We start from the raw sequence: 144,179 nt of genomic DNA, 5'->3' as shown, positions 1-144,179 counted from the left end.
GATTGTTGATGAAAGGTGAATCTGTTTAGCATGGTACGTCTTATTGTGAAAGATAATTTAAGGATCTGAATGGAAAGTGATCGGTACATAAGTAAATGTTATGGCTTTATTAACACACTTTTGAAGATGACATTTAGAACCCAGTGACAGCTTTTTCCCGCTCGGACTGTGTCGTGCGTGATATCCGCTTGTGTGAAACCACTGTTACAATTTAAACCTAGCAATATCAAAGTCACGAACTTCAGCAACCCGATTGTCTTTCTATTTTCAAACCACGAACCTTGGCAAACCGTGATCAAAGTGGCGAACCTTGGGGGAGGCCTTTGTCCATCAGTGTTTTCTAACCAGCAAAAACACATGGGAAGTGGTGAGGGGTGGACGTTTTGGGGGCTGTCTTTTGTAAATTCCAGACGTTAAAAAAGTGCTGTCTTGCAGCCAAGTTTGAATAAATGATTTTTTATTTTGATTGTTTTTTTTTTTATTTTTGAGTGGACTGTGATCTTTTGGCTGATTCAAAGACGATATTCAACTGACTAGCAAAACAAGGGCATACAAATATTTATTAGCAAATTTTCTCCCATACCGGTAGTGAATAGTTTTGCGTAAAATAATACAAGTGGTTTGTTATAGAAATAATTTTATGGCTTTTCTTGTATTGTTAAGTTATTCATACATAATATTGTTATTGGTAACTCCACGGTTGGTTCACGGTTTAAATGTTCCGGGAACATTTGAGGAAGTGTTGTGGTTTCTTCGTTACTAGTGTTAGCAATGTTCGTAGTGACTTGGAGAAAATTGGCATAGAAACGACGTTAAAGTGTAAAATATAAATATAATTTACTGAAGCTAAGGTTATACGGTAAATCCTTCTTAAATTATAAACGCGAACGTTTGTATATATGAATCTTTGTTTTGCTTTCACACAAAACCAAGGGATGGATTTTGATGACACTTAGCAGTAAAGTAGCTGATACATACATATATCAGAATAGAACACAAGCTACTTTTTATCCCAGTATAGGAAGGTGGTCCACAAGTGACAATAGGAGCTAGTGTTGCATAATTAACACCATACTTTCTACATCAATTCGCTTAATAGATTTTAATGTGTTTCCATGGCGAAAGAGTCTTTGTGAAAATCTACACTTTTGTTTGGCACTGCTATTGTTTTCATTGAAAGTGGACGAAGCTATAAAGTTTGGTTGTTAGACCTTACTGTAGCTATTTAACCTATTTTCAAGGTCTTTAGGTTTAACGGTGAGAGCTTGTTATACGATACTGTAAAGTTTGGAGCTTGGAAAAGCTTTTTACTTTAAACCCCGTATCAAAATTTCAGAGAGCGACAATAAAATTGCTTCTTAATATTTTTTTATTATTCTGACACAGTTTTAGTGTTTTGTTATACAATTTAAATTATAACCTAATAGTAAGTTTGACGAATGAAATATAGACAAATATATAGCCGTATACAATATGAGATCCTTAAAACAGTTCGAACATATTCAAACAGATAAACTATTCCAATTAATGAAGACATTCAGTGTATTTAGGAGGAAAAACTTAAATTAAATATGGGTTCAAAGAAACAATAATTCCAAAAGACATTAGAAAACACGAAACCAATATCCTTTAAAAATACAATAAAGTATTAAGGTCAACACGGTGCAGAGTTAATTCAAATACGTAACTGGGATTGAGAAAATACGGAATCCAAAGCTCTCGAGTGTATCGGAATCCCGGATATCCGGTATTAGCTGCGACCGTTATTGAGTTATTGCTGACTCAATTGTTTTGTAATGTTTGTTTTCTATTCTTTGTAAAAGAGTAATTTGTTAAAGGAACTGAACTGGGGATAAATAAGCAGATATTTGCGGAGCACAACCAATTATGATGAGGACATAGAATCGCATTGTAATTTGCCAAAGATTAATAAGTGTAAACAGATAGCTAGGCAGATAACTGAGAGATAAGCACTCTATCACTGGGAGTAGGTCACTATTTATTTATGTAGACAAAATCAGTGGAAGTACTTTCTTAGCACGTACCATCATCACCTACTCTCAAGCAAGGAAGAAAAAAGGAAAGCAGTTTGAAGAAGAAAAGGTCTATAGGAAATAGACAAGCTGTGCCAATCTTGAACAAAACCGGGATGAGGGTAGGACAAGGTAGTTGAGAACATGGTTGGTACACCTACTGTGTTGATACCCATGGTTGGCTTATTATAGTCCCAATTTAATCAGAATAAAATATTAAAGCATATTTGATATTTTTTACATTTTAACATCCTGAAATCCAGCTTACAACAAAATACGTATCATCCACCGAAATCCAGCAACCGCATCATTAAATTAATCTAACCGCGATATAGTGCTTTATCAAATGAATTTCTGGATAGTCGTGAACATTATTAATTCAAAGCCAGTGGACAGACAAGACTGGTTTCCAATTGCAAGAGTAAAGCCAACTGGAAACTTTTAGTCGGCCGATATTGTGTTTGGGCTCATAAATCAGAATAAAGATGCCTGATCTCTCTCGGGTCGTGTTGGATTGCCGTCCCATCAGAATATGAGAGTGAAGGAATAGTGATTGCACTTGTGTCTGAGTAAATGCTTGTGCACTATAATATGTCCTGCGCAGTTGGCTAATTTCCTTATAAGAGAACAGCCGCCGTAGCCGATAAATAGGCTAGGAGGACATTATAATGATGAATGATAGTACGCACATTACAATGATCAGGTACCTACTAAATATTTTTAAAGGAATCAAGATTTTCTATAAAAAAAATTGCCAACTATCGAGTCAATTGTCGGCCGACTATTTAGTCTCTAGTGTGGAGGCACTCGAATACAGGAAATTTCAGGGCGGCATCTAGCCGGCGTTTCCGAACGAGGAAATAAGCGGAACGGAGCTGGCCATCAGTTTCAAGGAAATGTACGGGGTGTGGCGAGACGGCTAACTGGCTTAATTGATGTATTGGAAGTTTTATAATTATTGAAATGTGGTAATTGACGGATTTGTCTGAATGGTTTTTGAGTGTCGAAGCTTCTGCATGTTATGTCCGTTTATATATCCCAATAAAGAAGAAATCTTAATGATGATCGCGCCTAAATCTTGAGCCGAGATTGCCTTTTTAGTTTTGGACTATTTGTCTGGTCTTGGCAGTTTCAGTTGCCAAATCGTAGATCTTTCTTGTTATCATTCTGCTCGACTGACTGTCAAAAAATAAGGTATTACTTTCAAAATAAGGAACTGACTATGTTTGTATTTTCTCTCTATATTGTTCCCCATCCAACAAGTTGGACAACTAGTTCGACACTTTCGAGTCCAGCGAACCCGATTATGTCAACACAACCATTGGAGCTCAATAACTCAGAAAATAATGTCTTCTCGACAGAAAACAGCTTTTCCACTAGCAGTACTTGTACAGAATTAGCTGCTCGCGAAAGACGTGATTTTATATCTTTTACAGCGGTTTTCTTATTAAATCTTCTTGGTTAGTAAATCTTATAAATGAATCACTTGTATATCTGGCGCCTTGGTATCACAAGTTCATTTTGAAGAGTGAGTGACTTGTCTTGTGTAGTTATTTACCAAAACTTCTTCAACGCTTTTGTGTAATTCCTCCAAATCCTTAAACTTGTGTAAACCCTTTAAACCTAAAACGTTTTTAAAAGTTTGTCTGCCTCTCCCAGACCTATTTCAGCCTTCCACAAAAGAACACCATAAAAACCAGTAAAAATCCCAAATAAATCTAAGATAAATCCGTCGATATTTCGCCTATAACCGACTCATTAATCCATTGAGGGCAACACGTTTCGTCCATTTACAAACGATGGTCGCTTAATGGACGATCAACGGGTAACGTAAATAAGCATTACTATTTTGTGCAAAAAGTAAGTGACAATGCCCGTTTTGTCCTTCGAACTGTGTTGGATGTTAGTGATTCATGATGCAATTGTTTATTGAGTGCGGTTTCAATTGTTTAATGAATGGTGATACTTCAGTATTGAATGATATAATCGTAGCTTTTATTTTTTTATTTCATGGCTAATTAGTTTGATTATTAGTTGTAACTGTGTAAAGACTGCATACTTTTTTCATAGTATCCGGAATCTTTCTCCGTGTGAAAGGAGGCCTGTGCCCAGCAGTGGAACTATAAAAAAATCTGAGGAGGATGATGATGATCCGAAATTACAATATTTGGTACTAATTTTAGAAAGTGGTATTTGGTATATAATGTTTGGATATTTTAAAAGTATGTATTCATATTTCTTATACTTTAACACTCCCTCATCATTGTAACTTTCTCAGAAAGCAACCTATCCCTTATTTTCTCCAACATGTCAAACCAAACCTATATTCACCAACCTTCCAATTAGTTAATCAACCGATTAGCAACCACACATTATACCCTAAACTAAACGCCGATCTGATAACCGTAATACCGCGTAGTTCGAAGGTAATGGTGACGAAGCCAGTGAGGCGTTAACCTGATAGTGGTGATAAAACTAATAGAGTTGGGGATTAACGCTGGGTAGATTGTTTTGTAATATTGTGGGGTATATCAGGTATTCTTGGGTTTAGATGCCCCGCTATTTCTTGTAGGTTTTTAATGTTTTTGCTACTGTTTCTTCGTTACTGTTACGTCGTACTGGTTCATTTGACCATCCATGTTTCATCTGATGAAACCATGTATGTACCTAAACCATGTATGTAAATAAATTTTCATTATCATGTCCCCAGAGATACTATGTAAATGCTTCCTAAAGTTCATCTTAATGGTTTCAGCATTTTTTCTCGAGTTTCTTCTGATTATCAGTGAGTATAATTTTATTGCATGTGACAATACAGTTAGTTATACATTTTATAGCGCGTGAATCTCGCGAAATGGCTAGGAAATACTTGGTTTACTCTATTTACTACACATTGTACATACCACCTAAATAAGTCCACAGAGACAATATCCGACAGTAACACCTGGTAAGTATTGACGTTTGGTCAAGTTCCACCATTACTTATAAATATTATCTCGGCAAATATCTCGAAAAGCCAAGTAAATATCTCAAACACAGGCGTTGCGAGAATATGACAGTTACACACAATACCCGCAACATGCCTTGTCGGCCATTGTCGAAAACGTCCGGTTATAGTGTAGTGACGGCTATTGTTCCAATTCTGTATGTTGGGTAACTGTTTGTGGGTGATATAATAATAGTAATACACATATTTGTGGATTTGTGTATGGTCAGCTATAGAAGTTAATGATGAGAATAATTTTGATGGTCGATGGTAGATATGTATGGCTATTTAATGCTTGAAATGTTTTACCACTACTATCACTGACTTTACTTCATATTTTACACTGTCCGACTGCAGAGTCATGGCGCATTGGTTTCCTAAGATATAGATGGTTGGCTTTATTGGGGGAATCCCATATTCAGTAGCAGCTGGTTGATATGATGATGATAATGATAGATAATAAGTATTCGGTCTTATGGATTTACATGTATTATACTAGCTTCCGCTCGCGGTTTTCCCCCATAGTATGTTGATAAAAAGTAGCCAATGTGTTAATCCAGGTTATCACCTGTCTACATATCAAAGTTCAACCAAATCGGTCCAGTCGTTTTAGCATGAAAGAATAACAAACATACATCCATACATTCTCACAAACTTTCACATTTATAACATTAGTAGGATAGGATAATTATAGGACCACTCCAAACTAGCTTTTCTTTTATTGGAGTAGATAAATTAGCTCTCTGTGCAAAGAAAAAGTTACAAAGTGTGAAAATATCCATTGTTTTCATAGTTTTAGTTTGTGTAAAATTTTAACTTTCATATAGCGACGCAGCTCGCAGGTCACACGTGCTGAAAGCGTCCTTGTAATATATTAGACGGGAACACAAAAACTTTGAATAATGCGCCATGTTCCCTGCAAAATGAAAGAAAAACATCAACTGATGTAACTTGCTGCGAGTTGTGAGCGATCACGATTATAGGTACTGATAAAAAAGACAAAACTGAAAGATTAAAAGTTGTTTATATTATATAGGTACTATACGTTTCTTTATAATTGTGATACTCATCTCTTTAAAACAATCTAATGCAAATTATAAAACAAGTTATAGACAGAAACTGCGTGAAGTTTTTGGTTTCAACCGCAACTCAACCGGGATTATTCGGCAATGTCGAGAAATGATTTTTTGTGCTTGGTTGATCTGTTGAACTACTACAAACAAATAATATATCGAATGGCAATTCATTACAAGTCCACTGATGCTTTACTCGATAAAAACGTTAAACACTCCATAACAACCACTTTCAATTCAAATTAAACCTCGCTACCTCTCGCAACTTGCACCACCCTAATAAATTTGATATGTGGTAGCAAACTATCGGTCTGTGATAACAAAGTGCAGGCTTACTTTATTTACTGGTTGCGCTGCGATGTATGGCGACAGTCCTCTGATACAGTAGCTGAGTCATAAGGCGAGGGCTCAAGTTGTGGATAGCCTGGCCCTGTGTGACCCTGTTCAGCCGCACATTGGATATTCTGTTACTAGAAGTCTGTTGTTGGGAGTTTGCTGGATTTGTGAATTACTTACGACTGTTCCCAATATTCAAAACATCTGTTTTTTTGCACATTAGAAATAAGAATTTGATATTGCTTGTATGCGGCATAAGCAAATTAACAGAAATATAAAATATTGAGAACGGCCTTTAGTGTTGTAGAGGCAGACTTGAACTAAGGAAGTGTAGGAACTTATATGACGGATAACACAGTTTTCCATTTGAAAAAATATAGAAATAAGAATAACAGAGCTTTTTAAAAAATACCAAATTAATAAATACACGTGCCATTTTCATTATGCCGAGAAAAAAAAAGAAAATCACGCTTATTTCTAAATTGTTCGTTAACAACAATTGAGCGGAGCCTCAGTGGAACAGGTTCATTAATAAAACTTAATTAATTTCACATTAAGTCAGTCAGATTGGATTAAGTGAACGTAGCTTAAACGAATTATTGGGGATTTGGCGAAATTATAGGGAAAGATGGCGAGAATATACGGGAGATAAGTTGGTTGGAAGCTGTAGCTGTAGTATCTGTTATAAGATATTATTATTAAATAGTTTTGATAGAACTCTTTGAGCAGGTCTGTGTATAGATAGTCTGGTAAGATAAGATTGAAACCATTAGCGAAAATTGGATATTAAAGGCTATTAATGAAATATTTATAATTAAGATTACAAACAGTTTTAAAAAGTGTCATATGGGCCACAATGCTTTACTTCTATATCCTTAAAAAGAAATAATAAAATAGAACAAACAACAGCTTCAAAGAAAAAAATGCGCGACACAAAACACAAAACGCATCCGTATGTATTGAACATAGGATGGATTATAATCGACATCCCTCGACTCGCTGTGACCCGAATATTTTTACACGGATATCTCCATTGATTGGGATCTAGTGGAAGGTCATTTGTCAGAAAAGCTAGACAGTTTTGTCAGGATAAGTGTAAAATTCATTTGTAGAAGTTGGCTAAATAACAACCGATCAAAGGTACGGGTTAACCGATCAAACGTGAAGCAACTCTTGGTGCAGTTGGTTCATAGATGGGTGACTACAGTTACATCGAATAATAATGCGAACGTAAGTCTGTAATACACGAAAACTACTGAACTGATTGAATGAAATTTGTAAGGACATAAGTCTAGAGCCTAAGAAAGGAGGCATGGATAATAGGAGGCGCAGGCTTCCTATTATCCAGGTACAGGAAATTGGTCCCTTAGGACGTGGGTAGAGCGGGCACCAGCAAGTACCTAGATTTATTTTTACACTAATGAGATAATATATGAAAACTAAGTTATTTCACATGTATTTCAACAACAATCTAATATTGTTCTCCAAATGTCGTAACAAGTAAAACTAAATATATTTTAAAAGCATTTAAATACAATATAAACATTGTCACGTGTCACATCAAAAGGGGACCGGACTAAAATAGTATTTTGAACAAACATAACATTTTTGAATTTTATTTTTAGAACACCCTACTTTCTTTTTGTAACTACTACAGACAATAATCAACTTTATTGTCTCGGCAATAAGGTGCATTTAAAGTGCAAAAAGAAAATTGTGATAACCAAGCTACGTTTGCAGTGGATAAAAGCATTTTGAACTCTATAGCTATACAGCTAAGATTTGTTTGTTCCGCAAATGATATATTTGTTAATTTTAGAGGGATAGTTGCGCATATGCGTCGATTGTCAACTGTTTGTCCAATCACAACGAGATATTTAAAATAATAGTTTTAAAACAATAACAACGTTCAAAATGGAATATTTAGAACGCATTCCTCTATTTATTAGCAGATTTATTACCATTAAATACACCTGAAAGTATAGTAAAAAAAAGCATAAGTTTGCCCGAAGAGCATTTAGCTGCACAAATGATAATTAATTTGACAGAAACACAGAAATTGGTTTCCTACATTCATACATATATTCAGATTGCAATAGGATTGCAATCTCGAACAATTATTCTCACTATCTTTAATTAATGTTCAACATTAAAAATTTAATATAATGAAAGCATTAGGCAATATTATGGCGCTATTAAATTGCTCTAAGCGCCCGCGCAAGCCCACGAAGTGTGGGTAATAACAGCCATTTGAATTACTTGTCATACGCCTACACAGAAATCTGTTTCGATATCTTATAGCAATATTATGTATGCAGGAATAAAACTTTTTGGATAGTCTCAACCAATATTCTGTGTTCTAGAATGATATTTAAACTTAGGACTCAAATGTTACTGGTAGCTCAAAACTGCAAAACAAAAGTAGATCGCATTTTGTATACTTACAGAGAACACTTAAGGATGAAGAAGAAGGAAGAAGAAGACGTGGCTCAATAAAGATTATGGTTAGAGAGAATGCTGTTGCCAATTGCCCAAAAATAAATGAGACTGCTAGATTTCAACGCTACTTCATGAAGATTACTGAGATAATGGGATTTCATAGAGGCCAATACAACATATAACATGAGATCCATATAAACGCCTAACGTTGGTTGGCCCAAATATTAATACTAGTAGTATTGTAATTGGAAACAGACAGAACTTCAGTAGCAGATTTGAATGACGTATCTGCAAAAGACTCGATTCCAGCATCCGATTAAAAAAAATAATCCTTCTTACGATTCTGTTGCAATTTCCCGCAACTAGTTCACCGCATCCGTTGTTTAATACTTTGTTTACTTTGAGGTATGGCGGTCTGTTTTGTGTATGAAATGTTTGAGAAATCGTAAAAATAGTACATTAAATTACGCATCTTTTAATTGGTTGATGATCTAAGCGGACATAATAAAACGAGATGTGCCAACGTAATACCAGAAGTATGAAAATTATTATCCCTAACTGCCTTTAAAAATAGGTACCTTTTTAGGCCCTTAAAAATGGGATAGGTTATGATCTGATCCGGGCCTAGGACGTCAAGTCCCAGTTGTTACCTAGTAGCAGGGATACTTTGGATAAATCCATGTCAAAGACCATATCAAACCTGCATTGCCTGCCCAGTCGTTCACAAGACGAAGAAAATAAGAAGGAGATAGTCCAATGTTCACAACAATTGAAAGTTTTGAAGAGTCAGTTTGGGCAATAGAACCTTTATCCTTGGTAAATAAAAACTCTTTAATAAGCAGTTTCTTTTTTACCCACTAAAAACATGCTCATAAATTCATACTTTACATGTGTAATCCTTGCTAATTTTAGTATTAACCAGCCCCAAACTTATCTTCTCATAGCCCCATAATAACAACTTCGATATGAATAGCGATATAAAAATTCAATCATACACAAGCACTGACCAGCCCTATACAGCCAGAGGAAAAACTATTAAAAATAAATCCTCTTAAGGGCTCACATCTTCATACAATATAATCGATTCTGTAGTGCCCTCCAACCGATTCTCGATTACAACATCTGTTACTGAGAATACCTTTACATCATCATCTTTGCGTCTGTGTTATGCGAAAATCAACTTTATCTAACTCAGAATAAGGGACATTGGAAATGCATTTTTTAAGTTTCATTAGCATTAGTCATATTTCACTGTCAATCTATTTTGAACTCTAGTACCTTGTCTTTATAGTGTAGTTTGAGAAATTATGTGTGGGAATCGTGTTTGCCACATGGCTGTATTTTATGGCAAATTATTAAGAAATAATTGGGAATCCCGCCTTCTTTTAAAAAGGGCTGTATAGATTTATTGTAGGCGGTAGTTTCAATTTGAGCTTCGAAAATTTTAATATATTTTTATTTATAGGGAAATAAAACGATGCATATTTTTCGTTGAAAGGGCAAAATATGATTCATGAGGTACATGTGAAGAAGGTACAGTCAAGCAAAAAATAAAAAATCACAATAAGGTTTTCAGATTGCAGCCCAATTCAATTCATAAATAAAAAGATGATCAATTTTCATGATATCGTATTTATAGCGTCTGGAAAATTAGTTATAGTTGTTATTATAAAATTACATGGTAATACTGGTTTATCTCAAGAATTGTCACACTAACGGCCAGTTTCTTCATCAAAAGTAAAAGTCAAAGTAATGTCTAAAGTAAAAGTAACGGTCAAATTCGTTTCTTCAAGGCTAAAGTGACAGCAAAACTAATAGAAAATAAAATTACAGAAAAAAAAACCTTTTTAAAAACAAGCTTTTATTTAAATGCCCTAAAAAGAAAAAATTAAACATTTTACACTAAAACTTTTACTGTTAACCTATAACGTCATTTCAAATTTAACACATTTGACACAATTTATATATTATAAAAGCTTGTCGCGAGATCTTAAGTATTCGTATTACTCACGCCTACTTCGATCTTAAGTATTCGTATTACTAAGTATTCGTATTTTCTTAGTTTTATAATTTTAATAGGCAGCAGGTACGAATACCTAGATCTCGCGACAAGCTTTTATAATATATAAATTGTGTCAAATGTGTTAAATTTGAAATGACGTTATAGGTTAACAGTAAAAGTTTTAGTGTAAAATGTTTAATTTTTTCTTTTTAGGGCATTTAAATAAAAGCTTGTTTTTAAAAAGGTTTTTTTTTCTGTAATTTTATTTATAACTTTTTAGTACCTCTATTTTTAATTCGAGATTTACTACGACGTACATAGTTCGCAGCGCGTAGCAGCGTTATTCCTTTATGAAGTCCGTAGTTCGTTCACATGATATGTAATATGTACTGATTTAAATATCAATAATGTTGAAATTATGTAATCACTTGTTAATTATTTGTAACGTTTCTCATTCTATCCATTTCTTTTAATGCATCAACATTACAAGGTTTCTTCGACGTCAACTTGGAGCAGTCAAGTTCTTCGATTTGGAGACCTGCTAAAGACCTAACTCGGCTTAAAGCTACATAAGCTTGACCAGCAGCGAACAATTTGGAGCCTAGATAAATAACAGCATGATCTACAGTAGTTCCCTGCATTTTATGCACAGTTGAAGCCCAAGACAAGACAATCGGGATTCTTCTTTCAGCTGTGCCGTGATTAAATTTAGCAGGAAATTGAACTGATTTGGTGTATTATGTGAATTCAGGATCTTTTCGAGGTTACCGAAAAACTGCCACATATGTTGCCTAGATCTGTAGATAACTGTGGAATTGTGATTGTTACAGAGCATCTAGAGAATTTAAATATACCCTGAGGCGCAACGTTAGCGGCAAGACATGTTTATATACCCTCATACCATTCAGCCCTCGGCACGTGCTCACCTTGGCATTGGGTCATCCATCCAATCAATCATATAGTATAATTAATATGGGACGAAAGCAAGAGACTCGTCAAGAAGAATCAAACGAGACCAAACTCGAAGGGGTTGCGTCGTTTAATAACGGAGTTCCTATGGCCACCTTCCGGCTCCAACATCAGACCCTGGTTTCCATATAGTATCAATGTACTCGTCAAGACTAATCCAATGAGCCCAAACTCGATGGGGTTGCGTCGTTTAATTACGGAGTTCCTATGGCCACCTTCCGGCTCCATCATCAGACCCTGGTTACCATATAGTATCAATGTACTCGTCAAGACTAATCCAATGAGCCCAAACTCGATGGGGTTGCGTCGTTTAATTACGGAGTTCCTATGGCCACCTTCCGGCTCCAACATCAGACCCTGGTTACCATATAGTATCAAATTACTCTTCAAGACTAATCCAATGAGCCCAAACTCGATGGGGTTGCGTCGTTTAATTACGGAGTTCCTATGGCCACCTTCCGGCTCCAACATCAGACCCTGGTTACCATATAGTATCTAAGTACTCGTCAAGACTAATCCAATGAGCCCAAACTCGATGGGGTTGCATCATTGAATTACGGAGTTCCTATGGCCACCTTCCGGCTCCATCATCAGACCCTGGTTACCATATAGTATCAAAGTACTCGTCAAGACTAATCCAATGAGCCCAAACTCGATGGGGTTGCGTCTAATTACGGAGTTCCTATGGCCACCTTCCGGCTCCATCATCAGACCCTGGTTACCATATAGTATCAAAGTACTTGTCAAGACGAATCTAATGAGCTCAAACTCGATAGGGTTGCATCATTTAATTACGGAGTTCCTATGGCCACCTTCCAGCTCCATCATCAGATCAGCTCTATGTCACAATAACATTGCATTGTCATCCGATTTATACATGCATTCTAAATTTCAGCTCAATCGGAAACCGGGAAGTGGATCAAATTTAAGTTGCAAGATTTGATTACAGACAACGGGACAGGTGAAAGTAAATAAAAGCTTGTAAAATGAATTTGACCGTTACTTTTGCTTTAGACATTACTTTGACTTTTATTTTGGCTTTTACTTTTGATGAAGAAACTGGCTGTTAGAAACAAAAAACGACTGCCTTTGTTATGTTTACAAAAACAATAAATGAAGATACAAAAGACCGCAAAATAACCGCGTAATAATGCATTAAGACAGAAAATAATATAAGTCCGATAAGACCGCTAATCTTCTCTAAGTAGCAATAAGTCTAACCAGCTACAAACAGATCGTCATGCTTTCAATGGCGAAGGGAATTCCTCTTTCAGAGAAATAGTTTTATTGTGACTTATACTGTTGTGACTGTACAGGGTACGAGACTGGGGAATAAAATTGGTTCAGAGAATTTCTTGGGTGGTTATGGGAACTGTGGATTAACTAGGATTGGATATTAAATGAATAGATGAGTAATTTCGTGCAAAAATTCTAAAAAAAAAACATTCTTGAATCTAACAATCACTTCTTCTTGGCGAGTCGATGGCAACTTAAATTTTGGAGGCCCAATATTTCGCTACGCATACGGCATTGTCAGTAGCGTTATAAAGGTCATCCACTATGCAGCTGTCGGGGCATAGTGGACAACATAGAAGGTGCCGCATACTTATTAATAGACTTCCATCTACATAATATCTAAATATATTATTCATAAAAATAGTTACTGAATAAGGATAGGTACAGCATGGTTTTCTATTCGCGCATTCGAGGTCATTATGCTACCTTTGTTTAGTAATTGGAACACAAAAAACACACTAACTTTATCCATAGTGATGATTTTTAAGAAGATTTAATATCTTGCTTCTTTTCCTAATTAATAAAGTCAAACTATCTAACTAACTTTAGCACCTAAGTGAAATGGAAGGACTCAGCGGACGTGCGGACTTAATTAAAATTTCATAAAATTCGCGCAAGAACCGTCTATTTTTCTTTCATCCAGTCAATTAGCGTACCTAGACGTACCCTTCATCATATTATAAAAATAACCTATGCTAAGTCTCTACAATATTCATTATCAAATGTTATGTCAGACTGTCATAATATGACCGTGCAGAAGGGTGCAATGGGGGAAAATGCAATTAATTTTATCACAAAAGACCCATTCGACTCCGCGACTTATTGGGGGGGAGGCCAAAGAATAGTTAGGAATGTCATGTCTTAATACTTCGAAAGTTCTCGAATATAGAATCTTATTCAGATAGAATAGAGTCCAATTGATATTTCTGGATTTACCGTTGAAGCCTGTAATTGTGTTTTTGTCGTATACTTGAGAGTATCAACAAATAGTTTTATTGACGGTAAAACTGCTTTTTAATAGCAGTGTCTTCAACCCCAAATTACAATTCTGATGTTCACGTTTCTTCAAGTATTACTATGTAGTAGAGTACTTACTACTGTTCACGTTTCTTCAAGTATTACTATGTAGAGAGAGTAGAGTCCAAAGCTTAAAGCTTAAAGCTTGAATTAAACATGAACTTTTTTCAATTACATAAATAAAGTTTCAATAAAAATAGAATAAAAACCTATTCAAATCTTTTCGCATACCAACACCAACACTTAAATGACATTACCCAAATACGTATCGGAAACTTTCACATATTACGTATGCAATTCCCATCGTCGTTATTGCTTTTATAAACCGTATGGTCCCATTTATGGGCCAGCTTCCCAAAATTGGTAGCACTAAAACCTTTTACAATTAAAACGGGCCATTATCGGGTGTCTCTAATCCAGTACATTTAAGTGAATGGCCCACCTCACTGGCCCGACCTTTGTGCTTGGTTTAAATGCAAATTTTATAACGAGCATTTGTTTGAGTATCGACATTGAAACGGTTTGGTGGTAATGTTGATATAATTTTAGCATGTTTACTTGATTTTTAAACGGTTTTATTTTTATATGACATTTTCGAAATCGAAAACAGTGATTGATATTAAAACGTTTTTCTGATACTCGTTCTCCCGAGTTTGAAAAAAAAAAGAATTATTATCTTGCGGGGAGTCGGTTAAAAAAAGCTTTAAAACCATTTTCCTCTCTTATTAAGCTTTCACACTCTATTTAAATATCGTTCGTCCAGATACAGCAATAAGTTCCAATCGACATCTAAGTCTCAGTTAACAGTTCTTATCTAAACTTGAATTTAATTCAGACTAAGTTCAGTAGAGACTTGTAATTCTATTAAACGACAGTTCACTTTAATTCTGATTACTTGAGACAGCTTGACAGACAAACCATTTTATTTATTCATGCAATTTTGTAATACTGTTGCTCATGATTGATAGGCCATGTCTTTATTATTTTATCTTAAGACAAGGTACAATTTGAACGATCTGTCTTTATAAAGACAGCATATAAAATTACTAATTTTATATGCTGTCTTTTTACTTTAGTACGGATTTCCGAGATAAACATTTCACTGAAGCAATGAATTGATAATACAGAAGCAATCTTAAATCAAGAGAACTGCTATCTTTTACCTGACCAACTTTGGATACTGAAAGACATTACCAACATAAAGTAGACACTACAAACGATCGGAGGAGCACCTAACTTCAAATATCCAGTGGTCATGAGAAATTTAATAAGAGAGCAACGGCAGGACTACTTTATGCAAATGTAAGAGCTGTGTGAAAGCCCTTTAGAGTTAGTCGAGCCAGAGACGAGACGGAGACGTAACGTGATGCTGCTGAGGAAAATATGGATAAATATTGAAAGTATGCTCATTATACTGGACTATTGAGTTTGGCAGTCTATTACTATTGAAAGACAGTCTTATCAAGGGATTTTCGGTTGCCCAGGTAACTGGCTTGAGGAGGTCAGATATGCAGTCGCTCCTTGAAACTCACCGGAAAACACTAAACTGGAATTAGACTGGAAGCTGACCCCAAAAAAATGGGAAAAGGTTAGGCAATATAGTATGTTAAGAATAAAAAGGGAAATAACTTCGTAGGTAACAAGAAAGTCAAGACAATTTTTTGGCAAGGACGTTTTATGGTCCTACAAAAATACAAAGTAATTCCGAGGTCACTAAAGCAGTCAGGGTTGAAGGATACTCAAGCCAAAAAACTGATGGCGATACGCAAATCGGGCTAAGTGATAGAGATCTCGTCGGACATTTTGGCATCAGGCCAATATGCCAAAGTTCTCCCAGTAATTTATTGCGAGTCATACCATGAGATAGATTGGAGAAAAATATTTGCCTAGCTAGATAATTCAATCAGTTAGGAAGATTAATGAACATCAAAAAAAGAAATAAAAGATAATACAAGTACAGACAAATATCCAGAATAAATTAAATTACAGAAGTAACGCATTTAAAAGGCGCACTAATTATAACAGGCGTGATCCCCAACTGGATATTCAATGCGAAATTGAATAAATAAAGCTAGGAAACTTTCCACATATAAATAAACGCGACGAAACATTAACAGTAAGCGAGGTATAAAGGATTTTCAACAATATATCCCTTGCATCGCGACATTCCTTGTCGCTCTTCCGCTTCGTTCAATAGTGTTTGGAATATTGAAATTTTATGCGTCCAAAAGCCGTGAAGTATTAAAGTTGCGTTCGACGGATGGATTACTGAGGGGAAAGTTCCTAGCATTCACTCTGCAATTTTTGGGTATGACACAAGGTATTCCCGTACATTCTTCGAGTATTTGCATTTGGGAAGATTTCTCGCTTGCTTAGAAGTTTTCGGGTAAGTGATTAAGGCTTTATGCTAGCAGGTAGTCAGATTGAAGAGCCGATCTCTCATTGAAAGTGCACGTATTTTAAATTGAATTAATCTTTTGAGGAAAGCGTTTTGAATAAGTCTAGGGCTTAATATACTGTTCATTAATTTAGAGGGAAAGTTTGACTACAACACAACTCATTATAACCCAAACACGAAAAAACCTTGGCATCAAAAAGAAAGAATCTACAATCAGAACAAACAATAGACACATCGGCACACGTCTTAATAAGTTAATAAATATCTTTAAGATATGTCGAGTCATGTCGTAAACAATACTTAATAATACTGGCAACATTCAATACACATTATTAGATAAAATCTACAAGATGGAACGCTGTCCCATTGTTCATTTGGAAGGTCGAGAATGTCGACGTGTCCCGAAGTTAAGAATCGAATTAACATTTTAAATGCGAATCAATTTGCTTCGTTTACTTGTGAAACTCGATTGGGAATCGAAAGTTGGAGTGTGATGCAAATTTAGTCCACTTCTTGTCCACATTATAGGCACTTTGTGTACAATTGTCATTTGCTTCCAGATTGCGTTGAAATTAGCGATTAAGTGAACTTTTAAAATAATTGTCAAGCAGAGGTGAGAAGGACTACATGAGAAAATAATATTTTTGATTCAGTCACACCTTCATAATATTTTGTCTCTCTGCCAAGATATCCGATACTACTGGCGGTTATTACTTTTAGGGCTGATTTTTCAATCGCCAGATAACTCCTATCTGAGGAATATTTTTAACGTTTTGACAGCTTTTATATGGAAAATATGTCAAACCGCCATATTTATTCCTCAGATAGAAGTTAACTGATGGTTGAAAAATCAGCCCTTATTTTTGTTAATTCTACTAAACAAAAACACAACTTTACATAAAAAAGAGTCAGAATTACGCATATAAAATGATGCTGAACTATTGGAAATGATATCCAATATTCAATTGAAATGATGTCCGTATTCAATCAAGAACCACAAGTAGGGGACGAGTATTTATTCAGTCGATTATGCGTGCTAAGGTGGGTTTTAATTTCCAGAATAACATGGTCGTGTTCGATCTCTAAAGTGAAGTGCATAATGTATGAGCGATAATAAATTCATGTTTTTAGTTCCATGGGGTTGTAGTTGAAGATTGCTGTACTGATAGCGGATGTAAGGAATTAATTGAATAATTTAGTTAATATTGTAGATGGAGAGAGATTTATGGGAAGGTTTGAAAGTGATGGAAAGGTTGGTAAGGAAATTGTTACTTTAGATAGTGTACTTGTAGATCAAGTTCAGAGGAGAACTAACATTGAAAATGATAAGACAGCTGAATATAAAGTAACAGATATTAATATAGATAACAATGAGTTACTGTAAATAAGCCTCGAATACCCGAAATTCCAAAAACCTCGGCCTATCATTCGGAAAAAAATCTGTAGACTCTAAACTGACATTAATTTGACCAGCAGTAACCTTAACACCAGTCACACTTCCTACAAACAAAAATAACTCAAACTGACACAAAATTACCATGAAACCCCATAGTAATTATACACAAAATAAAAACCCACGATTGTGAACACATCCCAATTCAAATTCGTGGCTCGCTTTGATCGAGTTATGCATTATTAATGAACATACGAGTAATTATAGTGCTGTGAGATTTACTGCGCCAAACGTTTTGTTATAGCTAACCATTCTGAGAAACTGGGACTGGGCGTCGCGTGTGGCCCGTGATTGAGACATCCTCTTTGTTAATCTACTCATTATGAAATTACTGCGTCTGTTTGTATGATTGTCAAAATTTAGAGATTGCTCATCGGTTTTCATGAGGTTTCCTTCCATAGATTGAAGGTTGTCTTCCCAATTTAGTCCAAAATCGCAGAGACGGAACAAAAATATCGGTTCATACATTGTCTATGAACATAGCTCTGTATGCCTCTGTATGAGGAGCCATTCTGAATGTACAAGCATTCCTGCTTCGTTCGTTGATATGGTACTGATGTGTGGTGACAGATTTCTAGAGAAGTCCATGAGATGCCTTAGGTTGTTCGTTCCCATACGAAGCGTTGAGAGGCCATTATAAACCTCAAACTAACTTGTTTGTTTGGAATCAGAGAACCTTGGAGAAGGGAATAAGATATTTCTTTTTTAAAATGTGAAGTGGACGAAGTCGCGGGCAGAAACTAATGTATAATTTAACTTAAGACCTCATTTTGTTTTCGAGATAACATGCATAGGCACGTTTCCTCTGCTGCACAGTCTGGTAAACTTGTCTTTGTGGTACTATGATATACCAGAATATGATATTCCATTCCTCTTGAACTATTTTTGCGTAGAAAAGTTGGGGTTAAATCAAGTATTGTAGCTGTTTTAATAGAAGACCTCAGAACAACTGTACATAGACTAAAATTGTACGAGGAATCAAGTATGACAACGGTTTCACACTAGCGGATTATCCGCTCAGTTTTTTCCTTCCAAAAATCAATTCAACACCCATTTGACACTCTCAAAAAGTCCAAATCTACACAAGTTGCAAGTGGAACCACTTAAAATTAAACGAGTCTCGATAAGCCTTCATACGGTGTCCACTGCGTTATCAATTCCATTCCGTTTCATGCATTGCGCCTGTTGATGTTCGTAAGTGGTAAAACGGAATTCGTAATGTTTATCTTTATTATTTTTTGATACCAGCGTCGATAGTTCCAACTGGCCTTTTACAAGTCCAGTTAAGATGAGGGTAATAAAAGTTATTGACAATATCTGATACTTTAACGTGGCCTTTGACGGTATATAGAGTTCTGGCATCACATTCTCAGAATCCTTTCTGAGAACATATTTAGTACATAGATACATGATTCAGATTGGACAAAAAAGGGCATTTACTGTTGAAGTAATCCGCTTTAAAGTAAAGTAAACGTAAGTAGAAGTGTCTGATTGACATCCCATCACTATCAAAAAATAGTTTGACATGACACTCATACCGTACCTATATTTTGAATTTGTATATTGTTCCCGTAAATTTTGACCGGTAATCAAGCGGAAAATAAAATTCATAATTTCACGAAATTGTAAAATCTGATCTCTGAATGACATCAGAAAGTACTCCAAAGCAATTGAATCCATAAAAACGGGATCAATGATCCGCCGAACTATAAATTGCTATCGAAAAATTCGTTTAAAACACTAATTAATATTCCCGATGTCCACTTCGTTACGGGGTGCGCACTCCATACTTTTATGAAAATTGAATTATGCTTTATTAAATCTGTATCAGTATAAAATTTAACTGTATTATATGCCACCGTTTGCGGTAACCGGAATTTTAACGCGCGATCCTCGATGCGGCTTTTTGTGAAATATTCGGTTCAAAGTGACTGATATTTTTTGGTAATATTTTGTAAGTGTTAAAGGGTAGTTTTTACGCGTGCAGATTTAACAAAATTCATCATTGGATCCCGCAATGCCGTTGCAAATGCGAACTCTGCCATGTAGAAACCAAAGCACTTACGATGTTTCCGTTATAGTATATACCCACAGTACAAATAAGGGTGGCTAGTCTTTAAAAGATCCATACCTTCCTTCAAATAGGTACTGCAAAATTGTTCAGAACATTTTTGGTAAAAAAGTTCCCATTCGCTCAAAAAGCTGCATAAAAAATACTTTCATATTTTCAATACCTGCATTGCCTCAAAGTGCAGAATCATAACCAATTTTTATACGTAACACAAAAATTACTGAACACATGTGGAGTATTAAAACCGATACAGAAATAAAATGTATGAAGAATTACGAATATGTTGTTGCGTTTTAGTTTGAACTTGTATATTATACCTACTTATGTACATAAATAAATAAAAGACTCCTTCTGCATTTATAACATTAGTAAATAATTATCTCATCTTTTCTTAAACAAATAATATTAGGCACTACCAGTGCCCTACAATTCTAAAGGGACTAACCCATTTAAACGCAACCGATCGCCCACTCCGAGATCGTCCTCTCATCGAACGAAGCTCATTATCAGTTACAAGCACCATTTAATTTTGTTCGCAATAAAAGATCGGCACACACTGTCCGTGCTCTAAAGACTGCAATAAATACACATTGTTAACGCGCCCTTAATTTGATGCCACCTACGTACAATTAAATATTTAAATCTAAGTTTAGCGTTCTATGTATGTTATGTCCCTTTTTTTCTTGTATTTTTTCTTGGAGGTAGAAAATTGCGGCCAATCTAGGAGTTAAAGTGATTTATAAATTACGTAAGACTGCCAGCATTACGTTTTTTATATAAAATATTTAATTTACAATTGGTACTAATAACATGACCATTATTATTTTTTGAATTTGGCAGTCGTTACGGGTAGTCAGAAGCCAGTAATGCTGACACCAGTCTAACCAAGGGGTATCGGGTTGCCCGGGTAAATGGGTTGAGGAGGTCAGATAGGCAGTCGCTTCTTGTAAAGCACTGGTACTCAGCTGAATCCGGTTAGACTGGAAGCCGACCCCAATATGATTGGGAAAAAGGATGATATTATTTTTTTAATTTGTAAGTACGCTTAAAAAAATCTTCTTCATTAATTAATAATTATTGTGCACTAAAAATCAACAATACAACCAGCTCAGGTTTTCAATAAATCCTAAATAACTAGCTTATTTTTAATTAATGTTAGCTAGAAAGCTCAGCTTAATCCTTTACAAAGACTGTCAGCATTTTAATAATTAAATAAAAATATTTTCTTTGCTCGTGAACCGGAAAAATTGAGTTCTGCGCTTTGTTTAGTTTTCAGGATAAATTAAGTTACGGCTTTTATAGCTTAGATAATAATATTGAAAATCATTATTTTATGGAAAGTTTTCAAAATTCTCGCTGATATTATAACTGAGATGGTAACTCTCTCTATCTATGGTGTTGTCATGCTAAACTTCTGGACCGATTCACATACCAACATAGTCAAGATCTTAAGCGAGGATATAAGCTATTTTTTACCCGGTTGCAGGAAGTAGTTCCTTCGAGATGCGGGAAAAACCGCGGGAAACAATTATACACAGCATTTAAAAGCCCTCAATATTTATGTTTAATCTTAAACTCAAGTATAATATGTACGTACTTGTAAAACTGTTATCTTAATATCAGTATATTAAGTTCAGCTGTCTCTTTACGTCGGCCCGTGTTTGTTTCTTACACATTTTACGAGTATTTTGGTGAATTTAAATTGTATTAAAAGTATTTATGATCAGTGTGTCGATGTACGCCCACGGTGACGCGGTACCTTTATTTAAATTCTTTGCGTTTTCGAGTTTATTTTTCTTATGTTTTTTTAAAGGTTGATTGAATTGTATTGTGTTAAATGGTTCTTTTGTAAAGGAGGCTCATTCCAGAATTTTTATTCGATCATATTCTATATCCCACGAGTAAAACACGGGTAGAATATCTTTTAAATAAATAAAAAACATTTTCCCTTCGTATAAAACTACCAAACACAGTACCACTACCAACTAAAGAAAGTTGTTACTTAGCTACTCGTCGTTGTTACAAAAATACTGAAAAATTTAGTGCAAGTAGTAAGTATAAAAATAATTAAATTGCCCATAAATATTCTCAGCATTGAATGTAGTATAACCATTCACTTATGTATGACGTACACACATAATATATTGAACAATACCAAACCACTAAAAATACCGATACAAAACAAACCTTTTTGCAATCTCATTAACAATTTAATTACAAAAAAATACACCCTGTATACTCGATATAATTAAACGGGCACATTAAACACACAGGTTTATGCGCACAGAAAGTTGAAACTTGAAATAAATGAACGTTTAAAATAAAATATAGTTTGTCCTTAACGACTAATTAGTATTTATTGCTATATTAAGATAACGTTATATTTAAAACTTGTTCTTAAACAAATTAAGGTTATTTTATATTTTTTTCAATAGTTTACAGCCTGTATGTGTCTGGTTTGTGGGTATAGACTTGAATTTTATTACGTAGGACAGTTAAGAGGTTATGTTATAAAATGCAATATTTTACTTGAGCGGATAAGGATTATGTCATAACCAGCCATTTCCCTGGGAAATCATATTTAATAAGGTAGTATCTTTAATACAACAACTGCCTGCATGAGTATTTACCCATACCTATCAAAAATTTCAATCTGTTCAGCAATATATAATGACATAGAAACTAAATCTGCTCTAAATAATGGTGTCCACGGCCGATTTCGGCCACGGCGGCTGTTCTCATTTAGAGAGATTAGCCAGTTGCGCAGGACATTATAGTGCACGAGCATTTGCGCAGACACAGGTGCACTCCCTATTCCTTCACTCTCATAACCCGATGGGACGGCAATCCGACACGACCGTTAAGAGATCAAGCGCAGGACCGACATTTACGTGCTCTCCGATGCACGGGTGTATCAATCACCAGCTTCCAGGCTCCGGGCTGCTTTGTGAAAGGCTTCTAAAACCCAGATTTCGGCCCGACTCGGGAATCGAACCCGAGACCTCGTGCTCAGCCGCCGCACTTGCGACAGCTTGACCAACGAGGCAGTTAAATAGTCAAATAAAATAGTCGCTCTAAATAGTCTAGAAAGAAAAACAATAGGAATCAGAATCCCATTGGAAAATAAAAATAACAAAAAAACACGCAATATTAAAAAGTGATAAATCTATTTCAACTTCAAGGAATTTTCGACTTTATTCCCATTGTTTTTGAACACAAAATAAATAAAAGATGTAAAATATATTTCAAAACATGATGCGGACCGCAATAAAATGATATTTATAGCTCATTTTTAAACGCATTTACTCGACTTATTATTGCCATTCGATTTTCACGACTCTATTATGGAGTGAAAGACGAAAATAATAATATTGTTCAGTCTTGCAAATTTTTTGCTTTCACAACAGCCGACCGGTTAGATATGTATGTCATGTTATGTATAAGCTCAAAAAACCTAGTTTAGCTTTTCTTTACTTTGACACAATGATAAGCAATGATTTCCTTTTGGAAATCTCGAAATCTAAATCGGAAAAAAAATACATTTTTTACACTAGAATTGCACTGTTGAGAAACTACACTCCTTCTGGGTGGCTACATTTTATCCGGGTACCGAAGAAGTTTTCCAGAAAGTAGGAGAAGTATTTTTCTTAGGTACAAAATCACATTTTTAACCATGTCTTCTTGCACACGTAATTCTTCTCTTCATCAATAAGCAATTAAGCATTCTACCATTAGCACCTACTCGGGTACTTTTCATCGAGTCAAAACTTAAGAGGTAGAGAGACTATAGGTATGGAGGTAGAAATATCTCACTTCATTTAACATAGATAAACCCACGCCTACGATGCTAGTTGTCATCAGTCCAACCATGGTCGGCGCATATTGGCTGAAACGTCGAAGAACGAAATAGCTAGAAGTCTTCTTTCACCTACCAGCGCAATGAAGTACTGTGTTCTGTGTAACTACATTCGATCCGATATGATATTAATCCGGTACATAAATTGCCAATTAAAGCGAACATTGATATATTGTCCTGATAGGCATAAACATTTATTATTTATATTATGTATTACTTTTTTATTTATCCGTAACTACATATGTACAGTATGTTCACTATGAGATGAATTATAATATGTTTCAATTTTCGTAATTTTGTACGTAAGTAAGTCTTCTGAACTATCGTGACTAACTGCATATTTTAATATTTATAAATTATCAAAAAACAAATCCGTTTGTTGCATACATGTAGAATTAGTTGCTTCTTTAACTGATACAAAACAAGTTTGGAAAGCGGTGTATCAAAATATAAAGTTTTCAACATCCTGTATAGTTATTTCTGACGTTACCATGCGTTGGTCGACATTTTAATTACTTTTTAAGTTGCATTTTGTTTTTATTTTAGATCTGTCGTAATCTTGATATCGGAGCTTTTTATTGATCGAAGATTAAACGGCTTATTAACGTACACTATTTATGATTCTTTGTTTGTCAATTATTGTTGTGAAATGGCTGTGCTGGTTCTAATATAAAAATGTGTGTAAATGCAGAATTATAAGTTTACAAAGAACAAGAAGACATGTAAACAGTGCAAGTATTAAAATAATGCTTCTTTCAAGGACGTTGAATCGTAACACTGATAAATAACTTAGAGCTGCCGATGAGTTCAACTTACTCTACAATAATTTCTAAACATTACGACATATTTCTTCAGGTTTTTTAGGATCTCAGTTTAAAGATACCTTCAAAGATTGGTTAAAAGATTACTCCTTTGATAAAAAGCACTCTGCTGTAATGACTCAAATTTATTTACTCGGGAACTAGTTTTGTTTGAGACTATTTTACCTGATCGAGGCAATCTTTGTATAAAAAGTAAAAGTCGATCTTGATTTTTTTGAGTAACTAAGTACTGATAAAAATCTTTCTTCTTTCTTGCGTGTCTTTAAATAAAACTTTTTGAAGATAGTTATTAAAGTGAAGCTGTAAGTTCTCATCAACTGGCGAAGAATTTACTAGCGATTTTACATTCTTACATCCTGAGATTATTTCATTTAGAAAACTTGCAAAGTTTTCTATGCTCATCAGTTTACAATATAACTTCAGACCAACCAATTGGCAGTTTCTTTGGAAATTACATTATAATTAAAAAGGATTCTAATACAACCTACATAATTTTACTCTCAACAATATATCCTTTTATCCTTCTTTCCTTGGGCACGACTCTTCGTCAAGGTCCGTCAACAAGCCTCAAGATAAGTATGACCAGCTCTCAAGACCCGAGTTACCTTATCAAGTAATTTCCACTTTTATTATGATGAGGGTCTCGACCCTTGATTTGTGACGGACTTATTAAGGAGGCCCTTTTTCTTTTTTTTTACTTTTTAGAACAGCTTTCGAGGTTTATTGGAATCGATAGTAAATTAGCGTTGGGTTTGGGGGTTATAGGAGGGGGGGGGGGGGAGGATTAGTGATTGTTATGTTCTCATTGTTTTTTTTGTAATCCTGATGGTATTGGTGTTTTGGATTTTATTGTTAGGAGCGTCAGTTGAGAGTAGGCAAGTATCTTTATCAGTGTTTTTGATGTTGCTGAATATTCATGGGATTTTTGCTATTGAATAAAAAGAAACATAAAGAAACATTTTTCTGGCAAAAGTAAAGATTTCTCTGAAATTACTCTCGGAAATAATTTGTACAAATATGTTATGTAATCAAAAAAATATAAAAATTCGTCAACCAATACCAGATTTTTTACAGACATTTACTATATTAATGCCTTCACTTTTCCTCCCATCCTTAATTATTTCTGGGAACAATGCCTGCTCGAATGTCGCAAGACGTATTGTCCATAGTGACAGACATCGGCGCCAGGCGACGAATTAATCGATGAAATCCGATCCGAATAAAAAATCGAATAATCCCAACGGAAAGATCGAATTATCGGCATATTAGATGGAATATCGGAATGGACGCTGATTAGTTGGTAAAGTTTTGTGACTAAAAAATTATAAATATTTACCGTCTTACCACAAAAACTTTTTAACGTCAGTTTAAGACTTGTCTAAAAAAATGTCAAATTATGACGTTGACATATGGTTCATTTTGGAGCCACATTTTTTTTAGACAAGTGTAAAACAGTGGTTAAAGTTTTTGTAGTAAGGCCAATTTTGTTTAACTGTCGTGTTGCATCTGTCTGATAAAAGTATTCTTTTTTTTTTGGATATTTTACCAGTGTTACCTTCTGACTATTTCTTCGTCTGATATCTTTAAAAATAAACGTGTAGTTAGATATTTAAACATAGAACACTATGTTCTAAAAACAAAAGCAAATCGCGCACCTTCCACTAAGTGCTTCCACTACGTTCTACTAAACAAAAGTCCCTACCTACACTGAAAAACATACACACATACAACCTTTTCATACTAAGTCTGTACTGGTCAAAGGTTCCACCAGTCAAAGGTAAAACGAGGTAACTGCGATGACGTATCGGAGACTAATTGGAAGTCGGCGCGTCTCGAACTAATCGATGTATTCGCACGTTCAGTCTTCTGCCGTTATTAAAGTCTGCCTTTCGGCTATACTATCCTGGTACCTGGTTTAAAATAGATGCTTAAATTTGGTTCTGTGGTGTGGTGGAATTAGTGAAAATGAAGAAGGACGTTAGAATTTAATCGCATTTTTGTTATATTTGTACACTATTATAACTGATGCATAGATAATTTTTCAAACAGTATTAACGGGGACTTTGCGGTCTATTTATACATGGAACTAGCGGTTTTCCCGCGGTTTCACCCACATCTGGGGTAAAATTCTGCCTATGTCACTCGGGAAAAGTAGCGGTACCTTTCCAACGTGTAAGAATTTTTTAAATGGGTTCAATAGTTTCAGAGATGGAATTCGTAAAATAAATTAACTGAAAAATCATCATTTAAAATGCAAAACAATGGACTAAAAATAATTTGGTAAAAAGAAAAATCAGAAAAACATTTCAATCTACAAAGCATGGTTCAGCATTATCTTTAAATGTCTTCCTAAAAAGTCAAGACGCATTAGTCTACTGAAACCATTCACATCTCCCATAATATCTGGACACTGTATCTATCCGTAGGTGGTCACAATCCGATTGGATGGCAGTTACTTGATTAATTACACGATAAGGTGGTAGGACACTACCCAATACGGCGGGGATGAACAAAAACAACAGAGTCGTACCGTGGGTGGGCCGTTTATCGTCAAATAAACACGACCGGGAACACGGAGGAAGGAGGTTATCCCTCCGGAGACGCTATAAGAAGATAGGTCAGGCGCCTTCTTGTAGGTTAAATAACGTACAGTGGCCGTGATCAGTTACTAGTACTAATAAGACGTTCGGGTTCCTTGTCAAATCAGTACCAATCGGTCAAAGATTTTTCTTGATTAATTGGTGATTTTATTTTGAAAATAATAGGCGGGTTCTAAAGAAGACATGTAAAGGCGAAGCTAGTAACGTTCCTCGTTACACGAACACACTCATTTTAGCGCGCTACTTTCTGAGGAGATTTTGCGTTATAAAATCTCCGTTAGTATTATTCTCCATGGTCGGGAATAAATAATCGGGACTTTATTCGATTGTCGCCAGTTACCACGTTTTGATTTGTGGCAAAGGGATTACGTGCTTTATTTGTTTTTATGTCGTGAGAAATTGAAAACTAGCTTTTGGTTTTTATGAACAGATCAGAAGTCCTCTCATTAACAAGGAAGATTTTTTTATGCCGATGCTGTGAGGTGAGGAACTTAAGGCTATAAATAAAAGAAAAAAAATGCTGATGCTGTGTGGAAAGTAATTATATAATAATATAGCTGTGGTTTAGTCAGTTTAAAAATCTGACATTTCCTACGACTGCAACTACAGCCGGAGTCATTTTATGATTTCCCATTAAAAAAAGAGTTTCGATATCTACTAAAGAAGAAGAACGATATATACTAGAAGTTAGGTATTTGTAGATACAATTATGTAGTGCTTTATAACTAAGTTTGATAAAGGTAATGTAACACAAGTCACATAGAAACGAAAATAGTTTCATTGATAAACACATTGTACAAGTTGAATGAATCATTAAACTATGGTAATTACATATGTTTTCATTCTGTTTGTCTATTACAATTTGTTATCTCCTTTAAAATACAACCAATAAATAACATCTATGCTCTGATAACAACTGAATGATTTATCAGCACTAACAATTTTATTACTTCGACTATGAACTGAACTATCAATTCACTCAACAAGTCTACCAAATGTGACAAACATATCTACTCACAATTAATTGCTCACATAACCCTAAAAGTACCATTATCCGTCCATTTAACCATTTCAATACCCGTACACTGCAGATTAAACAGTCGGCTGAGAGTTGACCCTATAGTTGGCAATTTTTTTTTAAGAAATTGTGTATTCCACTCAAACTTTTCGGCCAGTTTGATACCGATTAAATACCTGATCTTTGTAATATGCGTCCTTCCATTTATCTTCATACTTATTTACCTATGAGTAAAATGCTATCGGGCCACTAAAAGTTTGTACTCTGTAAGTACTCAATCTCTCTTCATGGTGAATTTACAGTCAGTAAATGGGTTTCCAATCACGGCCTTATATCGGGGCTCATTAAATTTAAAAGCAAATACTCTATTCTTAAAGTGAACAATCGTAAGTGCATTCGCATCATTCTTACTTCGCCCACTCCTTTGTCCGAGCTATTTTTGGATATGGTCCAAATTAAAGGCAAGAATTAAAAGGATATGGGCGGTGTGCGGTTTTAGAAGTAAATTATATAATATGGGATTGAGAGGTTGTGGGGTAAATGAAATGGGACTGTTAGTAATTAAGAGGGATACATTGAATTTCAAAATTTTGCATAAAGATAAATTGAGGTAAGATTTAAAACCTAGCCATAGATAAACATTTTAAAGCGTGTTTATTAATTAACTAGCCGTTTTCCCGCGGTTTTATCCGCGTCCTGTGGTAACTACTGCCCGTACCGGGATAAAATATAGCCTATGTTACTCGTGGATATTGTAGCTTTCGAATTGTGAAAGAATTTAGTAGTTTTTGAGCCTATTCATTACAACGAAACAAACAAACAAGCAAAGTTTTCTTCTTTATAATATTAGTATAGAAGTATAGATAATACTATTTGAGTAAATTCAATACAAACGTTGTAAACTCTAAAAGTTTACGAGAAAGAAAAATGGTTAAAGACATTGTACTCATCTTCTTCACTTTCTACATAAGTCAAATACATAGGCAGACCACGAACTTTGTGAAAATACAGTAACCCATCCTAATTTACCCAGATTTACAAAAAAAAATACAGAATAATTAACTAGAACTATATACAAACCCTCATATGATCAGAAATAACACCTAATTAAAACCATAAAAGAAAGCATGACTCAGCTCCCAAAAATCGTTCTCGCTACCTCTTACACCCTATCCCACATCCCATCATGTAAGGTAAGTCACGACCGACCACCGGGCCGAAAGCGACATTTGATAAAATCGTTCCCTTTACCAGTTTGACCCTACCTCAGAACGTTTGCCCGGGTTTGTCTCACATTGACTTGTAAATGCTTAAAAGCTGTTGTTAGTCAGTCCTATTGTTTCGTCCAATTGTACTATGTGGAGTTGTTGAAGATCTATACACTATGTATTGATGGAAACAATGGTATGGTACTTATCAGTTAAAAATACTGATCCGTTCAAGGTCTTAAGGATGATCAGACTTGAATAGACAGTCCACAACATTTGGACTAACCCGATGATGATTTGATTTCAGGTTCATTACAGATTCACGGATTATATGGTTTATATTTACTACAGCAAATGCTCACCTTCTCATCATCTGCCTAGCCTTTTCCCAACTTTATATACGAAACTTGATAATTTCGTTCCTTTTACCAGTTTGACCCTACCTCAGAGTTTGCCCGGGTTTGTCTTACATTGACTTGTAAACGTTTAAAAGCTGTTGTTAGGAAGTCCTATTGTTTCGTCCAATTGTACTATGTGGAGTTGTTGAAGTTCTACACCATTGTATTGATGGAATTTGTTCTGTATGAGCCTAAAGAAATTATCTGTCTAGTAATTTGTCAATTCGTTCACACTATAGTTATCGGCACGGATATTGAGCTCTCGGCGGAAGAGTGGGGATCGCTTTGCGCACTGTACACATAAGGCAATAAACCAATAAATCGCTTCTGCGCAGCTGAAGGTCAGGGCTCAATATCCGTGCCGATAACTATACAGCATATTAAAAAAAAAAACATCACCTGCCTAGACTTTTTCCAACTATGCTAAGGTCGACTTCGAGTCTAACTAGATGCAACTGAATACGAGTGTTTTCAATGGCGCGACTGCCTATCTGACCTCCTCAACTCAGTTGAAAAGACTGGTTGTCAGCCTTTTTGGCTTCTGACTACCAGTAACAAATGACTAATCAAACTATTGATATTATTAATATCACTAAACATTGGTTTTAATAAAAAAATAGACACCCAAAAATTACCATATCATTATTCATCGCCTGCCAAAATATTCGCTCCACTAAGACCTTTGACACCAAAAGAAGAAGGTGCAAACAATTTATTATTTACGCTACCTTTACACACACACAGGCCTACCTTAAAAGATTAATTTCCTACTTAGCATCAACACGTGACATTCAGGGCAGAAATTAATTTATCGTACAAAAAGAGCCCTTAGTATGAAAGGAAATAGTTTGAGTTACCCTTCTGCTTGTGACCTTACAACCGTTGATGAATTGACGCCCTGTGATGTAGGGTGACAGTGTCACTGCCCTTTGGTGGGATGTTTTGCGTTGGTATGGCTTTTAGATTTTATGGTGCAAAGGTTCGTGTTATATTGTGACTTAAAGTTGTGCGATGAAATATGGTTGTAACACATTTTTCAGGGGAAATAATATCTTTTCACTGATACTGCAATTCTAACTATCTGATCATTATACAAGTTTACTGGAATTCTTAATCAATCATTATGATTTATTTATAGTATATTCTAAATTCTTATACTTACCCAATAACTGTAGGTACTTGACATTTCAATTGTACAAATAAGTGTCTTAGGCACGTCTTAGGTCTTACAAATTTTGTGACACTCCAAGATTAATTGATCAAACATTCACTTTCAACAAATCCTATCCTCAATATTAATGACGCATATCCACCCTACATCTGAGCCCTTTGTCGCCGTCTACAACGATGCCCTTTGCGATTGATTAGTCGACATTTCAGTCCCTTTCAGTCGTAGGGCGTCTTCGGAGAAGCCTCACAACTAACCGGGGGTTAGTTCGAACTTGTGGTTCATGATTGAAATTAGGTACGTTGAAGTAATCAAGCCGTAGTATGTCTTTTGGATGATAGTTCCCTTTGAAAAGATGAGATGGTCCAATCAGGTTGTAAGGTACCTTTGAATGGTAACAGTTGGATGAAAAGACCTTTTGCAGATTATGGGCTTTCTGTCTTGAAATTAAAGAAGGATTTAACTCGTTAAGAATAAGCGACAAACATTTAAGCGGCGGAATTTTAATGATTAAAATACTCAGAGATTGATAGTTCTTGTAATTTGAAACAGCTTCCGTTACGTAAGTTTTTTATATAGATCATTCATAATAGACAAGATCATAATAAATAATTGAAATTAAATCATAAACGAACCGAAACCAATTTAATTTTTATCAGAAGTCATAAAGCAATTACTATAATTTTTTCTTAACCACTTATTAACGTATTCCTAACACACCTTTTTCATAAATTAAAACTATAAAATTTTAGAACGGGTGTCGAAAAAAAAGCTGTTTTTTACACATGTCGCTTTTAGATGGGGTTCGATAAAAAACGGACAGTAGCATGGGAGTAATACTTATTTTATGAGTACACCTGCCTAACTATGGGTCCCTAGTAGCATTATAATGTATTTAAATGCATTCCCAAAATGCATGGTGGTGCGCGGTGTCTGTGGTAGCGATCATTTCGTAGACTTGACAACTCTTGATCTTATCTGCAGTCCTGGTACATTAGGACCGTTTTACACTGAATTATTTCAATACTAGTAACAACAAAGAATTAATGAAACCTGTCATACCGTAACAGCTGGTTAGAGTTCCCCTTTTTTAAGTTTTTTATGAAGATGAAGACATAAAAGTTCTTTGCTATTATTACTCGTATCGCAAGTCTTACGTAACACAAGTAACATAAAGTCTTTAGTAAATACCCACCCACCCATACTCAGAGGCGTGATTGGATACCAATAATAAATACATGATCAATTTTGTTCCGAAAGTTCTCTCAGTATAGGTATGCAAAATGTGTCTTAGACCTAATCACATTAAATTCAATACGTTAATATACCGGTTAATATCAATCGATTAACACAAAGAAAATATAAAAATAGGTAACCTTTAATTTGATCGCTAGCCAGGGTCATTGAAAAATTTGTCGCCCATGGTCCTTTGGAATTCGTTATAGGATACTTTAAAGTACATGTGATAGGATTTAATGTGATTAGGTATGACACACCCGATATGTATTTTATATTATGTAGTATTTTACTTTAGTATTGATTTACTAATTTAATACTTAATGTATAAGTCAATGAACTGTGTTATAAATCAAGTGACTGGTTGTAAAATAATACACCATAACATATTACAACTTTTAGTGCAAAAAAAAAAATAAACGTAATAATGACGATCTTGACAAGTGACATACAGTAGTCAAAATATCATCTTTCTCATTAATATTTATTACTTTTTGTCCTAACTGTAAATGTATCTCTATTTAAAATAACAACGATGTTGTTATGTCACAGTGTACTGCAAAACGTAGTCAAATGTATTGCTTATTACAAAGGATGTTATAGTTTACTTCAGTTTCAAGACTTTGTATAAGTCCATATTACTTAAAGAATCACCACATTACTTCATCTTCCTAAAACACATAATAATATGAAGTGGTGAAGGGCGGGCGTTTTGAGAGCTCTCTTTTGTTTGACGTTCAAAAAGTCCTGTTTTGCAGCCAAGTTTCAACTAACGATTTCGAGTTTTTCTGAACTTTAGAAGATAATTTAATTGCGTAGAAGTGATTGTTTAAATTAATGATGTGATGTGATTAGTCTATAGGTAAGCTCAATTACATCATTAATTTAAAATCAGTGCTGAAAAAAATACACATAATATTATACATTATATATATGTCGCCCGCTGCAACTGACACCGTCACCCATTGGTCACGCTACCGTGACGCGTGACGTTTGACGCTAACCCGTCACCACGCAAGCGCGCACCTGCCGACATGCGTATACGCAACAATAGACCCCATGTTTTGTGTTGAGTCGGGAGAGCAAGTGGCATAACTATTGTATTTAAACATATTTTTGTATTTTTTAAAATTGGAGAAATTGAGGAGAAAAGTCAGGCAGTAAGTATAATACCTATCTTCAATGTCTGTTTTAATTTAAATTAAGCCAATTCAACAATGGTTTTAGATAGATTAGGTATGCCTATTTTTTAGGTAAGAAGGTGTCACGCATCCAAAATGATCTTATTTATTTGTTTCAAACTTACAATTCTCAGTCACAAAATGATGTACTTAAAGTGTATTAGTGTTCCCATACATAAAGATAACACAAAAAAAAGACGTTACTCTACTTTGTCATCCGCCGCGCTCATAATCATATTCACTCCATACATTGTAGTTTCCTAATTTATTTTCAAAATTTCTTCGCCTGTCACTCTCGTTCAAGGCAAAGTAAATAGCTAAAATTCTTTAGTTTTGTTATGTTTTGTTTCATCTTAAGCATTTGAAGCGTCGATTCGATTTGGACATATTTCGTTTGATCTTTGTTCAGGGGTTCACAAGATAGGAATGCGATGTGAGATGTGTTGTTAGGAGAATAAGCGTGGAAAGATTTTCGTGGTGAAATTGATTAGTTGAACTTTGATGCATTGTGTGTAATTAAGTAATGTAATGGTATGTATTATGTATGAGTAATATGTTGAGCGGGAATGCCTGGTCCTGTATATTTTTGCAGTAAAACTGCATAAGTGGGGATGGAGATGATGTCATAAAGAACTATTGGATAAAGGTGTATTTGATTGTCTTGTACTGGGCACATGTAGATTTTATTTACCCGAGAATTTCCTTAAATAAATCTTAGAAATCACGTATTTTCCTAGCTTCTAGAGCAAAGAGATCGTCTTGATCTTAGAATTATCCAAACATATCTACGACCTATAGTATCACAGAAGATGATGATTGTTACAAATAGTTCTAAGCGGCTAAATTGACATAATGATAGGTTGTTTCTATAGGAACGGATACAAAATAATAAATTACATATTCGTATATTATTAAAGTGATTAATTACTTACAAGTATGATAATATCTGTTGCGTAATAATTTGTAGTTGATGTAAGCTTAGATTGGCTTTTTGTTATCGGATTTTTTAACATGAGTGAAGTAGTGAACATAAAAACTTCTACTGAATCAATGAGAACTATTTGCAAATTAATGAATAATTGACTGATACCAGGTAGAGGTACTCTTAGGCGTCGTCCTAATTGGGAGCGATCGTACGATGGCGCGATGCGTTTTTCATCTCACGATCTCACGATCTCACTTGCAAGGTTCAAATAGGACACTCTGATGAAATCTGTATGTTTGAACTCATCGCACGACGAGAACGCATCGTGTCATCGTACGATCTCTGTCAATTAGGACGACGTCTTATAAGTCGGCTAATAATATTGGTGAGTTTATGGAATTTGTAAAAGTGGGGTGCTGAAACTTTTGCGGTAACTACGAATATTTAAGAGAAATGCGAAAATGAGACGATTACATACCTACTTACTTGCCTTTTAACATTTTCCGACATTTGTAACTCCTTCAGGTACCACATCACGCAGGTATGCTGTGCAATCCTTGTGTACCCTTGAGGATATAGCCAGATGTGCTTGACAATTGTTGAGACTGAATTTTGTGTTACTTTTGAAATTGATAATGGCAGTAATTGTTTTAAATATTGTTCTAATGTTCCTAAGTGTGTCTCTTCACTGTATTTGACATGAATCATATTCTATACAGTCAAAAGTGAAATTATGGAACAAGTTCTGTCTGTGTTGATTTCTCACTCTTTAGACACTTCCTTGTATCCTCCCTTGGTAATTTTTTTGCAAATGTGTTATTAATATGTGCTAGAAAGATTCCTCATCTTTCGTGTGTCATATTAATATGTGTATTTAAAATTAACTAAAAGAATAAAACAACAAACTATGCACAGTTAAACATAATTTATTTCATATTATTTAAGTATCACAGATCCATTTATTTTAATATTCATCACGTTAACAAAAATATATATAGTCTACTGGTGGTGATGACACCATTTACATAGCAATAGTTATGTTCCAACTACTTCTGTAACTGCGATACATGATATTTACAATCTATCACATTATATACAAAGAGACGATCAAGTGCTTCGTTGTACTGCTGAAATAAGGGTAGGTACATAGAATATTTTCGAATATAAAAGAAAATAAAATGTGTTTCTAAAAGTCTTATTGTAGCAATGATGGTAATTGTGCATTTCAAAAGTTTCTCATTGCTCATTGTTCCAACTTCACTTCATAAAGGTATTCTTACTTCGAATCAAAATTTCGACTACATTTTCCCAATCATCAGGCCTTGCTATAAACCTAATATTTTATTACTCACACAATTCAGTTTCCAATACAATTTTTATAATCAATTTCATATAACTCAATCGTAACACGAAAACCAGTTGTATATTCATGACAATTAAAATTGTATGGACCAAAATACCCCTCGGGTGTAGCCACGCTATCGAAGTTATTAAGTTGTCATCGTGGATTCTACATATCAATGAAAGTTTTATTACAAGTAAAAATGTTGTTGACGGCCTTAATAACAGAGAAGAGAGTGGTTCAGACCAAATTGAGAAAGGTTTTAGTTAAATAGTAGAATGATTTAATAATGGTAAGGTTGGTAAGATTGGAGAGCAAAAAGGTTGATCGCTTGTCTATGATAGAGATGTCCAGTTTCACAATCTGGCGATAAGTATTGGCTTGACTTAACAGATAGGCAACTAACACTTGATTTTTTTTTGTCAATCAAGTAATTTATATGATTTCTCGCATTAACGTGTTTTCCATAGGTCGTTTTATTTATCTGTGAAGATTGTATTACAGCTACAGAATTTTTTTACGAAAGTTCATGACTTTATATTGCTCATTCTATCCCCATTTCAGCAGTATAAATGATCTAAAAGGTTGAAAATAGCAAGATCTTTCTATTGGATAGCGGAATTTTCAGTTCTTTTCATACGCGATAATTTCTAAGGCAGTGAGTTTAGGCAGTTAACATTTCTTTTGATATTTTAATACTTGTTGAAGTTTTTATAAAGTTCATTTTGTTTCGTAAAATATGTGAAAACTAAATGTAGATTATCGCGTATAAATAGACCGTAAAGTTTGACTTATTCGAAGTTTACATTGAATTAGTTTTAGATATAAATGCAGTTGTAAAGTCTTTATAGTAAACGAGAGTATTAGATGAATTTTTCACTATTCATGCTTCTAATGTGAGTGAAAATGAATCTTTGTGACAAGTCAAGTAAGTGGTTCTTCTCTAACGTGATTATAAATATTGAAAATTCATCTAACATCAAATAAAAATACTTATATTGTAACTTTAAACAGTAGCTAGATAAGCTCAGAGTTAGACACGTATAACATTTTCTTTTAGATTATTGCCAAAATTTTGCTGTGGCAGTACATATTTGGCACAAAGTTCGAATCTATAATAAGCAAGTTCAAATTATTGCGAGCAAATAAAATAGAAAAATAAGCGAATTTCTCAGTTAATAAAACACTCAAACACTATACAAAAAATAACAAAATAACCAACTGACGCCGACTGTCTCAAGTCGGCGATGTTTCTTTAAAAGACATTGTAGGCACTATTATTGCTAATATAATATAATTTATTCATCGATCGCTTATCTACAGCATAGAATATTCTATACAAAATATACTACGAAGATTTTACAAACTTAGGCCGTCGGCCTACGAAACTATACTTTTTTCTAACATAACATTTAAACTACGCATTAGTTTACCAACAATCGTCCATATACATTCGTTCGCATAGGCCTATAGTTTCACATTTATCATCATTCACAATTGTCTCGTTAGAATACACACGGATACGTACCGTTGAATAGTAGTCATTAATTAGTGTATGTTTGGGGTGAGTGAGGAATTCATAACCAGGAGGGTCTGCCGTGCAGTAGGTCGGCAGCATCGTGGCGGTCCATCTGACGCAGCGCGGCGGCGAGCGCGGCGGTGGCGCCCGCGCCGCGCTCGCGGCACTCCCACAACTCCAAGATAGCCTCTGTTGGCGAGCTCTTTGTGGCGAACCACGTGGTGTAGCGATCCACGCCCAGCCGAGCCGCCAGCGCGCGCCAGTCGTTCCCGCGCGCGTTCGGCGGGTCCAATATAGCGCACAACTGCCTTTTTATTCGAGCACTTAATTTAAACGGCCCCTCACCCGCGCACTCATTGACGCCCGCCTCGCTAACTGTTACATTCCTTTTAACGCTGCCATCGCTCCCGTCTTCGCTGCGGCACATACGAGCCTCTAAAAGGTTTTCAGTTATGTTAAAACTGCGCTGCGACTCGGCGCGGGGTGAACGTCCCCGCGGCGATCGGCTCCGTACGTCCTCGAGGGATATTCGGAATGTCTGCTTGTATGACGGATTGGTTCTCTGACATGCAGACACGCTGAAATCGATATTGTCGCAATCATGGGTTCTCTCTAATACAAAGCTGCAATGTAAAGCGTTGTAATTTGATCCCCAAACGTGTTGGAAAGGAATTTCTTGGTAACCAATACCCGGTTTAGCTTTCCAGCCGGGGCTGACGTGTTCTAAATTCAAACAAAGATTTGAACCGCCGTCCTGGAACAGTAAAGTTTTGGGTCGCTCGAGTAGCACGCCGCCAAGTTTCTTCTCTTGTTCCTGACAGTAGTAGGCCGCACAAAGCGTATCTTCGAATACGTAAAGTCTTATACTGTAATCTGCGCTAGTTTCGATGAGCACTGCCGGCGCATATATTGCCAGCTGAAGCGCCTTTACCGCCTTTCCATTGAAACTTTCACCCACTAATACAAAAGTAGACAGCATATCGGTCACTAGGAATATTTTATCATTGTCGAGTTGAGTGAACACGGGAGTATTGATCGTTTCCTGACCGAGACCGACGATTTTCTTCCATTGCGGCTGAGTGTTGTCGGTTTTAGCACTGTTGTGATCGATGGCGTATAGCGAGAGATTCCAGAAGCCGTGCTTCAGGCTGGCGCAGTGAGGGATTTGTAGGATGACTGACTTGTTTAATTGAAGACGCGGCGGGCCGCACTTAACTACTGGGCTCAGCTGCGTGATACCTGCGGGGCGGAATTTGCTGTGAGTACTTCGTATTCATGCAGGTACATACGTTACAACCAGGCCTGCCCAAGGCATCAGTTTTTTCCCAAGCAGAAATTATAGCTCGCTGATACCATAACATAATTACACATCGTTTAAAATTACCTTTGGAAATTGTTCTCTATCGTATCGCAAAATCAATTTATTTTTATTAGACTTGTGCTCCAGTAAAATTATTCATTTTGGACTCATAAATATTCAAAGCAGTTTGATGTTTTAGGGCATAATAAATACAAGAGTGGATCGGCAAAATTATTTATCGAAAATTAAATTATGTATTACATCAACAGAGTTCATGTTGTAAATAATAAAAGGTGACCGCTATTTAACTTTGCTAAGGTTATTTTCCACATGAATTTCTATTAGAAAATTAACAGTTACCAACCTTTTCCCAATCTGGGTCGATACCGATCGTCTTTGACCACGGCGACGTAAATCTGTTCTCTCCTGCCCCTACTCAGAGCTGCCTCGGGTATTGACAGGGCAACACCGGCGGCAGGCAAAGCTAACCTCGCCCCAGCACTTGAAACTGAGAGGGACTGAGATGTAGGCGAGTTCGACACGAGTTCCGCTAGTTGGAGCGTCACAGACTCATTCGCTGCATCATACATTGAGCCCGCTAGAAGAGAAATTATAGTAAGTGGCAGTGGAAAAAGCACTTAAAGAACAAAATAATATTCGAATAGTTGATGTAGGTAACGAAATAGATGATCGTGACATAAGTGAAGAATTAAAGGCTGACATTAATAATTTCAACCACGTGGTAAGCACGTGACAAATGACTATCAATGAAGCCATATTTTTAAAAGCTCCTATGATGAATACCAATCATACTAATAAATGAATAATATAAGAACTTACAGCTAGTGAAACAACTGGAAGCCGAATGTTCGGATTCGCTGTAGGGTTTGCTGTCGTAGTCATCGCTTTGACCCTTACTGGAGGCGCAAGGAGTTATCTGATGGTCTACTGGTGACGCGTAACTGTGAACAAATTACCTGTTCAATACAAATAATATGGCAGAATTGATTTTACCAACAATATTTTGAAGAGGTTGAACTTGTTGCAGAACAAAAGGACGATTATGAAAATGATAGATGACTGAGTTTTTATATGACAATGACCCGTGCTCGAATTCAATTTCGTGCAAAGTCGATTTCAATATAAAAGCTGTTTTATTTGAGATCTTTACAAAAACTAAGTTTCAAAATATGTGATACGTTGTTCATGATGAACTCTATGTAATAAAGTTTGAAGTTAATAAGTAGATGTTCCAAATTTCAAGTTCATTTTTTGCAGCTATAACATTATTCTTAAACTAAACCTATAATTTATCAGATCATCCACCTAAAACATTAACGTTAGAACCATTATAGACTTCATTCATAAACCATGTATCTATTAATTTTTTGCTCAATTAATCTTTCTCAAAGATCTTAACCAATTATTATGGAGACATGTATCTTATTTGTTTTAGGTTAAATCACTTGCAGACTTAAATTATGTCTTTTGAGATTATATCCTTTTGAATAATTAAGGATTTTAATCTTTAGTCTAATTGAGCAAAAAATGTAATGATTTATTTCATCTTTGTCATTAGCGTTTTCGCATTCATTAATTGAATGTGTGTTCAGCTAATTGTTATTTATTAGTTGCCACACCTTTATTTGCTCTAGGAATCATTTTAATATCTATCTAATAATATAAATCATTTCTTGCAAGAACATGTTTCATTAAAAAGAACTTGTTATAGACAAAATCTGTTAGGAATATGAAGAAGAAATAAAGGCTGGTAAAAGTTTGAGTGATGCGCCTGCAATTGAAATCTATTGTCTTGAAGCTTCAGACACATGGAAATTCGATAAAGCACGTACGTCAATGTCAATGACACTAGGGCAAAAAGGATCATTCGTTACTACTGTGAAGAAAAGCATGGTAAGAATGGTAGCACGAAATATTTAGAACTAAGCTATAGCTATTAAATACATTAGTCTTTTTGTTTCAATCTCCTCTCTCAACATAAAGCAGGGACACAATACCATGAGATCCCTAAAATAATATTGTTTTTTTTTTTCGAAGTTCATTTAATATTTCGGTCTCTCACTAGGATTCGACATACACGACATACAGACTGTATGTAAAATACACAAAAGTCTAACACTGGAACTTACCTATTAGTAAGATGTGGAACATCATAATGATGTTCAGCTCTGGAGTCCGGCTGAGGATGCTCATATCTTGGAGGCCGGTGCTGCATCAGGTCAGGAGCTAGAGACAGTGACTGTTTTTCCACAGTTGGGTACATCTCCGGTTGGAAATCTGCTTGAAAAGGAATTGTAATTGAGTTAGGATATACATAGATAGACGATATATGGGGTCATATATCATCTATCATAGACTCTTTTCAAAACTTAACTGACCTGAATGTTTTTTCAAAGGCTCTAGGTATCAGACGTAGCAGCTTAGACTTAAATCCTTCAAAGTATATTTTTGGTCATAATGCTGTATTTCCTCTAAAAATGAATACTGCCTTCCAACATAACCTAATGCATCTCTTGTAACTAAATCATCCATGTATACCTAAATTGCTGTTTCCCTTTATCTTGGCTAAGTAAAATTACCAATTAACCAATGAAGCATGACAAATAATGTTCTAATAGATAATAATAATGACTATGTTCCTAAGTGCTTGATTATGTGCATTTCCCATTATGATAATGATGACCACAAGTCATTGCCCTGTAAGCTAGGAAACGGACGTCCGAGCGGTCAGTCTTGATTCTTGTAAGTCATTCATTTTTCATAAGTGCAGTCTGAATGTATTAATAGCAATATGTACTTCTATGAATTCGCACCTGGCGAGACCATTTTATGGTATGTTTATGCAAAGATTATTTGCCATATAATATTGACTATCGATTTTGATCGTATATTCTCTTTTCGTAGAATAGCTACAGTTATGATTATTTTGACATGAATCATGATAGATTCTTCAATTTCAAAAGTCATTTTTGGACTTGCAGTGTTGCAGTGCAGTTTTTATATTATTGCCTTCAAACAATAATTTTTATTTTGCAAATCAGCTATCAACCAGGTTTCATCAACCGCATATTAAACTTACCAGTCCTCGTCATGGTATACAGCGAATGATCTCTCGTCTTCCTCTGTAGCAGTTTGTATACCACCGCTGCTCCAGCCAAGAATACCACCACTGCGACTGCTATTCCTATGTACAGGGGAATATCGCTGTGTGCCGCCACTGTTAACAAAAGAAAACCACTGTTAGTAATCAGACATACAGTTTAGGGATGTAGGTTTCAGGTTTAAGAACGTTTGTCATTTGTCAAATCAAAACCGAACCGAACGAATTGAGAACCTCCTTTTGGTAAATCAGCTAAATATAAACACAAAGTATTTGAAGTTTTCCCATTCCTTCTTAAGCTCGTTTAAGTCATTTCGCTACTCATGAAAGCAACAAATCATATTCGCAGCCATAAAAATAATAGTCACCACTGTCATAACACTGAAGCCAAACTTTTACTTGTCATCTCAAAAAACCACAAGTTGAAAAGCAGAACACATTCATCATTTCAAACAAAGAAACATAAATTACAAAGTTTCCTCGCACAAACTTTTAAAAAGCCAACACTATCCTTTGCCACAAAAAGTTTGTACTCGGGCTGAACAAAAAAACTATGAAACCATCAAATTATTAAGCACCTGATAAACTCTTAAAAACGGTTACTATAAAAAACGGTTTAAACGATGTGTCAATTTGACGATTTCCGTTGGAACCTCGAAATAAGAAGCAGTTTGGTTGATATTCAAGCTATTGGACCGCAATCGTTAAATTTGTTTTCGTTCATTCAAAATGGACGCAGGCCCATGTTTCTGGCAGCACCTTTATGTTATTTATGCCGACGTGTGTTAATGGCTAAGTTCCATCGATGGCGGACAAATAACGCTCTTTTAGTTATAAAACTAGTTGTATATGAACGATGACTGTATCTGTAAAATCTAGGGTCTTAGATGTTATAGTTTCTGAAAGCTTTTGATTGCTGAATGATGTGACAGAAATTGAGAAATTTGTATGTAGTAATATATCAGTTTAGTGTTATTGAAATAGAAAGGGTAGTGAATATTATACAGATCCTCTGTAACCTAAGTGAATAATAATTGCTGTCTTAAACCCAACGCAATGAACTGAAATTTTGAACGCTTTGAAATAAGTACGTGTGGAAGTTTTTGAAATAAAGTAGAGGATAGATACCTAGCATAGCTAACTTTAAAAAATATCTAAAAAAATGTTCAAAGGTAAGAAACGCTACCCCAACCAGAATCAATCGTAAAATTTCCATACCTCTCTTTCGGTACGTCACAATCTTTAAAAAATGAACCCGCGGCATTTTTTAACGATTACACTTTTTTTGTGTAATTCCGTGCCGTGAAAAGGACTCGTTATCGGCTGTTTTAACGATCCCTTTGATCCTTATACAGTGGTTGTAAATGTGGAATTAAGGGAAACTGTCGAGACATCTGGCGACTTACTTTAAGTAGTCTTTAGAGTTGCGCTTCACGTGTTGTTTCATATTTGATGAGTATATTTACGAGTGATTCTGGTTTTGTATGCTTCATGGATACTGTTTTTACTGCCAGTGTCTTTTTTATCTTTTTCTGGATTCTTGGATTTAGAGACCTTCGTTTTTAAATTCGAATACGTTTTAAGGGATACTTAAAGTTAAGCTAAATCTTTACTATCATTAGTATTAGCTTAATATGTTTTTTCTAGAGTAGGTATGTCCAATATCAAGAATTTCATCGCGATATCAATTTGGTACAATCCAAATTGAAAGTCAAACATGAAAGACATTAATTTCATCTCCCATCCCTTCTTCAGTTTTATTTAATCAGCTTTATCGTTGAAAAATTCAGCACGTGCTGTTGACTCATTGGTTTCTTAGTCATACACAAACATGACATGTGGTACCGATTATGCTAATTCACTTGTCGATGATATTCATTCATGTGCCAACATGTATTTGTGTTTCCTTTCTTTAATGGTTATAACAGCGACAACAAACATTCACTTTTAATATTCGTCTGAACATTCCTATCCTTATTGCTTTTCATTTTGATCATAATACCAAGAAATTTAATGTCAAAACCAAAAATGGAAATAGGAATCTTACAGCTACAGTTTTTAAGGAAAAAAAAATACCAAGAGCGTTCATAGCAACGCAGAAACTTGGAAAAACAAACAAAAGTGTTTAAAACCTTTAATGGCACAATTACTAGCGCAAACCGATTTTCCACGGTTGATTTTTGAGCTTTATAGCGGCAGAACATTGGACCATACGTTCTTCTATTTCTTACTTGACACAATGGCGAAGGGAATTAATGGGCTGTTTGAAGTTTCGAATAGCTAACGCGGAACTGAAGTAAGGAAGTGAGTGAATGAGTTTTCGCGCTCGATAATACGCGATAACGATCTTGAACTCTTGCATAATTAAAAAGGTTCGTACGAATAGCGCGGCGTTTTGAACTAGTGTTGCTTCTTCTTTTTGTGTTATATTAGCAAGCTCTAGATTTTTATTTCGCGTCACGTCTTCATTAATATTTTCTTTTGCCAATATCGTCTTTTTAATTTCATTTCATTTTGCGCTTTTGTTTACTTTAGGTAAACCAATTGTGTATTATGAATGGTTGAAAAAGTATCAAATGTTTGAGTTCTGTTTTACTTAAAATATTTTTTATTTACTTTCTGTGGCCTATTTTTTTTATTTTCATATTTCATCATTAGATCCCCATTAATTATTATTTTTATCTTACACTATATCATGTTACCTACTATGAATAAATGAGATTGCCCGGAGCAATAAATGAATGAAGTCATTTTGTCTGTTCGATAATGTGATAACGATCAATGTTGCCGCATAATTAAAAACAAGCTTGTGAACAGCTTCATATGAAAATGATTTATTTTGTTATCATTAATTAGAATTAATCTCCGAAATGTTAATTTGGACCAGAACTTGCTAACACTCATTTTATGTTTAGTTACTAAAAATAAATAGAAGCTGTTTATTATTTGCTTTTAGAACGAATGGTACACCATCTCTGTGAACTGCAAATGAAATTAGATGGCATTCACAGCAGAAGCACATTTTAATTAAATTGGTACCAACTCTTACGATGAATATAAAGCGGCCAGCAATATTTCTGAAGTACCTATAAAGCTACATAAAATTTTGTCAGAAAACATAAAAATTCCTAAAGCTCCGAATTACTCATACGTCTGGTCTGATCATACAGCCATTATACATAAATGGCGTATCGAATGACCGGCATCCGAGCCGAATGTAATAAATTAATAAACATCGTGACCGTGCGAGCGATTTGGAACCGATAGTGATCGATGTAATTGCTGCACGCAACTTGATGCTACCATGTGGCTAAGTGGAGGGTTTATACGATATTCTATGATAAACTTCTTTAAAGTAAGTCGTCTAGTTTTGTGTAATAACCATTGCTTCGTAGAAGATGATTTAGAAGACGATGATGTTGTATTATAAATAAGAGAATGATGAAGATGGAACAACAGTGAGTTGATCGAAATACATACGTAATACCTACTCGGAAGACATAGAATAATGAAAAAAATCGTTGAGAAGCAAAAAGAAAATTGTTTAATTTTGTACCATGGTGTACTTCTGGCTTTAGCGAGACTGAAAAAAATAAAAGCTAAAATGGAATCTAGGATAGAAAATAATAATGATACTGAAACTACTTATATTTACCTTGTACGTGGTCTTATATGAACTTCGGTTGAAACAGCAATATTAATATTAATTTGGCATAGGCTGAAACGTGTTGTTATCCTAAAGAGGTTAGCTTAATTGAACGCACGGTAAATTAAACTCGCGTGTGCAGCAAATTTCACGGTTTAGTCTACTTTTTTGTAACTGTTAGTAGCTAAACCGGTCTACGTAGATACTTTTGGATTACTGACTATCATCTTAGGAGATGAAATGTAAGAGAACATCTTAACGTCATTATTAATAAAGAGACTGGTTATTATTTTTAATATCAATGATGAAAATCTTTCAGTTGATGTCGATAACTGTTGCAATTCCAGTAGTAAAATGTTTATCGATGCTTTATGCTAGCTTTAGTGAATTTATCCATATAAACATGAAGAATGAATACACAAAGAGACATATAGTGAAAGCATAGCAAATTGACGCGCTTTCTCATTTATTGTGACAAAGCCGTCTTAAGGAAATCATGGATTTGTATGCAATCAATGGCTTCTTTTATCTTGGGAGTTTACGTTTGTGTGTGTGTAGGTATGTTGTTGGTCTTTGTTAAGTTGTTCATGTCTTCCGTGTTTAGTTTTTACCTAACCGTTGTTTTATTAGCTAGAATTTTTGTCTTTGAAGCTGTATTGTAAGATTTATTTTTTATTCCCAGAAATTGATCCGCCTAATGTAGAAAATATATTTTAGACATAAAACTGACAAAAAAGGATTCATAAGACCGCAATATAAACCAAATCATATATAAAATAGATTTATGCGGGGTTATAAGATCAAAACAATAACGATCCTCACGGCTGAAGAGTAAAGCTTAAACACACAAACTATCTATCAATAGAATGAGCCACTTTATGGCCTGTAACATTACGAGCAATACGATTTTCTTTTGTAAGCAATAAATTTATTTACAATCACTTCCAACTTAACATATTGATAGTTTTGAAAGCCATTGGAGTTAGCAGTAAAGCACTTTAAGGAAATGTTGGTACAGGTACAATGAAAATTGTTCGAGGATTCCTTTGGGAAGCTGAATATTGTTTTCTGAATGGATGTGATGTCTTTTAGCGCTTCACTTGGCAGCTTGAAGCGAATGTGGCTCTTTGCCAAAGTTAAAAACACTAAGCAAGAGTGGGGCTTGACGCTGGAGGCGTTATTGAAACCAACACGGATGTAACTGATCTTATAGTCGCTGAAAACATTAAAGCTAGCTATCGATACGTGCTTTTGCGTGCATACTATTTTAGCAATTTTTGCAGTTCCTACTTACAGAGTAGGAAAAGTAAACAATAGATATATTGAAAGGAACGTTCAAAGAAATTAAAGAAGTTCCAACAACGGAAATCAAAAACATCCGTTCGATGTTCCATCTTCGTTGAGCGCTTGCGTTGCCGCATGTACATCCATACGCAATGGCGCAACACTGCAGTAAAACGTACTTCATATCAATAAATCTCCTTCATAAACAAGTTCCAAGTCCCCACACGGTTTATAGCCAACCGATGTTTGAAATTCAATAAATCATTACATCCGCTACTTACACCGTTGAAATCAAAACCGCAGAGACGTTACGGGAATTAATTTACGTACGATTATCGGATTAATTTCGAAATTTGTACACTGTGTAAACATTTGTCAGTGCCAAGCGCGGTGTCCGATGCAGAGATCCCAGATAGGGAATCCAATCGAAATTTACAAACCCTTGTCGCTTTACCCATAACGTGGTAGGAGGGCTTGCGGAATTAAATTCTGCTCGCTTACATCTCATACGAATGTGATACGTAACATCTTTTGTTATAGAGGTGTTATTTGCTTGAATGGGATGAACGATATATGAATGCATTTTGCGATCGCCTGCTGCGCTCACTCGACGAAATCACAACAAATCATTCACGAGACCCACCTCCAGTAATGATGGCCGCATCGCATATAAATTGGATTTTACTGTTGTTTGTTTATGCATTAATGTTTGATTAAAAAGTTTTGTACGATTTAATTTAATTTGGACGGAACCGCAACGGTTGACGGCTGGCTGTCGTTTTTGGATGCAGTGAACATGATAAAATCAGTGGAACTCTGTTCACGGACGTTAATTTTGTGGAAAGTGTTGTGAGTGTGCATTTTGAAATTACAGTTTATTATGATGTAAATGTGTTTGCTTATTTAGTGTTTATATTTAACATATTTTGTGACTCTTGATAAAAATACCTACTCGTAAAGTAAAAACGAGTTGCTCAATTTTAAGTCGGTAAAGAAGCTGTGTAACCAAACCTGCATAGAACCGCACTAAAGCTTTATCATCAAAATTTCCAAATTCACCATTCACGAAAGACAATTTATGAGTCGTCCTCAATACAAGAGGAAGCAACGCTCAATTCACACGACGATTCATTCAAATTACCATAATAATACACCTATAATTTGTACTATGAAAAGATTTGTGAAAAAGAAAAACTTATATTCAATAAATCTGTCAAGTAGAAAGTTGATAACGATGGCTCAGAGTTCATTCAAACGGTTCTTTCCAATTATTTTTGTTGGTTTTGATGATATTTAGTAATCCGCTTATGCGGTTATGTAGTAGCTGTATCATGTTTAGTTACTGGTTTGGCAGTTAACTCGTGACCTCGTTGTGGTCTGCTATTTAAGAGAGTAGTTTTTTCGTGGGCTGGAAATTATTTCGATCATTAAATATCTTATATTAAGCAAAGTAACCTAATATCTAAAACAAATGAAAGAATATAGAAAGATATAACAAAAGATGGATACCACCATCCGTAATTCAAAACCGAATAGATTTGTAAGGTATCAAAGTCTTTTCAGAAGATTAGAAGAAAAGAGGGACTGATTTTAGACGCATTTTATTAATAGCTCCCATAGTGCCACGTAAAATTGAAGAAGCTTTTGTGTTTGCTAATACAAAACCTAACACGTGTATGTTATTTAAGACGAAGATCCTAATGAGTCTTAAATTACCCGCCACAACATTTTTCATTAAACTTCAAGTCTACACATCGCATGATCATTTAAACGAAGAATCCACTCCATCCCGATGTTTAGGCAACAAAAGATGAAAAGGTGCTATAAAATTTCACCATTTTCCCCTTTGTATGTGGCAATTAGGCTAATGAAGTGGCTCCAACGAGCGCGAATGAATGGCTCCACCCGAGTTCCTGGCATTCAAAGCTCACCTTTCATGTGGGCAATTTACTGATGGTCCACATTATATAGCTCACTTGAATTACTTGGAGTAATTGAATTTATTGTGGAAAGTTGGGAATATTAGTTTTACAGAAAATAGTTTCGGATTTATTTAAAAAAAAGCTAAAGAGATTTTTAAAATTCTCTTCTATTTTTATATTTGAAAAGGTCTTATAAGAAACGTACATTGGCATAACAATATCAAGGAACAATTTAATATAACTGAACGTAAGAAAGCACCAAAATAACATTCTCGACAGCAGCAACAAAATATATGAGAACATAAGTGCTCTAACAGTCTAACCGAGGATTTACCAAAGGCTTAGTTATTACTGAATGTAGCACAATATTGTGCAGTGTAGTCAAGTGTAGCAGCAATTGTGTGGCGAAAGGAGCTGCTCTAAATCACGAACAGTGTGCCATGTTTATACAACACACAAATAACTTGCCTTCTCCAACGGTTACACATTCCTTATTATTATTTCACGTTATTCCATCCCATTGTGTTCCAAAATTGAAGAACATTTTTTCCCAAATCCATCGCCACCAACAAAAATGTCACAACAATTTTTAAAACGTTTATCAGTCCATTTCTGTGATCCGAAAAAATAACCGCCAAACCCGAACACAATAGATTGATCATCCCAATAAATAACAATCAATCCACGCGACGCTAAACAAAAACAATTTACAAAGTCAAGATGGCGGATTTATTTGGCGCGAAAGCGTTCGCAAAGAAGCCGACGTACAAAACCAAAATGGTATTATCCCGAGGCTATTTATCAAAACGTACGATAAACAGAAATGGGAAATTGAAACAGAGTCAACGGGGACCAGTGGAAATGATTTATTGCTATTATAAACAAAATATGGACTGATCATTTTCAATTCCGAGATTGGATTTAGACCGCCGAGGGAGAGGTGTGTGTTAAACGTTCCTAATGCCATGTTTAATGGTGTATTGCATTCGAGTGATTTGTTTCATTGCTTTGAGTTGTTCATAATCACGTATCTTTGGATAATCTAAACTACGAATATTACAACGTGCTGTCGGCAAAATGACATTAATGAAACAGCTTTAATTAAAGCCCACATTTAACAGGTTCATAACTCGCACAGCTGTAGTTTAACTTCGGCTAAACTAACATTCTTTCATTAATGTTTTGAAAATATTACGTAAACACGAAACTGGTAGTGTGAACTGGTTAAAGAAATCTTATTTGAGTTCTCATACTACTTGCACAATGTAGGTAAACCCTTTAAGTACTAACGAGCCGTGACTACATCGCAAAAGTAAATACGGCGACACAAAAGAGAATAGAACTCTTTGTACACTCGTAATAAAAGACGCAAGTAAAGGTATTAAAACTAAATGATACCCTGGAATTGGAATTGGAGAGAGCCGAAACTGAATATTCCAAATGCCGGGAGTAGCGCGAATTTCTCCCAGAATACCTACCTGTTTGTGCCAACGTTAAATATTGCTTTATGATATTAAAAGCGTTTTTGTTCTAGAAATGTTAAAGAGAAAATCGTCTAAATGCTGTACTTGACATTTTCCTTACCTATTGATTTTCGTTTTCAGATTTTTGTAGTTCATTATGTTGTCTTTGTAATAATATCCTCCAAGACCATTTAAATGTCTTCAATGTTTGTTTTGTAAATCTGCTGAATCAGTTTTTTATGTGCCTATTCAATTTTTGTTTGCAAAACCTCTTTGTGTCTCTTTCGTATCAATATCCGTTTATTCATTTTACATACATATTGCCCACGTTTTAATTTCCGCCATTCCGCCGTATGAGTTACCTCATGTTTTCCTTTACCTTTCGAAGTTGGTATTGTACTTCAGTTTGAATTAATTTTCACTGTATGAACACCCAACATCTAAACTATTGTTCTGAGCGTTTATGAATGAGTTTGGCCAACGTTACATTAGCTGTCTGGCTGTCAGCACATGGGCGCTCTAAACTTTGCTAGAAAGTTTGATATTAAATGCGGATAGTGGCTAACTAGTCGTAACAGTCTTATGAGCATTTCAAAATTAGACATTTAGTACGTATTTGGGAGTCATTGCGGGGTACGCTTATGCATCATTCCAGACTATCTTCATCGACCATAAAAACGTCTAAAACAGAGCAGAACAATTCTAGATTACCCAATTAAGTCGAAGACGTTATCGTATATAATGTTACCTCAACTTTTTCGTAAGAACACCATAAAAATTTACTCCCTCGTCTATATTTAGACGATATGATACGGCCCAGATGGTCACGCCACCCGATTTTAGTATCTCTCGAATCTTTTTTACGTGACCACCTAGGATTGATCTTTGCCTCACCTTGCCGCTACCTTTAAGTTGATTAGAAATTCTTAAGCTGCGGGAGGTGAGGCGGGTCTTCACAATTTGGAAGGTCGAAGAAACAGCCGATAGCCTGTTATGAAGCGTCCACAGTAACATTTCATAGTTATGGCTGAACGGAAAGGAAGTGTATATTTAGTACGGCATCTGGTTCTGGAGCATTTCATAGAAATAGTATTAATTAACATGTCCCTTGGCGGATAGTTTCATAATTTGTAATTCCCATGACACGGGCTCGTAAAGTTTTAGCTGAAAATGTTCGAGTTTCTCGGTTGTCGCTTCTATTTGTGTCTTAGCTGTTATGAAATGAGATATGACGACGACTAACGAAAAAAAAATGTTTTGATACGGAAACGTTATGAGATATATCGAGATTATTAACAGCAGAATGCGGAGATTTCCTATTATAAAAATAAAACTATACGCATTTACAGTTCTAAAAGGTATACAAATATTTTATTTTGAAATACCAGTCAGTGGAGGCATAGTGTCGTTAAATATTATCGGTGTAATATTTTAAAAATATTGTTATTTTATAATAGTGTGCTCAGATTTTAATGGCTCATTTAGTACGAGCAACTAAAGCATCTATAAAAACCGTTTTATAATGCGTCACAGCAAGGGATTAAAAGCTTATGGTTGTATTTACACAGGTATTAAAACTTGCTTTGTACAATCACCTTTTAATGGACCTATATTTTGTAGTTATGACAATTTAATTGTAATAATATTAATCTTCTCTTATTTTCAAAAAATAAACTAAATTCAACTATTCTTCAGGTACGATTCTACGCAAGCTCTCGCGGCGTATTTTTGGTTTCACTTTTTTTTCCACAAAATGGTAGAACTGCAAAGTTTATTCGTGATGATATTTAAACGTGAGTGTTGGTTTTAACTTTTAAAACATAATAATTCTACTCTTCTTAAAACACGCATCACCAACAATTTCTATCACAACAAAACTATCTTCTGCCGAGCAATGAACCGCCATATTTAAAACCATTCCATTTTCAAATATCCGTCAACAACATTTTCGGCCAGCACTGCAAAGAGTCCAAAAACCATGCAACCTCTATATCACTTACCACCGTGAACTCCACAGTAATCGCCGACGCAGTCCGCGTGTTGGGCATGCGCGCCTGAGCATGGAGTGTCACCGGTACAGGATCGTCTTCTAGTCTGTCGGCAGTCGGCGCCGCAGACGGACCACTCAGACCAGGTGCCCCAGCGGCCGGGTAAGGCTGGGGAAAGAGAGGTGGAATTAGTAAAAGAAAGATAGGAAATTTATTTGGACCTAAAGTTTCAGAGATAAAATATAGGTAATGTTATGGTATTACAAATGAGCGTGATTTCAATATAGGTATGATGATTTTTGCATAATTTGAGTGTATGTTGGTATTTTTTATTTTAATTAGATTGTCGAACTCCTGTTCAAGTACTGTTCTAGACATATATTATGGAGGCTTCTCGTAAATAAAATATTTATCATGAGTGACAATTAAGCTAACACAATAAAACATGTAAATTGACAAGAATTACTTAAGAGATTGTTCTGATAAAACATATTTTTAAATAAAATGAATTAAACATTATACACACGACATATCAAAATCAATGTTCATTACCCAAATGTGTTTCTAAACAGAATGAAGAGCAAAAACTAAACGCAATGTCAAAGATCACGGATCACTTTTTGCAGACTCGACATCATCATTTATCATAATGCAGTCTTGACGCGTTTTTTGTATCTCGTCAAACATATGGGCCATTTGAAAATTATTTTTGGGTGTTATTCAGAAATGGTAACGATATGTCTGGTCTGGTTTTGGTTGCATTTTGGTTGGTATTTGATTCATCCTAATTAAATACTTGCTGGTTATATAAAAAACTTTTAATACCTACGGATTTAAGCTCGAGTTATTTTAATCGTTTTCAAATCGCAATACTCCTATGGATTGAGGCTTAAGAAATTGCTGAATTACAATGACATAAAAAGTTAACAAATAGGTTAATTGCAATAAAAAATGCATACTGAAATTGAAATTAACCGTTCAAGTATTCTTAACAAGACCTGAAATCTTGTAAAGGATCCGTTTTTGCTTTCAACTGTAGCGAAAAAAAAACGGTAAACAAAAATTAGTTTTACATAAAAGTAACAGCTTTTAAAATACCCCTCTGCTTACTTAGTCTGAGTCCATTCAGTGTTGCCATTACGGAAACGTTTATTACCCAAAATGACCAGTTGTTATTGGAAATTTTAAAATTGGGTATTTTTAAAAATAATACTTTTTATCGCTGCGACGGTTTTAGTAATATATTTTGACATTTTCGAAGAAATTATTTCGTTAATATGGTGTTAGGATGCGCACAGGAAATTGGATGCCTACCAAGAAATAAGAAATGGCTTCGCTTGTTTGTTTTGTGTTCTTTATGTCATAAATATTAGTTATTTGAGAAATTCATATATTCTGGAAAGTATTTTCATTCAAGATTGAAGGTAGATTGTACCAGAATTTCGGCACAAAATGTGACGATTATAGGAGGTATGGGATTAAAAGAAATAATATACTAATTTGATATTGAAATATTTATTCTATACTTTAAATGGTACTTGGAAGCAATACGTCCGTCTAACAAGATCCCGTGACGCAGTGTGTGTAGAGTTAAATAAACAGTAGATTGTTCAGATAGAACAAAGAACAATGTTATCGAAAGTTAGGGGTATTAGTTTTTGCTTTATATAATCCAACACGCCCCCTCAAAAATTAATCCCTAACTTTTAGTCATTCGTTAGTTTACTATACAGTATCTAGTCTACAATTCAACATTACAAAGTGAATACCAACTTATAAATACGACGTAACATATTATACTTCCAAGTAAGGTCTGGGACAACTGTACAATAATGGTCCAACATTTGCTGCACAGGATCAGGGAAAACCCAGAAAAACCTGATCAGACCATTTCATAATGAAATTGTACTTAAATTAAAACTTATTCTATACCCAATCCTTTTCTCAGTCTTATAAAAGACACGACTGGTAAAGGTTTTGTCAACAAGTCTGCCAACTGGTTACCTGTGGAAATATAATTTAATTTTATTACATTTTTCTCAACTTGTTCTCTAGAGAAATGATATTTTATATCTATGTGTTTGGACCTTTTATGACTTGTTGGATTATTAGCTATGCTAATACATCCGTTATTATCTTCATATAAAATAATGGGCTTATTAATTTTTAAGTTTATGCTTTCTGCCAGAGACTTAAGCCATAATGCTTCTTTAACAGCTTCATATAAAGCCATATATTCGGATTCAGTAGACGAGACCGCTACTGATGTTTGTCTCTTTGTACACCATGTAATTGTATTTTGATCAAATAATTTAAACACATATCCAGTAGTGCTTTTCCTATCATTACAATCGTGGCCACCCCAATCTGAGTCGACATATCCACTTAGGATGTTATTGTAATTATTTCTTGTATATGTTAACTTCAAATCAATTGTGCCTTTGATATATCTTAAAACTCGCTTTAAGCATAACCACAATTCTTTATTGTTCTTATTTGTGTACCGACTTAAAATATTTACGCATGTACTTAAGTCCGGACGCGTACAAAGCATAATGTACATTAAACAACCGATCAGGTGACGGCATGGTGCGTCACACTTCTTATCAGCGTTAAGAGCTTCATAGTTTAATTTAAGCTCCATCGGTGTGTTTATAGGATTGCAATCACTCATATTAAATTTATTCAAAACGGTTTTAATGTAAGCACTTTGGTCTAAAGTAATTTTATCATGGTGTCTCTCTATTTTAATGCCCAAAAATAATTTGATATCGTGTAAGTCGGTCATTTCGAATTTAGTCATTAAATATGCTTTGAAATTATTCATTGTTTGCAAATCTGCACATGCTATAACCAAATCATCGACGTACAAGATTACGTAAATATTTTTAGAAATGTCTCCTTTACCTTTCATATATATACACCTATCTACTGGGGAGTTCTGAAAACCTATTTCTTTGAGACATTGTTCAAATGTTTCGTACCAACATCTAGCTGATTGTTTTAAGCCATAAAGAGCTTTGTTTAATTTGCATACGTAATTATCTTTACATTTTACACCTTCAGGAACTTTCATGTAGATTTCTTCCTTTAGTGTACCATTTAGAAATGCTGTTTTTACATCCATATGATGAATCAGTAAATTATATTGATTTGCGTAGCTAATTAAGAATCTAAAGCTTGCTATTCTAGCAACTGGTGCAAATGTTTCATTATAATCACTAAGATATTCTTGACTGAAACCTCTAGCGACAAGACGTGCCTTATATCTTGAAGGTTGACCTGAAACGTCATTTTTAATAGTGAATATCCATTTACAGTCTACAATATTTTTATTTGATGGTTTTGGTACTAATGTCCATGTATTATTTTTCTTAAGAGAATTGAGTTCTTCTCTGACTGCTTTTTCCCACTGATTCCTATCGTTCAGAGATTTAATTTCATTTAATGATTTTGGTATATTACTTGTGATGGATAACGCACTATAGACATCATAGTCATTTTCATTATATGATTTACGCGAACATGTTTTCAGTCTTTCACTTCTTCGTAAATTTAAAAATTCATCAGGTTTATCCTGATTTTTGTGTTTCAAACTACTCTCAGATTCATTTTCAGGTTCATTCGGTATTTCATGACTACCGATTTTTCGAATTTTACTTGTACTGCATTCATCAGATTGAGAGCTATCTGATTTAGGGCCAGAACTATGAGACTTATAAGACACTGATTTTGTTACGGAGTCATTATCAGTTTCGTCTTGGGAATATGTATTATTACTCCGTTCAGGTCGTAATGAAGGCCTAGATTCGATAAAATTAGTCTCATCAATTACAACGTCCCTTACAGTTTCATATTTTTCGAATTCTGTATTCCAAACTTTATAACCATTGGGTTCATAACCTACCAGTATTCCTTTCCACGACCTATTGTCAAATTTGTTTTTACTGGTTTTATTATGAACATATACAGTTGAACCGAAAACTTTGAGATTTTTAACGCTTGGTTTCCTATCATGCCACATCTCGTATGGTGTCTTTGATTGACTTAAAGCTTTCGTAGGCGTAATATTTATTAAATAAACTGCAGTTAAAACTGCATTTCCCCAAAAACGTTTTGATGCTTTAGTGCCATTTAACATAGCACGAGCTTTTTCTGTTATTGTGCGAACCATACGTTCTGCAACACCATTTAACTGTGGGGTCCTAGGAACTGTTAAATGATAGCTTATGCCTCTTTCTCTACAGTAGTTTTTCATTTCGGTGGATAAGTATTCACCACCGTTATCACTATAAAGATTTACTACTTTGAAATTGAATTTAGCCTCACTTTTAGCGACATAGTCTTTAAAAGCTGTAAACACTTCTGATTTGTAAGTTAACATATACACCACACAATAATGTGTGTATTCATCAACAAATAAAACAAAATAATTTCTGTTATCTATTGTTGGAGGTGTTATAGGACCACAAACATCTGAATGCACAATAAACAGAGGGCGTTTAATGTAACTTTTGTCTTTAACTTTATTAAAAGGCAGGCGAGTCTGCTTCCCATTTATGCATGCTTCACACAACTTATCATTTGGAGTTACGGTATTTATTTCATCTAAGTCATCAATCATATTATGACATTTTAACTGCAGGAATTTAGTTTTACTTATATGTCCTAGGCGTTGATGCCATAATTCATATTTATTTTCATTAACATAACATGCTTGGGAAGCGGATTCCCCTTTTATTACTGGTATTTTAAACTCTAGAACTATAAGATTATTCAATGTCACCTATAGGAGGTATGGGATTAAAAGAAATAATATACTAATTTGATATTGAAATATTTATTCTATACTTTAAATGGTACTTCGGCACAGAACAATACATTTGTAAGTATTCCTTGCACTCCTGTTTGACTGATAAGATTTATGTTTCCCCTTTTAGTTGCTGAAATAAATGTATTGTTTTTAGCTACTGAAATTTTTAAAGGAGGATTTAAACATTCAAACGATGTGAAGAGATCATCTCTATTTGTGATGTGATCAGACGCTCCTGAATCTAATAGGAATTTAATTGTCGAGTGGTCTTTTTCATAATGGTATGCGCTTGTCATGAACGCAAATCCTGAAAAAGAAGAATTCGAGGTCGTTCCCTCTTGCAGGGCAATAGTTTGGACTTGTCTTGTCCTTTCTGGGGCATTGTTTTGTATATTTGTCTGTCTTTTGAAATAGAAACAATCCTGTTTCTTGTGTCCTTTGCGTCCACAGTAATGACATTTCACAAATTTTTGTTTGTTTGTTTTCTTGAATGTTGTATTCTTCAAATAGTTTTGTTTTGTGCGATTGTATCTGTTTTTATTATATTTTTTCTTCAACATGGAGTATCTTTAAACTGGTATCACGACTCTCGTTTTTTAATTTTACTTCGTGATCTAATAGTCTAGTTTTTACAAAACCGAGAGTGATATTTTTTTTCAGATAGTGTCTCAATTGCAGTGATAACGCCATCATATGTATTCGGGAGAGTAAGTAATAAATGAGCTACTTTGTCCGTTTCCTCTAATTTAGCTCCAGCAGCTGATAATTCTGTCAGCAGATCGTCAAATGTTGAGAAGTGTTTGATCAAGGGTATATCGGCTTTTAATTTTAATCCCAATAATTGTTTTCTCAGCGCTAATTGAGTTGCTACACTTTTCCTTTCATAGATCGCGTCAAAATGTTTAAAAACTGCTTGAGCAGTCCCATTTTCATTAATATAATTAAGATATGAGTCCGCCAAATATTCGACTATAATACTTTTGGCTGCCTTATTATTCTTTTCCCACTCAGCGGATCGCGTTCCAGGAATTTCTTCGTCAATAACACTGAGCAAGTTTAACTCTGAAAGCAGTGTACGAATTCTAAATTTCCATACACTGTACTTTTCTCCATTAAAAGGCTTAATGTTTCTTTTCACTTTTTTTATTGTCACAACTTTATTTTTATTTACAACTATGCACTTTACTGTCACTACGCACTACTGAATGTTCTCACTACTAAATGTCCTTTTTCGCACTGGGCCCATAACCTATAGGAGGTATGGGATTAAAAGAAATAATATACTAATTTGATATTGAAATATTTATTCTATACTTTAAATGGTACTTGGAAGCAATACGTCCGTCTAACAAGATCCCGTGACGCAGTGTGTGTAGAGTTAAATAAACAGTAGATTGTTCAGATAGAACAAAGAACAATGTTATCGAAAGTTAGGGGTATTAGTTTTTGCTTTATATAATCCAACAACGATTGTGTGTGAGTTTATTTTGAAGCTACAGCGGATAAATTGAATTATGTATAAAATTACTTTACCCGAAAATTACAGCAATAACTTTAAACCTAAACTATTTATCCTCCATAAATCGTTTAACGCCAACAACAAATCGATTAACACTCAAATCGTAATTCCATCGAGCGCTACAATTACAGACAACACTATACAATTATCTAGGCTGAAACTAAGACAACGACCAATTAACGCGTTTACTACTCGATTATAATTAATCGAGAACTGAACTCGAGTTAGATAGAACTATCGTCCTTATAATCTGCCTAGTCTTTTCCCAACATGTTGGGGTCGGCTTGAAGTCTAACCAGATGCAGCTGAGTACCAGTGTTTTACAAGGAGCGACTGCCTATCTGACCTCCTCAACCCAGTTTCCCATTCAACCCAATACCTCTAGGTAGGCAGACTTACTGGCTTCTGACTATCCGTAGTAGTGACCAAGATACAATTAGAAAGTACGCGTTTACTATTCGATTATAATTAATCGAGAACCGAACTCGAGACAGATAGAACTATCGTCCTATAAATTGAAATTAAAATACATTAGTGGATGGCCGTATCGTCCTTACATGCGAGTTGGACATAAATCACAATGTTTTTAAAAAAGGAAATAATAGAGCGTTCATACTGTGATGTTGACTGGCACAATGGAAAAGCATTCGCGGTTTTAGTACCTACATTGGGACCTATATTTAGTATATATATTTTTTTTTATTCATATAGTAGCTTTTTCCCGTTTTTGAAAATGACTGACCAGTAAGACTTTTCCTTCATGTGTAATGTGTAACTGTCTTTTTGGCAAAAATCTTTATGGCGAGGAGCATTTTTGCTAGTTACCTACGTCGACATGCTACGCGTGTAACAGAAAACTGTATACTTATTAATATAAGTTAATTAATAAATCGATTAATGGATTAAATCGAAAATTAACCAAGTTTAGTTACGCAAACTTATCAATACATAAATGCGCAATTACTCACGATATTAATTGGTTGAACTAATATCATTATTGGCAACTCGTGCCGGTAATTACGGACGCCCAAGTGGAGGTTAACTATTGGGAAAACTGGATGTATAAGGACACGAAAGTAATTAATATTTTTTTATATATTTTACTTTCAGGCGTGATTATAAAAAAAAACACATCAGAAAATTCTAAGACTCCTAGAAATTATAAATCCTAGGATTTTATTTAATTTTTTAATGAAATGATCATAACATTAAACCTACCAACTTCAAGAAATATTCCACTCACTCTACGATCCTTCTCGTACTTAAAAAAAAAGAAACAAAAAACGATCACCGCTCCTGACATCGGACCCGCCATATGTTTAACTTGGGCCACCACCCGCTGTCTATGTGTGGGTGTACACAGACACAAAGTACAACAGTGTGTAACATTTCTTATTAATTAATGCGCACATACATAAATCAGTCTCGGTTCGTTAGTTACAGCGACATTAAGGACTTTCACGTTTACAAACCTTTTTTTTGAAGCTGATTAGGGAGTCAAACTATGGGTTGGTAAGATTTTTAATTTTAATTGTGAGGTTTTAATTAGACCTGTTTGGTGGCTTAAATAACGTTGAAACCAAAATTAAACTGTCACTCGGCTTCATTTGTTTTTTTTATTGTTGTATCAATTGGTTCTATAAAGTAATATATTATCTCCAAAAAATCTGTAGACCCACATACTAAGAAATATTTCTTGTAATATTCTTCGCGGTAACTGAAGTTAAGTTTCATAAAAACAGCCAAATACTGTATTTTTTTGTGTAATCATTGTTTTCGTTCAACGTGTTAAAACAAAAGAATTAAGTAACAAAATTCGAAACGAATAAAACAAATTGCTTTTTTATTTTCTTTTCCCAAAACATACTTTTTCGGCCACTTAACTGTGACAGTGTAATAGCTCCTTTACGTATGTAAATAAATTGTAAGTAATTGCGTGCTCCGACACTTCACAACGTGGTAACTGAATTTAAGAAACGGTCGCGCATACTTTTACAGCTTTAAGTTTGTATTTTCTGTAATATATTGACTAAATTGTTTACCTTTTTATTATTTTTGAATAAAAAGCAGGCAGTATGCTAAATATTTTTTTCTTTAATATTTTTATGAAATTATAAGATTATTTTTTATTATTACTTTTGCATAGCGAGGGCTGCTGTTAAATATTTTTCGATGTACTTACCATGTTTTATTTTGTAGCAATCACTTAGCATCAAATTGAATTGTCTTGTCGATATTTTTTTCGGATACATTTAATTTTGTTCGAATAAAGTGGTATTACATTTTATGAGATTCAATTCAGTTTTTTTTTTAAAGATGTATAAGTATTATGCAGGCTCAAAACTTCAGTTCTTTGGTACACTTAATTTAGTTTTTGGTATTTGATTTCGACCAGCCTAATAATAGTAATAATGTAAGCCCTCCATGTGTAAATCCATGTACAAGCTTGTAGTTATTACTAATTATTTCCCTGGAGAGCAGTCGTTATTGGAATAAGTAGATTCATGACTCTTTGAAGTCATTTCAGGAATAATTTAAATCAATTACAATATTTTCTTCCAAATAAAAAGCTAGCTTTTTCTTTTGTGCTAATATACTTTAAATAAGACATAATTCTTTAACATATATAAAACTAGCTTCCGCCAGCGGCTTCGCATGCGTGGTGTGTTGATAAAAAGTAGCCTATGTGTTAATCCAGGGTATCACCTATCTACATACCAAATTTCAATCAAATCGGTCCAGCCGTTTTTGCGTGATTGAATAACAAACATACATCCATACATTTTCACAAACTTTCACATTTATAATATAAGTAGGATTACGGTCAAGGCCAAAACATATTTTTACTACACCTAAACAAGAATTTAAACACCCTTTAAATTGTCCCCTACCGTGAACACTAAACACACTACACACAGCTACATAGTTCGTCAAGTATCGAGCGAACACATGTTCCCAATTAACTCATAATGTTGAACGTTCACGGTCTGAGACAAACGCCAGTTGATTGCGTTTTATTGTCAGCTCGGTTGGTCTATTTCCTTTGATATGTACGGTAAGAATGTTTGACATACCTACTTGTTTTGGTTATGTAAATGTAATATTTTCCGTCAATAGTATTTTAGAAAATTGCGTAATGGGGATTTTGCGATAATTTGTTTATTTATTATAGATTTTGATAAATTATTGACCGAAATTCCTGCTGTAATAATGTTATTTTCCAATAATATGTATATTTTATGGATTTTTAAAATATAGAAATAACAAGGTATCACATACAATAATTAGGAAAGTAAAGACATATAAACAAAAAAAATATGTCCTTTGTCATAATGCAAACTTTAATAAAAAGTTAACAACCATAACAGAATGCGGATGCAACCAATAAAACATTTATTCGCATGCCCTTTGATGTATCAACTGCGTCCTTCGCGACCGCCAAGACGCTCACCATTTTTAACAACCGTATGTCAGTCTCTTTGAAGTGATTTCAGTACTGCCTTTTATGAGCATAAAGAATTAAATAGCGGGTTTTTACGACTAAGATGTACAGATATGAAGTTTATGTACCCATTCTGATTAACACGTGTTTTATGCAGTCAAATAATTTGTGGGGGACAATTGAATGGCGGCGCGTGCCTAAGTTTGTGATGCTTTGTTCTTAAGTGTAGGAAAGAGGTCGACTTTTGTTTTTTTTTTTTTTTGTGCGGTGTACGTAAAGAGACTGAGGGAATTAGGTTGTTTAATTGAAGGCAGTTAATGAAGTTTGTGAGTTTTAGTTATGGGGTAGTAAGTTTTACAAAATTATTTGATAATATATAGAACAGCTTCCCGTGATTTCACCCGTCGTCCCATGTGAACTACTGCCCGTACCCCGACAAAAGATAGCTATGTTACTCGGAAATAGTCTAGCTTTACAAAACCGAAATATTTTTTTAAATAGGTACAGTATTTAAATAAAGGTCCAGAGGTACAGTTTCTAATAAAATGAAGGTCTAGAAACAATAGGATACGAAAAGAACACTATAAAACAGTAGAACTTCACTTGAAAAAAAATCCTATTAACACAACAAAAGTGCATTTTAGTTCACGATACAAAAATTGGTAGTTTCCGAAGGGGTTTCTAAAAACTACATGACATTTGACATGACAGCTACCACTTACCAATCAACAGCTGTTGAGTGTTATCATATCCTTGCAGATCCATGTATCCTTCTTCATAGTTAGCAGTAACAAATAAAAAACACCATTTCAATTCTATTGTAACCACAATCAATACACAACCTTAATACCCTTACAAATAGAGTCTACATTACATTGAGGATGAACTTTGTTGAAATGAAAAAGAGATAGCTATGCAATGCAATTTAGACTTAAGTGCAAAGGATTAAAGTTGGATTTTGTGTGAGTAATATGAAGAGTGTACCAAATAAACCTTTATTAAAGGCATATTGAAAACTCAAGTGTTTCCGATTCCAATACAAGATATTAACCAATGCAGTGCTTTCTAAAAATATGTTGAAAGCACAATTTAATATTTGGGCGTCTGTTTTGTGTGTGATTCATATAACAATTTGAATTGGTGGCTGAATCATTTTTGACAATTTAGAACGCGGATATTAGTCTTGTTTCTGTCAGAGATACTAATTATTCTCTCAGTCAAATTTTCTGCAACTATGTGTAATAATAATGACGTTAATATAAAAAACGTAAATTTTCGACGTATGATAATTGTAGTGTCCTCTTCTAACTGTGTTTATTTGAAAATAGAACTTCATAAATGTCTCATAAGAATATCACGCCACAACGTACTGAAAAAAAAATTGCTTTCGCCAATTAATTGCCTAGATTATTAGCCTGACTTGAAATTAATCAAAATTTAGGTATCCAAATCAAAGAACAACGAGTTTCCCACACGTAGGCAGCTCGATATACATATAACTTCATGATAATTATAATCATGTACATACGTAAGTTACCGTAGGCGTAACGGATATTCCCATTAAGCCACTTAATTAAGCTTAATTTCCTAAGGGGTGGCTCTTAAACGATAGTTTAACGGATTATGATTGATTAACTAAACGTTCATGTTGTTTTAATTAGCTGTGCAACTGATGAGGCCGATACTGTTAGGTCAAAGACACTACATACATGTGAAATATTACAACCAGAATATCTGGGTTTCATAGTAGGTTTTGTTTCATACAAATTGGGTAACCCATTTTTTATGTCTTCAAGTGTATAAATGGCACATTATTTTATGAAGGTACTATAAATGCTGTTATTATTTTAGCATTTTCTAGTGAGAGGACAGGTACCCGTAAGTAAGTAGGTCTAAAGACAAAGCTCTATAGTAGGTACGCTTATTTTCCTATCTTTGTGTATATTCAAGTCCAAGTAAATACCTAGTCCTCATCAAGTTTTTCAACCCAGCAAAAAACCTACGAAAAATACACAGTTCAACCAAAAAAAAAATGGCTATAAAAAAATATCTTACCGCTCTGACAAGGCACGCAATCCGAGGTCCTCTGCACCGCCTGTCCCTGACAAGGCGCGCCTCCATTCAAGGGATGCGGTTCCGTACAGCTGCGCGTACGCCTCTGGCCTCCAGTTACGCGGCCGTTGCAGCGGCATTGCGTCCACGGGCCCCAGGAACTCCAACCACCGTTGACTGGTGACAAAAGAGGATCGGGTTAATTATTGTGACGTGGTATCTAGGACCTAATATCTGAAACCTGTTGATATAAGTATAGCGTCCACATGAATGATAATTTATCTTGAAGATAAAAGGAAGAAACATAGTATGATGGTTTTTATCTAAAAATGACCTGTTTTGCCTTCGTCTTTTGTAACTGACAGTTATGTAACAGCTTGAAGTAGGCACTGTTTACTAGCAATTTCGAGGTCTTTTTAAAACGTGATATTTCATATGTAATATTCTTTACTGACAAGTTTTATCAAACTTCGTTCAGCCGTCTGATCGTGAATTAACAAACATACACTACTTCCATACATACAAAAACTTTCACCTCCATAATATTAGTGTGATTTAACAAGATACTTTATGTGTATAATTACATTAACTATCAAATGCTTTAGATACAACCTAATCTATTTACAATTTAATTAGTCAAGGGTGCCTTTAATCCATTCAAAGATATACTTTGCAAAAACTGTATTCTAAGCAGAGTGACGCGATAGATTAACACTGATATATAGTCAGCAACGTTCTACCTTTTGAATATGAAACAGACAGATAAATTATAATAAACTAGGCAAATGCGATTAACATTGCTATTTTATAGTCTAGTAGTTTTTGCCTCAGGCTTGGCTTGCGAAGTTTTCATGAAAATACACGTTTTCTAAGCGATTTTGAATCATAAAAATGACACGTACAGTCAATAACACAACTACATGATAAACACGTCCTTTTGGTTATTAAATAATATATAATAGATCAATTCTGAAACAAAAATTCATAGAATGCTCTATGCTGCTAAGTAACCAAACATTACAACAACAAAAAAAATCTTCAGGGGCCCGATTCTCCTAAGTTAATAATGTCAAAATCGAATAGGAATCGAATCGCAATAGCAGTTTTAACCATATCGGGCATTCTGCTACTAATAAAAGACCAATCGTATTCGATTGACATTTGATTGGTGTGCTATTTATTGGTCTGCTATTTTGGTGATTTTGGTCTATACGGTAGTTTGCTGTACAATCATTTTGCAATCGTAAATCATTTGCAGACAAAATGATTCATTATTGAATGACAGAAAAGGATAAAAACGTTTATTTCAAAGAAAAAATAGCGGAATGCCACCTACGCTTCAATCGTAATCGAGTCGGGATTGGATCTCAGTCGAATCGAGTCGAACGTGAATCGTATGTCGCTTAAGTAAAATTAGGAGAATCGGGCCCCTGGTAGCTACCAAAATCGTAAAAACAGTTTCTTAGACGTTTAAACAACCAATTACCTACATTCTACTTGCCATTGGCTACATATTTCTTTACACAAAATAATACTTTAAAGTCAGCATAGAATAAACCTATAAACTGCAAAAGAAATAGTTTATGAACCCAACTGTCTTTATTTATCACATAGTCGGAACTGCATTAAATTAATGCATTCCACTTCATTGCATTCAAATACATAAATAAATAAAAACGAAACATTTACGACTGTTCATTTGCATTGCTTTTAAACCGCCGGTTTTAATTGACTCCAAAAACATATTGACATTTTGACTATTTGGTTAGTTACGTATTTCGTTAACTGTTTTTGTAACTAAATTATTGGGTCAACAATGACAGGCAATGTAATTAAAATAAACTATCATGTTGCTTAATTACGAGTAAATTGTGAGTTATATATACATAGAGACTGTTTTCAATCATCTGCCTAGCCCTTTCCCAACTATGTTGGGGTCGGCTTTTAGTCTACCCTGATGCAGCTGAATACCAGTGTTTTACAAGCAGTGACTGTTTTATCAATGCAAAACAAAGATGTGAAAAATATTACAGACTTTATAAATTCATTCGCAAATTCCTGTATGAATTAATCCTTAAACATTAACCGTCTTACCACAAAAACTTTTTAACGTCAGTTTAAGACTTGTCTAAAAAAATGTCAAATTATGACGTTGACATATGGTTCATTTTGGAGCCACATTTTTTTTAGACAAGTGTAAAACAGTGGTTAAAGTTTTTGTAGTAAGGCCATAAATAAATATAGCTGTTACAATGTAAACAGTTCTTTTAAATAATTCATGTTACTCATTAAAACTTGCACAATGTACGGGGAAAAAGCGTGACTGAAAAATATCTAGTCTACCGTACATTTTAGTATTGTAAACCACAAAATAAATAAACACGCGAACAATATTACTTTCTGAGAATATTTGTTAACCTCCTTATTATAGAAATAATGCAAATAGTAGGAAAATAATAATAAGGCTGTTCCGAGAAACTGTTAGGTTTCGGTATGATTTAGAAATTTTGTATTTATTTTCAGAATAGGATTACATTTTAAGTCTCATTTTGGCGAATAATTTGTGTTTGTGAAACGATTTCAGTAGAAAAAGAGATTATTATATCATTACGTGTTTGAGCTTAGAAATAAATAGGAACACGTTTAAGCTTATTTTTCTTTTCCTAGTAATATCCAAATTGAGATACCAACTGTTAAAGAAGTTAATTCTCAATTGTATCATCAGAGCGTAAAAAATAGGTACTTATATCTTTTTTATCGGCATTTAGCAAAAATTATAAACGCTCGACCATCAAAAGCACTATTAAACGTGCTGTTTGTATATTTGTCGAGATAAGTGGTTCAATTTCTTAAAATTTTATGATAATTAAATATCAAAAAATACATTAAAATATACAATTTGGGTGCTGGCTAAAAACAAATAAACTGGTATTTTAATTTTAGCCAGACTTAGTAAACACAAAAATCTCAAAACCAATTTAGATCACACCAATAGGCAGAACAGCGGGCGTTTGCTATATCTTTACCACAGATCAACAACACGCAAGATGGCGTGCAAATCCTAAACTAACAACGTAGCTAGCGACCTTAGCGTACCTAATAATACAATGATACCATCTGTTTGTTACATATACCTACGGTTGAAAGATGGTGACGATAGGTCGAGCTAATTATTTTACTGTGTTTCAAATAAGTGTCAGTTCTAGTGAAAAAGTTGTAAGAAAGTGTTTGCGGAATTTAATGCTGTTTGTCACGTGTCTAAGGAAACTTTGTAAGCACATTTTCTCTGAACGTGTTCTTTAAAGTTCTGTTTAACTATTTTTTGTAATGATTTTTAGTACAGTAGAAATACACGAAATTATGCTGCAAGCACAATACAACGACAGTATAAATTGCACAAAAAATATTTATTTCACAATTACCGATTAACTGCGATAGCAAATTATGAAGATAGAAAAATTTTAAAAATAATCACCGAACAGAAAATATTTTCTTCAACCATCAACAAAACTATAAAGAAGACACATAACCAACCTCAAACTTATCAACACTGTGGTAGGTACAACCTCATTTCACGTTCATAAACAAAAAAATAAAAATGTAAATTGTCTTCGTACAAGCGTTTAACGTTACATTACAAGCAATACGGGCGATGTCGGGCGTTTTCCTAAATTATGTTTAATAGAGACTATAACTGTGAGTTAGGTTGTACGTAAATCCCGTCAAACGGCTGAGCCTTACAACGATATTATGTTAAATACTGGCATATTATACGGCCGGAATATTAAAAGAAAAATGTAGTTTATGGATTATGTCTTGAGTATGAGATACTTTTTGGTATCTTTATTTTGTTTTTGGATGTAATACCTTTTTGTGTCTTCATTATTACAGCTTACGAACAAGATATTAATAAATGTGTGCAGAATTTTTATAAGGACTTCAAGATAAATAATCGTTTTTTTATAAACTCTGTCATACAATAAATATAGGCACAATCTTTATTGAAGAACTTTATTAGAAGCAAAATATGGTAAAAATAGAGGATTATTTATTTAAATTTTATCCTAAAGATAATGTAAGGATAAAAATGTACTTGCAGCTGATGCATACATCTCATTATAAGTTTCACTAATGAGATTCACATTTTCATCCAGCGTTGAAAGATGGAAGAAATAAAATGGGTTTAGTTTGTATTATAAACAGTGATGGGAAAAACTTTCACCATTATCGAATTGAGACATAAATATACAAAACTAATTTATGCAAATCTATAAAGATTATAATGAATCAATGTCCGTAAGTAGGCAGTTTCCTCTCCCATTGTAATTTTGTTTTGAAATGTTAAAAATATTCAAATTAAAAATCATAATTTCATCTTCCGAAGAAATAAATCTTTTAAATCCCACACTTATTATTAAAAATGTCGAATAAAATTGTTTAATGAAAATTAAAATAAACGACCACTATTTATCGTTGTTGAAAATTAAATCATAAAACAAGTTTATAATAGTTATCTATTAAGTTGCTATAATAACTAAATTATAATAATTTTTCAATGATCATTAGTTGGAAAACTAAATAATTAATTTTCTATATAATAATAATAATAATGAGGCCGCTTTGGCCACCCGTGGTGTATAATTTTATCTTCCGCTCGATAAAAATTGATTGCGTGGTCGCATCTCTAGTTTGTTATTAAACTATTAAAATACTGTTAATATTAATAAAGTGCCTTATATTCGAATAGCGGGGTATCTATAAAATTTGGAATGTTATAAGTGTACACTAATATTATAATTTTTGTTTGTAATTATCAAAAACTACTGGATGGATTAAAAATTCTTTCACCATTAGAAAGCTACATTATCTGCATATAACATAGGCTACATTTTATCCCAGTACGGGCAGTAGTTACCACGGGACGCGGGTGAAACCACGGGAAAACGGGTAGTTTAATATTATTGACGTTCAAATTCAAACTTAACTTTGGTTTGAATTTGAGTTTCGTTGGAAACTGTTCGATTCTCGTGTCAAACAGTTGTAATAGTGTTGTAAACATTTATTTTAATGTCAGAAAGTTTCGCTTTAGTTTTGAAGTTGTGGCAGTTATGATTCTGTATCTTTTATTAGTTGTTCGTTTGTTTCTTTATGCGGGTCACTCGATTTATGTATCGCGAAGTTTGTACTTCGGGAATTGTTTAAAGTTGGTGAGGTGAGGTGCTGTCGTAAGATTATTTATAGTTTTGTTTTTGTAGTTCGTCAACCATAGTTTTTTTCGTAACTTTTACCGTACAAAGTCGTTTTTAAAGAAAAATGTTTTGGATTCTGTAGGGCGTGAATTGTAATTGTGCGATGTTCGTTCTTAAATTGTGATATGAAAGTATTCTTATAGTATAATGATTATACATATATAACTGAACAAAGTTGTCATTTCTACTTACTTTACGACTCAAACATACAGCTACAAAGGCACAATAAAAGAGCTCAATCGATCACAACTCCGTAACTCCAGTTAGGTACGCAATAAAAGGACTGAATTCAAATAGGAAAGTTTACGACTTTCCATCGGAACACGAAACCGAATATACATAATATTATATATTCAACTAATTAACAAACCGACGAATCGTCAAGTCGTCACCCTTTTTTAGTTTTAACATCGGGTCACCACATTGTTTCTTAATTAAAATAACCGTTTTTTTATTTGTAGGACAAACGTTAAATTTTTATACGTTTTGAACACGGAACGTGTATCGCATAACGAGTGTTTCCGGAGTAAACTTCTATAGGTTTTGGTTTCAAGAAGTGAGCTTTATTGGTTTTCTTTGGAAGGCGTGCTTTTTCGTCAACAGCTAAATATTACTAGGAGTAAGTATTATGACGTTAGTAAAAAAGAAGAGAAAAAAATAAAACTGGCGCTTTTCAATAACTAGATACTGGTGTGCGTTAAAGGAAGTAATCATGATAACATTAAAGGTATTAAATAAACTAAAAGTAATAACAGCAAAGCAACAGACAAACAAAACCAAGAAAACAAGTGAGCATACACTACAAAAGCCCAACGCCACACTAAACACAATCAAGCAGGATCATTATACAATCGTGCAGCATAAAAACTTGTGAAGCGACGACACTCGCCCACGCCTCACTATAATGACGATATATAGCCCAATTTGCGACGACCCGATACATTCCTATAACAAAGAGTAAACCCTTCTAACACGTAATTGGTGAGAAGTAGAAACAATTAGAGAACTTGGCATTTGTACTGAAGCTAATAGATGAACTGTTATAGAAGCTGTCGATCGTAACTTCAAATTTGATGCCATTGAAAATCATTTAACACAAGAAACAATGTTTACTACACCCATTAAATAACTGTTTGATGATTCAGCCGTCGTTAAATCTAATAAAGCAGCTACTGCAATTCAAAATTTAGTTACGTGAGAAAATGATTTAACAACTACAAGCATCCTGCCACTACTTAAACAATTGAATAATAACAGGCGATTTTACTTTAAGCAAAACTGATTAACTAATTCTCAAAACTGCTGATGTCCTGGTATTAAGGGAACAGAACAAGACCTGCAAGTTGAGGACAAGGAAGATACAATGTCACCAATTACATGCAAATGAACTAAACCAGTACAGCAGTTCCTATACCCTGGTAGAACCATGAAGCTAAAATTAAATATGAATCATGAACGCGAAACTGAATTTCGGACGTGCAAGTCAGAGGTGATGATTGCTATCAGTTAGATGGCGCCTGCATCGCGTAGGCGTCTCTAATGACTCTCCCATGCGCTCGCGCTTCGCTATAATTGCAGCTATCGGCCCATGCCCTTTGATCTCACTGAAGTAAAGATAGTTATTGCGTACACCAAGGGTGAAATGAGCGTTAAACAGCTTGTCTGATAAATTATACGTGAAATAATGAAACGTGCAACCATAACTTGTAAGCTGAGGTGTACCTATTAAATTGTCTAACGCTCTTTAGTCGGTAATAGCTGCGGTGCTTACTACTTCAAGTTATGGATTTGATAAGGAAACATAAATTCTGGCTAAGTTTAGTGCGCCATTAACTTCCTGGTTATCTGGATTCTATTAGACGTTACGGCTGTTAACTTCAAAGACGAACTTGATTTAGTTTCGTTTGTAATTTTATTAATGTTCTTAGATTTCGTCCATCAAAACATGTTCATATGACTCACCATAAACAGTCAAAAGGGCAGGTTCAGAGATCCTCTTCCCGGCAATGTTTTCTGCGACGCAGCTGTAGTTCGCCATGTCCTGTTGACAATTATTAACATTAATTAATTACCATACATTAACGATGTACCATTTCCTTATTGTTAACGAACGTTACTATTATTAGGGTTATTGTCATAAAGAAGTGAATCGTAACTAGCTTTTAACTTTTCATTACCATACCAGTAAAATTGTTAATAAAAATAAATGCCAACCAACTTTCAGGCAGACGCAACTTTCCATGTTTCGTGGCTAACATTAATGTACTTGCAGTCATTAAAGCAGTAAAGCTAAGGAATATTCTCCGAAGCTAATTTAGCCTATAATAGAAAACACAGCCATATTCTAATTATACTAGCACATATATTTTGTTAATCTCCTAGAAATTGCTAAAGCGACCTATACTAAATCTCAGATGTCATAATGTCCACGAATATACAGAAATCTGCGTCGCACGTGGGTTATAAAGGTTTATTATGAGGTCGATAAAGTTAACGGACACCTATTTATCCAACTATCACGGCTAAGCTTGGCTAAAGACGGAATAAAGGTATACACTCAAAGTAATGGCGTAGCTACTTTAACCGAAATTGCTCTCTCATATCATAGTAAAAATACGCTGAGTTCCCGAGAACTTTTGTGGCAAGAGGTACTGTAGTAAATGTTCGCAGAAAATATGCAAAAATTATATAATAATCCATCATGATTCCTAAATCAAATACTGAATCAGAATTTAGAATTGGAATCCCAAAACATTTGTAAGACAACAAGAACAAATTAGCACCCGCATAGCTTTAAAGGGCAAATAAATTCGGAGTGTTCATTACAGCACCCATCTCATAATATATTTTTACAACCAAAAAGCTGAATGTGTTAAAATTACAAAGGACGGGAGCCATTAATTTAAAAGACGTACAACACATTACGATCATATTCATTAAGAAAACGCTCTAGACACCTTTGTGAAGATTATGTTACACACGAACCCACAATGAGAGAGCGACTGACACTGGCAGCAATTAATCCATGTCTGCTCACAGTGCCTAATTAGTGGGAGCTGCGTAGCGGAAACTGGAGATGGAATGAGTTATTTGCGATTGTGCCATTATTTGGTGATGTGGTTCGAAAATGCTGTATCAGGACTTTCGGAATTCTTTGATGTAACGCTGTTTTTGATGCCTATACTTGACTTTATAATTAATTGGTATTTTGAATCAAAATTAGTAAGTGTAACAAGTTAATTAGGTAATTGATAGCATCAGTATAATAGGTCCGTTGAATAAAACTAGAATCGTTCGCATCAGCAACGGATTAAATTGGTGTAATAGAGATGAATAATCAAATACAATGTTAGTGCTAAGTGAATATGCCAATTGACTGAGCATTAGCATAATTAGGCCGAAATTAATGTTGGCTACGCAATAATAGGCAATCAAATTGATTTTGAATCTGATAATTGTGAAGCGATTCCATTAAACTAAATCAAAGATAAAATCAATTTATCCAATAAAGTCAGAAAAGGTATTAAACTAACGAAGAAAAATCCACAGGTCAAGTAAAATTAATCACTAAAGATAAACGTATCTTTTCCCATAAAGTTTATATAATTGGATTAACACAGGTTTAACACTTTTATCAGAGGACATCCACCGGCTTTGAAAGACTACACTGGACGACAAGAAGAAGAAAAAAGAAAAGGAACGCACAAGACAGCGACTTGTGTCGCAGTTAATAAACGTCTGTCGCGGTCGACTAATTAGTCGCAGTCGTAGAGATAAAATAAATAATTTGCAATCGTGCGACAAGATGATGCGATTGTGTACGCTGACGCTTTGAACGAGAATTTTAATGAGGTGCGTGACTTAAACTTAGAAACAGACACTGTTTGTGTTGTGCACTCTATAAACGTAACTTAGCTATTATTACTGACGCTACATTCTTGTGTCGCAAATAAAAAAAGAGTACAATAGGTCAAAAACACTTTTTTTTAAGTAATCAATCAAAATAAGCACTCAGAGAACTCATCGTCGAAAGTAGAAACAAAAGTGTTCAAGACAGTGGAGCGTTCAAAATCTAGTAGGAACATTTAATGTTAGAAGATTTTACCTACATTGAAATGTAAGTAATTCGTGATTTAATTAGAAGCATTCATGTTGAACTACTCTAAACTAAAGATTTTACGTAACGATAACCAGTTACAAGATACTGGGCGTCAGGCTGCAAATGCACTCGTGAATTTGTAAGATATAGGTAATTTAAAATTTATTAGAGAACAAGACTCAATTTACGATGGTTCAGATTTCGTTTTACGTCTAATAATGTTATTGGTTGATGGTTTTAAGACCTTGCAAGTACGTGGACAGGACCTGACGGAAGGAAATAAGAAGGTTGATATGGTTTATCTAAAGGTTATGCGTGAAAAATTTTTCAATTCCATCAGTTTAACGATACTGCGATCTTTGGAAGCAGATATGAATATAATGTAAGTAAATGCTTTACTTACATGACATGTCCCATTTAGCACTAAAATTAAATTACTTGGCGCCATGTCTCTACACATACCAAAAATTTTACGACGTTTCTTATTAGCTATGATCACCATTTACTTCGAAATTCGCCACGTGTTAGTGAGCAATTTCGACTTATAGTAAAATTATTTCAACTTCAGCTATACCCCTTATAACATAAGCTTTATTTTCTAATAACAATGTTGCATGTATATCTACTTTTATTACTGTACAAATAGTTGGCCTAATATTGACATGTGTTCATAACGTGACTGTTCTAAGATCATGATGTTAATGCTCATTGTTTGGATTTGTGGTCATATTTTATTAAGCTTTTAGTATTATGGCACTAATTTATGGATCGTAAACGATGCCCATCTGGGAAGCTGGTCGTTGGGTGGTTCAGTAGCATAATTCTAAGTATCATTACGATCCATTTGGTTTCCGGGGTCAATAGACCTTCGTCAATACACTGTAAATATCCTTGGGCTGTTTGAAAGTGAACATTATAAAAATGCATTTGTGCCAAAATACCGTCAGTTTCCTGACTGTCAGTCAAAACACGCAGACGAACATAAAAAAATGAAACAATAGGATGACTAAGCCGGAGGGACGTATTAAAGTCAGGCAATCCTCTTCGTTGATTTTTCTTAACTCGTCATTTCAAACTTATCTTTGTTTTTGACATGTCGAGGCCAGATTTTTATACACGCTTCTCGATTTCAATTTCTTCGAAATGATCTTAAAAAAAGAAGCAAGACTTTTGTTTATATAGTTTTTAAGCAAACGTTCCTTTCGACTTTGTTTTATTTTTTTATGTCCGTAGCTAATTACGATTTCGATTTTATTGGCGATATATTATTGTATTGCTAAATTAAGTGTTGATAGTTATTCGATAATTCCCAGAATCATGGCACGCTGAGTGTTTTTCTAACACACATCTTTGGCGTTTATTACTTTGCTTTGCCATTTGTTCTCCGTGTGCTTTGTTAAATTACGACTTTTAATCGAAACTCTTAATAAATCTTTTTAATAGTTTCTAACTTTCAGTTGAGAAACCATTCGTTCTCATGAATCGATATTTTATTGATTTTCTATGTACCTATCTGTATATTCTTAACTGTATTTTTAATGTCTACTATTCAATATATCACTTACTATGCCATTTCTTTCTTCAAGAAAAAACCTATAAGTTTTATTTACACTTACTATGGGTGCTTACATAAAGAAACAGGTTGCCGGTACAGACTAACCTGTACGGGTCGGTACCGATCAGCGCAGGTATAATATTCACTCACTTACCTATAAAGAAACAGGTTGTTTACCTGTTTTAACTTACCTGTTTCTTTATAAGTGAGTGAATAGGATTGTATTGAAATATTATACCTGCGCTGATCGGTACCGACCCGTACAGGTTAGCCTGTACCGGAAACCTGTTTCTTTATGTAAGCACCCTAATATTAGAAACACTTACTTGTAAAGTTGCCCTTGATATGAGTAGATTCCCTTCAGCAGATATCAGTACATTGTGGTCTTGCTGCAATGGCTGTCCATGCTTCAGCCAGGAGACTCTTGGGGCTGGAGCGGCAGCTGGTGGAGAGCATCTCAATGACGCAGCGGAACCAGCTTCCACTGATGTTGTTGAGGGCGATACTGCGAACGGCTTCTTGAGATCTGTGGATGAGGAAACAATATTAGGGATTGATTCTTGTCAACAGTCTAATGTAATTCTTGTAAATAGTCCGGTACTGCCCGTAGCTTAGTTAGCTTGAACAACTATGAGTAAAATATGTGGTAATCTATAGTCGTTAAGAGGAATTTGCGTGAGGGGACAAAAGGTATAAACCTACATCCATCTATTCTTTGAACCTTCTCTAGCAACAATAGTTGAATTCTGAGGACGTCATAACATTTCGTAATAACTATTCACTATAATGTTTTACTCTGACGAAACAAAACACTGTCGCGTATTTGGAATGTATAAGATCTTTCATATTTCAAAACAAAACTTGTAACAATGTTTTAAAATTATACAATCTATATTGTAATGTAATAACAGTTCAATCGATAGTTTCCTATCCCGCATATTTTGAATTAATTAATCAAATAAACGAATTTGTATTGATGTAACAAAGCTTTATAACAATGTTAAATAACATAACAATGAGACGTCAATAACAATTAAGGTGACGTCGTCTATTGGCAAAAGCTTTTGATCTAATTTAGTAATTGGTTATCGTTGTACAATTGTGTGCGGTCCAAGTTCAGAGTGACGAGAGGGTTTGAAAAATACAGGAATATTATATTTCAACGACTTTATCCGGTTTGTACCAAAATTATTACTTGTACGTTGAAGTACCATTTTTTTACACACTTCCCAAAAGGCGAAGATTCTCAATTTCTCGAGATTTTTTTGGATAAAAATATCGAATACATATTAGTTCAACTTTCAAAGAAACATCTGCAGTAATTTTTAATGAGAATGAAAAAGCACATGCTTTGCTAAGTAAAAAAAATCCAATGTATGAAATACAAAATACACTCCACGTCCCACAATTCCTTCACACGTCAATCTCAATATAAAAACGCGATAAGAGCTCGATCATGTAGTTACATGCGACAGTTGCACCCACGCCGATAATTGTCGTTCATTTAACAATTTCACGGCGTTTTGATGCCCACCACCGAATAATTGTGTGCTATCTTAATTGTCTGGCCCAAATTATCTGCCTGTATGTGTAACGCATTTTTCATCCGGGTAGCTTTCGGTGTTTAAATGCCTTTTGCTTGTTTTATTAAGTGGTTTTAATAATACGTATCGTTTTGTTTTTGTTTCAGTTTGTTTGTTTAATACATGTGGTTTGTGTTCGAATAAATCTAAGGGAGTGTGGTCTGGGAGATGGGAGTTTAATTTCGATTCAAGAGCTGATCCACGATTTGGGCTTAATACTTCTGGGCCTACAAAAACCCGATATTTCTTGTCCCAGAATTACCATTCTACCTACCGCTCATTTCAATTCAAGCCCTCAAACAAATTCCCAAATTCAAAATGTATAACCCACACAAAACCATAACAAATAGTTCACACTACAAAAACTAATACGGCGTACACTCGGCACAAAATGTTCCGCCCTCAACTCCAAAGTGGTTTAACGTAGTGCGTCCATAAATCTGTTGGGTGTACGCTCCATTACTCGCTCTCTCGCTAAGATATCGCGCCCGAGTACGTAAAGGTGAAAACTTGAGAATTTTCTGCAACTGCAACTTATAAACATGTTGGAGTGATATTATTTGTCACTGTATTTCAACACGGTACATTTCTTTCCGCTCCTTTCATGGAGCGCGATGAAAAATAGGTGATGTTATCATTTCTCGAATAGTCGCTGCGACTGGTTTTTATTACGAACGTTCAGACTCTAAGGACGATTATCATGAAGAAAAAGGTGTAGATAATAAGATGTCCTTATTGGTAGTAGTAGATAGTAATTGAGTGAGCTAGCTACTGGTAGTTGTAATCCCTGAATGGCGCCGGGTGACTAGTGGTTTTAATTGAAAATTCTCAGGTAAAGCCTCGAACTGGAACGGTGCCCGGGCCCTCTATAACTTCGGGTTGATATTGGAAAATGTAAAATAACTCACTGAAGCAGAATAATATTGTAGTTGCTACATGTCTATCTGAAGATGATTTCGACATCTCTAACCTTATAAATGAGCATGTAATCTCCAAAAACGACAACCTGAATACAGCCTCGCTTAATTATGACATTAAAGAACTACAACCTTCCTAGCATGAGCACCCACAAAATCTTAACGATGTAACAAAATTCCAGCAATTGCATAAACCCTAATTGTGTAACACTGATCAGGTGGCTAGGGATCAAACGTGACTTGCAATAGCTGAATAGAATCATCGTGAATATCTTCAGTGAGCACGCGTTATAAGTCGTAAGGTCGCAATGGTGCCAACTTGTGAACCGACTAATGATTATGATGAATGATGATTGTTATTTCAACGTTTGTTGGCGCCAGAATAGCTGATTTACCAGACGTGGGTAATTTTAAAGTTAAGCAATTCCAAGAGTTGGTAGATAACAAGACGCTTGAAGGTATAGGACTGTTAGTATGTGATGGTAAGTGATGTAATGAAGAGGCAGTTTTTGCTTATACGTTGGAACTTATGGTTTTATTTGGTCCATTTGTTAAATTAAATTTAACACTGAGTTGCAGGGATTGGTCTTTTTTATTGCAGAAAATTATATTTAATAATAAGTTTATTGAAAGAAATTATTGCCAATTTATGTGTAGGTATATTAAATAGGAAAGTAATTGATACTTTTATAGATAATACAACAAAGCAAAGTTTCAATAATACAGAATGAGAAGTAAAGATTTCCGTGTAACTTTAAACTGTACGTCTGATGGGCGTAAATGATAAGTGTTAGGTAGATCCGGAGAGTTCGTGTAGAGTCATAAATTACGGCGCGCGTTTCATTTCCTCTACGAAATTCGTACCTACGTGGCCGCGGATGTAGAGATGCAAGATGCGTTTGTGTTTGGAAATTAAACTGTCGAGGGTCAAGGAAATGTATTACCTGGTATTTGATTACGCAACATTGGATTATTATTGTTATAATAGTGAATTCCGTGAGATGGATAATGAATTAGATAGCTTAGACGAGCCTAAGTCATATGACGATGATGAAAAACAGCTGTAAGATGATGAACGTTTTGAATTAAACATTTTACCTACTACGTGCAAAATTAAATATGAAAATTATAATATCGAGGCAGTGAAAATTGCTAAAACAGTTACCACAAGAAAGGCTTCGGAGAAAGCTATATCAGCGACTAAGATACTGCAGTTTTGCATAAACACAGCCGGGCCAGTTAATAGCTTACAAACACCATAATTATTCATAGCACTCATTTCCTTTTATAAACTCTCACTACCTGGCAGGCGATAAAATGCCTAAAATAATTTACTTTCAAGAATAGAGTTCCCCCTCACTGAATTTAGATTTCATTAAGGTAGGATTTTGTCACCAGGAAAATGGTGCCAGCATTAATGTTGAAATAAATACTGTTATCGTAAATCATCTTGATAAGTCGGCAAATCTGGGTAAGTTTTCTATTTGCATTCTAAGTACCTAGTCTTGCTAGATCTTTTTATAATAAATTATCATCTGTTTTCATTGTATCTTAATTTACCTGATTTCTAATAATCTTCCATAAGTTGATAAAAGTTTTATCAATTTTAATTAGTTACTTTAGAATGACATCTTCTATGCTTTATTGTCGCCTCCAAAATGTTAAACTAACCAAATGGACAATACTGACAAAAAATATGATATTAAATGATACACATTTTCATAAAAAACTTTATATCTGTGTTGCCAAAAATGCAGCGCCGCATACAGAATACGGATTTTCTGTCTGTTAACATTGAATTATATTCGTGTACCACTGCTTTCATACACTTCGTTCGTTTCACGCCTAGACCGTTCCGTATACATGAAAAAGTTGTTTGTTCCATGATGAATGTGTGTTTCTGATTCAGTACCATTTATAATTCACATATGGAAGTGATGGTAACCCTTGCTATATTTTGAGTACTTCTACCTATCATCGCCTTTAATAGCATTTTAATAATTAGGTGTATTCTCCGCATCCTTCATTTATCCATCAGAATGGCCACCCCATGCTCTGTTCAAAACCTTCGAACCAAAACAAAAGACTATTAAGGCCAATTCTATTTCCAAACCGACACCTAGACACAATATCGCCCTCTTTGATTCTCAATAATAGATCAGCAGCATAACTGAAAGCCAACCTTACCTCACAATCAATGAAAAGTTAAATATAGACACGCGACGCGTTTACCGATCCATTAAAAGCCCCTACCATGGCTGTAAACTTGAAAACATCACATTCCTACTTGGATTCAGTAAATCGTGGTACGCGACTTAACTGTGACACTTTTATGCGTACTTACTATTCATCCATTATTGTTAATAGCTTCATAGATGCTGTTTTCAAGTAGTTTAAGTAGGGATGTACCTAATTCCGTGTATTTTGAGAATGAATCAACATGACGTATAATGTCTTAGCCGTAAATACATTACTGCTCTTACGGGGTTTATGTCTGCTCCAAGTATAACTTTAAGTGCGTCCATCATTCAAGTGATTTCAAGTAAGTAATATCAAAACTAAATACATCAGCACTCCTTTACTTCATACCATCTTCGCACAATCTACATTTCAAAATTGCTACTTCATCATTTACAGAATCATTCATTATAACGCCAGTCACTCAGTCTTACGCGTTAAGATGGACAAACAAAACTTAGACCGGTTCCTGTCACTCCCAATCCAGATAGAAATAAAATAAAGACTTAACCTAACCGGTCCGAATGAAACACATTTGTTCTCAGTCATCCAGTAATATTCAGAGGAAACTCATAAACGTCTAAATATACACAATACAGAAATTGAGAGAGACATTACCGACTCTTAATTGTGCGAACCGACTGTACGTGGTAAACATGCACTAAATCTACCTCCCGACGGTTTTAATTGTTCGTTCACAGTTTCAGAAATAGCAGCTGAAGATCTGGATGGTTTCATGGAAGAAAATTTAATTGAGGATGAGAGTAATGTGGTCTAACCGTTCTAAATTCAGTGAACCAACCAACAAAACGGAGTAGTCTTGTAATTTATTTTCTTATATAAGCTGATTCTGTTTCGATGATAAATTAATAATTGGATTTAAATTTTCAATTACAAAACTGACATGAGCTAGCTTATCGCGCACAGCCGTCAAAACAGCCGTCACACATTTCACTCTTAAAACTTTCACCAAATTAAAATCCTCAACGTCTTTCCTTCACGCTAGGATCATGCAAACGGTTACTTTAATAAATAAGTAATATCTAACAACAGAATTTATTACTTAGTGCTAGCTTCAACTTTAAACCGTTGTTCCACTTCCACACAATCTACAAGTTATAGTATACAATGAACTTTATGTTTAGTGGCACGACTAAGGTGTGCTATTGCAGCGATCATTGAATGTTATGAATTACATTCTGATCTAATCTCGGTTGCTGTTGCTAAATATATAATTCCTGGTCACGGTGGTATTCTTGCGTAATGAGAATATGAAGCGAGATAATGCAACGAATTAGTGCGGTTTGTCAGATATGATATACCTTTCTTAAACAATAAAGCATTGTATATTGACGATTTGAAAACAGGAATCCAACATTCAAAAAATGTGTGGAACAATCATCTCCCACCTACAACATTCAAATAAATCGTCGAAATGATGGCAGCGAAATAAATTAAAAAAGTGAATTGTTCACCGCATTGTAATTATAACAAAACTTGATGTATGTAATAGCATCCAAATAACAGTGCTCGTACTTGACCGCCTCAAGTATTGCCCAACAGCCATAAATCCAGGCAACGGTCATTCCGACATTTATTTAATATGCATAGAAGATTTACCACGAATGGGTATTGAATTTAATCGAGCAACTGTCCGTAATACAGTTTATGAACGATATTAATGGTGCCATACATCACGCCACTTTGATGGTGGTGGTAGTTTGTCTTGTCACAACATGCTCATTTTGGGGAGTTTATTTTGGTAATATTTGAAGCAGTAACAATGTCTTTTCTGGGCAACCAGACAAAAATGCAATTTTTGTGAACCAAATAAGAAACCACGAACCAGACGTCGTAAAAAACTTTTAAGGACGTTAAGATAGAAATAACCAGTCGCGACTAAAGAGTAATTTAGATGCTATAATGGATCACACTTCAACGTCCGTCGGTCCATTCATACGTATGAGATCCATCAAAGTAGTTGGTTAATCCATCAATGTAAATCCAAGTGAAGTCAAGGCCATTGTATCTTATAGTCATAAGTTAGTCCCATATACGAGTAAAGTGTTTCCAGTGGACAGAATGTTACAAGTAAACGTTGAAACATTTAAAATAATGACATTATCAGTAGAAACTAAAGATTTATTTACACAAAGGTTGAAAGTGTCAAAATTTATCTTAATAAGTGAAAAGAACGGTGATTCGAAGCTATTAACGTAATGTCTTGGACCGGAGATGGGCGTGCAACAATCCCAACTGGGTTAGTCTAAAATCGTCTACGGAAACCCGCCACAAATTATGAGTTTTGATGAAAGGTTCCGCGGCTGCGTTCCCGTTCGACAGGAAACAATATATTTTTATAACTATCCTAATAACGTAGATATTGAAAATATGTGGGTTATTGATAGCGCTGTCGATATATACGATTCAAATTGAGAAAGCAAAAAATACATTAATCGTTTCGATTCGAACGATTAAATGTTAATTAACCAGCTCAGATTATATCTAATAGGTTTGGTGATTAAGCGAATCGGTAGCGGAAATGTTAGACGACCATTATTCTCCGAAATAGGCTTATGAAATATGTTATGAATAGAAATGGCGATGAAGATTTTTTTGAAGTCACGCAACAAAAACGTACGAATGTACTTATTGAGGAAAATCTGTAGATGTTCAATAGTCAAACCATTTGATAGAAATCTACTTTCAATGCCAAACATCAAAAAATGATAACACAAAAAGATCAAACAACAAAAAGTAGCAACGAGGAAATATATATAGAAATGTAACGATAAAAATCTTCATACAGTAGTATGGGCTACATAAATGTACGAGTGAAAAGAAAAGATACTTACATGCCAACTCGACAACGGCAGGCTGACTTTTGATATCACCTCTGCTACTCCAAGCGTTGCAGGTACAAGTAAATCTATCTTCACCAAAATACTCGTCTAACTGATCCCTCGTAACATTACACTCAGCTTCCACAATTCTCACACCACTTTGAGGATCCACAAACTCAAACTGAGTACTAGCCACGGATCTCACATCATTACATTGAAAATACACTTGAAGGGCATTGGCTGCCCGACACCTTAGCAGCGCGGGTTTGTTCCTCACAACGAAAGCGTGCTGTGGTTCTAAAAGAAACATTGGTAAGTCATCTGTTGAACTCTGTAAAAGATGATCTCCTGATAACGAAGGCAGTTCATCTGCATCTTCTCTATTATCGTGTTCATCTTCTTTATGTGATTCGTTTTCGTAATCTTCTTCTAAATAATCTCTGTGGTGTGGTGGTGCATGGTTCTTCTCTGAGTTGTAAGGATCTAGTGCTTCTACGCCGGCTGGGTGGGCATATTCTGGTCTTAAAGGTATAGGAGGCGTAGGAGCTGCTGTTGTGCTTTCTGGCGTTGTTGTGTTTGACATCTCTGTAACAAACAAAAGAGAATCATTGGTAACATGATCGCACTCAAGTTTCATATTGGTTATGTTCACTGGAATGACCTTCTAAAGGGTTAACTGATTTAATAATTGAATTTGACTATGATATGATAAGTGAGATAAGATATTCAAAGTAATTGATATTATCCAGGAAAGTGCTTTCCAAACAAATTGCTATAAGCCATTTTAACAAAGTGGGTAAACCGTTGTAACTACGTATTTTAATTAAATAATCGATGTTCCATAAATAAAATAGCTGCTTAAGGAAGTGAGTACCAGTTTGATTGCTACTAAAACTGCATTTAAATTCTGGAATGTTACAAATACCCTACCATTAAAAGTTTATAATCATATCGTGGGAACAAATTAAAGTAAGTACACGGTGCCATGTTTGCTTCTCAAAAACGTCACAAACAATTTAAAGACCAATTAAAACTTCACGAAACACGAACGCTAATAAGACTAATAGCTTTCGCTTATATACGTACTTATTCTAATTGCGGAGTTAAAATATATTCCTTGTCGCTGGGGATAAATAGCAACTGTCATAATAACATGTACCCTCCGAGTCATGCCATCGATTTCACTCCAAGTCCGCACCTGGTTTGAAGCGTCACTCGCGCCTATTTACACGCAAAACATAGATATTTGGATACCATGCACCCCTCCTCATAAATTCAGATGCCGTCAAACAGAAACCAACTTTAAATCCGGCCCTTTAAACTCAAATTCCATTAGAACCGACAAGCATTCTTCCCTCTCCAGAAATTCGCCTAAAATCGCTATCAGTACATGAGTGTATGTTACTCTTACACTGTTGACAGTATTACTATTATTTGAACTAGGGAATTGTACGAAAATAAACCGCAACCCGAGCGAACCGTGGATAACTTAATTAGTTTCACTTCCGTTCAGCTTATTTCTATTTCCGTTTTCGTGGGGGCCGAACGATATTTCCTCCTGAAATCTATTTTTCCTTAATAGGATTTGTTTCGGGCATTTTCCGCCTGTCGGTTTGAAATTGTGTTAAAATGATTAAAATACCAATTTATTGCGATTTGGACTGTTCGGGTGTGAATAAACCTTTGAGACAAAAGCACTTAACTTTGGCAGTGTAATAAGTAATTCTATTATCAAAAAATGATTTCCAAGATCAAAACACCCGTCAATGCCTCTCCTAAATTCAATCTCATGCCTCCGTCGGACTCAAAACAGAATACTAAAAGCATTCTAATTATAATACAAATCCAAACGAGACACTTAATTACCATTTCGTCTAAAAAAACAATCTCCATGTCACAGTGACGAAGGTAAAGTCTATTACATATTCTATTTGCTTCAAGCTCTTCACGATTCCGATTGGTCAAGTCGTCTGTCAATTTTAATTGGTTTTTAGCACTCGGAATTTGATTAACGGCTTTATTAGTATCAACCATTTCATAATCTTTCCCAAGATTCGATGCTTTATCACAATTTTAATTAATGTCCGATTCGAGTGCAGTTGCTATCGTATTCCTATTGATATGTGAGTTTCCTATTGACTGGTTTAAATCAATGCTTTTGTTATGTAGGTCGGTAGTTAGGGCTGCAGCTAGTTAATCTAAGTTTATGTTTGAGCAAGCTTTGTTATATGTATTAGCTGAAAGCGGTATTGCACAAATTGTTTGTACAGCACTCGCTTCTGTTTTGCGTCTTTATTTATGTCAGTTGTTTAATTGTGCTCGTGAGTTATATGAGGTACTTACGAATATGTACTATAAAATGTAGTTTATTGCCTTGTCTGCTGATCTGCTATGTAAAACAGCTAAGCCAATTGACATGAATTTTGGAATAGTGGTTCCCCGGAGATGGTTATTGACTTAAACAGCTAGTCATCTATGTACAATATTGCGGTTTTTCTTGGTGTAATTCAAATAAAGAGACATGAAGATATCAATAAGAAAACTGATGAGTTTTTCTATCCAATTTTTACCCATTCAAACAGCAGTCAACCCTACCCATCTCAACTAACAAGTGTTCACGATTCGTGTACAAGTGTTATCTATAGTGACGAAACTCCATTTAAACGTTACAAGAAGCGTAACTAAACCGATAGTCGTCACGACGTTCGTAAATTATAAATAAATGTCTAGCGTCTGAGCGATCAATGTGAAGCTCTTTGATGTTATTTGTAGTATGTTTTGGATTGAATATAGCTTTGCATTCGTGTTTTGTGTCTTTGGGGCTATTGTTTGTAAGTTTGTTTGTTGAGAGAATTTGTGGAGTGCTGAGAAGAGCTATCGTTTCTACCTATGTTGTTTTGTTTCAGTAATAACTTAATTTTGCTAGCGATATCACTGAGTATATCATTGTTCATATTTATGGCTATTAACTGCAGATGAGTTCACAGAAATGTTTAAGTCCAAAGTCATCTATATCGTCATGATGGGCATCTCTTAGGTCTGAAATACTTCTATAAATACTCTAATTTCCTCATTTCCCCTTTCCGTCACAATAAACAAATCACTTGAGCGTTCTTCACATAACTAATGGTATGTTTTCTTTGTTTTAAAATATCTCAAACGTTTGAAATCACAGAATTTTAAATGGGACGAAATGTCGTGCGTTTAGTGACGTGAAACGCGCACCGTTTGACGAATGTTCGCTCTCTTGGGACGAAAGCTAAAAATGTATGGAAATCTTCCGGATCGGCTTTCCTACAATATGTTTAGGTAGCTATGTGTTAATTACAGTTTTGTTATGTCGTTTCGCTGATTTAATGGCTGAATAGAATATTACCTATTTCAGTAAAATTGTGTCAAACATGTTAATGTGTTCTTAAGTGTGTTTAGCCATGATAGTCAGTACTAATATTTCAGTTGATAGTGACGTTTTTATTGCCACACAACTTAATACAGATTTACGGTAATATCTAGTGTTACCGGTATACCCAAAATCGAACCCGACCCATATTAATGGAACACGCTTTACAGGTATTAAGTTTCAGAGCGAACCAGTGGAAGCTAGTACAAAATAATTAATGAAGGCATCGATGTTATTCAAGATAGCTGTTTTATTGATGGGCCGTTTTTAATCAACGTCCGAGAAGAATTCTTGCCTCGTTCAACAAATGCGCTAACAATTGCTTTTATTGATGATGCCAGACAATTACTGAGCCTTGATACCTTTTAAAACTGGACAAGTGACTTCAAAGGATGTTTAAGAAGTATTTGTAACGTTTGTTACTTTGTCCATCTGCTCTATATCAGAAATGAATACATGGGTAGATTACAATTATAAAGCTGAGGTTATGGCTGTGACTCATAAATGAAAGCTGTATACTATAAAGCTTGAACATTTTTATTACATGCAATAAGAAGCCAATACATTTAATGAATTTCCTTTCATTTCTCTATCAGATTAATTAAACTTAATGACCAAATATTAATCAAATCTACCCAAATGACGTAGTGACCAAGGTTATTTTATTATCCACTTATATTGGACATCATAAAACCAGATCCATTTATTCGAAGTGTACTTATCTTAATACCAAATCTGAAGCACTCTATTTATTTTTAAACGAACTAAATATTCCCATTAAATTAAGGGATTCTATCACTGATACTTCACAGATGTAGCTGTTACATTAAGTGGGTACGGTGCTCTTATAAAAGTTGGCCGTAATAGCATCGTATCAGTATGTGCCCTATTCACTTGAGCGATAACAGAACCTTTATGCATTATGGAGAGTATATAAAGGAATGCAATAACCGTTGTATTTACATAGCGTGTTGCTATCGAGAACTGAAAATGGAGCCTTTGAAAATAAAGAACTTGTAGAAAGGTTTCGATAGGAAATGGATCTAAAAAGAGTAAAAGAAACCGATATGGATTCGTAACCAGACGCAAGTATACGTATAAGTTCATTTCAAATTCTGCTCAAAGTAACAGCTGTATTTTGTATAAATACGGAAACTTAAACGTTTGTAACTAAAGGATCTAAAACACTTCAGTGCACGTGCTTACATTTAAAGCACTTAACGCTGACACCACTCAGAACTGTCGCTTCTAAGTGAAAGATATGTAAAGATAGCAAAACGAGCTTGAAGATAGCACAAATGTTCATTTTGCGAGCATCAAGACAATACAATAAGCGGATGCATTACCAAACATCTGTAGTGCAACACGCGTCACTCGGGAGACGATGCCTGATGCAGTTTACTAGTAAATGCACTTAGCGCCGGAGAAACGTAAAAAGATGCACTCGATCTATTTAATGGCACTGTAGGCGGGATGAAGTTGGAAATAAACGAGCTATGACGAGCATTGTGATCCGATGGCGCTTGGTGACGAGTTGATGAAAAACGTAAAGATATTTGTCAACTCAGAAGTAAATTGACAAATTGGAATTATGAAACTCAATATAAGTAGCTTTTGTAGTGTTGGCCATTAAGGAACTCGGTGCAGTTACTTCTAAATGAGATCTTTTAGCTTGCTATGGAACATTGTTAGACTAAAGATAAGATATTGCATTCAACGTAACTTTAATTAAGTGACTCACGATCTGGTATCAGTTTCGCAAACGACGTGGAATTTTGTTAAACAACGTGTCTTTGAAATGGAGAACACACTTTATTATACTGTTACGAGTAAAGTCGATAGTAGTCGATCATCTATAATGATCGCTCAATCCATCACGTGTGGAAGATATAAATAGAACATCTCGACAGAGAGCAAAAATATCTACAATACATTTCAAATTACTGAAACAACTGAACCGTTAACGCACGATACTTAACAAGGTGCAAAAAGTGCTCGAATATTTCTTTGAATGCCGCCGATTCTCACCCTAGCTTGGACCACACCCACAAAAACTTCAATGGTAATACGATACATAGAGTGCCAGTCAAGAGGTTCCCAAACAAGATAATCCCTTTGTTAGCCGGGTTATAATGCTCCATGGCTTCTCTTGGGAGTATTTTGCTATTATTTTGTGTTTCATTCACGCCAGCAGCTGCTTTCGAGTGGTCGTTTCCGATTTCAACTTTAATGGATGTATGGATTTTTTTCGCATTAACTGGGAAAGGTAATAGTCAAGATTTCGTGAATTTGGATCGTCAAGTTTGTTTTCGTGATGTAGTATTGTTCACGTTAATGTAATCTTGGTGTCCTGTTTCTTGGCTTTCGTTTTGGGGTTCGGAGTAACATTTTTTGTTATCGACTTTATCTTATCGATACTACTTAAAAGTGTAGATAGAAGTCTTTGTGTTGCAATTTTTTGTCAGGATTTTGCTTTTCTATGTTCGATGTTTCCCAACTTGATGTTTACAAAAGTATGGCAAACGAATTGAGGGTTAGCCTTAAGCCCATCATAACGATCACGTTTTGCATCATTACTATTTAAAAAGTCGTGACCAGCTAACACTCTAAACGATCTCACAAGAGTATCGATTCTCTTTCATTAACGAAACGTAATTTTCACACGTTGGTACGTACATGACCTGGATTCCTGTACTTACATTGAACTGTAGCTTGGCAAGACAATGTTATTTGGGAAAGCAATTACACAAAGCAATGATGTATTGAGAGGATGATACAAATTGGAAATACAGTTACAGTTAGTTTAGGATACATCTCACTGATTTTCCGTGTAAGATTAGAATGTACTCAGACTATATTTAGATTGCGAATTTACTATCATCATTTACCAACCGGGAACAAAATTAACTCGGAGCCTTAACTGGGAAAGACAGCAAAGTATCCAGTAACTTATTGCTTAACGCAGAAATCGTTCCCAAACCCTCATGCTGAGCTGCCGGGACCTACTAGACATTATACGTATGTTGACCTAATCTAAATCTTACATAGACATACATACCTTTTTTACAATTTAGGTATGTTGTGAATAACGGGACCTTTACTTAACATTTCCAATTGTTTATTTACTCTCAATATTTTTGACATGACAACTTTATTCGTTTTCGCTTTAAAGAGAATCTTCAAAGAGTTAACACGAGAAGCTTTACATTGCTTCAAGTGACAAGCAGAAGTGACATAAGTACTTTTGTATGTGATTCCGTATTTATTATGTCAAAGAGTTTGAGGCTAGATAACGGTTAAATTACACACAAATATGTACGCAGAAATTAATTAAGCAAACGTATGAAAAAGTAACATCCATCGTAATAACAATATTTTATCTCATTTGGTTTCAACAAACTTCATAAACGATGACAGACGTTATTTTCGCTTTCATCTACCACTTACTAGTTTATCCCATTTCCGATCATGACAGATTAACAAAACGCCGTGTCATAACGTTTGTAAAATCCATTACTGTGTTCAAATAATACAGTTTGATTAACTGTACTCGCATGTCAATTATAGAAGATGCGCTATGACAACACAGAGAATCAATCCCAACAGTTTACAACGAAGCATCAGAAATCACGCCCTCAATACAGATAATTTCTTGTTTGTTACTTGCATTATCGTGTCGTCACGAGAAACTATTTCTTCCCATTTTTTGCCACTTCACTGTACCATTGTATCAACGTTTTTTACATCGACGATCCGTTGGTGACAGTTACACTTTTTTCTTTCTTTATCAGTCCCAAGATTAGGTGCAAACTCTACAGTTTTTTACACACCGGTTTTTTACTCCACTCAGATTTTGGAGGGTCACAGATAAAATGCTTTACGGGGAGAAATTTTGCCTCAACATAAATCATGGCCGGTAATTAACCGTGAAGATATGGAGTCGAAACTTTTTAAATTAAGGGCTGTGACCTAAATTCTTGATTAGAATTTCATGAATATTTTGAGAGCAAGAGTTTTAGAAATACACGCTGCGCTGAGTGAAAGCTTTTTGGCGGAGTATTAAAAACTCTTTGGTGAAATAAGTTATTCACAGCCTCATTGCAGCAGGGGTTATGAATTTATGAGTATAGAACAGGTTTGTAATAGCACATTCTGGAATGATCATGCAGATAAAACCTGTACCGATTAAACGCTTTTAAATGGCTTATACAAATATGTTCATATTTGTTTTATTGTACTACCAATAAGCTCTGGGCTCACGATTTCTTTACCAAGAACAAAGGGAGAAAAACATCTTAGTACTTACCATGTTTGTCGGCGGCGACGGCCACCCATAGCACGAGGAGCACGACACCCCCCCGCGCCATGTTCACTTGCGCGCACGCATCACCTAAAACAATAACGTTGGAAAGTTAGACCAATATTTACTTAGTCGACCTTGTATTGGTACTGGCATTGTGTGTTGTGTGAACCCTTTGACAAATTAACGTTCTTTAAATTATTTTTTGTTTGTTTTTTTAGATTTTTTCTACATTCGATCGTACGCAAGAATTTTTTGTTCATTCTTAATAGCTTAATTATTGACGAAGGCTCCTTTGTCTTCATCTACCAGTGTACTACTAACTACTCTGTATCTATCTATACTCGTGATATAAAAAAAACACCTGTTTAAGGCCACGTATCATCAGACATACTTGGTTTCCAATTTGGATATAACAAGATTAGTTCACGTCAAAAGTAATATGTAGAACCGTTTCCAATCAAAAATAATAGTTACAAAGTCCCTCAACTAGACGAACAAAAACAACTGACATATTTCAAACTTTCAATCATAAAAAACCTTTCGGAAAACTGATGGCCCATATTTCTGATCATATTCCAAAGTACAAGCCCACCGCGTCATTAGCCAGAACACTTTTGTATGGCACCGCACCGTGACTAATAGGACCCTTTAGGGCCATTTTTGGGGAAAAAATAAATGGCCCTATTATAGACCGGTAAGTAGAGACTTGTGGTAAAAAGCCGATTTGGTGTGACGAAACATATTTTATAGAAATTGGACATGTTGCCTGAATAATTTTCGAAGAACCGCAGTAAAAATTGTTTGTAAAAAGTTTGGGGCGTGATCAAAGAAACCGCAAAGAAAGTGAGTTTGAGGTAGAATAAGTTCAAGGACGTACAAGATTTTTATTTACAAAGCCGTCTCCTAAATGCCATAACCAAAATATGTGTGGTATGAAAGAAAAATAAATGCAGTGTAGGTACCAGCTGTCTTCAATCCCACGCAAGTTGTAAGAGATGACTGAGAGAAATGGGTTACCTGCAGCAATCCCATTAACAATGGTATAGCCACCTGTCATTACTATACACACTTATGATCATTTTTGTGCTTTACAGTTACATTTTAACATTCTTACGATTCCGGTACCGAAGACCAGTATTTTTTTTGTTCATATTTTTTATGCTTTGACGCTTCAACTATATTTATAACCGTGTCAAATCTTAAAACACTTCAAAAAGACTAATTAGGATGATGTGAACAGATTAAGCACTTGATAGTTATAAAGATAATCAACCAGTAGCTGTTCGCTTTAGTAAAGTTTATGATGAAAACAAAGATAGTGAACAAGATCAAACAGATAAAACAGTCTTTGTGGACACGTAATTTGAATAATGTACGATGTAGCACGAAGTCCCTATATAAGTTTACAAAGTGTTTCATAGAAGTCAAATCGAAATATGAAAAGTTAGACAATCTACATGTAAGAATAGTATAAAGAAGTAATGTATTCTATGCAAGTCCTAACGTGATTTGTAGCAACTTGATACAGTCTTGCATACCAATGAAATATGAACCTACTACCTAGCCAATCTTCAAATACGTAGAACTTCATAACAGAGCTTTACAGAGAAGTAGAATAACATTCACAAGTGCCTAATAATATTTAATAGCAAAGAAATCCAAAGCAGCTAGAACAAACGCTACTATTATTTGAAGTTACAATGTAGAAAATAACATTCCAGTAACATAAAACCTTGTATTGGATTATAAAGACGTGAGCAGCGTTATTGCTTCTTGTTGCAACATTGTTATATTAACTGCTGTGACTGCTGAACGTGCTATTTCAAATGAACTGTCAAATAATTTAATATTATGTTGGTTAAAGTATATTGGTTCTTATTTTATGATGACATCAGTTGGGTTAAAATTAGTATCGGCTTTAGGAAGAGCGACTTCATTTATAGTATTGAGGCTCGTTGCAATATACTGGTCATAGATTAGCTCTAAATGCTAGCTTAAAATCAAACACGCTAAGCCCGAACTAAAATAAAAAAGAAACAACTCCGCTATGTCACTTTTAATTAAAATTTTAAAACTAAACTCAGGGACTACGCTATAAAAAGAACTTCAAGATTTTAAACAAAGACCAAGTCTTGTATTAAATCTTGGCAAAAACTGCTATGCAGTTAGTAAAGAAGAACTTTTCTTTTGGCTTTGCCGTAGTCACTTTATATAAGTTAGTTTTAACTTGAGATGTATTTCTTGACTATCCTCGGTATTGTTATGAAGCAAAAACTTGGTCGCTTCTTGACAATATCGCGAAAATTGCGAAAATTGCCCACCCATTCCCTATAACGCTACATTTTCACTTGAGAAACTGTGCTTTTTAGTCAAATGAACATAAATCCAAACAATTTGAAAGCAGATTCCATAACTTATAAAGCTCAAAAATATCTCAAAACCCATAAACAGACAAATAGGAAGCAAAAGCTTTTACTCAATGGAATATCTTGAATATACAAACAATTGCCAAACTAGATCATGATAACATAACAGTTTTAGATCAATGAGAGCTCGCTGATCAAGGTGAACTGTTGGATTCCAATTAAAGGGTATTGTGTTTAGAACTGCTAATTCACAATGATGAGGCACGTATCAATGAAGTTTTAATTGATGGGTATTTAGAACAAGGTTTTCTGGATTACGGAATATTTTTCAGAGCGATCAACTCTTTCAGATGTTTTCTTTTTGCATTTGAGTGGCTTGATACTAATTTAGTATGGCATTGGTTTACTAAGAACTTCAAATACTAAAGGTTATGAGGACTCAAATAAATTCTGTAATTTATCAATAATCATAGTTTAGTTTACGTTAAGATGCAATTGACGTTGTTTATAATGTAATTACATTTGAAGCATTTAATTTTGTAATGCAAATGGCAATACCTATATTTATGGAAGAATTATAAGAGATTTATGAGTAATTTAATCCTAACAACATAGAGAGGATATTTAGTATCATTAGAGCCAAATTAGTTGACATAAATGGCACTGCAAATTCTATTCTATTGGATGATGAATGACGACCTTAATTTTATGATATTCTAATTGAATGCTATTATGTAGCTGTTTAACGATTGCGCCTAAACAATTTATTCTCTCGATAATGATCAATGGACATAGTAATTTAGATCAATCTATCTAAAACATTTATAGGTGTCAATAGGTATTCAATCAATTATATGAATTGGTGCTGACGCTAAAAATCGAACTAGAATTGGATTTATGTGCCTATAAATCATGACCCGGATTTCTAGATATTTCTGCATTGACAGTGATCGAATATTTGATGAAAATTCCTGAGCGATTCTATATAATAATATATCGGGTGTGTCGTTCATAATCACATTAAATGAAATGCGTAATATACTGGTTAATATTATGTCTATTAACACAAAGAAAAAAATACGTAAAAATAAAAAAATGAATTTTTCAAACAAAGTAAAGTAAATGTGAGAAAATTAGAACACCATATAAAAGTCAGTCATTACAAACAACTGTAATTCTCCCTTGAAAACTGACAGCTGTCAACTGATCAAAACATTCGATACTCCTAACTTTATCTCTGCTTTACACATGATGTTGTAAATTATAAAAACGAAAAATGACTCCTGTGGCTAAACCACTGAATGGATGAGGTTATTTTTTTTTTACAATTCGCCATAGAATCATAAAGTAAATCATAAAGTATATGTGATAGAATTTAATGTGATTGTGAATGACACACTCGATATAATGGCTTTACATCTCAGCCAGTACCAGACGTAGCTACTTGGAAAGGTTTCTTTCCAATAATATTTTCAAATAATATCTTTCGGCCCGATCCTTCTTCAATCTTGATCCACTAACTCCCAAAAATCAAACTAATGAATAGTTCAAACATCCTCAGCCCAAACTTCCGATCATTAGGCAATGAGATGAGCATACAATTTGTGAGGTTGTGAGGTGAATCCTACCTCTGCTCTATCGTTAGTAAGGCAGGCTACGTGCTTGCGACTGATAGTAAGTTTAGATTAGTTTGTCCTATTTACTGTTGCGACATCTTCATGTTCTCTCTTTTTAGATTTGGAAGTTTTACTTTCAATTTTACTTGAAGATAATGTTCTGTTACAAGCAGTTTCTTGTCTAAGACAATCATAATTTTGTCACTATATTTGAATAGTATATCAACAATCGAGTTTCATTGATAATTTGGGAATTACTGTTGAATGAACCAAAATTTACTATAGTTCGGCCATTCAGAGAATGCGTTCCTGACACGTCGCGATTGAACTGACGACGTAACTACATTCATTGATTATTGATATAATAATGTTGTTTTAATGCTCCTCAATTGTTAAAACGGTAAACAACCAGCAAAAATATTTTTATCGTAACTGCAACGCCATTGCAAAGTTACGTCGTCAGTTCAATCGCGACGTGTCAGGAACGCATTCTCTGAATGGCCGAACTATAGTACTACCAAATATAAACCTTTATAAGTTAGATTATCTCCGATCAAATCACTATTCCACAGACTAAACTTAACACATAAGTTTATCGTGACTATCTTAATGTCTTTTACGTAACCCATTGAAACTGAGCGTACATACCGCGGCAAACATATCGATAGATAGATAGATAGATAGACAGATATCATCGATCCATTCAATATTTCGTCGCGATCGCTACATAACTCTGCGACAATCGAACGTCGCAATCGCAAGTTTGCAATCGACTTTATTGCCGGCTCACCACATAGCTCAGGTTGGCGGAACTTTGCGATAGCAGCTTCCGCGGCTAATCTTATCGCTACTGTAAACAAACCTTCGTAGATTTTGCATGTTTAATGAACATTCGTGTTGCGTTAATTGTAGCGAGCGATTATTATTTATTTACTCTCATGCTTTCTTCCGTAGGGGAGGGCAGTGTTACAACACATGTTTATCTAACACACATGACCGATGTGTATTTATTAACTTGTGTGTGTTACTGAATTAGTCTTTGTCAGAATCGATGTTTTCATACCAATTAACTTCATAAACGTTGAATTTCAGGTTAACATTTTCAAAATAACAGCTCAAATTAAAATTCATGCACGTAAACAATGTTCAGTCAACTTCAAACTATTTTATGATCGTTCAAAACTAAATCGTGTTCGCTTTAATGTTTATTTTGATAGACTGTGATATAATTCAGCTATAAAAACACATATAAATCATTGTAACCACATACCTATAACCATTAAACTTAATACGAATTTCAATTAATAACTACCTTGGCCAAGTTAGAAGGGCCTGCAATTATCTAAGATAAATTCTCAATATCAAAATGTACTTTTAAGGCCGATAAATAGAGGTCGGATTATTGTTAAATGTAGAGTGGAATGTCGTGTGAAAACAATAAACCTATAGTCTTATTATTAAGTTGAGTAGGTATTGTAAGAGTGCGTTTGTAAGTTTAAACCTGTCAATCTCTGCAACTACTGCACCGATTAAAAAAAAATATTTATGTAAGTGTTCGATAGCCCATTCATCGAGGAAGGCTATAGACTACTTCTTAAACTGCTGGCCAAAGTAAGTAGGTAATTTCATAAATACTGAATTTAATATCAAAGATTTCGGTAAAAGCTTTATTGATAAAGAAGTTGTTAGTGATAGGAACGTTGATAGTGTTTCATGTATTACGGATACTTTAAAAGCACAAAGTAAACATACTTTATCAAATTCTTATCTTGTGCAAGTTGTTAAAGTCAAAGGGGTTCAAGTAATTGATAAACTTTGAGCCAGAAACTTGTTACTGAACAACACACAACTGTTTTAGTTTACTTTATTTAAGTAGGAAAAAAATGTCATAGCCTGGCATACATTGAAATAGAAGACAATTTATTAAATTAACCAAAGAGTAAATTAATGCCTGACTACCAAAAAATCCTTATACCTATTCCTTTATTACCAAAAACCAAGAAGTTACCTAAGTAAGTTCATAACGTGTTTGCCCATTACATTACCAAAATCACCCAACTATTGCCGGTATCTGACCAAAATCACAACAACGATCGTTAGAGCTTTTCCCTTCCTATCTCCTGGACCATCTTCTACACGTGACAAAGCATCGTAATGGGAATTGACATTAGCCTATTTATGCTGCACAGCCTTATCTGATGTTGTCTCTCCTACCGACACAATTGCAGCCGCTTTTACCGTTGTCACTCGTAAAAAAGCTACATAATAGTTTTTGGTGCCGTAGTTGAGTAAGATTCTGATAAATCCGTGACCGACTTCCATATCTCCTTAGACGCAGTTCAAGTCATAAATCTTGTTTTATCAAAACTATCTGTCATATAATTGGATGGAAAGTACATAGAAACACTCAACAGAAAGATACGAATTGTTTTATTGTAACGAATGGTTCCACACGCGATAAACGCTAAGTTCATAACAGACGATATTTTAATTGAACGCTCGTGATGCAACGACGAAGGGCTCTTGTAAAATAAACTGTCATTACAAATTATACTAAAATAGTTACCAGAATAAAACAGCCGAAATAGAATGCATCAGCGACGTTTTACAAAATAAAAACAATCCACAAGAGGTTCACTTAAAACTTTTTTTAAATCTGTCGCACCCAGTAAAACTGTAAACGAACAATAAATCCCATCACAGTTGCCAAAATGTAATCAGTTTCACTTCACGTATGCAAATGACACTAAGGAAAACAGTTTTCACAAACGCGGTATCGTACGCAACACGGTGGGGTCGCCAGAGTGGCAGCGACCGTCCCTCACGGCCGTCCGACTTTAACTGTCGCGGCAACAAGGGACCTGTGGGGGAAAGGGACGCAGGGGCGAGAGGGAACCTCTCCAACCGAGGAGATAACTTTTGATCTTTTTGGTGCCATAGAAGATTTTAATGATGCACTCACATCTGGAGATTCGACAGAAAAAGTGCGCGTCGATGTTAGGCGTTAATGCATGTCAAGGGCTTAGTGGAAACGACGTGTCAAAAAAGCTTAGATGTGGCTGCGGGTGACATTTTTAAAAATAGTATCGATAGACAAACGGTCGGGTCGGACTGTGTCAAAAGTCTGAAATCGTAACTTTGCGAGCTTTTGAGATATAGATAGAATGTTCGTTGAAAACTGGAAGAGCTTTTGGTCTGATGCAAGGATATTTTGCTTTATAGTCCACGGTATTATTTTCTCGTCATCCGATGTCTTGGGGCAGACAATATTGCGCAAGGTTTTTGTCCCTGCCCCGCACATGTCAGGGTACAAAGGGGCGAGGAGCGGAGCAGGTACAAAAGATCCCAACCCCGCTTCAAGTTACAACGGCCATAGATTAATGACGGGAACATTGTGGAGTTAAGAACCCAAAAATTTACAACTGCATTGTATTCGTCGCGTAACAAAAGAGCACAAAAGATAGGATCGGCTTCTGTTATTACCTTATCGTTTATCTGCGCGTTGATTTCTCTCACTTTTCAAGTAATACGAGTAACATTATCGATGTGGATTTCTTTTTCTCAGCTACTACAGATGTTTGGGGGGCGTACCGTTATTGCATACAAATAATCTCTTTGAATCTTGAGTATTCTTACAAATTTTAAAATTTCGATGGGATTGTGCACAATGGGAACTTGAGTTACATTTGTCAGTAATAATCTGTTGGGAGCTAATCATTTTTCAATTTATAGCTTCCAAAATGTATTATTACCGTTTCTATAAGAAGTGCTTCCTTCCTAAGCGTCATGTTGAATTTTTATATTAGTATCATTATCGTCGATGCCTGTTTGATGATGTCATCTAATCCTAGTGTTGAATGTTAAATCAATGGATCAATTTTCAAAGGGAATGACTTCTTCTTTAGCTATTTCTATTCTATTAATGACATTCCTTTTAGGTTATGACTTTACTCACGTAGGCTCGCTGTTGAATCAAATTAAAATTCTCCAGCATTCGTTCATCATCGATTGAATAACACAATAGTCAATCATTCACAACATGCTTTTTATTTAAAGCTCCTGCTAACAAGCTTAAACTCTAGTCACAATGAAATGAAGACTCCTTATACCCACAAAACTGATTGATAACTCCACTCCACAATAAAAATACTACAACGCATAAATCATTGGAAACAGTAGTGCAGCGCTGAAATAAAGGCCCCGTCACACGGGCAAGTCACGGCCGGTAATGAGTAATGGGCCAGCGTTCATTACTCAACGACTCACGCCGACGCCCCGCAGTTTACGCGTCATCTGTCGTCATGTCTCGTGGGTTAGGGCAGTAACTTCAGATCTCTGAAGTGTGTGTGAAATGAGGGAAAGGATGTTTTTTGGTCTAAGATTTGTTGGGCTTAGTATTATGAAGCAGATTGTCAGTTTGAAGGTGTAAATAATTGTCTGGTGTTAAGCTTTCACACGTTATCTGAATGTGTAACATATTTTTGTCACTCACTTAATCTTTTTCATTCTAAAAAGTGTCATCCCCTAAGTTATTATTTTCTTCAGAGTTACTGCTCATATCTTAAGTTGAAATTTTGTTGAGTACATGAGCCAATTGTTTAATAGTTTTATGATTAATCGAGAGCTTTTAATACAAGTCCATGAAAACAAAAGCCGAACTTTTACCAAACAAAAATTAATCAGTCCACCCGTTACTTCACTGTTACGTACAGCTTATGTTCTCACTAAATCAAGCGTCAACACGGTGCCCTGCTCTCCCCATAAACTCAGCCAGCGTGAAGATAACGCCATCACAATGCCAGCAAAAGCCAAAAGGGTTGGCAATATTCGGGCTTTTAAAACACGTCCATCAATTTTTACGAGATTGTCGTCTTGCTCCCGTGCACCATAATTTTTACAACCGCTGCCACCAACTGTATGCCATATGTGCGATGGTAATCTTATGGCGTTGGCAAAGTTATTGGTGGTCTCGGTACTAATTTTTGGGTGGTTTTTGATGGCGCGTAGTTTTATGAACAATTGTGTGTATTGCACCCCGAGCATACTAAAGTTGATAGGAGAAGAAGTGGTGGTGATAAAATCCAAGTACCATTTACTTCTTTCAACAAACTTAGGTTTAATCGAGCTAAATTCAACTAGGCAATGCAAAATGTGGATAGGAAAAACCGTCTAAATCTTTATATAACACAGTTAATGAATATCCAAAATACTGCAATCTAGCCTCTTTAATATTCAAGGACAATTAAAACCGCAAAAGAAAGTAAAATGCCGACCCCAATTAATTTGTTTTGCTAATTAATCCTATAAATCTCTTGTAGGCTGCAACCGCAGTTTTGATTGCCTAGCCAAAGTTAAATCTTTGCTTTGCCTTTATTTCTTTGTGGCTTTTAATTAGCATTGGTTTAGAAAAAATATGTGGATAGAACGAATACAAAAAAAAAACGCTTCATGTAAAACATTCAGTATACTACAAAAATGAACACAGTAATATCCTTTTTCATTATTATTTATAAGACCCACTTCACCGCTAAATGAATAGAATAGCTTAGTAATTGCACCACCTGGACCATCAAAAATTTGTGATACTGTACAGAAAATCCTAATCTTATTACGTTGATTTCTCTTTTCGTTTACTTCTTAAGAATAATCCTTATCCATCTTCACATCTAATTATGTATTTCCATCGTCTCATCCATATTCTTTTTTTCATTTCTCAAAACGAAGTCTAATTAAAACAGCGACCTCAATTTGGTTCTTGCTAATTAATCTTCACAAATCGTCCTGTGGGTTCAACCACAATTCTGATTGCCTCCGGCCGCTCCCAACCACCTATTTGTTATTCTAAGAACGTACCATCCTGTCCATCCGTTGCAGCATGCACTTCTTTAGATGTCGCCCGCACTTGCGACTTTTAGTCGAGGAATTGTATCGATGCGATTGTAGCATAATGTGCACTTGATGAATTATTTATTTAATTGATATGTGGATTGATATTGATCGGAGTATAATCAGGTTTTATGGACGGTTTGATTATAATTTTATGCGCATCATCAAGTTTATGAGGTTGTTTTAATTAAATTATATTTGTAACAAAAAGTTTTTGCATAATTATTATGGTTATTTGTTTATTGTAATAACTGTATATGATAGTTTATCATCACGTAGTACAAATAAACTTACAGTATGTATTCTATTTATAAAGCTTGATGGCTTATATTTAAGAGCTTATCAAGTTTTTGTTGACAACAGGCCCAACCCTTCTGTGCTTCTATATAAGGTAAAGAATGATGTACAGAAATATGTATTCTATGCTTCTTTCAAATGTTCCCAAATACGTATTTCTCACAAGAGCCAACATTAACTTCAACAGTACATAAATCGCGATGCCAAACAATATGAGCGGCACCTTATTCATAGTCGGGGCTTTACACTCACGTATAACGTTCCGTTCCACGCTGACGTATAAAAGTTCGTTCACGGCCAATTTACGCTTGTTTTCGATTGAACTGGAAGAATGAAGTCTTGAATCTTTACGACTAGAACTGTCGTGTGCTGAATTGTGAAAAGATAGTTGATCAATGTTGAAATACAAAGCCTTTTGATGTTAGATGAAGAAAATATTTTATTTGTTTTTGTATTAGCGCTATTCCTATTGAATTCAATGGAATAGTTGAAAGCTAACAGTGCCTACTAACAATAAATAAAGGCTTTATCGTATCTTTAAGTATTCTCTTTAAATGCGAGCTAATCAAGTAAAAGTGGAATTCAAAGTTCCGTAATCAGTTTTTACGATTCCCATTTTAAACCCTACCAACGGATAATACCCAAAAATTGCCTTATCAAAAAAAGAAGATGTTCTGAATTCTAAACTTAAAATCGCAAAAACGAACACAACACACAATGAGAACGTAGAAAATGCGGAAAAGCATAACTGTTACGAACGATTTCTCTCCAACAATAGGACAAGGTACACGACACTCGATGAAGAAGAAAAAAAAAACTCGACAGAGCCTAATGGAATCTTTACAAGTCGATCTATTATCGCTCGAAGAAGTCACGTAGAATATTAGATGCCCGTTGCTCGATATTCGATCCCGAAACACGATCTGCTAAGAAGTGAATCGAAAGCGAACGGTTAGCTAACGATGTAAACTTAGGATTAATTTTCCCCGTGTTTGAGTTGTACTGAGCAATGAGCGATGGACTCGCCCGCAGCGAGAGTCAACAGTCGCGAGAGATATAATTTCGAAGTTGCAACGCCATTACACAGAATGCCTGACGCGGTTCCCGAGTATATTTTAGAATTTGCTGTCCGTAAAGTAATAATAACGTTGGAAATGATATTACATTGCGCTACAGAATCGCTATGATTTTCAGCATTTTGATATGTGAGTTGGAATTGTAGCCGTTTTACAGCGTCCGTCTGATTCAGAAGTATGCTTGCAGTTATTTGAAGAAATATTTTATTCACGTATTGCTTCGGAGCTACAGCAAAATGGAAGTAAATATTTCTGGATAGTTCAGCTAGTGCTGTAGTGTTTCTACTATAAATGGGAGACTGCTAATTAAGTTCATCGTCTAATATTAGATACTAATTAGTTCATCAAATTCTATCTTAAGTTATAACAGTCCAAGTAATTGGTCAATTACTGGATGCTATTTTGGTAATATTGCATCAATGCTTATCTGTGCGTTATCTACAGTCGTGACCCTTAACAAATTTAAGTTATGTCTCAAATATTGTAACCTCGTGTTTACATGTGAACCTTTATCTTTGATGGTTTACTTGTGAACGTAATTTAGGAGCTCATAATCTGGAATACATAAATTGTGGCTCATAATTGAAGATGTCTTGATGTTCCCATTTTGAAAGTGATAATATTTGGTGATAATTTACCACTATTGTCGTCAGAGGATACATGAAAACTGTAATTAACTTTAGGAATCGATAAATTAAATGAGTTAATAACTAAAGCATTTCTTATTCCGTTACGTTTTTCCTTATTTAAAATTCAGCATTTTTCACGGAAAACACTTCGTTGAACTACCCAATTTTTACCGTCGTAAAATATGACCAAAACTAGCGCTAACACTAACGTCGTAACAAACCTTAGTGTTCCTAAATGCATTCTCTCGGAACAAATAAAGTCTGAAACTCCTAAATAAGAGCTTTCCTGGGATAGGACATAAAACTGACACAAGATCTTTTATGGTACCTAATAAAATCTCTAGAGCTCGATACAGGAGCTTGTTTGAATTATAAAACGATATAGATGTAGTACACGTGAGACCTCACGAAGCAATTTGTCTTGTGGCGCACAATTTGCATGTTACATTACACACTTGGTCTCCTTTAATTTTGTACGTGATTAACGTTGCTTTTGCTTGGTAAAGCGTTCTACCCTTGAAGGAATTCTAAACGATTATCTTCGCTTAAACTATCATTGAATAATGAATGTATTGACACAACATTCAATGAAAGATTATGTCCCACAGATGCCATCATAATTTTATAATACAGCAGATATTTCATAACAACTCCCTAAAAAAGCCCAAAACTCTCAACTGAACGGACAACTTTTCCCAAAACTTTTTTTTATTTCGCAGCCTCTCCAAACAACCCATCGAAAATCCTCTTTAAGTTGTTTCGCGACTTTTTCGGTTTAAATCAATCCTTAATTTTGTAGGACAAGCTTCATCTACATCATGGAATATACACGAAGGCCTGAGGCAGACTGGATCGTGTGCTACCGGTGCGGTCGCTTCACGACGCCATTTGTCTAGGCCCTGCGGCCGCGGGTCGTGCAATTTGCATCTCCTGACCACGCCTAGATGCTTCCACACCGCGTACCATTGTTCCTTCCAGAAATGCCCTATCTATGTAATCAAGGGCTCCAGTTTTTTTGTGTTCTATATTGGTGTGTTCACGATTTGTGATTTTGTCGTGAGGTTTTTAAGTGGTATGTGGTTGTTACTGTTTTAAGATTGACAAAATTTTCCGATGCAATTTTTATTCATGTCATTCATGTAATATCGCTAGCCATTATACTCAGCTTGTTTTTCTTTCATTTTATTTATTATACTTGAACCAAACTTAAAAGTAAAACCTATCACAATAAATTCCCGTTAAACCGTTAGATCCTACAACTAGCGTGGTATGATAATTAGTCAGCAAGAAAAAACTAAATGCATCAGAATTGCGTTTTTCCTTCAATCTTAGTAAACGCTAAACTGTACGGATGCTCGTAATTACTCTTATAGGTAAAGCAATTAGAAGGCTTTGGTTTTTTGTTCTAATTAAGATCATTGGTTCTAAGACTGTTAAATGTTCCTGGACACCCTGTGAGCTCGATGTCTGAGAAATAGCGTTTCTTGCATGGCAACGTAATGTAGGTAAGCCAGCCTCAGTTATATTATACTATGGATCGTTCTGCATCGTACTTACATGCTTAGTATATAGCTGTTTCTTTCTTAAAGTAAAATAATCGCTTCAAAGAATATTAATATTTTTACGTTCGGCTTATGCGAATATATCTATAAGATCTCATAAGTTACTAGAGAAAGCAACTCCATAAAACATTAAATCCTAAGAACAACACTGCCTATCAGAAAGTCAAAACCTCCCTGCACCGACATCGACCTCACATCAAAATCCATAATTATTATTGACATCAAAAATTAATACACGAACACCGCAAATGCCAATCACATGCTGTCAACTAACCATTATCGTAAAATGTTCGGATTTCGGTACAATAATCAAGTATTAATTACGTATATTGATATTCTGTATGTCATTGCTTTGCTCGGTTGGGTCGTAAAATTGTTGGGAGGAATCTAAAGCTTCCCGCGGTGAGGCGAGAGTATGATCGGGGCATAGAGTAGGTAATGTCCTGGTAGAACTTCGGTCCTTTTGTATAAAATATAGTTTATGTCTCGTACATAATGTGGTTTTCTCTATTTATATCTATAATGTTTTAATTTTGATGCAGTAAACTACTCTCTATAACCTGATAAACTCCAAAATTTGTATAAGAGAATAGTGACTGAGCTACTAACATTGCAACTAATTACGTTACTATTGTTAGAACGCTACATTGACTATTATTTACTACACTACATGTCACATTAACTTATTCATGTCATTTTCTATGAGAACTGTGAGAAACCCCTACGTGTCACTTAAACTAATTTTAATTTCTCGCCGCCATTTTATAGTTTCTTAGTATTAGCATTTCGCATTAAAATCAATATCCGGCAATAAAACATAGTCCAGCATGAAATTAAAATCATAAATCTTGGTCACTCATCATAAAATGCATGATTCCATAGAAAGCATTTTATTTCCAACACGGTAGGACTATTAATAGATTTTTAATTTATAATTTACACACATCGAGACCGTCTCATCTCCTTCCGGCCTAGTCTATGTAAATGCTCCGTTCCTTTACACGTAGAGTAGAATGACATTAAAATTCATAATAACTTTAATGGTGAAGCTTGCGCTTAGAGCGCGTGCAGAGGAACGTTTTTATTTATGGAAGTTTACAATCAAACTTTTATGTATTTTAAGAAAATTTTTAATAAATGTATTAGTAAATTTACTTCAGATTCAGTGTGCATGTTAACTTAGGTTATGGTTTATCTTTAAATGGATACAAAAAAAGTATCTGAATAACAACTTCAAAGGAAAGCTTCCCCAAATACCAAACCTATAGTTTTGAAATCAACTTAATTTTATCGATGTAAAATTCTATAATATTAAGCTAAAATATAAGCCTGATATTATTTCTATGTATTCTGGTACCATTATAAATCTACCTACGTATTGTCAGTATCACATATCCGTAACTTAATTCAAACATAATTATAATATAAAAGTTGTCATGTTGTCATTATTCACAAATTGATGAATAGCTCTCGGGTATATTTTTGGTATCGCAAAGTATTTCAGTAGCTAATTATGATATGAGGTTGATAAATCACAAGTATTATTATGTTACACTAATTAACAACATTTTCATTACTTTCGTATATTCTAGGCTTTTAACCATCAAAAAGACCGAAACTAAATGTTGCAGATAACAGAATGACGTTTTGATAAACATCAAGTTTTCCGCTGCGTCTATTTATTTGTCAGAAATCCCAGAAACTACTGCGGGGAATTCAATAAGTTTTTACCATTAGATAAAATGATTCACTAGGGAGGGTTTCGTTAAAAATAATGATAAATTAAAATTAAATAAAAGAGATACATTATCTTTAAAATTTCCAATTACTACTTATTTCTTCAATATAAGTAAGGGCACCAGTTTGACCACGCCATTACGATTATATTTTACGAAGCATTGCAGTTCACACTTTATAGCTAGCAGTTTACTCGCGACACATTCTATGAGATAAGCGATTTTGTTATTAATTTTGTGATCGTTTTCACGCACCTCGTTAGGAGGTAAGTGGTTTGATTCCTTTTTGTTGGCTTTGTGTAATTGAACAAGCTTGCATAGTCCGTAGTTATATGTATAACTTAGCTTGTGCATCGGGATTGGCATTTATCTTTTGTGATTTTCACAGTTGGGTTATTATATGCCTTTTAATAAAATTATTTATTTATATTGCATATTTATATTTATAGCCTAAATTGTATTGGTTACTTGTTGTGATAATTTTGCAAATCTTCAATAACAAAAAGTTTCAATAAAGAAGGATTCGTTAACTTGTACTACTGCCAACTAGGAACTTATAAGATCAAACTGGTCCAAATTCAGCCCCAAATATTATTTGACAGACAAGTAAAGTCCTATTAAAGGGCCTTTTTACTTACTGAACATTATCTCATAAATAAACCTACCATACCCAATACTAATCTTATAACTACATCCTCTCCCAATATTACAGGACGAAAATCTATTCCCTAAACCCTAGCGGTCAGTCAGTTGCACAACGCGAAACAGGAAACCAACCACATCCTGAATAAAGGGCCTGACTACCCGCTTACTAATGAGACCACGATCAGTTCCTTTGATCCTAACTAAAGTAGTACTGAACTGAACAACCACCGTCAGTCTAGGAAGATATTTTGGTGATTATACTATCAGGCTGAAACGCAGAAGACAGATTGTATTGATAGAATTGGAGGAAGAAAGCGATGTTTGTAGATATGATATTATAAAGCAAAGTATGATACATAATATCAAGTATAAGCATACTAGACATCAAGTACATTTCATTAGTTAATATAAGGATCAAACATACCGGTAGAGGAAAAGATTACCGTAATACAACACCATTCATTAAAATAACAAAAAAAAACCCTTTCAACAAGCAAAGTAGACGATAAAAAAATTGCCACAGCAAATTCAGGAGTAGCAAAAAAACCTGTCTAGAAGCTAAAAAATAGTCTCATTAATATCTGGGCTAAACTCCTTCACTGAGATAAAGTAAGCTGAGGACGATAAAATAAAAAGCTGAATATTTACAGAGCTGGCGTTATCCTGGGAGCTAGGAATAAGGAAACTGGTTTCTATATAGGACATCGGATAACAACCTGCCTATAGGTACAAAGTATAGCAACGATTTTATTGTGAACTATAAAGTTCGTGATATAATGCTATTGTTACGTTGAAGCTTACTATCTAGTTGTATGTGGTTGCTTAGGTATGCTTGTGTTGATGATAAGCAAATAAATGAATATTATTTTAATACAATAATACATGAACACTCTTGTCCTGTTTTGATAAAAAATATGAGGGAAAGCCCGCAAGGAATACGTAAATGAATCACAATAATTTAAACAGCAAAGCTCACGGGTTTATGAACAAATTCTGAGCAAAGCCTACATTGAAATCAGTCGTAAACATAGTAACTTAACCATTTCTACTTTAAGATGTCTCCGTTCTCAAGTTATCACGAACCTTGCGTCAAAACGGTATAAATCATAATACAGGCCCGCTGGGCCGTAATACTTTTATTTGACGGCAAACATTCATTTTTCATACAATGAGGCTGAAGATAAAAATGTTCTAGTGGCGTTACATGATATGAATTTGTGAGATGAACCATTTGTTGTTGCAATTTATAATGATTACGTGTATGATGGGTGCGGGAAACAGTGTAGCGAGGATGATAGTTTGGGTAAAGCCTCATTGAAGTAGATAAGTAAAATACCAATGTGGAAAAATGCAGACACAAAAACAGGGTTTATTTTGTGATTTAGATGTGTCCGACACTATGATAATTAAAGAAACAGGCGTGAAACCACATTTTGGAAACACTTTCAATAAGAACGTATCTCATCGGCCGTACAAAAAAGTATAGACAAATATTTGATCAACAGAACAAACGGGAGGTACCAAAAATGCCAACAAAAGCGTTCCCCAATACAATGTAGTTGAAGGTCCCAATGCAAAATGAGGTCCAACATGAAGATAAAGGACCAATTTTTAGGCAACGGAGCGGATCATGACTGAATGTCCTAATCCAAAGCCAGGGCATTTGAAGGACGGTGTTCCCTGAAGGGACCACTCGGTGCCGACTTTGTCACGTAGGGTACCGTTATGTCCCAATTTTTCGTCCTTGACAGTCGGCATATATCTTCAGAGTTTGTACATTGTTTTTTCTTGTTGTTAGGTGTACTTTACGAGTTATTTTACTTTGGAAATAAATTGTGAGTTCTTTATGGATATTGAAATGTTCTGTGTTACTTTTGAAAGGACTTTCTAGTCTTATTGCATTGACGTCAATGTCTATCATAGCTGCTAATTTCATTTCAATTTAAAAATAACGCTGCAAATTAAATCTAAATTGGAACGGTACTAAATGATTAAAACACGCGCTTGCCCATGAGAATAGGATAACTTAATTAAGTTACTTTCTGTTACACTACGATAACTTTGAATTAAATTGTAATTAATCTAAATAGTATTAATTATAACGATGGTACGGAAGATAAAAATAACATTGTGTGAAGTAGGTGTAGGTTTGATTAATGAATATTTTAATTGCAACTGTTGCTTTTTATTCGCTACTTTGTATATGAGCTGTATGATATGAAACTTATTATTAGAGACTGGTAATAGTAGAAGCAAATGACGTGTTTTGAGTCCAAATTCGAGTCCAAATTTGAGTCCAAAGGTTTTTCTAATAGTTTTGGGATCGATGGCATTTAAAACTTAACTTAACTAAATATGATATTATGATTATTGATATGTGCAGTATAATATCATATAGTTCAAAATTCCCAAATAAAAATGTTGAACCAAATCAAGGAACGACAAAAAATGGCTTCCATTGCCGGTGGCTACAAGTAAATTAATCGACCCCTTGTCCCATCCAAATATGCAATAAAAACTATCTTAGACTCCGCTGTTTTCTTTTCTATTTTGAAAATCAATATTTTTATTGTTTTTCTTCTGATTTTATAACTTACTGCTATGAAAAGGATTTCATTACATGTGCTGTTTTAACCGTTCTCATATGCATATCAGTAATTAAATATATTATAAACTGTCTCTCTGCCTCAATAAAAAATCACTGGATTAAATTGTTCAAATTAATCGTTTTCAGGCTAACTCTATTTTATTTCCTATGTACTTTTTTTACAATTTTGTTAAGAAATTGTCCCTTGCCTTGCCAATCTTTTCGTCTTTGACGATATCGTTACCATCTGCAATTTATTCAAATGCTTTTTATTTTAACCTAAACGTATTTACGTATTTATGAGATATTTAATAACAAAACTCTAACTAATAATACATTACAAAGACTCTAAGGGGCTACATTAAAATTCTATAGCCACATTTCACCGTATGTCCCAATGACGCATCTCAGGTAAATAAAGATGTCATGTCTTGACCCGCGGGTCGGACTAGCTCGCTGATTGAAATCTTGATAGATAAAATGTTCGAAGCTTGTTCTACGTAGGTAATTCTGTACAGGTCATATGACTTACTTTGAAAGGCTTTTAGTATTTGTAATTTGTTGTTTAGTAGATCTTGTATAAAAGAGATAGATTATATAAAAGAGAGGATACTTAGAAATAATTTCTTGTGAGATGACGTTAAACAAAGAAGTAGAGAAAGAGACAATAATATGCTCTCTGACCCAAATAAGAAATTGAATAATGTCAGAATGATGATGATTAGGAACGATGATGATGATAATAAGCAGTTATAACATTGTTAAGCTGTCAAAAATTGGTATAATTATCAGTATTATTATCCAAATGATTAATTTTGTTAAGAAGAAGAATCACAACTTTTAAAATAAAACTTTATATAAAAGAAATCGGATTACATCAATACCTGAACTTTTTCAACTAAAGCAAAGAAATGCAAATGTAACAGCGCATTCAAGATTCAAATGCCTTTTTAACTGAAAGTTTAAAAGTTGAAGTTAGCACCCGTGCATTAACTTACTATCAAAGTAACAAAACTGGACGCTAAGCAGTTTATGTAACCTTTTGACATTATGCCGATCCGACAAGGCACGAACTTAAACCCGTTTGTTCCAATATTAAACGTAGTATTTCGAAATCCCTCTTAATGGCTGTAATAACTGTTAAAGTAAAACGTAGGTGCCATTTTTATAGGGATTAGTTAGAATGGGAAACAATAGAACATGTTTTATGACAAAGAAATTGGATTGGATTTTTAAGTACAGGGACTTGATTATTTAACTGTAATGAATTTTAAATAGTACTCAAGTAGGTTCATATTTACCAAATGACCATTTAAAAATATAAATGTAATGTTAATCAGAGTTACCGATAACTTGCAGTAGACAACTTTATCAACAAATTATGATAGGTAGTTTTAAAAGCAAACACAAAGTTCTTTATAAATAATTCAGATTTATAATCAAAACAACTATTTAATCAAATGTTTAAATTAGAAGCAGCAGCAGTAATGCAGTTTGTGCTGCCACTAAAGTATTTGGAAGGTGTGTTACTAGATGTCGAGAGCTGCCATATTAATCAACGTTAAAGGCAAGACAACAGCACTGTTGCCTAATAGCTGCTCAGAACTGCCAATTATAAACACAAACGTTTAAACGTTATTCACGATAAATAAACGACCGTAACAAAATTGAATTAGGACAAAGCAATTACATATATCCTATAGATAATTTATCAAAAAGAATTTAATAACAAAACAAATCATAAATAAAACGTCAAACGAAAGCTAAATAATTAAATTTTTATCAACAAACCCGATCAATAAAACGCAACGAACGAAAACAATTGATGAATCCCCACAGATTAACGAAATGAAGACGCAATAAAATTTAAAAAAAGATTTTCAAAACCGAAAATCCATAAAAAGTATTTATAACATTGGAAAAAAACAATACCCCTACTATGTTTCTCATAGTTGTGCCATAAGGTTCAATCAATCAATGTCCTTAGGAATAAAAAAAGGTGAGCATACACGACCCACGTAAAGTTAGGGGATCCAAAAAACTTTGACTTGTATATTTTTTGTGGGGCAACCACGGGAATTGTTTCTGATGGTCTAATAGATGTGGGTTTGATTCTATTTCAGTTCGGTTGTTTATTTTCGAAGTATGCGACTTTTGAATACCAATGAGTCTGTTGGTCAAAATAAAAATTATGTGTAATTATATATACTGTATTTTCCTGTCCATAATATTTGGCAAATTCATTGACTCTCAACTGAGCCCCGTAATATTATGTCTAACAACTAAAACTTAACGTTACTTTGGAAATTTTACGAACACCGAACGAATACAACAAAATTTGAAAACTGCAGCAGGTACTTCCTAATTAGCGTCAATGATTTATACGATCATATATCTCCCAAGATCTTAGGAGCGCCTCCATTAAATATAAAATATGCCACCGATTTAAACTCCGAAACATAAGCGCATGATAAAAAAATTCCTCACATTATTTATCATACTGTAATCTCATACATTCCCTGAACATTCATCAGAGAGCGTCTCGGATGTAAATTCGCCCGTTTCACATACGCCCAAGATTCTCTATAAAAATTATGATTACCTTCCTCTTTGACAAACCTCATATCTTTGGCACTTAGCCACCCTTCGTTGCACCGTGATCCTCGGAAGGAATGAATATTTATAGAGGACGGAGAACATTTTTATTGTTTTCCAACCCAGCATTTTGTACCTGCAAGAATGAAGGGAGATGTCCAAAAAAGCGGTCGGTTTCATTAGAGGTATAAATTAGAATGCGCGTGTGGACTCGGACTCCCAAATTTGGAGGCCCTCAGTCCGACGTATTTTTGTGTATTATACTTTCAAATTGTGAAATTCCTGCAAACGACCAATGCGGTTTGGGATCGACATCATTATACTGACGGCTTCTTGTTTGTATTGTTATTGGAGCAATCGGAAAGTTAAATCAAAATAGTGGATTTGTTTTCTGATTTATCTGCGCATTCGAATCCGTTTCATTTGTTTTGAATAAAAGTAATAACTATGAAAGCTTCGAAGAGGACCGTGTTTATCGATATATTGAACCAATACGTGAGTTGGTTTTCGAAACATGTGTAAGCTATTTAACTAAAATTTATCACCAGTTTGAAGGGAAATGTCACGTCATTCTAATGTAGATACTGCATACTTAAATGAGTCCTTAACGGGAGTCTGATGATGTCACATGTTACCACGGGGTATGTAGTACTGCTTGTTTGGATAGCTTGACAAAAAAAAAAACATGAATTGTTCTTTCAAAGTCTGTTATAATTTTTTTATACAAGCAACTGTTGAATACAGTACTTCTACATGAAATACGGAAGAAACACAATGCCATAACCCGTCTTGAACTTCGTTACTTCCATTTCAAAAATATCCAGCGATTAACTATTCCCTTTATAAAAGTGATGACATTTAAACACAGGGCGACGGCGCCGAACGTGTTGCCCTATAATTTCGTTATCAGATCATCTTGGATTTTAGTTTTTGTGCCCACTACTATCTCATGGGGCGTCATTGTTTCCAACGTTGAGGATGCTTTTAGATTTATTCTTAAGAGGATTCTCATAGGAATTAAAATTTTGTGTATTTTGTTAAAATTGTAACGAATAGTACAAAATATGCGAATTAAGTTAGTTCGGTTTAGGTGTCTTTTGTAAAAAAATTGGTCCGATGATTGAGGCGATTTTTTCTTAGGATTGGTTGAACCACAGCTACAGTAACAATAAACTATTTTTATAATAAATATTTTGTTATAGGCTCTGGTTCATCATTTTAATGGAAATATAGGGTTTAAAAATAAATAAAACACACAGAAGTCCGTAGCAATGCAAATTTTAAGTGAATATGGTCTCTGGAGAATTGGCGCCCCTACTGTCTGGCTGCCCCGGAAGGGATCTAGATCATGAATTAACTATCATTCAACATTATTCATATTTTTGCGAAATAGACATTTCATACTTTCGCCTTTAACATTGCTGTGTACTTTTTATTATTTTGGTAATTTGCCAAAACTGAAATGTGTTTGTAATTTTGTAATAAATAGCGAATAAATGAGCATTAAGTTGACATATCCAATTTTGAAACAACAATAATGTGTCACTTTTCAGATGATGTAAATCCTCTAAAAGAACGCAATGCCTTAATATTGAAGGAGTGCTCCTGAATTTAAAGTTTAATAACACTCTTTTCTTTCAAATACAACGTCTAGAATATAATAACACACATTACATCAAATAATTTCACATTTACTTCCATCGACCTAATAACGGGTTTCAACCAAATAAGTTTCAAAAAAAAATCTATGAGAAACATCTTTATCATCTTCCGGAGCCCTAATCAAACATCGTCGGTCTCAAAGACTCTGTTTTATAGACACAGAGTTAGGTCGACACTTTATGACGTAATTACTTCCGACGTACAAGCCCTAATTGTTGGTGTCGCCTATCTAGATGACGTATTGGCGAATCAGTCAACGTCAAAGGTCAAAGGGTTAGAAGAGCTGGCTGTAATTAAATTTGAAACTAATTGGAGGCTTGTACCATGTATGAAGATTAATTGTAAATATAGGGTATGTGCGGAATTAGAATATCATATTATATCTGCTGCTTTAGAGCTCGCTAATAGTGTGAGTCATCATGACTTGGTACTGAATAAGTGATAGGTTACCAATCTGTCAGAGCTTGTAATTTGTAATAAATCATGTCAGGCTATTTCTAATTCCAATAACTGGTTTAGAGTTGATGCTGTTCACTTATTAGATACAACGACCGCTTCATATAACTAGCTTCTTGTGATTTCATAAAATACTTTAAATAAAACATAAAAATAAGAATCACCAAATTTTCTGGTAAGTCTATCCGATACAGGCAGTACACAACACGCCAAAATCAGTGAGCACTCCTAAAATTAACATAAGCCTCAAAAATCACAACCGACGTACAAAGTACGGTTAATTTTCAAACGCAAACAATAATTAAATTTTTCACCACCAGCTTTAAACAGAATACTCTCGTACTAAAAGAGAAACGTTAACACTGGCCTGGTTAGGTCTTTATGATGCACGCGGCTTAATTGGACGCATTTACGCCGATGGCTTTTAGCCGATAGCGTCACTTTCGACATTTCCTTTGATAAGGCACGTTCAGTTAAAAGGGTGCTAAAACAACACAACACCAGTTTACAGATTTAATTAAGATCGCACGCGAAAAACTGCGGTGAAATAAAGTGTCAATTTACAGTGTGTGAATAAATGGATTTCGGATCGGATTGGGTAATATACAATTAGCAATATAACGGATCGTAAATGTGGCACTAAGTGCCGACCTTTCTCATTTATCACGGTATCGTGTCCACTGGATTAAAGAATTGAGCAAAACGTACCGATAAAATATTTTGTATGTTCAGCAAATATTTATTTCGTGCTCGAACGCTATCTAAGATTCGTAGAACGGTGAAAATACGTACATAATACGCCCAATTACACAGTCATTGCCCGGACGACACTATAATGTTTCTATATATTTTGATAAATACACCCATATTACTCTTAGGTTACAATGATATGAACCTGAATAAATTGAATGATATCATTCTCAGTCTGCACAGCTGGTGCTAAGTAATCGCGTTACACACGGCTCACTAACGGCTCACCAGTGTGGGATAATCCCTTCGAGATTTTATACGATACTCGTAATGAGAAGTGGGATATAGACCTACCTAATCACAGAACAATGGAAAATACATAGCCAACCATTATTCTTGTACAACGACTTCCTCAAACTCTTTTAGCTAGTGCTCCAATTAAGAATCCGGAACAACTATTCTTTCTATAGGATCGTTACAACGAATTCCCTAGAGCGCGATATTATTTCCTTTTTCATTGGTATCTTGCCAAATATTATAGCGTGTTGTTGCGTTTTTAGTATTTGCGAGAAATTGAATTTCTTAAAATTCCGCTGGCTTCACTAGAGTCTCGTTTAGTGCTGTCCTAGTTTTGCTATTGTAACGATATTTTATTACATTCTCCGCAATCGTACGAGGAAATCTTATCTTTCCTACTGTTCCTATTATGATAACTACTACTTATTACTGGCTTATCCTACTTTTACTTATACTTTTTACTTATCCTAGGCTAAACTTGGGCCAAAATGTTTCCAGGAATTTCAAAAAACCAGTTTAAAAACTCCGTCCACATTATTTAATCGTCCCACTGATTATTAAATATATTATCTTAAGCTAACAACATATCTAAATTCAGTGATTATTCTATGAAATCTTCCGTGTAGTTCCAAACCAGATCTATACCTGATTTATTTTACTATACCCTAATGAGATAAGATATCCGGCCGCAGTCGTGCTTAATACAAGTCCGTAGAATGGAATGTGAACCATGCATTCATGGGCATACCTTTTCCTTAATGGGTATTTTATACTTCGAGGTTTTTGGTAATGGTACTATTTTATAAGCAGTAAGCACAGCTAATTGATTTCATATTTCAACATCATATTATATTTCTACCATGATCAATTTAAGACAAGCTATTATACCTAAGAGCCTCAACAAATCTAAAGTAACCAATACTTTAGCCAGTTTAACTGTTAAACCCATTGTATATAAAAAGAAATGCCCCCATTTTTATGACGATATTAACACTGGCATATCAAATTTAATTTTATGTAATGCTCTCAGCAATAATTTTGTTGTATGTCCCTTTGTAACCATACACGTGTGTCAAGGGACTAATTTGGAAAACAAATTCAATATTTTCAATGACCATCCCCATAAAGTTTGTTATTAAATTCTACGGTTTATTAATATCAACGTGTTTTTATAACAAGCCATATGCAAATATTGTTTATAATTTCGAAATTTTGTTGACCAATATCGCTTCTGAATAAAGCAATTTTTACTTTGATACAACAAAGTTTGTTGGATGGCCTGGATCCATTTTGCGTAAAATGAATTCATTAAAATTACTTAGACTTCATGAATTTTTTAACATGTACCTGATATTGAGGGCAACAGAATTATCCGAGTAGATGTGATTACGTTTAATAAATACACAAGGGGCTATATCGCCTTAAAAGGGCAGGATGCTACGGGATAAGCTTCTATAATCATCTTCTACAGAGAAAACAACGTTGTTTTTCTTTGACGATTTACAAATTTGGGTGAGATTTTCTCTCAATCCCCGAACATCGAGTTAAGAGGCGAAGGAGGAAAAACAGTCATAATATCAATGGGCTGTTGAGCATCGAACACCAGAGCCTTCCTGACCCATGATGGTACAAAATGAAAATGCGCTTAGACCAGTTTTTGAGTGTCTCAAATGCGATTTACATTTATTCATCTTCAACCATCCCCTTTTTTGTTTGTCTGCCAGCATTGTTGGCTGAAACAATGGCTTGCTATCCGGAATTTATGATTCTAACACCATCAACGGAAATGCTGGTTGATATGTGTTTATAATGTGGAATGATGGTGAGTATCATGGCTATTTTACTCTATAAATGTTTCTATAGACTATAACAATGATGTAAGCGATTGTTTTGTACATGGCACGCATATTGATTGTAAGTACTTTGTGTGGTGTGGTCTCAAGATGGGAATCTTCGTTGTTTGATTTTATCACAATAAATCTTGCTTTGTTGGAAATATTATAGCTCTGACAATAAACAACTCTAACGCCTTTGTATTTGAAGTATCAGATATAAATATACTAGTTCCAATATTGATAAAGATACACTTACTTACTTTTGAGTATCAAATTCTGAAGATGACGTGTTTTCAATCAAAAATCACCACTTATGTATATCTGAAACAAAAAAAAAACAGTATTAGTTAAGGCATTACAAACTCCTACAAATGCTATTTTCACTTCAATTATTTGAAAATGTGAGACGATCTCTGACACGCGTTTAAAAATAAAAATTTTATTGTTAGAAGTCAATTCAAATAGGATTTTATACGTAATAAATTTTAACATAATTATATTATGACAGTATTACTATTTTATAGGAATATGAATTTTATTGTTATGGCCGACTTAAAATTGAAAACATATTTTATTGTTTACGCTTACATACACATCGAAGACGCCACCAAAACAAACAGATATTCAAATCCTTTTCACATAAGCTGTTAAAAAATATATCAAACAAAATAGAGCAGAAAATAACGTAAGGACAAAACCGACGGCATGTTTTGAGTTTTTTTAATATTATTTAACAAATTATGATCTATCACAAAACCCATAGAAAAAGTACCTATCTGCTGACTCATACTTAAGTAAATATTCTTACAAGAGTTGATATGCTTTAGTTAACTAATAAAGCGTATCCTGAAACGACACATTCAAAATCCAAGTTTATTTGAAATAAAAAAATAATGTTTTTACAAAAACATGCCCATCAGAAAACGATGAACATAAAACGGGTCAATATTATGAAACTACCGAAGTTAATCTCAACAAAACTGAACATGTTTATTCAAAAAACAATGCTAGGGGTGGGTGCTAAAAGTTTGTGTTTGTGCGGGACAAAATTTTACGACTAGGGACGTCCGCCCACGGCCCGGAATCCAGGCGCCACAAGCATTAGACAATCCGATATTGGAATCGTATTTGACATTAACTAAACATAAAAATGTTTAGCGTCACATAAATTATCGACAAAAGGAGCCGATTCGTTTCACAGATCCGCACCACTAATGTTTTATTACTAATGGATGTCCATTGACTGCGTAATTCCAAATAAATTTATTAGACGACTTGTAATTTGATTTTTATTAGAGTTACGGGAATCGTTAAATTTTCTGTGGTGACGTTGTGAATGGTAAATATATTTTAAATGGTTGTAAATGCAGCCCTTTTTAAAAGAATTTTTGGCCCACGCGGTGTTTCTATGGTCGATGTCTCTCCAACAATACTTTAACACGGGGCTTGATTTGGAGGACCCTGAATAACGTAGGTCTCAAAGGACCCACACAATGCTTTGGGCATAATAATAGTTGTAGATTTGAAAGTGATTTGAATATGAATGGGCACCCTCCCGCGCTGGCTCGTAATAACAAATATGAAGTGTTGCTTTTATGCTTAACCCTCATGATTTTGACTCTGTTATAAAGAATTGATTTAGTACTGTTATAGATTCGAGTAATTATAGACATGGTCGTAATTGTTTATTAGATGTTTTGTTATGATTTGCGCGGTCGTTATTTCAATCTCATGTTTCAACCGATGCAATGTTTTGATCAGTGTTACTTTTTGTTTGACAATTTGAATAGTATTTCATTTGAAGTTGTATAATTTGCCCAAGGGCTAAAAAAGTTTGAAAGGATTAAATAAACACCCATTATTTTACTTAGACAGTGAAGCGCTTAAGTTGTTTTTTTTTTGTGAGTCGTTGTATATTCAAAAGATTTAGTTAAATCAACACTAATCTGAACTTCAACTTGACAATACCCCAGACCTGAATGTAAGGATTTATCCAAAGAAAGGTGCGTTTTAACATAATTCGTTTGGAAAGCTTAAGGTATATATTGTTATATCCAATTATATCCTCCCAGAAATACATAGTTATATCCAAAGTGATAAATCAAACCTGGGAAACAAAGGTACGAAATATGGTGCAAAACCGAAACCCTCAAAACAACATAGCAATTTTAAACAACAAAAAAATCAATACACTCAAAAATGAAAACTAAAACCCGCCCTTTAGAAGTGATCGTAAATAACTACAATTAGCTCTGTACATACATATCATGAGATATAAATCGTATTTATTCAGCGGGGGCGCTTGTATGGCACCCTTCGCTTGGACACTGGACACATATCGATCCAGTGGATTTTTGCAACATACACGTCACATGTGGCCGTTTTCCATATGCAAATTAGTGTTTCCCCTTGGTTTTAAGTGTGTTTGTTTTTTATGTCTCCTCCTACATTTAATTGTGCACTTATTTATGGTCAGTGCTCGGTTTGCTGTTGCGAATATATCATCCAAGTACACGGTAGTTTTTTTGTGCGGCCAAAATTGCGGCGTATGTTGGGAGACTTATTGTGTTATGCAAATTGGACAGCATTGAGGTTAACCACAGGTCTGTTTAACATTATCAATAACTTCAAAATAACATTTGTTCTTTAGTCATTTTGGCAGATAAAATACACAATCCAAGCTTTACCTTTCACGCCTTTTATACGAAAGACCACATATGCCAAAACGTTTCACCCAAAAAATAATTACTTCGTAGCTATTAATAACATGACAGTACCACCGCGTAAGGGCTGCGACACGCTAGAAATAAGCTGTCACGCGTCATATCAAATCGAGTGTCACGGTGTGCCGGGACGCAGTAATTTAGGTGCGTTGGGAGCGACATCCCTGACTTTTAGCTTTTGTACCAAATCGAACGGATCGTGTTTGGTACTGCGATATGGTTTTAGCAATTGTTTTGCGTGTTCAGTTGGACATGCGGAATTTAATTGTGTGTCTGTCACGATGGTATGTGAAAGCGTAGATAAGGTTGGTTCATTAGTGAAAATTATTAGCTTTATGCGTGAAGACTTTATTAATGTTTGAAACTAATTACTAGAAAGCTGTTTGTTTGGTATAATAGGTAGTAAGATTTTAGTGCAAAAAAGTATATACTGATTTTTGTTCATATTAAAGGTGAAACAGAGATTTTGTTCAAAGTCATTATTATTACAATCAAATATTGGCTCATACACAGCCACATAGGTACTAAAAAAAAAACTGCATCTGCAAATACGACAATTTTAATATAAAACCAGAGGCCGAGTTCATGTAATTTAAACAGAACCAACAAAAGACAAATATTAACACATTCATTTTTTCCATCAAAATGGACTAGTAAAGAATAAACATTGTATGTGTGTGACGGCAGTCAATCCTGCTGCTCAATTTCATTCCACGCGAACGACGCCAAAACGAATGCAGTTTGTACAGTATTAATGTTTTTATAAATTCCAGTTTTTCTGTCACCTGAATTATATTGTATGAAAAGGATTGATTACTCTTTCCTGGAATAAGCTTTATAGTAACTCTGTGCCAGTTTTTCGCGTGTTGTTTGAATTTTAGGTGCACAATGGTAGTTTGTTGGTTTTGGATTGCGACAATGTACGTTAATACATTAATGTGAATACGAAAACAATTGTATCAGTCCAATTTGTACACTCTAATAACTGTACTGAAGTTAAAACATAATAAGATAACTTAAAGTAAATAAGCAGTTCCATCAAGACATGATAGAAGCCATTGAAAACAGCTGACAATTTGCAATAATTAAAAGCAACAACTTCTTAATTGGCCTAACTTTTATGTTCATGCACAAAGAAATATAGTAACTTAAGTAAGCAATAGCGTGAAAACCACGTCTTGCTTGATATACCAACTTGCCATGCGACAAACCGTTGATTGTAGTGGCGTGACGACTAACTAGATGACAGGGCATGTAATTAATATGAGTGATGTTGATTAAATTTGGCTACCACTAATGCTTACTGTATGTGGCAGACATAATATAATATTAGCTGAAGAAAGTTTTGCTATACAGGAAAAATGTAATGAGAATGTATCAGAAATGATAGTGTAGCAATAACGATTGTAGAATTCATATCATTCCTAATACTGAAGAATTTCAAGTCTTCATAAGCTCAAAGGGTATCGCAATAAACATTACAGTCAAAGAAGATATTACCAAGAGAAATAAAGTTGTTAAAAAATTCACTCCTTTTATTGTCCCCAATAAAGTGAAACAAGAGCACCGTCCAAGCTGTCTCGTCTCCGTTGATACGCGACGTGACACATGACACGCCGTTGATTACCAACGTGACGACACAACTAACTGGGTGAGGGACACGTAATTTTTGTCAGAGATGATAATCTTATTTTGGCGTGTCAGACGAATATATGGGTGGTTTAGTGAGGAAAAATAATACTGGTAAAAGTAAAGAAGGGGTTACGACGATATCTATAGATCCACAAAAGTAAATAAATCAAATTGTAAAGAGATTGTGCTAGTGCAAGTCTTCTAAGCCTTAGCCCAAAAGATAATTCAGATAATATTGTTGGTACAAATTGCAGCCTTCAAACTATTTCATCCATTAATAATACCAGGAATCGTAGAGATAGTGCTAAAATTCAGGGAATATTGAAGGAGCAAGCATCCATATTGTATCGATATCGAACCTTTAATGTTCAAATAACATTTTGGTCTTACATCAAGGCAAAGGTATGCGGCATCTTGAAATTCTATCTTCCAACCAAAGCGAGAATAAACGTGAACTCGTAAGCATAACTGGTTCTTCACAATAAATGTGCATAATTTAACATTTCATAATATTATATCATTTGAGTGACATCTTCCGATACTAATACGAGTGAAGTTGACTCAGGTCGTGGTCTTAGGTCTTGGTTATTATCTGAAATAATGTATTAATATCAACATTATGAATCACTGCGTGTATTCTATTTATCTGAAAGTGATCGCTCACTTCGAGATCTAGTTAGAGGCGAAGTTCGCGCTGCTCAGCTAGAGGATAAGTTTCTAGAACACTTTTTTTTTTGAAGATGGGAACGTCGCAAACGATATATTAATGTCGGACTTGAAATGATTTGTGAAGTTGCAGAAAGTTGTGATACGAGAACAGCAAAGGAAAGAGTCTCTTGTCTTGAGAGAAATATAAAATCAAGTCCTGTTGGTTAATCAATTTCAATGAGCTTAACTCATAAGTTAGTACGGTAATTCTGAAACCGAAATACCCACACACAGATAAATAAGTCCCACAAATTATGCCCAAATAAATCTGTAAGAGTCCCCTGCCGAGTATTAAGGCATCTAGGTCAATTGCCTAGATAAAGACCGGCACGATATTAGCGTGTAATCAGTAGATATCCATATGGTGTATGTAGTTGTAGTAATATCAATATTACCCCCTATGTTAACGGTTCCAGGAAATCATTGTAATTTAGCTCCTGATAATCTTATGGAAGCTTGTAATAAGATAGCAAACGCTGATTTTACTTTTGAATTTATTAAATCCGTGACACTGTCGATAAATGTTTAATATGGGGCGATAAGTTATCGTAAATTAATTTTGCAATGAATTGGGGTTACAAGTGTTAAGCAAATAATGTTGAACATGTAATTTTTTGTTATATTGTCACCCTTGCAAAATGTTATCGGTTATAGTTTACTGATATAAAATTCTCAGAGCAGAAAAAAATATCAATAAAATGGGAATCCCTCTGACAGTATTTTTTACACTTCAAAAGAACCAAACAAATACACTAACACATGTCAGCAACAGATATTCAAACTTCTTACTCAAGTATCGTAATAAATACTGTCATCTTCAAACACCGAAATACTTGAAATAACCCCCCAACGCGAGTCGTATGCAAATAATTGAAGCATCCGCCCCAGTCGAAAATAAAATGTACGTCTCGGAATCGTCACGTCTGACGAGGCGCGTGGCATGCGATTAGGAACACGTGACGGGCTCCTGACTTAACAAACATCCTTTAAATGTAGTGCGAAATGAGAACACCATGTGAAATGTTTTGTGCAAATTTTAACAAGGCTCAAGTAGTGGGTAGGGTGGATATACTTACCGTTTGTAAGAACCTATGTCTAAAATGATATTTTTGTATTACACAGTCTATTCATAAATCTAGGCGATAAGCAATATCGATACCACTTTAAAATTCAACCGCAAGTCTGAACGATTTCTCACCATGATACAATTTTTATGAAACTAAATTTGAATTGCATCAATGTTCGAGCGACGGTGCTGACAGTAAAAATGCTCTTTTATATTCTGATAAAATTTTTAGTCCAGTAAAAACTTTTTGATTGGATTATTATGAAATTGTTTTTGAAGATGCGTTAAAAGGTGATAAAAATAACAATAAAGAAGTTTAAAAGTTACGTTCAATGCTCAATGTATTAAAGTAGGCACGCTATAATCGGGTAACCATGAAGAATAAAGAATATCTTCGGGACCACAGGTTTCAAGCCACCTTCTTCCATTCACTTCAAATCTGCAAATCAGTTTCCCTTCCCGTCAACCCTTCAGCGACTCCCACATGTTTACCCACGTATATTGTACAGTAAATTTACTTTCAGATAAAGTTTACCAGTATCAAACACCTGCGTGCTATCAGCCTGTGAATTAATTTGTTCAAATTGAATTTGCGTCCACAAACGCTCCGTTGACTAATTTGTTTGGATTCGTGAATTTTGGTTCGAGGTTAGGTTTGATGTCAAATATTCTGTTTCAAGATAAATAGGTGTCTCATTTTATGATAAATAATGCATATTTTTTTGTATGATTGTTTATGACTAATTTGGCACGACTTTCTCTTAAGATGGCAAAGAAATGTTTTCAGTAATTCCTTCAGGAACTATAACCACACTGTTATGGATTATTTTTCCAAGTACTTCAGTAGTTGCTTTCTTGATCTCATCAATTTATTCGATCTCAGTAACTATTTCGCGGAGTTTTCAAGATGGAATAAATAATTGCCAAAGTTTTGCTGGAATTTTGCAATATTGATAAAAGTTTCCAGATTGTTGAGTTCAAAATATTGACCAACTGTTTCTGCTGGAAAAAATCCAATACTTCATAATCGAAAAGATTGAACGACTTAATGAACTCATTATAAAGTTGCGAAGAGTGCCAATTTGTGGTACAAGTTGTAAGCGAGTCCCTAGAAATAAAATTAATGTCTAAGTATTTCACCCTATCCTTTCAAAGCTTAACACAGATATGGTACAAGTAGTTAAAAAGTAAGCCAAAGCGAAGATCGACAACAGCCAAGGTATATATGGAAAAATATCGAAAGAAGCTGGATTGATGAAAAAGAACAATCTACTGTGTGAAGCAATAAGATCAATTTAGTGAAAAAAGCTACGAGTACTAAAAGCATAGCTCTTATTACTTGGACTAAAAACCAGTTCTCACACTCGACCGCAAGGGTTCCACCGCTAATTAATTGGAGGAGACTTTTCATTTGCCGATTGAACCCAACGTTAGTCGAGTCACCTTCCCCGTACTGAGGGTGTAAAAATTGAACATGTGAACGGCTGCAATTTCACCCCTTGTGAGTGTATTTTGGTTTGTATAAAGCTGCATTAGATATTTTTCTAATTACAAAGGTAATAATAATGTGTATCCTCATATTTAGATAGATTTATGTCGTTGTCTGCCTGCATTTCTTTGTTTTCTATAACTTGGTTATTTCGTACGGCACTACAGGTCTTATTTACCTATATGAACTTTAAATAGCATGGTCTGAATTTGTTCATTTAGTCATGTTCACTTCGCATCAAAACATTTTCAAATGTCAGTCACGCATAGCAACTAGTGTCGTGTATACGAAATTTAGTTTTGAACCTTTAAATGAATTAAGCTCGGTGAATTTTGCAGCTAGAGTATATTCTGCAACCGCTCTGCATAAAGTAAGCATAAATATCACGAGGTCTATCGATAAAGCAGAGGCCATTGTGGGTAAAGAATGGCGAGCATTTGTTAGGGAAAATGCTAATGTTGATCTAGTTAAAGAAATTAATGGCAACGTAGAAACGTTACATATAAAAACTTCTATAGATATTGATTTGGGTCCACATAATATTTCACCTAATCTCAATAATCTGAGGCATGTAAATAATTTAATTAATGCAACTTTATCAGGGACAAACAATCTATTAAATACTTTAGAGATAAAGTCATTTGACATTTAATTCTTGTTCCAGAAACTGACGAGATAATAGCGCAAACTGTCAGCTGCAATACAATTTACTTGCTGAGAACTAAAACAACAATTGCAATTTACGTGCAGAAGTTTATTTGAAATGTTTCGTAACGCCACTGAGTATTTTTGTTTAGAACTTTGCAGTATTTGTTAGTGTGAAACAGGTTTATTGTAAGTTGTTTATAGCGTCATGTTTCTCTATTTAATTGTTTTCTTTATATATCTCTACTACCGCAATTACATGACATTTTATTCTTGCTTCATTAAAATCACTTAGAAGAATTTCTTTTGTAGGTATCCATGTCTGTGTTAGTAAGTCATGCCATATTAACAAACCGTGTCATATCTATTTTACACTATAAAGTGAATAAAATTTCTAAGACACGAGAAGCATGTTTTATAAACTTGCCAACTGAAGACTCAACATTAGAAGTAGCTAAAGCTACATACAAGAAAGTACTTAATTCATTAGAACCATGAGAATTCATTGATAAGCCGAGAGAATCCTTCTCACGCCATTTGAGGCGTAATCTTTCCCATTGTGTTCTTAGAAGAACAATGCTAGTGCTTACTCATCAATCAATTATTTATCACCTATTACTGTTCGGTGATTATCATAAGCTTTTTGTGTTTCATTGTATTTTATTTTTGTAACCATTTCTAATTTCATATTCGGTTGTATGACTTTCTTGTTGTTCTAAGCTTTCTACTTGATGCTCATTTGCGTGATAGTTATCTGTCTTCCGTATATTGTTTGTATCACTTATGATAATTTCTTCAGCTTTATAATTAACTAGAGGCTGATTTCTCCTGCTCTCGGATAAAGCATAGCTCATGTCATCAACAGAAAACATTTTTTGTTTTAGTAGACAACTAACTTTAACAAACACATGTATATACATAAGTTATATCTTTCAAATTAACATCGAAGCATATCTAAGCCTAAATATTCATTATTTCATCCACCTAGACATAATCTTATCCTATATTTTTCTCAGGTATGGCAACCTATATATTTTGTTTATGTATTTTACATAAATACCTCTTCAGTTTTAAACCACTGGTGTAATGCCACGCGCCTCCCTTGTCTATGGGCACTACTTCTCCTACGCCACGCTCGAGGCCGGTATATTTCACGGGCGGTCTGCATTTAATAGCCCAGCGGTTCCCCGATAATTTTATTATTGGTGGATTTTTTTCTCTGCCAATGACGTGCCAGCGAGTCTCATTGAAATAAAAATAATAGCGTTAGTTTAGTTAAATATCTTGGCGGGGGTTCGTTTTAATGGCCTGATGTGTATTTTTTTGTATTCTGGTCTTGGGGGCGGGGCGGGGTATTAATTTTGGAGGCAATTAGCTGCTAGTTATGGGTTTTTGGTGTGTGGTGTTTTTGGCAGTGTATTTTTTTTGTGCTGTTAATTTAGTGGTGGTGGTCGAAACCGCAGATAGAAAAAGACGAATTTTAAATGGTTTTTAAACGAATGATTTGTATGTAGGCAGGCACTGTTTTAAATAAGGATTTTTTCTGATGAAGAAACTTCCATAAAATCTTGGGACAGTGATCAGGATCTATACAGACTTGCAAACTTCGCTGCAACAGACATAAAAAAAAAAACGTAAAATGCATTGAATAAGCGGTGTCCAATTTCTCTGTTGATACCCTTTATTTGCCAAATATTAATAATTACCCCTTATAAATATTACTTCACACCATATCATGGGAACCTAGTTTTTTAAGCGTAGGTAATTCGAAACGATGACTCCATTTTCTAAATTAACAAACATGACACAATCAGGCCCCTTTGCTGAAATCATATTTTCTTCTACAACTATTCCATTATCAACCTTATCACTTAAGTAATAGAGGTTATTTTTAGTATGTGTTGAGATTTTCTGGTATTGTAGTGTCATACAGGGGTTCGATATGAGAAATGTGGGTACGAACAATAAAATAAAATGGTTGAATGGCCCGATACGGTGCTGCGGGGTTCAAATCGATTAGTGTCGTGATAATAGTCTTATGATAGGGTGCCAAGCTATTCATAATTTTTTGAGACTGTCCTGGAGTCAAAAGGGTAAAATTCTACCGTATACAAAATATACTAAGGTCTTCACTCTTTGAAAAGGATATTATATTACACTTGACGGTTATATCCATTTAGTTGTGAGTAATATAAGAAAATTACTTTAGCCCTACGGGTTTAACTTTAAGGCAATCAGTACCACATTTATGGTGTCAAAATTGAAGAAATAATAATGGCCCACTTACATAAATATTTCGAAATACAAAACGGGCCTACTTTAGAGTGTTGTACAAATATATTTTTTTCCCTAACAAAAGAATATGCGATTATAACTATAAGGATTTAGTACAGATGTTTTTTCATGAGTATCTGCAAAGCACAAATGAACGAGTACTACTCTATCTTACCTGAAACTATATCGATACCTCCCACGTAAGTTGTTGTATCTTCAAAATTGTAATTTTACACTACGGAGTTTTAAAGATTGACACTCGCGTCAAATAGTCTTGCTTCAATATATTCTTTTCAAATTTTGCATACACATATATTTTAAAGTGCTTTCAATGTTTGCCTACGATTTTTTTGTTTAATAGTTGTAGTTTTTGAGATTTTGTTCATACAACATTCTAGACTGTAATGTTACCTTACATAAATGTTGTACAGGATACTTACAACCATTTACAGCGGAAAACAATATTTGCATTTAACTGTATGTGCTAAATACTATAGTGTACGTTGATATAAATTTAATATTTTGTGGCAGTATGTGTACTTCCATATAATTAGGGCTTAGTAAAAAACAATTTTTACATAGGATGTTATTTATTATTAAAATAAAAATTATTATTCTGTAAAGTAACTCTGAAATAGTAACAATTCAACATAATTAAAAAATCTAAAAAAAACACTTTCTTCTGAGATCAAATAACAATCATGGTTCTAGGTTAATTATATTACTAGTAAGATTAATTATTCCAGTCTTTTATTTATTAAAACTTTGATACCTATATTCCGTTAAAGTTACTTAAACATAAAAAGAAATAAGGTATCGATGAAATACTGTGTGATACCTCCTGTCACAACAGTCTTTAAACAGTAATAAAAATAAATTGAAAACGAAGTATTAAAGACCCCGCGGGGCTATATATCCGAATGCTCCATGGAGAGTATACTGTCCCCCATCTCCGGCCTGCCGGAGTGAAGCATGGCGAGGATAGGTCTCCCGCCTCTTGGCTTGCCTTCATCTTCCGGTCAGAGTGGAGTCGCTAGAGTAGGGTTAGCAGCTCTGCTCGGAGGGTAAGTGCCTCGTGGTAAGTGGCGAGTGGGCCGGTGATGCTGGACCCACAGGGAGCGCGTGATCTGCGTTTAAAGTCCGCCGAGGTATCCTCACCCTTCAGCCGCTCATGTACCTTTTGCCCTCTTGTTGCGATTTAGCGACTGATTCCCGGGGGCCCAGTAAGTGAGTTGGCGAGTCTCCACCTGCCATTTTTACGTATACAAACATTGTTAACGGCAGGTGCCATAGTTCCCATAGTTATCCCCATTCCCAGTCCATTACATTAGCATCCCATCACAATAGCCCTAGTAGTTTTATTCCATATTCAGCAATAGTTTAGCACGGAACCGGGGATTGTCTTTGGGTACGTTCTTATAGTGTATACAGGGATAATAGTCGGTTTTGTGTCGCCATTTCATTAAAGTTGTCTCAAAAGGGCTTCAGCGTGTTGGCTTCGGCCCCACGTTCGCCTTCCGAAAATCCGGGACTCTGTACCCGCGGTCGAGTAGAGACATACAAGATAATAATAATACCTATTGCCCTCTTGTTGCGATTTAGCGACTGATTCCCGGGGGCCCAGTAAGTGAGGTGGCGAGTCTCCACCTGCCATTTTTACGTGTATTTATTACATTGTTATCGGCAGGTGCCATAGTTCCCGTAGTTTCCCCATTCCTAGTCCACTAGCATCCCATCATAATAGCCCAAGTAGTTTTCATCCATAGTTAGCAATAGTTTAGCACAGATCCGGCGATTGTCCTTGGGTACATTTATATAGTGTATACAGGGATAATGGTCGGTTTTGTGTCACCATTTCATTAAAGTTGTCTCAAAAGGGCTTCAGCGTGTTGGCTTCGGCCCCACGTTCGCCTCCCAAAAATCCGGGACTCTATAGTCTCGAATCCTGGTAGAGACAAACAAAAATAATAAAAAACTTAGGAAACTCTACTACTCCGAATCAGAAGTTTCACTATCGGAATGCGTTGCTACCACAACTGGCAGACTCCTGAAGAAGTCATGATGTGTAGCTGGGATAAGCCCACTGTTACAAAGATCCATCAAGTTTATAGATTACGGACTATTTGATATTACGGACAGTGGACTATTTGCTTGTGGAGTTGAACAGCTACTTGCATATGTTGGTGATAGTTGAGGTACAATATCCAACACTGATGAATTTTCTTTTTCTATGTAGTACGGGCAGAAGTTATTGTCACAATCATAGTCCAAATGATTAATGCTACAGGTAGGTGAAGGATGAGCTGTTTCAAGAATTACGGAGTCATTAGAATTTGTAGTGTTTGTTATCTCCAGATTTTCAAAAATGTCAACATCTGATATCATTCATCTCAGATTCATTAAAAGTAACTGGCAACGGAGAATCTGTAATAAAATGTAATGGTATCAATTTCATAATTATCTATTGATTACTGAACTAAATTCGGCCCATGATCATCAGAACTTTAAATCAAAACTTTTTAGAGCGTGGTAAAATCATCAAAAGCATCCAGAGCAGAGCGGGAGGGACTGTCAGACTTGTACTGACTAAAATCCACGGTGTCCTTCAATAGCCCTTTACCTATATTGTTGTATGTCATTAAAAAAAGAAATATCTTCGCAACGTAAAATATAGTATGTCAACATACAATAATTATTTGTGCATGTAATTCAGACGTAAACTGTTGTATGTATTACTTCACATATAATTTGTTATTATTCAACAACGTAAAGTGTTGTATGTGATTATACAACGCTGATTTGGTATCTTCTAAGCGACGTAAGTTGTTGTAAGTAATCTTTAAAACAGTTTAGGTTGTTGTCGTTATAAAACTGCATAATTCTAAAATATCGTTATAAATTATTAATTACGTAAAAATCGACGATCATAGGCGCGCGACCTCCACGCTTTATGAAGTCCGGCGTGAACTGTCGCATGTCATACATACGCGGCGCGAGCGCGCAACGCACCCCGCGCCCTCGCCCGCGTGAACCGTTGCGGAGGTAGATACAATGTTACACGCCGCCGTTGTAATAATGATACAACTTAATACGTCTGGTAAAGATACTTAAAAAAAAATTTTTTTTTTTTTTTTTACTCTTAACGCATATAGTAGGCAAAAATAGGCGGTTTGGTTTAAAAAACGTAAAACATGCATATTGTGGGTTACAACAACTTACGTGGGAGGTATCGATATTTTACTTCGAATACAGTTTTATTTATTTTTCGATCTGAAGAACTTACTTGTGTAATTAATTACGAATTGACAATATCTTTTGTCCTATATCCGATCAAAATGATGGTCTCCCCTAATCCGCGTTTGATCACTTGATCAATTTGCAGTGAGCCGCGTCTATCTTACAAATTCTGTATTTTAATCGCATCAGCGTTTTTGTTATTAACATTGTGGTTTCTCTTTTTTAATTTACTGTTGTTTTTCACTGTATTTGCCATATGCAGTTTTAAAATAAACTTTTGTTTAATATTATTTTTTCATTAATTTTGCTTTGAATATAAAACTTTCTAAGTATTGGACCGTTTACAAAATCATTTTCATGAGTTAATCAAAACAAAAAGAAAACAGCCTTAAACTATTCTCCTTTTTAACCGACTACCTAAGAAGGAAGAGGTAACACGATAACAATAGTAAGACCCAAATATTTACATCAACAAATATCATTCAGCCAATCAAATCACTATTAGTCAAGTCCCAAATCGTTTGACACGAACCTATTTGGGCCGAACACAAAAGGAATTAAATGGACTAGAGCTGCACCGAGAGAATAAAAATATATCATTCATAACACTCAACACTTCGCAACGAATCGATTCAAAAAACTATGTTCATTGAATCGATAACAATGAAAATCGCTATAACAAAAGCATCCGCTTCGTTTTTGTTTAAGGCATGAGAGATGCGCGGTGGCCTTTTGCAAAAACGTTTTTTCATTATGGTCTTTCGTTAATTTGCATAGATTTATGAAGCCTTGTTTAGAAGCTTTTTTGCTCTGTTTAGAAACTAATTTCTAAACAGAGCAACTGTTTCTAAACAGAGCAACTGTTTAGAAATTAGTTTCTACTAAAGTACTTGCGAATTCTCATTTTAGATCTGTCAACGCCTACATTTGAATGAAAAATACTTATAAACTTAAATACTGATGGTCTCCGAGTTTACTGAAATCCCAAATACGTCTAAAAAGACAGCGGAAACAATTTATATGAATAGTATTTCTATGCGCTATTTGCTCTTACGTAAAGCAACTAACCCTCATTGTTGTAGACCCAAATTCAGCTGTGGACGACATTGATAAATAGGCTGTGTGATGATAATAAAATTAACTTATGTCCTACCTAATCATCTTATCATACCGCTTCTTTCCATAACTTACACCAACCACACATAATGAAAATCGCCATAACAAAAGAACTGAGCTTTGTGCTATAAAAATATAAATAAACGGCGGAACAATAACTCTTAAACGCATTGTTTTATAATGAACAATGAATGCACTATTAAAAGTCCCATAGTACTGCAGGACTTGGTTATTATGAAGATGTCAAAGTTATGCAGACAGCTGGTAAGAATGGATGAAGATATCTGCATATGGCTGGTTCCTTTGCAGACAGGCAGGATTGGCAACGATTCAAGGTAGGTATCTATTAAGTATCTATTGTTAATTTGTAGTTTTGAATGATTTGATTGTCCTTATAATAGAGCTATCACACTGATTTTGCGCAGATCGTACGGGCGCTAGAACAAATAATTGACATTTACATGTACCAAACGGTTTAAACGATGGTACCAGAAATCGCGCGAAAAGTTCTTTGCCGCTGGGAATGAGTCGCGGAAGAATAAATGAGCATAATAATCGTGGCAAAATTCTCAAGTGTGGAAGCGCTCTAACATGTTAGATTACCAGATTAGGTAAAAAATAAACTAGAAAATGAACTAGTTTCTAGAACCTCCCATACAAGAATATGCTTCACCCCAAACTCATGAACCACAAACAACCTTAAAACAACTTCGAAAGTTTCGCGAACAAATAATAAGAATTAGCGACGTTTTATAACAGCCAAATATGAACTTACGGTGTAAAATAAGAAACTACAAACCACAAAGTTGCGACTTGTTAAAGTATTTACAGTGAAAACATCAGCATTTGTAGCCGTTTAATGAATAAACATTGAGACTTGGGAAACTAAGGAGTATTCGAAGTTATGCAACCACGAAAGTTGTGCGATTGTCGTCCGATGGATATTTTTAAAATATTTTTTTGCAATTGATTCAGAAGAACAAAAAAAGATATATTTATGAAGTAGTTTTAAACCAGAATATTAAAAGTAACATCTTTTATTAGATTTTTTTTGTAAAATAAAATATTATGACTCAATTTAGGTGTGTGTCAATGTTGAATTTAATAAAATTATTTGCCTCTTACATAATGTTATCCTTTCATAAATATGCGTCGACGCAAACCTTGACAATCTAGTATGATGTTTAAGCTAAGTTTTCAAAAATAAGTATAAGTTCTAAACATAAAAATAAGTAGGTACGGAATGTTTAAATAAAACTACTTTTACGGATTTTATCGCGTTAAAATCCGTAAAATTAGTTTTATTTAAATGTCTAATATTCGCGTAAGTGTCAGAAATCAATAGGTACGGAATGGCCAATTTGATTGCTCATTTCTCATAATAGGACTGCTTACATCTCAAACTACTCTCACGGCCTCAAGATTCCCATCGCACACATTATCACAACAGTTGCAAACTATTTATCTATAGGTCAGCAAAAGCAATAAAACTCTACAAATTAATTAAATTATTCACAGCACCAACATTTGCATAACGTTAGACCTGCACGCGATACGGCCATAGAACCGCAACTTTACTAAAACGGAAGTCCATTAATGTTTTTAGTCGCTCACATGTCACCCTTATCGGGAATGAGGAAGCAATGTATGTTGTACAAGCCGGTTCACTCGCGAATGAGGTTTGGATTTCAGCGAGCAGTGTAGGACGGGAAGTATCTGCATTAATGCGAAAACATAGTAAGAGGGAAGGTCGGTTCGAATCGTCTGTTTCATTGGTAATCAATGAAGAGTGTGCTTTACTGTTAGTTCGGTTCATGAATATTTAAGAGTATCATAGGACGTTACTTGAAACAGGAATGATTAAAGGCTGTTGATGGAATGATCTTGTAATCGACAAAGTGGGATGTATTTATTTGTATTATTTATTGTATTGTATTTGATTTGTTATTTACCTTTATTTTGTTAGTCACTGGCAAAATTAGCTTTTTTGCCTCCACCGATGTCATGAAAATCAGTGACTTACTTATTACCAGGCAATTGAATTGCAGTAAAAATGAAAACTGTCTCTCACTATCTGAATTTAGCATGATCTGCCTACTCTACTCCACACACGCTTCGTCTACTCCCAATAATTAACTGGTGCAAGTCAACCGTCAAACAGCGTATGTTTCCATGCAAAACCTTATCGAACCCTTATCAGACGTTTACATACGCACCATGGAGCTTCGCTAATCGCCTCATCGCTTTGCTCCCCATAGATGGCAGCACTGATAATAACCTAAGGGTTTTATATCCGGATCCGTAGGGAGGACCAGATTAGGACCAATTTGCCATAGCCCAAAATAAGATAGCTCCTATAAAGGGGTTAGAGATGAATGGAATTGGTTTAGATTTTATGGAGAATAGATCCGATATGGGATTTTGGTGAGTTTAGAATATAATTGTGATACGTAAGCTGGGACTGTATAATGTTTGCAAGTAAATAGGTGGACGGTTTGGGACTGAGCTTAATTTGAATGTTGACGATTTACATGACCATTCTGAAGACGAATATCTGTTTGTAATGGTTGTAATTGTTTGTAATGCATTATTATTGTAATCAAGGCATTCAGAGGTCTATATCATTTATTGACTAAAGTTACTGGAATTCTAATCCACTAAGTCAGAACATATTATATGAATCATAAAAGAAACGAGCAAAGGACATAGCAGCACTACAGGATATAAAGCAATGCACTTTTTTATTCAAACAAAAAAACCCAACACAAAACAATATCCCCTGATCATCGAAACAGAACAGCACACGTAACCGAAAATCTACCCTCATTACACGAACGCATTTCATCCCTGGCATAACGCCAAACATTCCTGGATTGATTCAGATACAGGGCAGGTCGAGTCGAATGCATAATACATGTGACCTTACGATCATGGTCCCTGAATATGAGAGCAACCGCCGTGGCCTGAAGGGTTTTGACAGACTCCGCTGTATTATCCTAGCTACAATTCACATGGAAATTCCAGCCAGTATTTCTGAGCTCGGGCACGGAATAAAATATTCGTGTGTTCTGTATGTTGCTTTTGGAGTGACGCATTACCATATCTTTATTATTTGATGAGAAGAGGAATTATTATGCAACGGCTGTAGGTAAGGTGCTACAATATGCATGTTAGACCGACCCGGGAGTTTTAATTTTATCTACACCACCGTTCTGCTTTAGAATTAAATGCATAAAAATTTTAAAATAAAGCAGGTTTGTTGGAATTTTAGAAGGTAAAAATGGCGCCAGTCAAAACTGGAAATGGAAGCTTACAAACAAATTCCTAATGCAAAATGCACTGGCAATAAGCCAACAAAATGCAATGATAAAAATAAGTCCTAACATTCATCAGGAAAACAAAACTCCTGTGACAGGAACAAATGACCGCGGCGCTCTTCAATTGTCATTCCAAATCCACAGAGCTATAAACCGGATCAACACGTCACAATGTATTGCCAGCTTAAAAAAAAATACCCACTCATAAATCAAAAAGCATCACATAGTTTAAATCCTACAACTTTTCGAAACTGTTTAATCATATTTCCCCTTTGCACAAAAGCTTAGCGCTTGTTCAGAAATAGTTTCGGAATAAAAATTGCATAACAAGTTTTCTGTTGGAGAATAGTTGCATATGATAATGCGTTTCTTCGCAACAGCCTGGATTGTTTTAGTTTCAAGCATTTGCTGCAAGGTTTTGGATGCAATGCTGAAGTATTTTTGTGTGTATGTTTGGTTTGCTACATAATTTTGTGTGTGTTTTTTTATGAGTTGTGGAAGATCAAAAATAGTCATATAAGACTGATATGCAATAAAAGTCATTCAAATTCAAGTATCTTAATTTCACGCAAGTCCATAAGGAGAGTGTTAGAGAAATCTTAGTCAAAAACATCATCATCATCATCCTCCGAGCCTTTTCCCAAACTATGTTGGGGTCGGCTTCCAGTCTAACCGGATTCAGCTGAGTACCAGTGCTTTACAAGAAGCGACTGCCTATCTGACCTCCTCAACCTAGTTACCCGGGCAACCCGATACCCCTTGGTTAGACTGGTGTCAGACTTACTGGCTTCTGACTACCCGTAACGACTGCCAAGGATGTTCAATGACAGCCGGGACCTACAGTTTAACGTGCCATCCGAAACACAGTCATTGGTGTCTAAGATATACTTAGAAAGTACATACAAACTTAGAAAAGTTGCATTGGTACTTGCCTGACCTGGAATCGAACCCGCGCCCTCATACTCGAGAGGTTGGTTCTTTGCCCACTAGGCCACCACGACTTAAATCTTAATAATCTTAGTCAAAAACATGAACATAAAATCAATATTTATAACCATTTTACAATTTACCGTCCAATCATCTTTGCTCCACTTTCTTCAACTCCAAATCAGTTCAAAACAAAACGATTACCAAAAACAAACGATCCAAATTCAAAATTAGGTATTCAAATATATTTATGTAATGTCACTGCACTTACATGGTGCATTGCATTAATACTGACCTACTAACCCGTTACTTGAGCGTTTCCGTGTTTGACCTCTGTGCTGCAGTAGCCTTATAAAAATGTATGACGTTCTTTTTTTAAATGGAACTCGGTATCATGGGCTTTAGTACGTGCCGGTATTTTTTTGTGCAATGAAGTGCATTGCTGTACAGATTTTTTTGGTGTATAATTCCTATTTGGTAGGATGCGAGTGCTCTAGAATAATATTAAAAAGTGTATTTTATATTAAATAAGATAGGATTATGTGTACATAGACGATGTGGTAAAGGACTATATTATTTACTTTGTTGAATGTGGGATACAAATCATTTCTGGACTATGCAAACAACATAGTTTCTAAATTGTCTGTAATACCTATTAAGTATGATCAATAATGATACTGAATAAAGGTCAGATAGTGAATCAAATATTGTAATAAGTTAGCCGTCAACATTATAATGTTGTTATTCAAATTGGATTTCATGCAATATTGGGTCCAATTTAATACTTTAAATTAATTTCAACGCACGGCTACCAGGCAAAATAATTTGTTCATCGAATTGCTACAACTATTTATTACATAGTAACATTTTGTATCTGGGAGAAGAGAAAAGAGTTTAGTAATCTAATGCCCGTTTTCACCAACAACCTCTTACCGTTTCCCTATCTAAATGCTACTTTTAATAAGGACCCCTCCCAATTTGACACCTACCTAAATTCATTTTCACCACACTTATACATGGATCCCTTAAGTAAGTGACAGATTACTAGTTCTACAAACGATAATGCAAAGTCGATATTTTATCGATAAAATGATTTTTCTGTACTTCTTAAGAAATAAACGTCTATCGAGTATATATTACTAAAGCCTGTGAGTTTTTTTTCTTGTGGTGTTATTTTAATTTAACTTAAACTACATTGCGCTATGTTTTATGCAATAAAACAGTAAAGAGGTTTTCTACAGGTGAATTTTTACCTATGTCATTCGCGTGTTTGTCAAATTGACTGATGTGTATGTGTACATAGAGTGAGGTTAATTTTGGGTTTATTATTGTTGAATAGATAAGTTTATTTTAGCAGAGAAGAGAAAACGAGGATAAACCTTTCTTACAGAAGAAAAAGACAAGCTAGTGAAATTTCTGACGTCTCATAGCGACACAATATTAAACAAAAAACGGATGGGACCACGAACGAAGCCAAAAACAAAGCTTGGATCCAGTCACAAATAGTTTTAATGCGATAGGAACCGTTTACAGGTAAATGTGAATAATATCTGTGTATAATAATATAAGATATTGCCGTTCAACTGTGTTCCTTGTTTTACTGTCGGCTTCATTGTATTTTGTTCTCCATGAGATGATGGATTTAAGTGTGGGGTTAAAATTATAGATTTATTATATTTATTTAGTTTCAGGTGGTGCGAGAAATTGGAAAGACGTGTAAAAACATGCTGCGCCCAGCTCACCTCAAATTGAATTGGTGCAGGAGGATGATGATAATGTTTGGTACATCATATGAGGACTAATATTAAAATATTTGTTTACTATCTTTGTTTTAATTTACATAATTTATTATGTTCAATGTTAGCCTACTTCTTACCTCCAGAGGGTATCCCCTATCACCTAGGAGATGGGCTCCTCCATATTCACCATTTTCGAATCATTGGTATCTACTGCAGTATTTAAGGCCTATTCAAACCTGAGCGATATTCGCTGCCGCTGTGGGTAGAGGTAGATACCGCGCGGGTTTCGCTCAGGTATTTAGTATCAAGTATAGTTACCGGCACGGATATTGAGCTCTCGGCGGAAGAGTGGGGATCGCTTTGCGCACTGTACATAAGGCAATAAACCAATAAATGGCTTCTGCGCAGGTGAAGGTCAGGGCTCAATATCCGTGCCGATAACTATACCGCGGCTAGAGCGACCTGAGCGATATTCACTGCCGCTGTGGGTAGAAGTACATACCGCGCGGCAGCAGCGGCATACATCCCGAACATCAACAGTAATATTATCGCATACCCACTGGGTTTTCTCTGTCGCAGGTGGTAGCGAATACCGCTTAGGTCTGAACAGTCATATAACCGCATACCCACAGGGTTTTCTCTGCCGTAGATGGTAGCGAATACCGCTTAGGTCTGAATAGGCCTATAGTTGTCCCGGCCACCGCGAAACTACATCAGTGATTACCAGATTTGCATCTGTTATGGTCTGTATATTTATAGACATGCAGGACTTCCTATTTTTGAATAATTCAGCGACATCACGACCTAGCAAGTGCATTCATAGCAAGAGATAACCTATAATCTATATCTATACTAATATTATAAAGAGGAAAACTTTGTTTGTTTGGTTGTAATGGATAAACTCAAATACTACTGGACCGATTTTAAATATTCTTTCACCATTAGAAAGCTATATTATCTGCGAGTAACAAAGGCTATATTTTATCCCGGTGCGGGCAGTAGGTCCCATGGGACGCGGGTGAAACCGCGGGAAAACGGCTAGTCTTATAAAAAAGTCATGATCATCGTACTTATTTCTCAGTCATCTGCTCTTTCACGTAAGATAGGTACGTGGTCTTCTAATGATTATTATTTTACATATCCACAACCTCCACAGCTTCTAAACTTTCTAAAAGTTTACGTTTCATTTTTTTTTTTTTTTTTTTGCTTTTTAAACATGGTATTTTTGGTGTTACATAACATATTAAGGTACATTTCACTATCCATCGCCAGAAACGGTTCAAAATATGTTTGTATTCTGTAATGATAATGATAGGGGTTGTTTAAGCAGGCATCAATCGGGCCCCCAAGTTTAAGCGAAATTTTAAGGTTATAATTGACACCTAGACTTTGGTGAAAATGAAATTCTTATTAAGTGTTCCGTAAATGCTCCCTAAATTTAGGTATTCGTTGGTGAAAACGGGCATAAGGGACCTTAAAACTAGAAAAGGTTTGAGTTTCATACAAAATCAACTTAGATAAAGACAGAACCAAATTGTTCATCACACTAATTGCCTTTAAACGACTTTCGAAGCAACCAAAACGAAACGTGACTGAAACTGCATCCTGATCAAATGATAACCATGTTTAGAAGCAAAAAAATCTACCGCAACCCAACTTTCTCCGCTGCAGCCAATCAACCAATTATAAAAGTTTACCAAGAGGATTTAGCCCATTATTTCATTGTAGGAAATTAACAATTGTGTCCAAATAAAGTTGTTGAGTAATTCCGTCATGTCAGTTATCGTTTGTCTTGCGTTGTTGAGAGGACGGGTTGATTGACTTATTTATTGGTCGCTGGACTAAATTATCAGGAATTAGCTTATATGATGTTTTGATTGAAGGCTTGTGCTGGAATTGTTACGGCTTTGTTTGGGTTGGATTTCCATGCTTGGGAGTATTTCTTTATCATCTTTGGTTATTCCTTTGTGTATGTCTGTGCTATATTTGTTCTTGATTGGATGAGCTAGAAGGTTTGTTTCATGTTTTTGCCAAAAAATTAGGTCAAACCACACAACAAACCTACGTAGCAAATCAAACGCAACGTGCCCAAAAAATATCAATTTCGAGCAGCACCATGGAAAAAGAGAAACATTTCGCTATCATAGATATAAAAATAATTTATCCCTTTGTACGGACGTGGAAGCAATGAAAGTTGATACATCCAAGGTGGCCGTTCGAGCCACCTGCTCTTTGATCGTGATCTGAAACCAAACAGCCCGTAAACAGTTTATAGAAAAAGCTATATGAACAAATATAAAACGGATTACTTATTTTAATCGATATTCAGACTTAGAGAGCGTTGTTTCAGAGCTTGTAAATAAGATAAACATAAAGCTGTATGTAATTAATATGGTAGTTTGTTTGTGAGGAATGAAAGAAAGATGTGGTTTTATTGGGTAGGAAATTACGTGTCTTGTATGAAAGACTGTTCAATGGAAGTTCTATGAAACTAGAATTGAAAAGTTATAAAACAGAGGTACATAGAAAAGTATTTTTTTTTCTGAGCTGGCTTTTGCTTTTTATCACCTCATTTGATATTAATGTCGATGTAGTTATTGAAAAATACGACTTTTCCAATTTTAAGGGTGAAAAGCGTCTTCTTTCCGCAGGCTCATTAGCAAAAATTCACCAAACTAAGGTCAAGGTCGTTCCGTGGTCACGACTGCTACTAATGGAGGTCGCGTCCTTCCAAACCATTAACCAGAAAGAGAAATATAAGCAGCAATACCAACAGACAGTTCGAGAAACAAATTGAAATTTTCGTTCAGAACTACCCAATCGTTCAAAACAAACGCTAACTCCGAAGTTTTGTCCCAACTTGTACAAGTCATTAAACTGTTAAATTGTCAGCTCGGCTTCATTGTGGAAACTTAAGTCTAACTACACCGGAACACTGTCAGCTATTAACGAACGAAAGTTTGCCAAGATAAGTGGGTCGTTACTTGTTATGAAATGTCTGACATATCGATCTTAAGAGTTACAACTGGGACTGATTCGTTTGCTCGTGAATTTGGGGGATATATGTATTAATTTTTCGGGAATTAGATGTTATATTTAGGAGATACTTGTATGTGACGACACAGTGACACTATTTTTTCCTTGGTATTTAACTTTAATAATAAACCAACATCTCTAATTTCTTGAAATTCAGGTACATAAAACATTTTACATTTTTTATATGAGGCTGAACGGCATCATTTTGTCATTACCAGCCTACTTGCCAAGATCAGCACTAATTTGAATGCATGTTCGTGACATCGAATGCACGATCTCTTAAGTTGAGTCGATGACCGATTGTCACTTAAGAACTGTAATGAAAAACACCATTCCATATAACCTGTGTCATCAGATTTATTGCAACATTATTTAGAACTTCAATCAGTTTCATTATCCAAAATTTTGGCACTATTTGACAACATTGACAAATGCTGACACAAATCGTAACATAAATCATCTCAATCAAATTGGAATTCGAATCTAACGAGCAAGAACCATTATTCATCGTAGAATTACTCAGCCCTAAGAGGAAGTAAACAAACACACCAGCTATAAGTAACAAAATCACTGATACAACCAGGCTCGTTACTCCAGAAATCCTGCCCTTTAGACAATGCTAGTTTGTTACACAGTTAAACGCGAAGGCGCCAAGGGAGCCACGTTAATCTGACAAGCAACAACACAGAGCTGCGGCCACTGGCTGACTTAACGGCCCCTGTCACTCCGCCAAGTAACTTTCAATTAGGCCCTACCCCCGCATCGGAACCGCAACGATTCCATCACAAACGGGAACCTCCAATTCGTACGTATACATCGCTCGTTCAACACCCGATTACAGACTGAAGATGGTAATGAACTTGGCAATGGACTCTATTGTGTCGTTGAGGACAATTGTAGTCGGGTCGTAGTGTAATCGTGGCTATTCTTAGCAATTAGACAAAGCAGAAATTAGCAAATGGCAACAGTACTGTGTGGGTGCTCTCTGGAATCTTGTTAGGGTTCAAGTGACTCAGTTGGTTGAGATTACAATGCCTAAACGTCTCGTCCTTGTTTTGTTGGGAACAAGGCAATTTGATTATAAAATTCCAGTCGTGATGCTCGAGTTTAAGCCAGAGTAATTTTGTTCAAACAATTTAGCTAATTATGAGGTCTGGCTTTATTCTCAAAGTATGAAGGGTAAAGAGAATGGTTATTAAATATTCTTTCAACCTTATTATTTCATTAAGAAAATACGCTTCTTTGGTAATCCTAAGCTGCACGCAGACTTTCTAGTCTATAAAGAACTTTAAAATAACGTAAAAGTCTATAAAGTCACATAAACATGCCATACCCAGTGTTGAACTGGTGAATTGAAACCGCAAGTTTTGCTAGTTCAAGATAAACACAACCGACTTTGTGAAGCCGATAGACCCCACCAAATCAATTTCGCGCAGATTCAACGCAAACATTTTACACCGAAGATTGACACTCGCACACAAAAAACGACCACCGAAACTCATCTTGAATATTTGTCGAACATCAAACACCTTTCTTAGAAAATAATCACTTCCGAACGAAGAGAGTGGAGATCAAATAATCGCCTTTGACCAGAATCAATATTTGAGTTCCAAATGGTACGTTTGTAAAGGATCGATGTGATTTGAATAAACATAGGCACTGTTACGGGGAATGTTTGATTCCTATCGATAAAATTTGAATCTACATGATTTGGTTGTTGATTTACCCGTTTTATCTATTTTAAATTGCTAAAGATTGTGTCAGTGCGAATAGCGGCATTCTTTGAATCATGTTCTTGGAACAATGTTTAAAATAGCGGGTTTCAGAAATAGCTGTGACCACTTTACCTTTAGGAAGCTTGAAACCTTTATCGTGGTACATAAGCTTCATGTAAAGCTACCGAAAAGGAACTTCTACTCATTTAATTAGATTAACTATTCTACAAATCTTTTTGATTTCTAAATTTAGAGAAAACAAATCAAATATTCAACACATTCTATAATACATTCTAGGTAAAAATATCATCCATGTTCCAAAGTACCAATACTAACATTATTATGTGCAGCATCCCGTCCACGCCTCCATTAAATAAATTAATTGCTCTCCAGTTTTATGTCATACGAATAAATCAATAAGCAATAATAGTTATAATACTAATTTATCTTCGCACCAATCACTTAATTAGCACGACGCAAACGCAACAAGAATTAATAATGATATACGATCAGTGTTTTTAACACCTATGCTAAGGCTTATCGTAAACTTTGTAGAACTTATCAATGTAATACTCAACAAACAAAATGATTAATATTGTGAATAAATTAATTTATCCAATAATGCTGAACGGGCAGCATCTTCATTAAACTAAAGACGTGATCAATAGAGAACAGAAGCGATAGTTCGAAATAACAACACAAAGCCGCCTCTTGAAGAAAAATATGAACAATCAACTATTGCAAATAAAAATAGAACACTGTGTAATACTATAGCAAAAGCAATAAAATAAGGACAATAGCATCCAACAGCGAACAATGAAACCTCTGTAAGAACGCCATTCACGTTAAATGACCAAGCATTAATTGCAAATTCAAAAGATAAGAATGAACAACTGCTTGTATGACACTTTCTAGAAGATAGCGATGTCAAATGTCAAATGTTGGTAGATAAAGGTGCAATATGTTTGTCCGGTCCAGCATTATCGTAAACAATAAGGCCTCTGCCTCGAATTTTGCGGGCAGCGGGGCGGCAGCGGCGGCGGCGCGGGAGCGGGGCGGGCAACGCATACCTGTTCTCGAAACTAGCGGGCAGATCGCGCGGCAATATAGCAGTGTAGTGTTGTGTTCTGTAGTGTTTGCTGTTCCATATGGGTGTCCTCTCAAAGATGGCCGAAATAATTAGCTCTTGCACGTCCGAAGACATTTTGATACGTCACAAAAAAAATGTATAACACTATGCCTACAATGCAGACGCCCAACGCGGGCGGTCACCGCTTGACTGGAGCGCACCGCTCGTTGCCCGCCGCCGCGCCGCTCCCGCGCCGCTGTATTCGAGGGCCGGTCCATTTGATTATACGCGTAAGATCCTGCCGCTCCCGCGCCGCCGCCGCCGCCGCCCCGCTGCCCGCAAAATTCGAGGCAGAGGCCTAACGCTTTAACATTAAGCAATGGAAGATAATGGAGTGAAAATTGATAGTAATTTGTTCTCTATTGTTGAAATTTACGAGGCCTGTTCGTGAAATTGTGGACTGTGAGTAAGCCATGTTTCATTATTAGCAACAATAGTTGCCGATATGACGAACGGTGTACGTAGTTTATTTTATCAAGATCAAAATGATCATGAAAGAGTATTCATTAAATCAAAAGCTGTATGTAGATCGGACCTTTCAACAGAGAGATAACATACGTTAGTGTTGGTGTACAGTCCACCAGACGATCAGTATCGGTTGAATCCTAGCTGTCACCACAACGACCGCACGCTGCAAGCTTTGCCGACAACATGGCGACAATGTCCTGCGAGCCAGTACTAATATATTTTATTGTTTTAGAGCCTTTTAGGGTCAATAGCGCATCGTATGCATGATAGAGGGCGAGCTCGCTGACACATTTATGTCGCTAAGCAATTCATCAAGAATACTGATAAAGTTTGTTGTATAGAAACGTAGAAGAGTGAAGACTAATAGTAAGTGTTAGGTATTGAATCAGCGACATTCTGTTTTACAGGATAGTGACTGTCTGTAAGTGCTTTTACAATGCGAAGTCATCTTCTATAAGTGAAGGATTAACAAGCAAAAAGCACAATCCATTTTCCTTATAACATGACGTTTGCAAATGATGAGGTATGTTTACTACTGAATCGGTGCTTCAAGATTTACAAAAACTGGTATCAGTCTCAGTTCAAAAAAGTTGATTTTATTGATCTTGATTCATGAGTTTGAGTTGGAACTGAATATTCCAAGAAATTAAACAACGCGCAATCTATGAATATGGAAACGAAAATACAATTTATGCCGCAATACATATTCAAAGCATTCTACGTAAACACTAAATCCTCCAAAAATAAAACATCTAACATTCATGTTTCTCACATTACTTTATTCGATTTCAAATGGCCACTTACAGACGAGAATTCATTATGTCAAGCTTCGACACATTTCAAAGTTATTTTGTTTCGAGGAAACGTCTCCGTTGCACACAATCGGTATAAATCCACGTTCGACTATGGGTATTTCTAGTACCAGTTTAATTTGAGCTTCC

General features: G+C 35.0%; 1 protein-coding gene across 1 annotated transcript; it reads right to left on the bottom strand.

The window, feature by feature from the left end:
* Positions 1-35,390: 35,390 nt before the first annotated feature.
* LOC124630329 (netrin receptor UNC5C-like) lies at positions 35,391-97,005 on the bottom strand. The gene is made up of 12 exons (XM_047164191.1): positions 96,631-97,005; positions 90,086-90,169; positions 82,392-82,964; positions 75,125-75,324; positions 71,107-71,185; positions 63,899-64,072; positions 52,082-52,237; positions 41,746-41,883; positions 40,796-40,943; positions 39,486-39,607; positions 39,010-39,243; positions 35,391-38,584 (listed from the first exon to the last, which is right to left on the bottom strand). The coding sequence occupies exons 2-12, from the start codon at positions 90,144-90,146 to the stop codon at positions 37,404-37,406; spliced, it is 3,066 nt and encodes a 1,021-aa protein (XP_047020147.1). The 5' UTR covers positions 90,147-90,169; positions 96,631-97,005; the 3' UTR covers positions 35,391-37,403.
* Between the last annotated feature and the right edge of the window lie 47,174 nt (positions 97,006-144,179).

This window comes from Helicoverpa zea, chromosome 5, assembly GCF_022581195.2.
Source record: "Helicoverpa zea isolate HzStark_Cry1AcR chromosome 5, ilHelZeax1.1, whole genome shotgun sequence".
Lineage (NCBI taxonomy): Eukaryota > Metazoa > Arthropoda > Insecta > Lepidoptera > Noctuidae > Helicoverpa > Helicoverpa zea.
Note: the sequence above shows the minus strand (reverse complement) of the source record. Positions and strands in the feature narration are given on the sequence as shown.

Excerpts from the sequence above, each read along its gene's own strand:
- LOC124630329 (XM_047164191.1), bottom strand. The coding sequence starts at position 90,146 with ATGGCGCGGGGGGGTGTCGTGCTCCTCGTGCTATGGGTGGCCGTCGCC. Across the intron at positions 39,608-40,795 it reads GTTCCACATCTTACTAATAG|TTACGCGTCACCAGTAGACC; the intron begins GTAAGTTCCAGT and ends ATTTGTTCACAG. Across the intron at positions 39,244-39,485 it reads TTCCAGTTGTTTCACTAGCT|CGGGCTCAATGTATGATGCA; the intron begins GTAAGTTCTTAT and ends TTTCTCTTCTAG.